This window comes from Passer montanus, unplaced genomic scaffold, assembly GCF_014805655.1.
Source record: "Passer montanus isolate IOZ18808 unplaced genomic scaffold, ASM1480565v1 scaffold5, whole genome shotgun sequence".
NCBI lineage: Eukaryota > Metazoa > Chordata > Aves > Passeriformes > Passeridae > Passer > Passer montanus.
The window spans coordinates 1,933,041-2,077,219 of NW_024369929.1; the positions used below are offsets into that span (position 1 = coordinate 1,933,041).

Genomic DNA, 144,179 nt, shown 5'->3' on the forward strand with positions numbered 1-144,179 from the left:
AAAACTTCATTTTTAAAAATCACACATGAAAATTCGTTACCTAATAGAATGGCAGCAGGAGGTTTATTCAGAATTTCCTGACATGTTTTCTTCCACTGTCTCTTCCCTAGGACAGGAAAAACCAAGACTGTACAATACAATTAAACATAAAGGTAGGCATATATAAATATAAATATTAAAAAAATATATATAAAAATATGTAGTAATGAGGTATGCCCTTTGCCTCTTAACACTGTGTGAAAAGGTGATAAAACCTTTTGTGCTGCTTGCATGCACATTGTATTCTGTGGTTTACAACATATGGTTTGATAAAGTGAAAATGCATTTGATACATGCATTTTGATGAGGGTGAGTGGCCACAATTCAAATAAAGTCAAAAGTGTTCCTAGCAAAGCTCTCTGGATTTACCTCAACTGCAGCAAGAGGGAGCTTGCAAGCCTGAAACACAGGCTGTAACAGAACCAGAGTGGTAACAATTGCTGATGGACCTTTCCTTTGTAAAATGTAAATATTTTCCTTCAGCTTTGTGGTTTTGTAAATTCTGCTTGCGCTAAGCTCCACAATATATTTGAAAGCTGTTTAGAGCAATTTTTTGTCTCACTGTGATCATATTTATGTGGTGTTGATGTATTTTCACATACTTTTGAGGGTGAATCCTATTGCCAATACTGTTTTCTGCTCTCTGGAATACAGTTTTAGACTGGATGTGCCGTTTTGAGACACCAAGTGCTGTGCTTCTATGAATAATTGAGCTCCTATGAGTTCAGAATGACTTTACAGAGCCAGTTTGAGACTAGCAACCCAGAGATTTAAAAATTTGTTCCAGGGTTGACATTGCTACTTCACCACATGGAGTAGCATGTTCCTACGTACATTCTCCGCTATTACCTCTAAAACATCTGGGCTTTGAGATTTTTTCCTCATTTGCGTTTACTTCCTCTGTGAGCTTCCTGAATTGTTAGATTAACTGTTTAAACAGTTTAATTAGCACTTTTAAAATTAGAAATAGTTTTCTAAGGCTCTGTAAGCACACCCAGGTTCCGTCAATGCCGGGTGAACTGACGTGAACAATTTTCCCCGGGATGGCAGCAGCACGGGCAGGGCCCCGAACGCGGCGCCGCGGCCCCACACGGGCGAACGGGCGGCGCTCGAGACCCGCCTGAGGGGGACCTGAGGGCCGCCGGGCCGGCCGCCTTCCCCGCTCCCCCGCCAGCCTCCAGCCTAACCCGCACGGCTCTCCGGGGCTGCTGAGGAGCCGAGGCGCGATGCCGGTGACGGGACGGTGCCTAAGGGTGAGAAGCCGGGGCGCGGCGCCAGTGACAGGACGGCGCCCGCAGCCGCTCCTCCCTCACGCGGTCTCCTCGCCCCGCGGCAGCCGCGGCTGCAGCCACGCATCCGCGCCGCACGGGGGCGCCATGTGCCGCCGGGCGACCCCGCCCCGCTCCGCGCGCTCGATCGGCCCCGCGGCTCCAACGCCCCGTCAGCTGACTGCCGGGGGCGCGCCCGCGCTGGGTCACGCCGCGCTCGCCGCCCCCTCCCCTGCGCTCCGCTCCCCTCCCAGCCGGCGGCCGCGGCTGAGGGGCCGCCTACGCCATGGTGCTGGAATCAGTGGTGGCGGATCTGCTAAACCGCTTCCTGGGCGACTATGTGGAGAACCTGAACAAGTCTCAGCTCAAGCTGGGCATATGGGGGGGTAAGAAGCCCCTTCCCTCTGCCGCTCCCTGTCCGCCGGGCCGCCGGAGTCACCGGGGATGGGGTCTCGCTGGCCGCGGTTACCCTGTGCGGGGTTCGCGGGCCGTGGGAGAACCGACCCCTCTGAGGGGCGGGCGGTGCGTTTGCGGCCCCTGTGAGCACAAGGCGAGTTCCGGGGCCGCGGCCCTCTGAGACGGGCGGTCGGTGTGGCCGCACGCGTCCCCGCTCCCTCGGGGCACCGTCGCTCCGTGTGTGCCCGTGGTCCCTGGCGCTCCCTCCCTCGCCTCGGTCTCTGGGGCGGGGGCACGGGCGCACGGCGCTGGCCTCGGAGCGCTTCGAGGGAGGAAAGCGCCGACACCGATAAACCCCCTGTTTTTTCTCCTGTTCCTTCTCTCGGGCGCTGTGTGGAAGCGCGATGGTGCTGTTGGTTCTGTGGGCGGGCTCATGGCGCAGCGCCGCTGGGTGCCGGTGCAGCTGATGGGGTGCTTGGGGAGCCTGCATTTGAGTTGTCGGTGTAAATCATGTGTGTTAAACAGCCGGGATAGTGCAGGTGCGTGGAGTAGCTGTTCTCGGTGAATGTATCAAAACATTTCCGTTCGCTACGCTCTAGTCATGCAGAAAACCAGCTGAAGTACTGCCTAGGGAAGCTGGCTGGTTTAGGTGCCTTCCGTAGGTAGGTCATCACCTTATTTTTGCTCGTCATGGTTGTACGTATTTTAGCATTTATGCAATATTAATACCTATACTTCAAATGGAATATAGCTCTAAGGAATCTGGCGTTAAAGGACTAAGAGGTATATTATATGGGCTTTCCTCGGGTATAATTCTGTGTCAGTGTTTCATTTAGAAATCCTATTACGTTGTCTGAGTCAGAAAGTTAATGTGTTTGTGAAAACAGGCATGTGTTTTTGTGGCTCTGTGATTCATGATTTTTCTGTGATGTGAAATCATGAAGAACAAAATACCATTTTCCAAGTCTACCCTACGTTGATAGAAGTGCAGTTGTAATTCACACTGAGTAATAAGAAAGACTTCCTATTCTTGTGGGTGTATTTAATAGAGTAGAAACGTGTTGACATCTAATTTGGTGATGTTTTTATCATCTCTTCCAACTGAATTTTTTTCTCTAATGCATGATTAGTGGCTCTTACAAATTACATGTTTATTGTGCTATTCTGTAACTGGAATAAAGTTTTCAGGTTTTATTCATAACTACTTGGTAGGATTGTGGTTGTGTTCCTTTTTCTAACATAATACTTGAAGTAATGTTTTCTGTACTTCTCCCTTTCTTCTAAACAGGTAATGTGGCACTTGACAATTTACAGATAAAGGAGAATGCATTGGTAAGTATCCTAATAACTTCGGATTGGTTTATGGGTCTAAAGACTGAGACTTAGGATAAACTGTTGCTCACTGTAGTCTCACAAAAGGATACACTGAGTTCTTATTTACTGGTTCTTGGTTAACTGCTTCTAATTTCGCTCATTTTGCTGAAACAGAGAAGGAAAAGCTGTGGTTGAAAAACAAGAAGTAACTTGCATTAAGTTCCCATACTCTTGTTTGGAAAAACAAATGACTGGGCTGATTTTCATGTTCTTTAATTTGGCTAATGAACATCTGTACTACTGAGAGAATCTTGCTCCAAAATTTAATGTGTTTCAACTTCACTAAAGAGAACTGTTACTCTTCTGTGCATTGAAAACACATTGGATCTTTATGTGACCTCATCACTGGCTTGTCTTTGTTATTCTAAAGTTTCGTATTTTGCTTGTCCATTTCATCCATTCCTGGTGGCTTTGTTGTACTTCAAATCTATTGCTACAAGTATCTTCACGTCTAGTAAATAAGAAAGGAAAGAAGTGTTACTTTGTATACACATTTCCTTCTTATGGGGATTGATTCCGATTCCAGCAGTTCTGATGTAGAAAAATGCAAAGTCATGTATGTGACTGACCAGAGCTGAGAGTGAGCTGAGACCAAACCAAGAACATCAAGTAAGGGATGGTTCTGACAAACTTAAAATTGCAATGTGTTAGATTTCCATGCAAAAGTAATTATAAGAAGGTCAGTATTGAACACCACTTTTAGAGAAGTTGCCTACACTTTCTTGAAAAAGAAGGGCTCAAAGGAATATGAAATGGTTCAGTTCTTTTTTCCTCTATTTTGCCTGTCTGCTGCTGTCTTGTTTTCCTTCTAAGATTTTCCAGAAAAGAAGTAGCTTTTAATTTCTGTATGTTAATACAGTACTTTGCAAATGTAATTTAAATTGATTTGATTTTTACTGCTTCTTCTGTTTAATACTTTATTTTTGTCATTTACAGAGTGAACTGGATGTACCTTTTAGAATAAAAGTTGGTCAGATAGGTAAGTTTTAGTTCCAACACAGCTATTGCAATGGAAATGTTAATAGAGGCTGTAAGGTCAATCTTGTCCCTGAATTTCTTTTATCAAGCTTTCTGAAGTGTGATTATCCTCACTGTTGAAAATGGCATAGAAATTCAATGTGCCTGCCATTGATGTTATCTGGCAAACCCTGCTTGTGTAACTTTAAAGATTGATGTGAAAAACACATCTGAGAGGTTCTTCCTGGAGACATGAATGATCAAGGGAGCTGTTTAGTGTAGACAGAGCATGTGTTGTTCTTTAAAGGACTGATCAGGACTATGAAGAATTCAAGTTAAATTCCTGAAACTGATGAATATGCCAAAGGTTTAGAAACTCTTCAATTTTTTTTTTCTTGTAAATTCCTTTCCCTGGTAGTCAGCATTGCTTTTCCACATGAAACATTTGTAGGAGATTTATATAAGAGTAGTGGTTTTTTCTTCTACTTCCTGGGAAAATCCTATTCATCCCAATGAGTTGAACTTCAGTCATGATCTCAGTGAAGTATTCTGACTCAAACTGTGACTTTTTGCTGGCTTATGTTTCCTCTGCATGTATTTTATCACTTCAAGGGCTTCATAAAATATTCATGCCCATATGGTTTCTCCTAACCTTCTAAGGTGTTTAGGACATCAAGATATAGGACTAGTGCTCTTTAATGCTGGAGGTGTTCTTTGGACCAAGCATGGTGTAGATGTTTGTTTTGATGTACCTCTGTCTGCTCTGTTTAGATAAACTTACTCTGAAGATTCCTTGGAAGAACCTCTATGGGGAGGCAGTTGTTGCAACTCTAGAAGGCTTGTATCTTCTGATAGTTCCTGGAGCAAGTATGTCAACTTCTTAGCAACAGTTAAATAATGGAAGAGAAAAATATCCAAGGGTACCATGTAAATGAGTCTTTAATAGCAAGTAGGTCATGTGAGCCACCATTTTTACATTCTGCTCCCTCAGGGAAGTTTCTACACATATGCTGGCAAGTTAGTAGAAGAAGGGTGGGAGAAAACAGCACCTGTTGCTTTTATGGAGATCCTTGGTTGTATCCATTCCAAGTTCAATTCAACAGCCAAGTTTCCTCTGAAACGTGCTTATCCTCAGTCTAGGTTTGTGGCATGGTTTAGATCTTTGGATGTTTATCTGCTTCTAAATAATAACAGTCAAAGTAATAATTCTATTAGTGCTGTTTGTAGGGAGAGGGAAGAGGGTCAAAGAACTTTATTAGTTTTCTCTGAAATCAGAAACTCTGGTATGATGAGAAAACTTGCAAGTTCCTGGAGCATGAAATATATGCACAGAAGAACTTAAAAGTATGTCTTATATTGCACAGACCACTCTTAGGAGCCTGAATTTCCACAGAAAAATTCTCCTGTGAAATAATGCATAATTGTGTAAAAAGAACTGTTTTGGAGGCTACAGTGTTCAGCAATGAATAAAGAATAGACTTTGCTTCAAACAAGGTGTTTTGCAGTATGATGTTGTATATGGTGTGCATTGCTTGATAATGCATTTATATAACTTGAGATTTAGGATTAATGCTCTCCCAACTTGGCTTACAGGTGTTAAATATGATGCAGAGAAGGAAGAAAAATACTTGCAGGATAATAAACAAAAGGAACTGGCAAGAATTGAGGAAGCCTTGCAGAAAGCAGCAGAAAAAGGTACTGATTTAATAATGCAAATCTTCATTGGAATTTGAGAACTTAGACTGTGCTGTGAAAGAAAAGTCCTGATTTCTAATTGACTTAACAAATTTTGTTTTTTCAAGCATCTAGCTAATCTTACTACAGTGCTTTGAAAAGTCTTTTTACTCTAAAGCTTGAAAGGAATGTTATTTGTTTGTTTACCATTCATTTATCCAGTCAGCTTCCTTGGGAAATGGGAATTTATTCATCTGGGATGTCGTTTATTTATTTTTTCCCTTGGTGCTTTAGGGGAACAGGACCATGCAGAACAATGGAAAGTACATTGCGTGAGGGTAATGTTATCTGGCTTTAGCACCATAATAATAGATGTTTAACTGTGTGTTTTAGAGGTGCATGTGGTAGGTTGTTCTTTGATGAAAGGAACCTTTAAGGGGAAAGGTAAGGCTTGTAAACTTTTACTGCAATGATAATGCTTTTGTTTCAGTTTCTGCTGTGCTTTTATGATGTACTGAGTTTGGACTGGTTTTGGAAATGAGACTCTTGTGAGCAGGAAATAATTCATGACACAACAAAACAACTAAGCACGAACATAGGAACCTTCAACTTTTGCTCTAGGTCATAAAAAGTGTTAAACTCTCAATTAAGTCCTGTTAACTTGTTTCGTGGTGGTGATTTTTTTTTCCTGTTGTCTTATATTGTCATAACCCATACCTTTAATAGAATTATGGTATTGGTTGGGCTTGTTTGGACAGAAACCAAGCTCAGGACCAGTGACAGGTAGCTACATGTGTTGGAGGAAAAGGTTATCACTGAAGTTTTTGTCTGAATTGAGACCTATTTGTTGGCTTGTGTAGTGGTTAAGATGCATTTCTCTGATACTTGTAATGCTGCAACTCATGGAGAAGTTACTGGGAAAGAGATGATGCTTTCAACACTTGGAGAAAAGATAGTTTGCTCATTTAATTCTCCAGTTACAGGAGGCTCTGTGGCCTTTCTCCTGCTCTGCTAGTTTGAGAGGTACATGTGCAGTTTCCTTCAAATGGCAATCTGACAATCTGGCTGCAAAGAAGAAAGGAGCCTTTGCTTTATTTCTTGTCTTTCATATGCCAGAAAGTATATGAGGTCTAAAACAACTTCAGTGAATGAATTTTGCAGCCAATCAATTCACTTGATACTGGGGTGAAGGAACGTTGGTAGAAGTTTAACTCAATTATGTAGCATGTGGGTCCTGTACAGTGTTTCAGCCAGTGCTCTTTGCACCAGCAGCAATAGGATGAAAGGATAGTGTAGTAAGAGGAACTTAACCTAAAGGGTACTGCTTGAGGAATTCCAGTTCTGGAGCTTTATGTATTTAAGAATGACTCTGTGTGCCTCTGGCAGTTTTCTTTTTCAAGAAAAACTTACTACATCCAGTCTTTGTAATGCTTTTGAAAAATATCATCGTAGAAAAATGATACTTTAGTAGCTCAGCTGGTTATATAAATAATGGGAATTAGATTTAGTCATGTTTTGCAGTTTTAAACTTTAAGCCTTGAGAAGCAAAAGCAAGAGGAACATTTAAATGGGACTATTTTTTTATACTCTAACTTGAGAAGTTCTCTTATCCTACGATCATATTTCAGTGGTAGCCCATTGTGTTTGTGGTGCTGTACTAGAATATTGTACTCAAGAGGACTTGTGTAAGTCCTGCATGAGCAGATGCTTTGCTTCTGCTAGATATAGAAATCTTGGAGCCCATGTTGCCCTACTGAACCATAACATTCTAAAAAATTCAGCTTTCTCTCTAGGCTTTTAAGATCACACAATAGCTGCTGGAAAGCTAGGAAATGTCTTGAATAGAAAGTTGTCAGGGTTCATGAATTTTGTCTGATGAATACTTGATTTATATTAACATGTTTAGAATCTTGATTGAGTCCTTGGATTTAAGAGTATAACTATGCCTAGAGATAATTTCTTTCAATGTGCTATTCAAATACTGAGCATAATGGCCGTGGCACTGTGTTGGTAAGGTAGTGTGGGGGGGAAGTGGAAACTGCTGACACAAGCTGATAAAACTATTTTATTTCTTCTAAGCTGTTACAGTCTGTCTCTATCAGACCTCATACATGGAGACCAGAGGCTGCAGCTCTTTTGCTGGTTACAATAAACAATGTAAATTGCATGATTTCCCTATGTAGATAATCACTGAAACTAGATATTCTGAAGTGAATTGGGCTGTGAGATACTGTAATGGAAATACTGCTGTGTCATACGGATTTGGTGAACTTCATATTAAGTCACAAGTTGATTTCCTTCTTTTAAACCAAATGCATTTTTTTGGTTATTTGCTGCCGTGTGGACCAAGGCACACATTCACAAGATTCCTTGTATGGGTTGGAGAGTCTGGTTTACAAGGACACCAAGCCTGGTGGGTATGCATGGTTAGTTACATTTTATACATGCATGATGAGCAGGCAGTTCAGATTTTTGAAAGTCCCCCTCTCCAAAGCAGCCAAATGTGGAAGTGAGAAAATAATATTTGTTTGGTAAACATCCACATATTGGTGGTTCTAGAAATAAGATTTTAGTGAATGTGGATTCAAGAGGAATCTTGCAATGACTTAGTCCCCTTTTAATTGAGAGGCTGTTTCAGAAGGTTAGGAGACCACTTAGATTTCCATTAGTCATGCTGAGCTCAAGAATGTTATAAAATGCTGACAATATTCTACTATAATTTTGCAACACCATCTTTAGGTGTTTGGAGAGCAATTACCCTTACTTAATGTGTCTGGGCTTAAGATAATGGAAGACCAGGCTGTCTTAAAGCCATGGACAGACAAAATGAACTATAGCATATTGAAGGCATTAACATGCTTTCCCCTGCTTCTCTTTATTTGCATTGTTCTCAAGTTAGGCAAGGAAACAGCTTCCCTTGAAGTTCAGGGGAACTATTGTTTTTTGTATGTGCTTTATTTTTAACTTCTGAAACCTGATTTTCAGAAATTTCCACTTGGCCAAAGTTTCTTCCTTGAGCTGTTATCTGAGCACAGGTTTAAAGTGAGCTTAAAAACATACATTTAGTTTCTCCATAGTAGTGGATGTGGGTGAAGAAGAGGAATATCCTGTTTCCTTAGTTTTGTCATACATGGGAGTGAAAGCCTGAGACCTACAAATTCAATAGTAAGTGAAGCAACCTGTCCTTTTAAAGTAACCTTGACAAAGGATTACTTGTAGTGTTAAAAGGAACTACACAAAATAAAATGTTTCTATTTGCCTAGTTTTTCCTTTTTATTATTTATATAGTGACCACCCTGTCACCTTACCTGCAAGACAGGTTGAAATCTTGGCAGGCAATTTCCCTCCCTTGTTTGAACAGGCCTGCAAATGGCATCAAGGTGTTCCCCCTGGTTAGGTTAGGTACACTGTTATGCTTGCTTCCTTCTTGCTTTGTGGGATACACCCTTCTCATGCTCCAACCCCATAAAGATAAGCACAAGCAGCACTATTGCTGAATTATTTTTGCTGGGATGGCCAGAGGAGGAAAAGAAACAGTGCAACTCACCAAACTGGTTTTCTTCAGAATTATGGAAAAGTACGAGCGTCATTTAAATAATGAAATGGTTATAATTGTGTGGGTTGTAAAATGTGTGTAAATAATGGAATTTAATTTCATGTACAGCTTTTAGAATCATCCTTCTTGTATGTCTTTTTTGTGGTTACTGGATTTGTTCTTTCAGAGAGCTTTCATACCATACTGTTGATGATCATTAGAATCCTATTGAAAAGTGCTCTTTAAGTTTCTGCATACAGCTATATCTTAACTTGAAAATTATGTCCTTGTATGGTAGAAGCCTCTTCTAGATGTATATTTTATGCTATGAGAAGTAGCTTATTGTTTGCTTACCACAGCTGCAATTCTTGAAAAGCTTTTAAGCTTTTTAACCTTCTAAGCCATTATGTTTTAAGACAGGCTAAACCTTCTTCCCTATTTTCTTATGCTTTCTTACGTTTCTGCTTTACTAACTTGAATTTTGTCCTTTTCCCAAAATATTGCTTGCATTACAAAAGGACGTAAGCGTAAAAAGTACAAAAAGCATTTTAAGAGACCCTTTAGAGGTCGTGATCACTCAAAAGGTGGGTAACAGTTATGGATTTTAACTTTATGGCTTCTTTTTGCTTTCTGTTTGGATTAGTTTTTAGTAGCCTTGGCTGTCCATCCAATGAGACCTTTTTCCTCCTGTTTGAAAAAGAGGTTAGAAATTGGAGAGAGCTCTTGTGGTGTTCACCTCTTCTCTGGATCCAGTGAAACTGAAGACAGTCCTTGTTTCTCTTTACTTAGATAGTTGTGCTTGTTCCTTTAATTTGAGCTATCTGTAGTATTTACAGCAGAACTGTAAACTAATGGCACTTCACAGTGACTGTTGGAAAAACTGCATGTGCAAGTTACATCTGTTTGTCTGACTGTTGTAAGATTCCAGTAATAGGTAAAGAAAGCCTGAAACTGGTGCTATAGCTAAACAGTCTTTTTTATCACCTTTTAGCTGTTCTGAATAACTGATTTAGTGCTATGACATATTTAAACAGGAATGAAATTGATGTTGTTCCCCGAGAGGATAATAATTGTCTATAAACACCAAACCATGCAGGATTCAGCATTAGCATGTGTCTAAGAATTGCCATGTCCCATGTTGTTGTATTGTTATGTGTTTGGTCTTGGAGGAAGCTGCAGCTGTACAGACTTGCAGTTGGAGAGAAAACCTTGTGGAGACCCAAGATAAGCTTTGCAAGGTGTCACACCAGTTGCTCACAAATTGCTGCTGGTAGCTGCATGTGGCTGCAAAAATGTTAATGGGTTCCTTGCACTTAGAGATCATGAAGCTTTGATAAGGACTTCTGCTTTTTTTTTTTTTTTTTAGTCAGTTAATAGGAGGAAATGTGTGTTGCATGTAAAAGTGATACAATGTTTCTGGTTTTTTCTGAGTTCCTGACTAATTTTTTTCAATTGAAATCAAATGCTCTCTTGACTGAAAATGTTATGTTGTGTTAAATAGTGAAGTCTTCATTTTTAAGCAGATTTCCTGAGCCTCTGAAAGCTTTTAAAGAAATTTTCTCATTCTTTTAGCAGAATGTACCAAGTTAGATACCTGCTTTGCTCACTATGCATTGCATATGTAAAAAGTTAGAAACAGTTCAAGTAAGCTGAGTCAAATCTGTAGTCCTTATTTTTCCCTATAGCCATGACTATTTCTTCAAATTGAGCCGTCTGTAGCATTCCCAGCAAAAATATATGAGCTTGGTAGGCTGATCAATGGTATTTGCTGGAATAGCCACGTTGTAGGGAGGGTACTGAGCACAGCAGTGTAGCTGTAAAGGCAGCTAGAGGACAAGCAGCTCACTGATCCAGCCATACTTCAGGTTAAACACTGAAACACAGCCTGAGATTGTAGAGCCATGTCACTATAGTGAAATAATGAGGGATTGTAAATATTACTCCTCGCATGTATTATTCGAGGGTATTTTATGTTAAATTACTCTGTTTTACTGATTTGTTTCTTGAAACCCCTCACTGAGGTACTTTTAAGAGAGAGCCTTTTACTTTTCAAGGAGTAGAAGCAGTATATTAATCCAGAACTTGCTGTGTGCCAAACTGTTTTGACTGAAATTTAGACATGTATTTTCTTGTGGTTAAGTTGTGCACGGGCAGCTAATATCACATCTTCAGAATATAGATGTGCAGAACAGGAAAAAAATACAAATATGTAATCTAAATAAGTAAAAACTCTAATGTTAATTTAGAGGAAATATTAAATTTACATTGCTGTAGTTGTTGTAATGAAATTCAAGATGCAATTATAACACTAAATACTGACTTCTAAAAATTCTTGTTCTAGACAAACCAAAGGAGGAGAAGAAGGATACTTTCTTAGAAAAGCTTGCAACTCAAGTTATAAAAAATGTGCAAGTCAAAATCACAGGCATTCATGTTAAATACGAAGATGATGTAAGTAACTGGGACATATTGTCTTCATTTTAAATTGGACTTCAATTCAGTTCTGATTCTCTTGTCCATAGAGAAACTGTATTTGTCCCCTTGAAAAGTTGCTGTGGTTTTTTCTGCACCTCTTCAAATAACTTGCCCCAGATTGAATGGCAGAAATATGGATATGTGAAACAGACATTCTCTTTCCCCTTGTCCAGTGCTGCCTTGCTCTCTAGTGTGGGCAGTGTCTGTTCTCAGATATTGCTGTGTGCAGTGGATGCACAGAGTTTTTCAGTGTCCTGGGAGAGTACAGAATGGCAGAAGCTGAAGGGCTTACAGATGGGTCTGAAGGCAAACTGTTGGAAACACTTAATTGATAAAGAAGAATGTTTGTTTACATGAACCAAACTGGTATTACTAGTTTTACCTTCCTTTAGTAAAGTGATTAAGCAGTTTGTTCTGAGAGAATTGAGTTTAAAAGCAAAGCACTGGATAATAGGGTATTTCTCAAACCTTTCTTTGGGACTGTTTTGAGAGACACTAAAGTTAAAGAAGTCATAGAAGTGCATATCATGAGATGATATAGCTGACTGAGAGGTGGTAATCTAATTATAATTTTTTTCTTTATGATAATGTTAGAATCCAAAAGAACATTTTTTGGTTTGAATTGAAGTTCTAAGTCTTTATGCTACAGCCATGTTAGTTTTGGCCTTAGTGGGTTCTGGTAATGTTTCAGTTAGATTTACTAAGCAAATTAGGTTGCTCAGAACAGTTCAGGATTTCAGTCAACTTTAAAGGCTACATCTGTCTGCAGCAAGGGAAATAAATACCTGTTATTTTTCTGTTTTTATAGATCACAGACCCACAGTGCCCGATTTCCTTGGGAATGACGTTGGGCGAGCTTAGTTTACTGGTAATGTGTGTGTGAATGCATGTTCTTGTGTGTTCAGTTTGCTTGTCTTTGGAATAGCAGAAAGGAAAAGGAACATAGTGAGACGATACTGTGACAGTGTGCATACAGCTGGAACTGAAGACAGTCTTTTGTAAATGCAAATAGATTGTCAGTTTGAGCAAGAAGGGAAGAGGATCGAGGAACGTAACACTTTCTGAGACTTGGTGATTTGTTCTAAAGATCTGAGTGACCTTTGAAACTGGCCAGTCATAGTAAATGAGGGTAAACATTGCATCATGATGATCCAGTATTTGGTATTTTGCCAGGCCTTTTGAGAAACGGGGAGTGAAAATTTCAGCTAACCTCTCTTTGCCTTAGCTGTTAAGCATTTTATGGGTAGGATGAGGAGTTGAATATCAAAGTATGAAAGCAAACTGACAGATTTTTGTATGTTATCTTGATGTGTGTGTATGCAGAAAAACTGGATGCATTTGTTGCTTGGAAGCATAGGATAAACCCACAAATATGTTAGCTAAGATGCACAAAATTGCTTTTATCACTTTGAACTTTTAGACAACAAACGAGAACTGGACACCTTCCATTCTGAACGAAGCTGCAAAAATAATATACAAGGTAATGTGTTGTGGGTTTTTTTCCTACACAAGTGAAGAGAGCAACTGATCTTGGAGACTAGTAAACTTGGGGCTCTAAATGAAGTTGGAAAAATAGTTTGCTTTTTGGATTCTCCCATTTTTATTTGTTTTTCGTGTATGTTTAAGCACAAATAGAGCACAAATAACTGTTTTTATATAAGGCATAAAGTTAAACAAACTCCATAGTTTAAATAATTTATCTTAAATGTGAATGCTGATTGTCTTGTTCAATGCACTATACAGCAAGCCTGTGTGGAAGCTGTGATTTCAAACAGGTTGTCAAATTACCATTTCCTAATCTAATTTGTACTCCTAATATAATTGGGATTCTGGGAGCTAAGCAGTCTCTCTGTGCTCCCTGCCCACCTCCTGAACCACCCCCAAGCCTGTGCAAAAAGGAGTACACAGAGATCTAAGCAATTTTAGGAAACAATTAAGAAGGGTTTAATAATCTTCGCTTCTTCATCAGGCCAAGTACCACTTTTGTGCACCCTCGCCCCTGTAACCCAGGGTCATGTTTAACAGATGTGCATGAAAGTGTGCTTTAAGAACTTGAAATTCAATTATCATTTCAAAATAGTATTGTCAGATTAAATACATCTCAATCCTAATGGTTCATTTGCTGTCTTATCTGCTTTCATATGTTTTCTGTTTTCACAAATGGAAAGCTAAATTCATAGAATGGATTGAATACAGTGTATGCAGTTTGTTGCATGTTTTCTTTCCTGTGCAGCTTTTGTGCCTGGACAGCCTCAGTGCTTATTGGAACATACACAGCAAAATGTATTATCATGGCTCCCGTGAACAAATACTGGTAATGTAGAAGAAGAAAATTCATTAGTTACTATATTCTCTGGCTCTTGTTGTTTTCAAAACTACACCACACTGATTTCTACCTCACTCCTCACACTTAAGGTCACTGTATTCAGGGTCATATGTTAATCCATTGCACTATTGTTAGTAATATTTTGTGAACCTCATTTGTTATCAACCCCTATAGGGTTTAGATATATTTTTCACCTATTATGTTTATAAAGGTGTTCTGTGTGTGTCCTTGTACAATACTACTTGTTTCCCTTTTTTTGTGCTCATCTTTTATGGGTACCTTTATTTTTGTTTTATTTTGCCCTTAACAAATTATGTACTTAACCCAGTGAGCTTGATTCTAACATCAAAGATCAAATCAAACTGTGAAGTACATTAAAACCATCCAGTTGTCTAAGAACAGCCAAGTTCATTTGGCATTGCCTGTCTGTGGATGTTTTCCTTTTTTTTTCTCTGAATCTCAGTCTGAAGTGAAAACACAAATTGATACACAACTTGAATTGACTGCAAAAGTCTGAAAAATACACGTGAACTTAAGTTGGTCTACTCAAAGTTTTGAGAACTCTGAACAAGTAATGCTCTTCAGGAATTGTTAGACAGTATTGTATCCCTTTACAGGATCAGCTGAAAAGAGGAATTCCCTGCCATGGTCACCAGCCTGAGGACTACCAGTACAGTAAGTGAGCTAAGAATGAGTGAATCTAAACTGTTCTGATCATGTTAGTGTACAACAGCCTGACCCTGAGGCACGGCCATACTATCTTCATTTTATGAAAAAACATAGTGTAATAGAACATATTAGGGCTTGTATGCTTTTTGAATATTGCAGGACTATCTTAATTGTTATTGGTAAGAATTGCATCCTGATTCTGTGGGGCTTGAGCATGCATGTTATCTATTGATGTGGTTGTTCTGTTCCTTGTTATATTTAAGTAAAAAATCCATCTCATTTTTTTTATCTTCAAGTTTTCAGACCAGTGTCAGCCTCTGCAAGACTCTATATTAATCCATATGCAGAAGTAGAACTGAAAACTCCTAAGATTGATTGTAATGTAGAAGTACAGAGAATTGTCATTGAATTCACTAAGCCACAGGCAAGTTGATTTGGTATTTATCACCCATTTCAGTTTGTGTTGAACTGTAGTGTTTTTCCACTGGAAAACATTCTTAGGCATATGTGTGTTTATATGCCTGTAGAATTTCTAAACTGTTTAGCAGTACCTGTGGGAGAAGTGTAGGATCTTTTCCCCTCTGTGTAACAATCACTTCCTGGTGATTCCTGTACTCTGACACTCTTATCTTTGGACCCTCTGGGAATCAACTGATCTGTGTTCAGCCCTTCCAGCAGCATTCCTTTCACCTAGAGAATGCAATCATGAGTAGCCCTTGTCTTATTAAATTGTTATCCAGTGTTATAACTGCAGAGATGCCAAAATACAAGTGAGGGAATGAATGGAGTGTGCTGGCTTTGGCAACAAAGCTTGCTGAAGTATCAAGGAACTAATTTAGATGGCTCCCCAGAAATTTTGTGTACTCATTTATTGAGAGATAACTTGCAGTTAGTTGGCTAAAGAGCTTTTTAGCTTATACTGATGTCTAATTGTGTATATATATATATATATATATATATATTGAGTTCAGAGCTGTACCAGTAAGGTGCACTAATGTAAATGCAGTTCTTAAATGAGGGCAACTGCATTGACAAACAAATAAGGTTGGTTTGAGAAACCCTGGGAGGCTGTGCTGAGCAGGCTGATAAAACTACAAATTGTTGTTCTTGGAGGGAAGCAGGGGTTCAAAGTGGTGTTCTTTGAGAAGAATGGGTGCAGTCAGTCCACTTTCAGGTACTAATGAAAATGCATGGACTTAAATTTCTGTGTAGTTTGAGGAATACTGAAGGCCATGGTATACATGCAGTTGGAGCAGTGCCTGCAAACAAAACCTGAACCTCTGCTAAGAAACTTGTTTTCCTGTGTTTAGTACCTCAGCATGATAGACCTGCTGGAGTCCATCGATTACATGGTTCGCAATGCACCGTACAGAAGATTTAGGCCAAATGTGTGTCTCCATAATAATGCCAGGGAATGGTAAGCTGTGTACATTCATGCATTCTTTGGGAAATGCTGGAGTCTTCCCCAGTCTCTTCATTCTCTTTTGTAATTAAAAGTGGTTTTAAAACTAGTTCACATGCTGATATAACTTCCGCAGAGTTTTGCTCAGCCCTTAGATTCAAGTGATAAAAGATCCAGTTGATGAAAATCTCATTTGCTAAGCTGAAGTCCCCAAAATTTGAACAAAATGCCAATGCTCTCACTAGAGGTTAAAATGTAATTTTAGAAAGGCTAAAGAGATGTTATACAAAGGAAATATTATACAAAGGAAACATCTACGTCAGCAGTAGATTTGAACTGATATGCTTTTTGTTGGCTTTTTTCAAAGTAGTACTAACTGATACTGACTATCAAAGTGCTTAAGTGCACTTTGTGCTGTAACAGCCCAAATTTGCAAATGTGCAGAAGTCAATAATGAAGGTTTGTAGCTCTTCACTCATTGATGTCCTCTGTCCATTTATCAAAAGTGATGTTGAGAACATTGAAATTTTTATAAGCCAAGTTCTCAAATCACAAGTGGTGAACAAAGGTTTTGCATACTAATAAAGTACCTCTGCAACCTGGAAGTTGTAATGCACAAATGAAATGTGAAGTTGTTCACAAATATGGATTTATTGTAGGTGGAAATATGCAGGTAACAGTGTTCTGGAAGTTCACATCAGAAGACGTACTCGAATGTGGTCATGGAGTAACATAAAACAGCACAGGCAGCTTCTGAAGAGCTACAAAAATGTGTACAAGAACAAGCTAACACAGAGTAAACTGTCAGAAGAAACACAGAGGCAAATCCAGGTACGAGTCTTTTCTCTTTGGAAGAATTAGGTTTTGGTCCCTCTATGAAATAATTCTTTAGATATAATTGAGAGTAATCCAGGTTGATGGTTTTACAAGAACACAAGAAGTGTGTGAAAATACTTCTTAATCTGAAGTTCTGTGTAACCTATTGTGGAAAATTAAATAAAATACTAGTAAAGTGCCATTGAAAACAATCTATCTTTGGTTGAGGATTAATGAGCATGGATACTTTTAATGAAGTGCAAGAGTAATCTAGTTAAGAAAAAAAAACTAGACTGCTTAACATTGATTTTATCTTCTAGTGAACTTTGCAGCTGGGGGTCGGGTATACCTGTGATAGAAATGAGCAGAGCTAGAAATCAATTGGAATGTAAATATGAAGGAGCTGGTAGAAAATTTGTAGTGGAGAGCCTTTCCTAAATGTGTTTTAGCAGCAAATAATTTGATAATACATTTTTGTAGGACCTAGAAAGAAAACTCGATGTCTTCAATACAATCTTAGCAAGACAACAAGCACAAGTTGAGGTAAGGAGTCATTTCTGTTCAGGAATATTGTAGCACTTCAAATAGGATGGTTTTGTCATGATAGTACTTTGAAAAATTGTGCTGATGTGTGTGATAGGATAGGTAGGTTGGAAGACAAGTTTCCTATCCTTCCAGGACAAGAGTAAAGTAATTTTCAAACTGGAAACCAGTTCAAAAACAAGTTCAAAAGTTTTGAATGGTACAGGATTGGTCCTCAGGTTTGTTACTACTAGGTTAAGAAATCTACTTGATTTAGAAATATAAATGCTTTTTGTACTGTCTTAAATACCGTCCTTTTGTATGGTTCCTACCTATTTGTAGTCTAAGTGCTGGTGAAATGTGTGGAAAGAACTGTCCCAAGTGAAAATGTGCATGCTTGTGTCTGCATGCACAGATACACAGAGACGTGTCCCTCACCCTGGTCCTCTTTTTCCTCTGTCTAGTGAGTCAAAGAGCTCTTAACTCCTTGTGGTGTGGTGTTGCTGTCCCTCAGTTAAGTGCATGTTCAACATTCACATATGCGTGGATTATTTACAGAAAAGTAGTAATACTATAAATTATGTATTTTGTCCAATTTGTTTTAATTTTTGGTTTGTAGACAATAAGATCAGGACAAAAACTACTGAAGAAGAAGAACACTGAGGCAGAAAAGAAAAGTGGAGGATGGTTTAGTGGTTTCTGGGGCAAAAAAGAATCTAGGATTAAAGAAGATGAGGAATCACTTGTACCTGAAAGTAAGTATAGATTGTAATGCACTAGAGAGATTTTACATCTTCTTATACATAAAAAAGAATAGAGTATTTTTGCTTCCTACTCTGCTGGAGAGGGTATGGCATAAGCAGTGCATTTTATGGCACCTCTTACTGAATATTGGGCTGGCAAATAACGCATTCTTCTAAATTGGCCTTAAGCTTTTCAGAACCTTGGTGAGGAGAAAAATACGGCACTTAGAGCTATAGTGATAATTGGCAACAATTGGAATACTCTGTTTCTGGTGATTTGCTGTCTTGATCTACTAAAATTCTTGAAATCTCTTTTCATCATGAGGGGCTATGGATCCTTCTGTAATAAAAATTAAATTGATTTCTGTGCTACATCTGTGCCATCATATATGAAGACTCTTGTGTGAATTATTTTGCAATCTGGAATTTAGTGCAGTATGGAGAATCAATGGAACGTATCACCACAGCTGAAGTAGTAGGAGGCAAATGTGAAGGAAAGTGGTAATTTTTATTTACTAAGGTGCAATTTATGTGGTTTTTGGTTTTTAGCTATTGATGAACTAATGACACCAGAGGAGAAAGCTAAACTTTATACTGCTATTGGATACAGTGACAGCTCCCATCACCTTTCGTTACCAAAGCAGGTAAGCAACCTATGGGATGGTTTAAAAAAACAAACCACACAAAAAATTCAAGATGCTTTCAGCTCTTTCATTATCCTGAAGAAATGTGAAGGCTTCAAATTCAGGTAGGAAATATTATTTTATCCTTCTGAAGTTGCTGATTGATGCAGTCATAAAATGGTATTAGGAAGTCAGAGCCCTCTCTTGGCAAGTCCAAGACTTGATATTTTGCAGAAAGAACAATAAAGGCATACAAGCTATGTCTTCTGAAATGTAGTTATTTAATGTGATTATAATGATTTTGATTGATCTAGTGAGTCCTCTACTGAATGTAGTTTAGCTATGCTTGCTTCAGAGTTTAAAAAAAATTTCCTTAATGCTGAGAAGAGTGAGACTATATTTGCTCTGCATTTGTTGAACTACACTATTTTATGTTAAAGAAATGATTGGTAAACATTGAATAAAGTAAAGAACCTGTACTTTGCTTTCTGCATGGAGATGAGTTTCTAATCTTAGTTGACTGGAAAAACTAAGACACATTTTAGTTTGTTAAAATGAGGAGTTCTGAGAAATTATTCTTATTGAGATTTCTAATTTCAGTTTCCTCTGTTCTTCTCACTAGTATGTTGCCCATGTTGTGACACTGAAGCTGTTAAGCACTTCTCTAACAATTAAAGAAGACAAGAATGTGGCAGAAACTCTAAAAGTACAGATAATTGATCTGAGTACCAAAATATCACAGCGCCCAGGAGCACAAGCCATTAAGTAATTTGATTGGTATTTTCTTGGTGTAGAAACATCTCTTCCCCTCCTCACCCCACTCCCCAGCTTCTTAACTTCTCTTGGGTAGTGCTTGTCGTATATTGCCTTGTACATTTGTTGGCATTCTATAATTCTACTCTGTTGTAAATAATATGATTTTGTGAATTACATGGAATGGAAGGAAGAAGGGAATGCTGTCTGCTAGTTTTCACAAACAATGGCAACCTTGTTCTTGAATATAAGTGTTGAAGGGCTGAATATGACTTTTGGGAAGCAATAGCTAAGCCATGTGAAATAGTGTGGCCAACATGCTCCAGCCAAGCTAGTGAATGTGTTACTCACTGCCTAAGAAATGAAAAATTATGTGTTTGTGCTGTAGGTGGAAAATCAGCCCAAGCATAAGATATTGAGACCTTCCTGTGTTTTAAGAAAGGGCACACTAGAAATATTGAACAAAAGTTATTGGATTACACAGTCACTGAATAAGATTGCCAGTGTCTGGAAAATCAATCTGTGCACTTCTTGCTTTCATTTGCAGTCCCTTCAGTTCAGGCTTTCACTGGCACTTGAAATATTTTTGCTAAAAACCATTCTGGGGAATTTTCAAGGTGCAGCTTGAATGCTGCACAGAAACAAAGAGCTTTGACATTATTTTAGATAAATGCATGCCATAAAATTTAGTTTGCAAGATGGAAGCAGTGTAGAACAGATAGTCTTATAAGTGTTAAGTTTCTGAAAAAAATGTAGTTTAGTTATCTCAATAGAGCCAGGCATATGACACTGATTATGGCCAAATATGTTGCCTTCCAATATCAGGAATTTTAATGGTGGAGGCAGAGGACCTGAAAATCAGTTTCTTATGTAATAGGATGGTGAAGTTGGTGTGGTTTGGTGGTGTTCAATGGCTTTCTTAAAAGGTGTTTTCCTACAGACTCCACTTAACACTGTTGTCAGGGCAATTCTCAGTGCAGAATTCCCATTTGCACCAAAAGAAGTCTGTAATTGCTTTTTGCATCCATACACAGTAGTAAACATTCCTGCACTTTTTGTTTATGTAACATATAAATATGTTTTTCTCTTGCAACTGATTCTATCCCTTGCCCAATTAAGTATTTTTAACTATTCATCTTCTTTAGGGTTGAAGCAAAGCTTGAAAACTGGTATGTTACAGGCCTGAGACAAGAAAACATTGTACCATCTCTTGTGGCTTCCATAGGGGATAGCAAATCTTCTCTGCTTAAGATTGAGTTTGATGTTAACCCAGAGGACAGTACAGCTGACCAGAGCCTTACTATTGAATCACAGCCTGTGGAAGTAAAATATGATGCAGTGAGTAGTAACCAAACTCTCAGGTGTTTCTGAGTCCTCTTTCTCTGCTCTTACTCTCTTGGCTCTGTCCAATCTGATTTTGAGTTTTTGTTGAATGATGTATATGTGTGATGGTATATAATGCTAATTTTTATATATTTTTTTAAGAAAACAATAAATGCGATGGTAGAATTCTTTCAGACAAGTAAGGGAATGGATCTTGAAAGATTAACAACAGCCACATTAATGAAACTGGAGGAAATCAAGGAAAGAACTGCTACAGGTGAGATAGTAACAAATCTCAGTGAAGGTGAACCCTGTTTCCATGTGATTACACAAACACTTGGCTTATGTTTTGATTGATGACCAAATAGTAGGATTGAGATTTTTCCTTGAGCTGGGAAGGTTGTGAAATCCCACATTTTAGCTGGGATAGAGTCAATTACTTCTCACTTCATTGCTTGGAGATTTAGTGAATGATTTGTGGGAAGGAAACTTGAGTTTAGTAAGAAATCAGTAGAATGCTATCAAAGTCTTGATTCAAGAGGCTTTATCTTTCAGATAACATCTTTTTGTATGCTGTTACAATTGTTTCACTTGTGAATAGCATTGACATTTCCATGGCCTTTCGTTTTTGTTTAAGGATTAGCTCATATTATTGAAATGAGGAAAGTCCTTGACTTGAAGATTAATCTGAAACCTTCCTACCTTGTGGTTCCACGGACTGGTTTCTACCATGAAAATTCAGATTTGCTGATTTTGGACTTTGGTACATTTCAGGTATATAAATGGTGTCTCTTAGAACCTCAGGGGAAGCAAATATTCTCTTTTAACATAGCTGTCCATATGGAAGCATCTTGCTTTCAGAAGGCTGGCTGATCATCTGTATCACCATATTTTTTTTAACTTACCCTATTTCTAACTAAATAGATTTGGGTCAGCAGTTTGATCAGAGTTGTTAGGGTATCTTTGATGAACTAGGTAAACCTCCCTAGGAAACATGTTCATGTTCTAATAATGACTGTAATACTTTATCACTTAGAATCTTTCATTTCTTCAGCAGAATAAACAAACTTTTGTTTCCTTTTTTGTAAAATTGTAGCTTTTTATTAATAAAAGAGAATATAATTTTTCTCTTGAAGTTTGAAAACTAATTGTTTCTCTAAAATGGAAAGATTGCAATCACTTGATTTCATGACTAATTAAATATTTATTTTAGTTGTATTCTATATGTAAAATTGTGGAGTAGTGAAAAAAATTTTTCCGTAACTTGAATTAAGTGGATTGATAGAATTAACAACAAAAAAATCTTCTTATTAAAAGTACGTGAAATGATGTAATGAATTTCTCTGTAAGAGTCCAAATGTCAATTATTAACCCCTATGAATCATATTTTCATCTTCACTAGAATGAATAACACATGTCTGTTTTAAAAACTTAATTTTTATTTTGTTTGTTTTGTGTTTAGCTGAACAGCATAAATCAAGGCAGTAGTGAAGCCTCTAACTTTTCATCATTAGAGGAGATTATGGACAAAGCTTATGACAAATTTGATGTGAAAATTAAAAACGTGCAACTTCTTTTTGCAAGAACAGGTAACAAAACAACATAGCTGCTGTTTATGCAAAAGATTGTCAAAGGCTACCTACCTGTAATAAATAAATATGTTTTTTAAAGAAAAAAAGACAAACTGAAATCAGTAGTTAATGAAAAGATAGGTTATAATACATGCTGGGTGCCAAACTTTGAAAAACTTGGTTAGTTTCTGCTTATTTTTTGTTTGAACCTGTGCATCACTTCAGTGGTAGAAATGAATGTAAATAAAAAGAACTATTATGTTCTCCATCATACACAGGAAAAGCACAGCTAAAATTTGCATTAGTTCTTCACTTAAGTTTGTGTAATCAACAGAATGCCAGGTGGCTCTTCTATCTTTTATCTGTCTCTCCATTTCTTTTTGTAGGTGTCAATGTAGATACATCTTTTAGTGTAGAATTGGGTTTAGTGCTGCTAAGGCAGTAGTGTTCACAAATGGGATTAAAAGCTCTTAAAATACTTGACCTTAGTTGTTTTAGGTTTATTTAGTTGGTTTTTTAACTCTCCTAGTGATGCCATTTGATTACTTTAATGATGCCTTAATTAAAGCAATTAGCAAGTGATGGTTTAATCTAAATTTACTGGACATTTTCAGGTGAAGACTGGAAGAAGGCTCGTTTTCAACACCCATCAACTTTGCACATTTTGCAGCCTATGGATATTCATGTACAGTTGGCAAAATCAATGGTGGAAAGAGATTCCAGGATGGCAAAGTAATGTATTAATGTTGAAAAGTTTCATTTAGAATTACTTTGTACTTAGAGAAAATAAAGCTGTTTTCCCTAAAGGTTTGTAATTTGAAGGTATTAACTAAGAACCCAAAATAGGTTACTACTGTTGGCAAAATCTTTTTTGGGTAGTGGTTCCCTGAAGCCTTTGCTGGTTACTGACTACTGCTTAAGTCCAAGTTTTAATGCAGAATCTCTAGCTTTACTCTGATGTGACCTTTATATAGGAGTATCCATATTGTTCAGATTTAAATGAAGAATTGGTACTTTTTGTATAGGAGTTTAATCAGTTGTTTTTCTTTTAAAAAGGTTTAAAGTGTCAGGAGGACTTCCTTTGGTGCATGTCAGACTCTCTGACCAGAAAATCAAGGCAATCTCTGATCTGATTGATAGCATTCCACTGCCTCAGAAGTCATCTATGTCAGTTCCAAGCCCAAAGGTAAGCTGACTACAACTAAGAAAATGTAAAACAAAAAAAAGATCAAACAAGCAAAGAAAACATCACTAGTGTCTTCATTGAATTACCATCAGAACATTCTGGTCTTCCTCAAACAGTGGGGGGAGCCTTTGTCATTGTCCTGCTGGTTTCAACATAACTATTGGCAGAGCTGACCTTGCCAAACAGTGTGGGGAAAGGCATTGTGGAACACTGATCATCAGAAAAAAATATCAACATGCCAAGCTATATAAACTTTAAAATACTGTGTTGGTTATTTTGCTCTTTTCTTTCCCTCCAGGTACCAGCTATTCCCACAATTCCTGTTGTTGGTAAAGGGCTGCTTAGTACACCCCAGTTGTTAGCAGAAATAGTGTCAGGTAAGAAGCTACAGATGTGTCTTGTGAAGGTAGCAGGCCATAACTTAGGGGATAGCTAATATTTTCATGCTGTTATTGGTGTTAAAACGTGTAAGGACAACACAGATGAGCATGGTGGGTCATATCTACCTTCAAGTGCATGAGGAGATTTGATTAGGATGCTGATGTTACCTTAGATGAATAAACTTGCTTTTTCTAAAAAGCAAACCTGCTTTTTAAGACAAATTTATAATATGCATAAGCAACCTCTTCAAATGAATGAACTGTAAATACTAACGGTATTAGGTTGTTCTGACTGGTTTTCATGACCAAAACTCTCCTTTTTCTGAGAAGGCTGAACTGGAATAACACATTACTGAGAAATTACTGTTTTAACTCTGAATTTGAGCATTTATTTTCATGACTGTTTTAGAGAAAAATTTTCCATAGTGGAACCTGGACACTTGTTTCCTGGAGCTTCTCTTCTGTTACTTTCTTATGTGTTCTTGAAAGTCTAATGATGCCTTCAGACTCTAGTGCTGTCTTTAATAGGGCTTTAATTTTGTTCTCTAATTCAGTGGGTAAGAGAGCAGTATAGATCTAAAGTATATTTTGTCAAGTTAAATTTAAAGTGATCATGCTGTTAAAAGTGCAGTTGGAATGGGAAAGAGAGGGTGGGATATTTAGCTGTGTTTCTGGAAAAGTTTATGACAAAGTCGTTTTGCTTCTGTAGACTCTGAAGAAGAATATTTTGATTTTGAGGAAAGCTCTGAACCAACTGACAGTTCAGTAATTAAAGGAGAAGAAATAAAAAAAGAGGAGCCTGCTCAGGAGGAGCTGACAGATCTTCACCTCAAGTTTGAAATTAAAGAAGTATGTCTGTAATTCTGTTTTCCCCTGCCTAAAGAACACTTTAAAAATATCCGATATTCTTTTACCAGTGTTCTCCAGATTAGTGGATGCAGAAACATAACCATCAAACAAAAAAAACCCTCATGTTTAATACACATACATATTTCTATTAATATGAGATATTTATTGTCTGTATGAGATGCATATAAATAAAACATGATGCATACACACAGCTTTATTTAAAAAAAAAGCCCCTTATTGGAGTATTTTTACTATAAACAATTAGTAACAACTCATAATTAGGGGGTAAGGAGTGGGAATTTTGCACTGGAGAAACCAGGTCAGTCCCAGGCAGGTATCTTGCTAAGAGAAAATCACCAAGTACTTTTTGTATTTATGCCTTTCACCATCAATCACTTCTCCTTTCTATTATATACTCTACATTCTGTAATACAAACAATGCTTCCAACAAAGCAGGGAGGGCATTAATCTTGCACTTTTGTTGGTTTAAATTCTGAGAATACTGCATGTGAGAAGATGGCATAACTGCATTTCTTGTTCATCCAGGTTTTAGTAGAACTCACCAGACAAAAGAAAATTGAGGAAACAGTACTTGTATTTGATGTAATGCATCTTGGGACAGAAGCTACTGTCAAAACCTATAATTTAGCAGCTGTATCTTATTTGAAGAAAATAAGCTTGGACTACTATGGAGTTGGAGGTAATAAGCAGTGCCAGAGAAGTGGAATTGTGTGTGTAGCAATTAGTTGAAGCTCTCCTGCTCTTTGTGCTCTCTGAAATGCAAATGTTGTTCCAGTTTCCCAGTTCATGTGCAGCTGTCCATTGCAGTGCTTGTGCCACTGATACAGTTGATAAGCTCTGGACTCTCACCATAATGCTTAGGGGATAAATAAATGGCTTAGAGCTCAGTCTTTGGATGGAAAAGGGATTTGCCATTTTGGATTTAGCAAAGAGAAACCAGTGACTCATATTTGATGGTGCAATGTATTTTAGCAAATGGTAATGAAAGTTAATCCCTACCTTCAAGGCATAAATTGTTTGGGTCTCTGAAAGAGCAGAAATATGATCCTAATTCTTGTTTATCTTATGTGGTGTTTTACAGGTAAAAAAGCACCCATTCATCTAATTAGTTCCTCAGACAAGCCTGGCTTAGACCTTCTGAAGGTGGAATATGTCAAGGTATACACAAAGCTTTTGAAAATCATTTTTAAAGCATTTCTACATATTCTTAATATAAAATCTTAATATATATAGTTGTAAACCTAGTATTCAGAGCTAGTTGGATTATTTTGTATCTTCTGAAGAGAGAAGTGACTGGTTGGAATTAATATTAACCTTCATGCAAATCATTATTTTCAGGCTGACAGAAATGGGCCACAGTTTCAGACAATTTTTAACAACACTGAACAGATGATTCAAGTGAGTGTTTACAGATTTTATTGCTTATTTTCTTTTAGTTTGCTTGCTCAGAACAAGGGAATTAATAAGACTTGTTTTGCTTTCCTTTTTTCCTGCCTTCCAGCAGGAGATTTCAAGAGTTAAAAGATCATTGCAAATTTTTATACCACTTTAGTTGAGCTGCTGAAAATGTGTCTTTCTCATCCACAGCTCATATGGATGAAATTCAAACTTCTGTAAGAATGCACCTTCTCATGCATCAGGCATCATGACATTCAAAGGCCCAGTATGGGAAACTGTACTGGACTCACAAAATCTTTCCTTTTCATGTTAAATAATCTGTGTTGTGAGTGCCATGTATGTTCAGCACTCTTTGGGCTGTCTTTTATAAGGAGTCTAAATTCATGTCTGACTGGGATTTTTTTATTTTACTCATGGTGTCTTTGTGAATCAGATTTCTAAAGAAAAAGAGTGATTTGAGGCATTCTTGAAATAAAGTACAAAGGATGGTGGTTTTTGTGATAGGTCATTTCTCCTCTTTATTAACTTTATGGCATTATTTTACCTGCCTTATTTTAGCATGAAGACTGAAATATTTCACTTGTTATGTAATAGTTTTAGTGTCTATAGATTTCATCTGAGATCTTTAATTACTGAAATCCTTTTGCCCAAAAGCAGTTCCTGAAGCTGCAGTAGGAGATGAGAGTTGTAATTCTCCAGTGCTGCTGAGTTACCTGTTTTCATACTATGGGCTAGTGCAAATGTCAAGAGAAGTCAGTTTTCTGTACCTCATCTGGAGTTTCTGTTAGCTTGCAGCACTTCAATGGGGACTTCTGTGCCTGGAAGAATTGCATTTGGGCTCTATTTCCAGTTTCAAGGCCATTCAGGTGGACAGCTTTTATTAAACTACACAGCAGGCACTTACCTTCTGGACTCCTTAGTGGATTTTTTGATGAATACCCATATTCTAAATATCTACATGTCAGCCACCTGCCATAGTATTTGCAGGTGTTATTGCAGGAGCATTCAAGCCCAAGGCTGTTTCACAAAATTATTTTTGCATCACTTTTTTTTTTGTACTGTGGAGGTTATAGGTTTTCAAGCCCAAGGCTATTTCACAAAATTATTTTTGCATCACTTTTTTTTTGTACTGTGGAGGTTATAGGTTAGCAGTTACAGCTGTAAGAGCTGGGTTGTTGCTAGGTTCCCTTATTTTCTAAGCTTATCCCCCTTCTGCTTCACAGAAAGCTTTTTCCTTTATGGTCTGTTGCTGGCCACACATGCAGCTTTTCTGTTTCTAAGGAGTGGTTCTGTTGCAGTGAGTGGTTTTGCACCTCAGTCTGACTCTGACACCTTTAAGCAACTGTTTGATCATATGAACTCTCATGTTTTCAACAGGTGACTTTTTCATCACTTAACCTCCTGTTGCACACAGAGGCCCTTATGTCTGCTGTCAGCTTTCTAACAGCTGTTAGTCCATCAGGTGGTGAAAGAAGTGGAGAGACACCATCCAAAGAAAAAAAGCAAGAAGATGACTCTAGATTGAAGAAAGGTACAGTTGTGATTATCCAAATGATGGTTCTAGAAGGATGTCTTGCATACTGACAAAGCAAATCCAGAGAGACACGATTAGCTTTGTAGAAATAAAGATGAAAGTGAAAATATGAGTCATAGGTGTCTTGAAAATCCCACCTTCTCTTATTTCTAGTGTCTAAACCTTCCAAGGATAAGGATGTGTTTGACTTCAAGCTTTTTGCCAAGCTGGATGCCTTCTGTTTAAATATTTGTGATGAAAAAAAGAACATTGCAGAGATCAAGATACAAGGTATTAAATTCTTTATTAGAAGTAGCTGCTCTGGTAATTTAGTTTCAAAGCAATTGCTAATCATTGGACTAAAAATAAGGTGTAAATATACAGCATCTGTGTTTATTTATTGTTATCTGTGCAAGAATGGCATGTTGTCTTGTTTTCAAAGTCAGCCTTCAAGTCTGTCATAATGTTTTGGCCTCCAGCTAGAAAGATGTGCTATGTTATTACTCAAATGATTAGGTTCATCCCTTGAGGGAGTTTGATTATGGGTGGCTTTTCATGTTGTACTAAGTGTTTTTCCTGTTGTACTAAGATATTTTTATGGTGTACCATAAAGTTATTTAGGATAAATAGTTATGTAGGGTAAGAAAACCCCTTCAAAATGTTTCTTTTGGTTTTTAACCGTAGGAGTTTGTTTAGGTTCCTTGTTTTGGTTTTGTTTTCTTGATTGGCTTTACCCCTTGGAAGGCTTATCAGTAATTCTTTGGGGGAGTTTCACTTCTGACTGACTTTAACTGCCATCCTCATAGTGCTAGCACTCTCTTATGAATATTTAAGAATGTGTGATATGCAAGATTAGTACTGGAGTTCATAAAGCCTTTTGCTTGTGCCCATCTCTAAATCATATAATGTGTTCACACAAGATTATGTATGCAAAAATATTGGATTCAAATAGTTCCTGATAGAAAATCTCAGTGCACTCACTCAATATCTTGCTTATTAAGAAGTGGAGGATTATTTTTCTATGAATAGTAGCTCAGTTATTTCCAGAGATGATTGATATTGAGACAGTATTTGTATTAGAAATATTTCTATTTTGTTTTGGTTGAAGCTGTAGCACAGTCATTCTTAAAGTAACTTAATAATTTTTCCTCACTTCCTCTGCTGGTGACCCCACCCTGAAAATAACTGTTACTTCTGCTGTTTCTATTTTTGTACTTTGCAGGTCTTGACTCATCTCTTTGCCTTCAGCCAAGCCACACTGTATTCTTTGCCCGTCTTAAGGACATAGTTGTCACAGATGTTGATTCAAGGACTCTTCATAAAAAAGTACTCAACTACAAGATTTTAACTTTTACTTGAATCTTGGTCAGTTTGATGTGCATAAAAGTGAAATGTAATACACATTCCACTCTTCTAAAAGTATTTGATTTGTTGTAAATAAGTATCTTCATATAAGATACATCATAAAAAAAAATTAGTTTTACAAGAATGGATGTCTGAAAGAATTAGAAAAACTATTAATCTAATTTGTAATCTGAGAGGCTGATGGTATCTTTAGTTCTTTGTGTTATTATTATTTAGTTCTTTGTGTTCTTTGTGCTTTTGTAGAAGCTGCTGATGGCTGGTGGGTGCTGTTTCTCTCTTTCTAGGCTGTGTCTATAGTGGGAGATGAAGTTTTCAGTTTCAATCTGACATTAAATCCTCATGCTACTGAGGGAGAGGCCTACACTGACATGTCAAAAGTGGATGGTACTGTATGTTTGAAAGTGGGCTGCATCCAGCTGGTGTACCTTCACAAATTTCTCATGTCTCTCCTGGTAAGTCTTATTTCCCTTTCTGTGCTCTGCAGCATTCTCAGATTAGTCTTCTGGGCTGTGCTCTCAGTACAAGTGTTAGGTTTAATTTGCTGAAAGAGAAGGGATGGGTTTAATTTTTCCTGTGTAGTATTAAAAACTTTGGTAAGTAACTGATTTAAATTTCAGTTGAGTCACTTCCCACCCTCAGTTTTGGAAATAGGGAAAAACTTGGTGCTATTGAGGTAGTTTGGGGGTTTTGTGTTTGATGCCCTTTCAACCCTAGCAAAATTCTGAGTTCATTGCAAACATATCAGAGCCAGAGGCAAATCTTTCTGCAAGGTAGGTGTCATGATGCCTGCAAATTAACCAGTGTAAATATCAGTGTGCTTGAGTACCCTAATGATAGCTTTTTCAATAAAGCACCAGTGGCCTTTCTCTCGTGCAATAGTTTCTTTAATAGGAATTCAGTAGTATTCAGGGAAGGCAAGAGGGGCTTTCAAAATTATGTCCCTAAAAGCTAATGAGCTAAGGAGTCTTGTAGCAAAGGAAAGAAGTAAAAATAGAGATTAATTTAGAATAATTGGATTGCACTGATTAGTACTTCTTTGACCCTCCATTAGAGGTCATGACAGAAGGTACTCAGTTGTCTTTTCCTGTGGAAAATTCAACAGAATAGCAGCATAATTGGTGGATGATGATGTAAAATGAGAGAGTATCCTGGAGCAAAAACTATTTACAAACATTTCTCCATTCTCTTCACCTGTTTTTCTAGACCTTCTTGAACAACTTCCAGACAGCCAAGGAGACACTGAGTGCTGCTACAGTCCAAGCTGCAGAAAAGGCTGCTACCAGTGTGAAAGACTTGGCCCAAAGGAGTTTTCGGCTTGCAATGGACATTCACTTGAAAGCACCAGTTATAGTTATCCCCCAGTCCTCCATTTCCCCCAATGCAATAGTAATAGATCTTGGCCTGATTAAGGTTCAGAACCAGTTTGTCTTAGTGTCCTCAGAAGGCAGCTCACTCCCTCCAGTCATTGACAAAATGGATGTGCAGCTGACAAAGCTGAAACTATCGAGGTATGGTGACTAATACTCTGTAGAACAGTAATGGTCTTGCCTAGAAACCATGGTTGGTGCTAGTGTCAAATATTTGGTATTAAAAAGCCTTTTATCTTAGAGCGGTTGATCAATAATAAAATCAGAAACTGCTCTGCTTAGGAAAGTGTTTGGTGCTATATTTGAGATTTTAAGATTTTCGAAACTCTAACATGTGACTTCCAACTTTCCAACTGTTTTCTTTTGTTTCTTTCTGTGTTTCAAGGATCACTTTAGAGACAGATTTGTCACATCCAGATATTCAGATACTTCACCCTATTAATTTAAGCCTTTCTGTGAAACGAAATCTCTCTGCAGCTTGGTTTCACAAGTTACCAGTGTTGGAGGTCACAGGATATCTGGATACAATGAATGTAAGTTTTGTGAGAAGGTGGTGGTAATACTTACTATGAGAGCAACCCTTAATGTTATTTCTGGGCACAAAGAGGAAACAAGCTGCAAAGTTTTAGTAGGTGTGGAGTGGATTTCAGCACTGTAATAGGATTTTGATGAACAAAATGAACTGGATGAACGTAGGGTTTGAAAGGATCACATAAATGGTTTTGTGACCAATTCTCTCAAAGAAATCTTTGAAGTGTTTTGGTTTTTCTTCTTTAGAAGTGGCATTTTCTTGAGAGGAGTTTAGATTAATGCAAACATTTGCTTTAATAATGCCAGCTTCCTACCTTCCCATCACCCTTGAGTGGGATACTTGGCATTTTATGTACTGTGAAAGAAAGTACCAGCGACATCTCGGGTGAAACTGAAATGAAAATATCATGAAGGGGCATGTCATTGATAGGAATGTATTAAAAGGATAGGTGCATTAAATGCTACAATGTCTATTGATATAGCACTGGAGGTCAAAACCTTTAATCTCCTTGGACTTTTACAATAAGTAGTTAAAAGAATTAAATTTTCTTATTGAAGGGATGATTCTGCTGACGAAATAGCTGTAAATAAGCACTCTTCTTGCCAGGAAACATTGTTCTGCTTTGTTAGCAGGTGATAAGTTCAAGGAACAATGTGTTTTTCCTGAGAATTGTGATCTGCAACTTTTTAGGTTGTGTTAAGTCAAGAGGATTTGAATGTCTGTCTCAAAGTGTTGACGGAAAACCTGGGTGAAGCAGAAGAAACTCAAAAGGATGCAAAATCAGCACTGCAAAAGGAAGGTCAGAGATGGGATTTGTTGTGAATACTAAATGTGTTAGCTTTCAGGAGTAAGGAAAAGCATTTATTATCTGGAAAGTAAGTTTAGATCTGAGAGTATGGTAATAAGCTGAGTCTAATTGATAAACTCTTTCATTTTGCAAGGACAGTGTTCATACTTTGATACTTGAACAAATTGGAAACATTGCAAGACAAAATTTCGTGATTGTGTTAGCTAAGTTGTCAAGGAACTAGCAAGGTATTGAGATGTCAGAGTCATCTTGTTGCCAGAGCATGTTTCGATTTCCTTTTCATGCTCTGAAGTTAAAGGCTCTGCTTATGGAAATGTTACTAACTTATCTTAGGTGAGTGTAAGCCATCTAAATTAAACAGAATTTAAATAGAATCCATCTAAATTAAATAAAATAATTGGGTGTGTTTCTTGAGCTAAACAGATGGTGGTAGTTTCAAAAGTTAAGCAATATATTCAATGTTCCAGGTAAAATGAAAGAACTGGAGAGATCAGGTTTGATACAGGATAAGAGTGTTTCAGAAGGAATGTTGTCTGAAATGAGAAAAATAACATTAAATGAAGATGTAATCAATATGCTACTTAATTTTGAAATCAAAGAGGTATGTATCCATCTTACAACTTACTCAATCTGAACCCAGTACTCATCTGTTTCTTAGAAGTAGTGGGCTATAAAGTCCATATTAACAGTTTGACTTGGCAACTAAAAGAAAACAAATGAGGAACAGAGCAGGGGCCAGGGGAAATCTTTAGCAAATTGATCCTATAGGGTCTTTTTATAAAAATGCTAATGTCTAGATTAATGTTGTTTCACATTTAGCCTGTTTATAACTGCCAGGCATGTCTGAACAGCTTCACTGAAATATTGAACTTGTTTCCCTTTCCATATTCAAGGTTGTAATAACTTTGATGAAGCAGGTTCAGAAGGAGAGATATCCATTACATATTCTAACTGTGCTACAGCTTGGGACCAAAACCAAAATTAGAAATCATGAATTGGCTGCAGCAGCATATCTGAAAAAAATTACAATGAGATGCACTGAAATACATGGTAAGTCTTCTAGGGAAGTGAAACAATCAGCAGAGTGTGTGCAACTGGATTTATAGCCAGAGGATAACATACAGTAACCATTAATGAGGGGAGGGGAAAAGGTAATTTAGATAGAATGAATCTATTTTACCTGATACCAAGTTTTACTGCCATTGCTGGAGTTAGAGTTAATGTATTTGAGCAAGAATGGTGTTCCTGAGAAGTATTCCAGCTGTTCAGTGGGTTTTGCTGAGCTTCTGTTTCTGTGCTTTATGACCAGTTCTGGCAGCACTGGAAATGCAAGTGCTTCCTTGGTTGGTCAAGTAACAATTCAAACTGACAGTGAAGTGATAACTGAAATAGCCATTTATCCAAAGTAGAAAAGTAAGGTTTTGAGTGTGAAAACATGAAGGTAGCAATGCAAAGAACTTTCAGTTTTAAGTCTTTTTTTCAAGAGCAAGATATGTAAATTTTTGCTAGTTTAAATTGAAGTGAATATAGCATTTCACAAGATAATGCTTGATGTGCAGCTTCTCAGTGAAAATAGCTGTTTAGTTTCACTATTTCAGCAAGAATAGTATCTAATAAGTATGTAATAGAGAATTAGCATGGAGACATTGCATATGTAGAGTAAAGCTTGAGTGGAAACACTTCACATTTTTATTTCTTTGTTTGCAGACTCAAAAGGAGATCCTCTTTGCATTCTTAATTCCTCAAGTGAGACAGATGAACATCTTCTGAAAATGGAATATATTAAGGTTTCAATACATTTTCAGTAAATTTACATGGGGAGTAAAGTAAGGCTTCCATACTTAGCCTGTAGATTTGTATCGAAAACTTACCCAGGCCTTCTCCCAAATGCCTGTTTCTCAGTTTAACATGTCATTTAATTCTCCACTGCTTCCATATAGCTCTTGCTTCATAAATCAATGCTATTACTGAAATCACTGGCAAGACAAATATTTTTTGTGTTCCATGTGTACAGCACAAATGAGTACCTGAGTGAAACTTAACAGGTGTGATGCTTTTTGCCTGTGCAAGTGAAGAGTGACCCTAGAGGTGATAAAATGGCATTTGCAGAGTGATATGTTGGTAGCTTAAAAAAGGCCTTAAAAAATGGCATGAATACTTGGGAGTGTGATAGGTTGTAGAACCAGTGGGCTCTTCAATACTCTTATCTGGAATGGCATCATTTACATAGTGAAAAATGGATTAATTTGTACTATTAAAATATTAAGCAAAATATTAAGCATAAATCCATCCAGTTTAAATAGATTCTAGATGAGACAAATTTTGTAACTAGTCAGTTGAATTTTCACAAAATATGGGCTATGAAATGTCTCTGAGCAGAGCATTACGAATAACCCATTCTGGTTTTCTTGCTTGTGCATTATTTGAAGAACTTATTTGTTCAGGTTTCATCACTTTCCTTCGTCTTCTTTTGCAATTGGAATAAACTTTGTGTGTGGGCTAAATTAAAGTAATTCAGTTAATAAAATTTTTCATAATTAATATTAATTATTGGCTAATTCAGTAGAGACTGACCATGCCCCTTTTCTTTTTTTCCCCTTTAGGCTGATCCTGATGGACCAGACTTTGTTACTACTTACCAAAGCACCAAGCAAAACATCAATGTAAGTACTGGATGTACTTAATTTGTTTTTTTAAGCTTCTGAAATCATAGCAACTGTGTTAGTTTCTCCCTTTCTTTCTTTCTTCTCATTGAAGAGAAAAAAAAGGGGGCAAAACCAAAGCCCTGACTCTCATCATTAAAACCTACTGCTTTATATTTAACTACTTCAAAGACAAATCCAGGTAGAAAACAAAATATTTTTTTACTGAAGTATTTATTGTAATAATTTTTAAAGGAAAAAACTATACCTTTTTTGCTAGTTAGAAAAATGTCCTTACGAATTTTAACTGAGGCCTTTAGCATGTGCTTTGCTTCTGGAGTGATCCACTTGGCAGAGAGATAAACCAGGGCCTTGTGTTTCTGAGCTTGTAAGAGTTACAGTGAAATTGAGATGTGAGCTGGAATATCCAAGTAGCATTCTCAGGGGTCTTGAGTGTAATCTGTCCTTTTACTCCTGAAAGCAGCTTTTCATGAGAAATTTTTCAAGTGACTTCTGGGGTAAGCATGTCATTGTGCTTTTAAAATGTTTTCTTTAAAACAGTAGTGGTGGGTCAAGCTGCTTCTTGAGGGCCTTGGGTGGAATAAGTGACTGATGCTGGGTTTCACTAAGTAATACTGGCTAAACTACAGGGGTAGTTGCTGTTCACATACTCTCTATTCTGATTGCAAATTTTGAATCTAGTGGGTTTTTTTGTTCTTGTTATACCATATCTCCTAAAACATCTTCACATGTGGTTCTGGAGTTGTCAATCAAAGTGCTGAATGTAATGCAATGAAATGAAATGCAGCAGAACTAAAAAGTGTCCTGAAAAGGCATAACCACATGAGGCATCAGTTTTTAGTTTGGCACAGTTCCTCTGTAGCTGCTGTAAGCTTCTCTTCCCTAGCTCCCTCATCTGTTCTGGAGCTTGTGTAGTGTGAAGTTGAAGGGGATGGGCATAGAAGAGTCAAATACTTGTGAAATTGAACAAGGGGCTTTTTTCCATGGTTCTATGAAAGCAGCTGTGAGTTGTTAGGGTATAAACTGCTGCTAAATCACAATATGGCTTTGTCTCCTTGCCTTCCTTTTAGGTCATTTTTTCATGTTTGGATATAGTACTTCACACAGAGGCTTTGCTTTCCATCATGAGTTTCCTCACCTTCAGTGTTCCATCAGGTGGTCTTCCCAGCACTGATAAATCATCAGAGCACAAGCCTCAAATGAAAGAACAGGAAAAAGGAAGTACTCTCAGACCAGGTAGTGTCATATTAGACAGGCTGTACTTCTGTTGTGTAGCAGCATCTCACCTTCAGTTTCAAAGGATATTATTTCCAATGACAGCATTGTGTTCTGTTTGGTGGAAAACAAAGCATGCACAACTGTAAATGGGGAGAAAATAATCTTATTAAAAAAAACCCCAGCAGGCACTTTCCCTGTTGCTTAATTTTACAGATTCTCCTTACTCAATATAACTTTTCCCTGGGTGGTGGTCTGATATTTATAATGAAAGTTAAATAAATGATGTTGCAGTGTGCAGCCTTTTCAAAGATTTAGTGTCACAACCATGTAGATTTGCAGTCTGAAAGCTCTGAAGATTGCTTACATTACTGAAAATAAATACTGCACTGGGGAAGCAAAGAGGTGGTCTGAACTGAAGGGGTGGTGTGTTTATTTTAAGTATGGGTCTTGTAGCCTTGAAATAGTAAGAGTTTTTGCATGGAAGCTCCTGAATATTTTGTTGGTCCTGTGTTGTTGATTCTTGTGCTTGTAGTGTTGTTTATGAAATTCAAGGTTTTCTAATCCTAAAACTATTGGGATTGAGTCCAGTGGCTGTTGCATTTTCTGTTTGTGCAGTGTTGCTCAGCTAATATGCCTAAATTGGCTTTGCTACTTGACAGAGAGGAGCACTTCTCATGTGATGAGGCAGTGCTTCAAATAATGTAGTGTATACTGCATTCAGCAACTAATGCATGAAAACTAGGTATTAATGAGGAGAAAAGACATCGTCTTGATGGCTTTTTGCCTGTGTTGGTTGGTGACAGTTTGTGTGCCTAAAGAAAACTCTTAATAAATTACTTTTTTCACATTTTGACTTAGGATCATCATATCTTTTAGGGAATGACTGCAGGTGGCTTTTGAATAATTCATATATTTACAAAACTACTAGTCTAATATTTGTTCTAAACAGTGGGCTTGTAATATTTGAACTCCTTGTATGCCTCTTGTGTTTCCTGTCCAGTGTCTGGTGATGCAGCCCATGATGATGTCTCTGAATTAAAGCTCACTGCAAAGCTAAATGCATTCAGTATTACAGTGTGTGATCAGACCTGTAGAATTGCAGACATTAGAATACAAGGTAAGGTGGTTTTTATTTCAATATTAGATGAAGCTGGCTGTAGCCAGAAATAGGCTGTTTCCCTCCATTCACTTCTAAAAGGCCAGTGTGTGCACTGCAGGTGTCTCTAACATGTGTAGAAATATATTGTGATTGTATGAAATGATCTGCAAGGAAAAAAATGTTTGACTCAGAAAACAAAGGTGATTTCTAAGTGTAGTAAAATTAAAAGAAGTGAAGGCACTATGTTTTAGATAAGACCAACTTCCATTTTTAATAGCTAAATCCTAGATAGTGTTGGGGAATTATATTCTACTCTTAGAATCAAATTATGTTGGCAACTTTGCCACGTGCAGTAAGGTTCTGACTTCTTACCAGGCTTAGCATTCATTATTACATAGCAGAAAGCTGGATTCTAAGCTGTTATTATCCTTTATATTCAGTAGTAAATAATTCAGGGCATTTGTTTGTTTGTTTTTTGGCAGAAGTGTTTACTTAGAAATTTGTTGAACTGCATTTATTTCCTTCCTTCCTTCCTTATTTTGTTTCATTCAGGAATGGATGCATCTGTGACTATGAAGCCTAAAGAGATTAAAGTGTTTTCCAGACTTGAGGACATTGTAATTACAAATCTTGATCCAAAAACAATCCATAAAAAGGTAATGTGTTGAGCAGATTGTAAACAGTTGAAGAGACCCAGTTTTTCAAGTGATTTAGTGACAGCACTGTAGTTTAATTTGCTGTGTAACAGAATGCAATGTACAATGTAATACTAAGCAAAATTTATTGGTTAATTTCCTTCCCCTCAGAGAAGCAAAACATTCTTCCATTTAATGTTTAGTTCTTTTTAATTACATTTACACTGGTTTGTTTAATTTTGAGTAGCAGGGGTTAAATATAAAATGGGCTATAGATAAGCAAGTGAGAAGAGGCATGTACTGTAAAATAGGTGATTCTGTTTTCTTTTGTGCCTACCATGTGGCCAAGTACTGCTGATAAGTTGCTGTGGATCTTTTTGGGGAAATATTTTTTGTTTCAGAAATACCTGGTAGTATTAACTGTGTGGACTTAATCTTCTAGGCTGTCTCCATAATGGGAGATGAAGTGTTTAGATTTCACATGTCACTTTATCCAGATGCCACTGCAGGGGAAGCCTATGCTGATATGTCAAGGGTGGATGGTAAAATGTCTCTGAAAGTGGGCTGCATCCAAATAATTTACCTACATAAGTTCTTTATGTCTCTCTTGGTAAGACATTAGTTTAAGTTCTTTTCTTGATATTAAAAGTTCTTTTTAATGAGATAAAACGCAATCAGCTCTTTTTGACCTGTACCTGGTGGTGAGCTGATTTGCAAGCACATAGAAGTATTTTGCTGATGAGTTACCACTTAAGTTGCACTGCTTTACAGAAGATTGCCAAGGAGAATGATGACAGAAGTGATGAATGGAGCTGATAGCTTTAATAATACCTTAAAAATTACACAGTTAAACAATGTGTAAGCTTATTCATGGTTTTAACATTTTTCTGTTTTGAAACAAGTATGGTTAAATTAGGAATTTCATATTTAAACCACAGGTGTTAATTTTTCTTAAATTTACATTTTGCCTCGTGTTTGCCTTTTTTTGAGAAGCTTACTTGTTTTCATGGAACTTTTACTTTTTTTCCTTACCTATGAATAGAACTTCCTAAACAATTTCCAAGCAGCACAAGAAGCCCTGACTGCAGTCACAGTGCAGGCAGCAGAAATGGCTGCTTCCAGCATGAAGGACTTTGCTAAAAAGAGCTTCCGCCTCCTAATGGATGTCAACCTGAAAGCTCCAGTCATAGTGGTCCCTGAATCTTCAGCTTCACGTAATGCTTTGGTAGCTGATCTTGGCTTAATCAGAGTTCAGAATGAATTCAAGCTGGTGTCTTCAGATGAATGTCCTCTTCCTCCAGTCATTGACAACATGGATGTGCAGCTGACTCACTTGAAATTATCAAGGTAAATATGGAGTTTTTTCCTGAGGTGAAGTGTTCATGTTGTGTATGCGGCATATTTCTCTTATTTGAACGTGGAAGGCAGTGAGAACTTACTGAAACTAAGCAAAAAACCTTGCCAAGTTTGGGAGTGCTTTTAGATAGAGTCAAAGGTCGACAATCTCTAAACCTTCTTGGACAGAAAGGAATGATAGCATAGTAACTTGAGTTCATCTGGAGTGCATACAAAGGTGTAAGTGCCTATGAGCTTATTCTTGAATTAATTATGCCTGTAATTTTGCTAGATTAATACAATATTATTTTGTCTTCAGCAACTAGTCAACATTTTTCCTCTGTTACTTCCATTGTCTTCTATAGGTGCATTATATCCACAGATTCGCAACCAGATTCTGAAATTCTGAGTCCTGTGAGTTTGACTTTACTGGTCCAGAGAAATTTAGCAGCAGCATGGTATCATAAATGCCCAACAATTGGTATCAAAGGAGACCTAAAACCAATGCAGGTAATATCATGAGCAATTAAAACTATATCAAAAGTTTCACAGATTCTCAGAATAGTCCTCAGCTTAGCTAAGGAGCTTGTAAACTCATTTCAGTTTTTGTCCTTTACAGTATGTTGAAAGACTTCCAGCTTGATTGCCCAGTTTATAGATTTGTTAGAGTTTTGGTACTGTATAATGAATAGTTTTGGTGTAGCTGCATACAAATGGAATAAAATGTGGTTTTATTTTTCTGGAGGTCTATTGAAGCTATCCATGGATTCAACAGGCAGTAAAACCATTGAGGTTATTTGTTACCATTTAAAAACAAAACTTGACAATTCAAATTGTTTCATCTGTAACATTCAGGTTATTTGAATGCTTAGTAGATGTATTAGGAATGAAAAGGTTATCTCTAGAACACAACAATTTAAAATAATCTTTGCAGAGGAAGGGCTCTATTTTTCTTTTCTTGTATTAACCATGTGGATTTTAATGGGTAAAACCAAACTGGGGCACCTTTTCCTTGTTCCTGAGCCCTTTTACTTGTTCATTCCTGTATCTGTGCTGTGGCCAAATGTCACACTGGTGAAGCAAAGAGAAGTAAGAGATTTAAAGGAGTACCAGTAAAATTCATCAAATGTAGGAAAAATATTCTTACACTGTGTACTGTGGGTTAAGTGACTGCATCTTGTCACTTACTACTACTTGTTTTTTTGTGTTTCTTAATGTTGTGACTGGATACTTATTAAATCTTTGAAGGCCTACTGAATGGCAGTTGCTTTAGTGTATACAATGCAAATATTGGCTTTAATGTTTTCTGGTCATGTTTTTTGATTACTGAATTGTTGAGAAGAAGAAACTGTGCTTATGTTTATCAATTATGCATATTTTTAATAGGTAAAGATCCTTTACAAATCTGGAAAGTGTTTATTATATGGACTTATTTCTTGTTGTAACTCCTGTTTATAACAAGTAAAAAATTATATAGGGGAAATGGGCAAATCATTTGGATTATTTTTGACAGGATAATTTTGACTATCCAGTTTGTTTCTGCTGGAAGCAGCCCATTGTTTCTCCCCAGTGCTTGCATACTGTGTTGGAAAAAAATGTTATCACCAAAAATGAACTCGTGGCTTTATTGTTTTACAGATTGCACTCAGTGAAGGTGATCTAACTGTAATCATGAAGATTTTACTTGAAAACCTTGGAGGAGCTTCTTCCCAGCCAAATACTGTGCAAGAGAATATTGAGGATATGCAGATAGCTAAAAAAGGGAAAGCTCCACATGAATCTGGTGCCTCTGAGGGTATGTTCAATTCAAAGGCTGAATATGTGTAGGCAGAGGGCTGTTTGCAAATTCAAATATCATATTTTTCTGAAGCACTATAAATTGTTTTAACTGTTACAAATATATTGTATACATGAAAAGTTATAAATGAGAATGTATGCACTTACATGGAGCTCCTGATGGTCAGAAGTTTTTGTAATTAATTTCTCATATGATGGTATTCTTCAGTTTATGTCAATCACTTTTCTGACTGCATGTGGTTAAAAAAGAAAAAAGCCAAATTATCTACCCCAGAATGTTAATGCACATTATAACAATTGAGGAAGATATTAACATTCAAATTGCTAATTTGTGTATTAATGTAAACAGTGCGTGTCTCTGGATGAAACAGAGTTAACACTTTGCCAACATCTCTTTCTTCCCCAAACTTAACATTTTCAATGTCAAAAAATTGCTGTTTAACCAATAGTTGAATTGCTGTACTGTGCATGGAAACTGGGAGGAAGAGTAGTGCAGACTCCTTGAGCAGACTTGGTACTTTGTATTGTTCTTCATTAAAGTGAACAAAGAACTTGACTAAACTAATGACAGCTTCTTTTAGGTTCTAAACCACTCTGTGCTAGATAATTTTAGTATGCATTGGATAGAACAAAATTATAAGTGTAACTTATTTTGAGTAGTCTTCTGGATTTAGAGCTTTCCCTCTTCTTGGGGTTTTCTGATCTTAATTTAGAAAACCCCAAATACCAAACCAACCAATCAACCAAAAAAAAGGCAACCAACAACAAAAACCCCCAAACCAGCAAACTCAGTGTTCAAAAGAAATGTAAAAATATCTTCTTTTCACTCACAGGTACCCTTGTTGATTCTGGACAAAAAAGTATTTCTGCAGTTCAGTCGTCTGTGGAATGTTGCACATTGCTTAAATTTGACTTCAATTTTGAGTCCCTTTCTGTAACTCTCTACAACAGAGACACAACTCAGGTTTGTGGCAAAGCTTTGACCATACATGTGGGGTGGGCAGCCAAGGCTTCTCACATGGACAGAACTCAGGTCAGAAAAATGAAGTAATATCAGCTGCAATTTGCTTTGTAATGCTTTCCTAATGGAGCTTTGAGCTTTCCTGGGCAGACAATGTCCTTAAGAAGGTGTGTGCATTTCTGAAAGTCACACAAAAAATATTACTAAACCACCAAAACCACCCAGCATTTGATTTGGTCACTCAAACTTTGATCCCAGTTACCCAAAATAAAAATGAATATTTCATAAGCAGGAGTTGTTAGTTCAGACAGTGCTAGTTCTGTGCATGGTGCCTCTAGAGTTAGTAAGCAGATCCAAGTTGTATATGGCCCATAATTTCCTCTTTCATATCCCTGAGTGTGAGCAATCATGGGCATCCTCTCTGCTCTAAAAACAGAAGAGCAAGATGTGAAATGTTGTCTTGTTTTTATGACTTAATGAAGTCTGCTTTGTGTAGATGTGAAGGTGTTTGCTTTATATGTCTTTGTGCATAGTGAATGTTATTTGTGTATAATTTTTAAGATGTTCTTGTGTAATGAGCATCACAGGGAAGAAGGGCACTGTAATGGGATTTTATTTTAATTTCACTGTGATAGAATTCTCAGTTATTGCTGAGGTGCTCTTGTAGATGAGTTATGTGATGAGAGTGGAGGGATCCTTTGGTAAGGGATCTAGAGTTCAAATAGATTATCCTTCAGTGATGCATTCTGAGCAACTGCAGGCACTGTGGTGCAGAAACAACTTAAATGCAGCCCTGCAGGTTTTTTATTTTCTCTGTGAGTTTCTTGAACTCATTTGTATGAGTGGAGGACTGATGACAGCAACAGGCTAATCAGATCCTTCAGTTCATGGATGAGGATGCACATGGCTAGCAGCAAGGGAAATGTCTCACTGTTTTGTTCAGTGGTAACTAACCCTGCACTCTGTGCTTCTGTAGGAATCTCTGCTTTCAGTGCACAGTGACAAACTGCGCCTCGGTGAGCTCCGGCTGCACCTCATGGCATCCGCAGGGGAGATGTTCTCAGATGGCTCCATGGATATCACTGTCAAACTCAAAGCATGTACCTTGGATGATCTCAGAGAGGGAATTCAGAATGTGACTGCAAGGTAGGTTTGAATGCATCAGAAATGAAAAACTCCAGCTTATGAGGAAGGCTGTTTCCTTGTTCTGTGCTTTGCATCGCATGGAATTGATAAAACTCAGTAGTGCTGTCAGTTGTGGCCTGTAATACTCTATGCTTAAGCAATGAACAATATTAATAATGTTCCAGAAGTTTCTACTCTTTTATGTTGATTTCTCAAGTTATCCAAAACAAAAAGAAATCTTGGAGGCTGGCAAATTGCAGTGAACTGTAGAACAGCTAAATAGAAGACACCCAGCCTCAACTAGAGAGTTGTGTGCACTGAAACTTCAGTGTAATTGTTATGTGCTGCATGCATACTTTCAAAAGTGTAGCACACTAGTCTTGAATTGAAATTACTTTTCTGCTAGAAAAGCTTCTGCCCTCTTATTCTTGGAAAAAATGCTGCTTGCTTATGTGGTAATTGTTCTTCATAAAGGGCATGGGGAGAAAAAATGACAGTACTTCTGCATCTGTGTTTTCCTAGATCTATGTGTTATGATGTTTGAGATGTTTCTTATTGAACTTGTTTTCCAGAATGATAGACAAGAAAGATGACACAAATGACACTTCTATGATTGATATAAGATATAAGCAGGATAAAAATGGAACTGAAGTTGTTGCTGTCCTTGACAAGCTGTACATCTGTGCTAGTATGGAATTTTTGTTGACAGTAGCACATTTTTTCATTAAGTCAATGCCAGTATCTTCAGCTGAAGGATCTGCACAATTCCAATTAAAGCAAGTTGCTTCTGGGAAATCCAAGGCAGATACAGGTCTGTAAAACCAGTTTACACACATCTCCGTTTCCTCCCTTTGCAGATTTCATTCTGAAAATTACTCATCCAAAAGTTTTCAAGATGCTTGGCATCAGACTTAAGAAATTAGTTTATTCTTCAGAATGTGTAGATTGGCCATTGACACAGTAGATAGCTTTCCTCTTTCTGTTTTTTTTTATTCAAGGTTTTTTTTTTTTTACCTTGTTTTCACAGAGGTATCTGTACGGCCAAACATGACAGTAAAAGCTGTGATTATGGATCCAGAAATTGTATTTGTTGCTAATTTGACCAGTGCTGATGCCCCTGCCTTAAAAGTTTCCTTCCAATGTGACTTTTCTCTGACATCAGACAAGCTTGCACAAAGGATGACTGCTCAAGTGAAGGCCTTCAAAGTGTTGGCCTGTGCTTTTCTCAAAGAAAAACAAGGCAAGAATGTTACTACGGTAAGGAAACCAGTGTTTAATGATGACAAAATAATTAGAATGGGTGCCAGGCACATTCCTTAGCTGGCATATCTACAGCACTCACAAATCTGTTTTCATATCACTGATTATTCAGAAGAGAGGAGGGGCCTGTGCCATTTAAAAGTGAATCTTTCATTAGTAGGTATAGGACTTGAGCACTTGGAGCTCTGTCTAAAACCTGTGCTGTGCATTTGTAAATGGCATGAAAAGTTTCTAAGTGAAGAAACTGTATGAGGTGTGATAAAAGGGTCTCCTCAAGCCAGGTCTTAGAAGCTCTTGGAGATCTATATCACACCCTAGATAGCTCAGCCACCTCAGGTGGCATAAAATCAGCAGGATGGCTTCTGTGGCAGTGTTGGAAACAGAAAAGTTTTATTAAAATGTAAAATAGCAAAGCTCTTTAGAGAGAAAAACCGAGCCAGGGCAAAAGGTTCTTGCTCCTGGTAAAGCACCTCACAAAAGTAATTAGTTCCTTTTGTTCTCTTCTTTTTCTAGTAAATTCCTCAGGTGGGGCTTTTTGGCTTCTGTCCAATTGGCTGTCCTTAAGTTTGAGGTGAAGTCCCCAAGGCCCTATGAGGTGTCTTTTTACCTAATGGAGGAGAGAAACTTCTGGGCTTTTTTCCTTTTTTAGGAGACAAAGGATAATTTCATCACTCTGTCAACAGGGGGCACATTCCTCCAGATGGGTTTAGAAGCCCAAGACCTTTTGCAGTGTTTTTCACTGCCTCTTGGTTTCCTTGTTGTAGTACAGTCCTGAGCATCCTTTTGTCGGAAACTTTATTGGCACATTCCTGCCAAGGGAGCACTGAGCCACAAAGGTGACCTGTGTGCTTCATCTCACATGTGCTTATCTTCCCTTAAGCATTTAGGTTTTTTAAGGATTCAGGATTTTTTAAACTATTTTGTCACTGTGTGTTGGGCTTTTGTTTTGTCTGGTTTTTAAGCATTATGTCAGAAGCTTTTATTTCACTGCCTTTCAGCCTGTCACTACAAATGGTGCTTGTGCAATTTGGGATGTGGGATTCTTGCACTATATGGAATGTTTTTACTGTGAAACATGGTGTTGCTTCAAGGGATCAATGCCCCTTTGGCCTATGGAGTGAAAAAAATACAAGACCTTATGAAAAGGTTAGATTTAAGGAGTCACCTTAATAATCAAATTGTTTTTTACTCAGGTGTTACGGCCATGCTCTTTGGTCATGGAAAATATGGTGCACACTTCAGGGTTACACACTGTGGCAGTAACAATAGAGGAACTAACTATTAAGGTAGGATTATTAAAATTGTCTTTGGAAGAACAGCTATGTTTCTCAAGCTGTAGCTTGGTTTTTGTTGTTGTGTAGGGTTTTAATAAAATTATTTATAAATTATTATTTTCTAAATTTTATTTTTTTAATTTCATTCATATTATTTACATTTTTTATTTCCCTATTAGTTTAATTCCAGAAATATGCATTTCAGAACTGCTGTGTGTTGGAAAAAGTCATTGTATGTTTGTCATTTTGACAGTCCCTTGACTAAAAAGGAATAAGTTAAATACTTCAGATTCTAGGATTCCTCCTACTACTTCGCTCCAAAGTTACAAAATAACTCTTGCCCCTGCTGCTGCCACCACTATTTTCAGGATATTTTGCAGGAAAGGAAAAGGAGGTCCATGAATGGATTCTTTTCTTTGGAAATTAAGTTGCATCCCTTACAAGACTTTTCATGTTTGCTATTTCTGTTTATCATAGATTTTTGTACTTTAATTGAAGACTTTTTTTCTTTTTTCAAGATCTCACCAATAATTTTGAATACTGTTGTGACCATTATGGCTGCCCTAAAACCCAAAACAGCAGAGGAGGATTCTAGAGGAGCAACAGAAGTTTCTGAGAATTTGTGGCAAGTGAAACCTGTGGATGAGTGCAATGCTTGGTTTCTTGGTGTTGACATAGCCACAGAAGCAACAGAAACTTTTAAGGACCATGAGCAAATTCTGAAGCAAGAGAAATTTGATGTTGTAGTGAAGTCAGTTCAGATGACCTTGGAATGTGGCCTGGGCCATCGAACTGTCCCTTTATTGTTAGTGGAATCTACTTTTTCAGGTGTTCTTAAAAACTGGTCCTCACTGATGGAGGTCACTGCTGATACGTCACTGGAGGTAGGTGGGGTCAAAATCTTAGCAGTTTAAAATACTTCTGCAGAGTGCCTGAGTTCAAGTAACTTTTTAGTATACTTTATATGTGCTGAATTAATAATAGGTTTAAATTGAAATGCTCTCAGGGTTTCTTTAGTCAGGCAAGTAAGCGTAATGTGCTTTGTACAGAAAGTTGGATTTTAAAGGCAGTTGTAATGTGAAATAATCTAGTCCTGTGTTTCCGTATTATTTTTGAATATTCAAGTTCTGCTGTGTGAACAATGAGCTTGGCTTACTTGAATAGTCACATTTAACTCCCATAGCCCCCCATTTTGTTTGTTTCTCCAGCATTGTGTTTATTGGTAAGGTAGAAGTTACACTCTTTTTGCAAAATGAGACGCCATTTTGAGATGGTGAAAGTCTCCTGTAGAGACAGCATGTTAAAATTTCATACAACCAGATGTGCAGCTGCTCTATGCAATGCATTTACTACTCCTTGTCATTTTACCAAATGACCTCATTTTTCATTCTGTTCTTGGATCTACAAGTAGCCTTCCTCCATTGCCATGTGTGCATATTATGGTGGATTTTGGTTGCTTAATTGTGTACCTCTGGGGGAAGTCACTGTGCTTCCAGGAGGGATGAGCAAAACAGCTGAAAGGGAGCATCCAGAACTCTTGAGTCCACAGCTTCTATTCAGATTTGCAGTGATGGAAGCAAATTAAAACTTGGTGTTGACTATGAGTTAGAGGAATCATTCCAGTGGACCAGATTCAGACTACAGTTGGCTCAAACTAATGTTATTTTATAGTACTAAAAAGTACTTGTGGCATTGAAGTTCCTGGTCTCATTCTCTCAAAGTCCTTCTCTCAAACCATGTGATGGAAGATAAGGGACTTGATTATGTTAATTGAAAGTGTTAAAAAGATATGGTGTTACCAGGATGCTTGGTTGCTCTCAAACTAAGCCAGGGAATGAACTCTTGAAAAATGGTGTAATTTGTGAAAAATGTATTTATTATACTTCTGTGTATTGGTTTTTAAAACCATTAAAAGTTAACAGTAGACCTCCAAAACATGAAATGAAGATTTGTTGTTTTCTTATTAATGTTTTTCATAATTGCTTTGTATTTAAATACCTTATTTAATTTTGATTATTTTTTTAGGTTCATTATTACAATGAAACCTATGCAGTGTGGGAGCCACTTATTGAACGAGTTGAAGGAGGAAAGAAGCAATGGAATTTAAAGCTGGAGGTATGTAAAGATCCTTGACATTATGTGAAATGGTTTATACAGGCAACTATTTTAATAGTTTAAATTTAGTTAAAACTTTACATTTCTTTAAAGTTTTATGGGGCATTGACCTTTTGAATGCTGTTGCATGAAGGAGCTTTGCAGTTTTACATGAGAAAAAAAAAATCTTTCTTTAGAGATCTTCAGGTTTATCTACAATGTGAATTACCAGTGCATGGATACAATGAAGCATGTAACCATGCAGAGAAGAGAAACTAACATGCCTTCTGTGTTGGTATAAAATTTCCATGTTTGTTTAAAGTATCTGAGATTAACAAGGCAAAGTATATGTTACTTTGCTAGCACAATTGTCAAGTGTAAGTCAAGTAGTTTTTTCCTGTTTAAACATAGTAGAAAGTAACCTATAGGTTTGTAATTGTCTAATGAGAGGTTTTTTTTAGATGAAGACTAACCCTGTCCAGGAGAGAAGTCTGCTGCCTGGGGATGATTTCATTGTTATTCCTGAGCCACAAACTGCAATTAACATCTCTTCGATGGACACAATGAATATAACAATATCCAAATGTTGTCTTGCTGTTTTCAGTAACCTAGCCAAGGTAACCCCAACAGGCAGAAGGTGCTCAGTTATGTGCTTCCATAGGAAATTCTGATTATCTTTGTTTTATGAACAATAGTGGCTGCCAGTCAATGGCTGTTCTTCAGCTCTGACAAATGTTGCCTGGAAGGGCTGAGGAGCTCAGCTCCTTTAGCCTCAGCAAAAAGGTGGAGTTATCTCTTGAAAGAAGCAGCTTCTGTGTTAGAACAACAAATGTGCCTATGCAGGACTTAAGGAAGTGTCATATCTGCAGGTTAAGTGAACATGAAATGCTCTAATAAACGCAGCTGTTTCCTACAATACTCCTTCTGAAATACCAAAACATAAATTTACTGCTTTTCCATATTTTCTGCTTAATTGAATACTAAGAAAAGTGTGCATTTTAGGATTGGCCTTTAAACTGCAGGAGTAGAATGTCCCATGTGTTAAAAATACCTTTTACCCCTATTTTTCTTGTGATAGTAGGTGTGCTTATGAATGGTTGAGGCTACTTTTCCCTCGTTTTTTTCTGGGGTGAGGAAATTTTGCTCACTAAATCAAGCTGTTTTTACAGAATGTGACATGTCCATTTATTTCTTAATTCCAAATGAACAGCAGTTCTCTAAGTACTTGCTTACACTGTGAGTCTGTATTGGCAGTCACTTACTGTGGCTTTTGTGTAACCAAACAAAAGTTAGTACAAGTTGTGATTGAATTTTGAGCTTGTACATGTTCCATCTCCTTGTGACTTCTATGTCCCAGATCTTATGTTTCTCTTGCAACCTGAGATTTGGAAAAATTCCCCGTGAGGAGCATGAATGCTTATTGTAGCATCAACATTTGCTGCAAATCACATAATAAAATTAAGTTCTCTGGAAATAACCTGTACTTGCCTGAAATACTACTATACAAAATATAGGTCTTGCTGTAATATATAATTCCTCCCCTTTTAAAAAAGGTAGTTGCTGGGAGCTGTCTTTTAAAGCCCTTACAGGTATGTTATTGTGGCTATTTATGTATGACATATTGTATATGTTTTTATTTACAGGCATTTTCAGAAGCAACTGCATCCACCTTTGGCTATTCCTTTAAAGAGACAGCACCCATCATAGTGAAAAATGCCCTGGGTGTTTCTCTCAAAGTGCTTCCTAGCTCCAATTTTCGGATAGTGGGTTCAGTTGAAAAAGAAAACGCGAATGAAATAGAAACTGGTCAGAGCATGGAACTGGAATACTCAGTTTTTGAAGCACCCCAGCGAGGAAGGTTGTCTGCGTTGCACCGACAGGAAAGCTCTGAAATTTAGGTATTATGCTGAGGAGTGCTGTTTGTTGTGACAGGCTGTGCATGGGAAGGTGGGAGTTAAATTCAGTGTGGTAGAAATTCAGGTCAAGTGTGTTGTGTTGGAATTACCTTTGAATATTGATGCCAATTAAAAAAAACACCACAAAACAGGTACTGGGCTTCTTAAAAAGATGGAAAATTCCTCCACTCCAGTTTTTCAGAAAGTGAAAAGAGTGATATTTTTTTCCTACCCCTTGGGAGAACTGGAAGGCATTCTAGTGGAGTCATTGATAGACCCCTGTCACATAGGCCTGTGTGTTCCAGCTCCTGTTAAACAGCATTTCCATTTCTCCTATCACTACTTTTATTTGGCTTTCTGTAGTTACCCAGCTACTTGAGACCAGTTATGAGCCTGTGTTTTTAGCTTTGCCAGGAAATATTCCTAAGAAAACAGGTTACAGTAGCCACTAATATGTAATCATCTGAGTTTTTCCCTTTCCATCACATCCCATGTGAAGGTACTTGGTGATACAAGGCTTGTTCTGTGTTCATTAACTCAGCCAACAAATACCTTTGATAACTGCTTGCAGTATTTCCCATGCTGTGTATAAATCATAATCTAAAGTTGTATGTCACATTCACATTTTCTGAAAAATCCCTTTACTCGGGATTTTTCTCCTGGGAAGTTGAGAAGCCTCAGAGAAAAAGGAAAACAAATATTATCTTGTTTTATTCTCCTGTGTTTTGCTCCTTTGGAATGTGGCTGGAGGTTGTTTAATAACAGGTGATTGTTTCATTGGTTTCTGATGTGAATTGTTTTGACTCATTGGCCAATCAGGGCCAAGCTGTGTCAGGACTCTGGAAAGAGTCATGAGTTCTCATTATTATCTTTTTAGCATTTCGTGAGTATCCTTTCTGTATTCTTTAGCATAGTATAGTTTAGTATTCTTTAGTATAGTATAGTATCATAAAATAATAAATTAGCCTTCTGAGAACATGGAGGCAGATTCATCATTCCTTCCTGCCACGAAGGTCCCCACAAATAGAATAGTTATGAAGTTGAGGACTATTTGGACCCTAAAGCTTTCCTGCAGTGGTACTTGAGTACCATTAAAGGGCCTTTTGCCAGAGGATACTTTGGTCCTGGTTGTTGCTGAGCTTTGAGTAGCTCACATACTATTCAAATAGGAAATGGTAATGTGATCTGTGTTGCTAATAAAGCCTTGTTTTTATGGATCAGAACTTCAGGGATACAAGGAGGCACTGAGCATTCCCGTGGCCAAGCCAGGCCGCCGCCTGTACAGCGTCACAGACAGCGCCGGCCGCCCCGACTCCATCGTGGTGCAGATCGATGCTGCGGAGGGAAATAAAGTCATTACTGTGCGCTCCCCTCTGCAGGTGACAACCAGCCCCAGGCACAGCCCTGAAACACTGCTCTTCATCAGTCACCCTCCTTCTCTTCCTTAAGGCGTTTCTGTGAGATCACACTTTTCCTAAATGTTACTTAAAGGCCAATTACTAAGTATTTTGCTCTGTTTGTTATGTGAATTTTCCTTTGGTTTTCCCTTTCCTGTTTGGCTTCCTAATATCCTCAGCACTGGGGATGCTTTTAACGCTACCTGACATTTTAAGCATGCTTTTCAATTCTTGGGACTTAGAGTTTTCTCATATACTTGTGTATTAAGACAGCTCCAGTCTGTTTTCTAGAGTAATTTGGTTAAATCTACTAATGCTGGTTTTGCTGCTTGTTACTGATACTTTTTCCTTTAGAAATTTGTGCCACAGAAATTTCTACCATAGGAATGTAATGAAAAATTACTCATTTTTATTCTAGATCAAGAACCATTTCTCAATTCCATTTGTGATCTATCAGCTGGCTAAAGGCTCCAAGTTGCTGAAGCCAATTGGCATATCCAAGCCAGAAGAAGAGTTTCATGTTCCTTTGCATTCATACAGGTACATTTTCTCTGTTCTGTAGGGCCAGTCTCTGTCACACTGATGCACAAATACAGCATTAGTTTTGAAACCTTAATTTTCATGTGAAAGTCTTCCTGACTGGACTAAAACTCCAAAGTGCTGTCTTTGTTAGGTAATTAGTGTGCTGCAAAAGAACTTCAGGATATTAGCCATGACTTAAAAATGGATGAAGTTAGGTGTCAGTGCAAAGCCATTGTGTACAATTCCTGCTGTTTTCTTACAGGTGCCATCTGTATGTCCAACCAACAGGAGTATTTGAGGGTCAGTTCAAGGAGTCTACAACTTACATTGCCTGGAGGGAAGAGCTACACAGGAGCAATGAAGTCAAGTGCTTGTTACAGTGCCCAGCCACTGAGACCAATTTCTTGCCTCTAATAATCAGCTCAACAGCTGTACCTGATGAACTAAATTTTATTTCAAGTTCTGTAGAGGAGTTGGATCCTGCCTACATTATCCACCTTGGCGCTACACTGACTGTGAGGAATCTTCTACCATACTCCTTGAGATTTTTACTTGAGGTAAGTTACTTTATGGTTTTAATGTAAATCCTTTACTTGGTTTTTAGTAAGAATGCATTTACTTAGAAGTGAAGGTGAATGTAGTATGGAAGATGCTGAATGTTGGGTTTTGTATTTTCTATTGTAAATGAATGAGGCAGATACTTCATTCTGGATGTTTTGGGGATTGTTTTAAATTTGTGTGTACCTGACCAGCTCTGCCTCGCTCCTTTAACAGGAATCCAGTACTGAATTAGTCTTTTTCTTTTACATACTTCTGAGATTCTGTTTGTGTTTTGCAAGCTGTCTTTAGCTTCAGAATAACAGGTATAAGAGAAAGCACCTGCAATTTCTAAACTTTTTTTTAATGTAGAAAATGCAAATTCTCTCCATTCTGACACTAATTCCTTACTGATGACTACTGTGAGGTCTTGCTTGCACAAACTGGAAGAATCTTGGAAGGATGCTACACAGACAGTTTTCCCCTGTCTGTTCAGTATTTTCAGTATCTAGTATTTCTTCATTAATCTGAGTGATTTTATTAAATACAAGAGGTGTGAGCATTTAGAACCACCATCCTTGTTTGTTCTGTTTTGTCCTACTTGCATAACTGGCTGTGACATTCATTGAGATCTTTCTTTCACTTCTGTCCAACATCCCAATGGCACTATTCCCAGTTTTCCTCACCTCCATTGTACTTCAGTACTTGGAGTAACAGAATGTTGAACAGAGTGCTGTTGCCTTGACTGAGGAGCTAGGAACCAGTAATTCATATCTATTTCTGAAGTCACTGTACCTGTACATAGGTTTGTGCTTATTGTCCTCACACCCCATGGCTATTCAAGCCTGGCTACTGTTCCATACAGTTAAATATAGTGTTTATCAGTAAAAATTGGGAAAGATTGTTGTTGAATGCTACTGCCTGAGCCAATTGTGCTACCAAATAGTATGGCAGAACTGGCAGGTTTGTGCCTTGGGGGTTCTTTAGTGTGAAAAATCCTGGCTGTGTATCTGCAGCATAGTCCAGTGCAGTGTTACACCCAGTATTGTAAGAATATGAATAAGAAATCATTGCCAAAATCCTTTGGAAATCATGGAGGAGAGAGGGAGGGAGTGGAAACGGGATATGTTAGAACTAGTTTGCCTTCCTGCGATCCAGAATTAAGCAGTCTGTACTGCTCTGCAGGTAAAGTGCAGCTGATCTCAAATTATTCCCAGGATCAATCTCAAGTGAAAGTGATTGCAGATTAAGACATGGTTTACTGAGGTATCTGAGATGTACGTCCTACAAGAGAATAAAATGCTGGCTCTTGAACACCCAACTTTTATGTGTTGAAAACTTGATTTGCCTTGTCTCATTTTGCTACAGGGAACTGCAGAAGACCGTGAATTAACTGAAGGGAGTGCTGCAGATGTTTTTAATTCAAGAATCAATGGAGAAATAATGGAGCTTGTGTTGTTAAAATATCAAGGCAAAGACTGGCATGGCCATCTTAAAATTTGTGATGGGATGTCTGAATTTTTCCCTGTGTGTTTCACATCTCATTGTGCCTCAGAGCTGACAGTGGATGTTTACGTCCATTCGAGGCGGGTCGGGAGCCACATGGTCCTGTCTGTGTTCAGTCCCTACTGGATTATCAACAAGACTTCCCGAGTTCTCCAGTACCGAGCTGAAGACACTCATGTGAAGCATCCAGCAGACTACAGAGATATTGTTTTGTTTTCATTTAAAAAGAAAAATATTTTTAGTAAGAACAAGGTATGCTTAATTTAGATGGCAATATTTAGGCCATGCTCTGAGGGAGAAAACACACACACTTTATATAAGGAATATTTTTATGTAGTTTTTAAGTCTGAAGGTTTTAATTTGACTGCTGCTTTCTTTGGTACTTGGACATTTAAAATGTACACTGTAAATATTTTGTGTTACACACATTCCTTTTGTTTTGATTTTGGTGTGATGTGATATGTACATAGTCAAGTGAAGAGTACTGCAGTAGAAGTTTTTTTTGAATACTTTTGTATTTTGGAGAAAAGTTTTTTTTAATTTAGAATTTTTTAAATAACTTTTTTTACCTAACAGTAGTTGAAGACATGGTTGAAAAACTTTTAATTTGATTATTTCTTTCCATCTCTTCAAGTTTGTGAAGCACCACAAAGTCGTGGGCTTGTTTCTCCATCTGTGTGTGCTGTCATGAGCATGAGTTCATGAGGACTACTCTGCTTTGATACTTTTACTGTAACATCTTTCCCAGAACTTGATCACAGATGGATAAATCAGAATATCAATAGTGACACTATATTATTACATTGTCCTAATTTATGGAAGGTGTTAAAAACACTGAAGTGTTGTCTTTACATTGCTATATGCGATATAACTGCAGTCCATAATGCATTAACTACAGAATGAAAATGAGTTTACTGAATTACTTTGCATGTTGTTTTTTGTGTGTAGATCCAGCTCTGTATTTCGACTAGCACTTGGTCCAACAGCTTTTCTCTTGATACTGTTGGAAGCTATGGATGTGTCAGGTGTTCAGCTAATAACATGGACTATCTGGTAAGATGTGTTGCAGTGATTTGTGAAACGCTGTGTTCTTCTGGCTTGACTTTTTACAAACATGTAGTACTTTCTGTTTGAAAACACAGTGATGAACATGCATAGTGGAGATAATTGTTCATGATTGTTTGCAAGTGTTTAGATCTGCACTCCTTATTCAAGACTGCATTTTCACAACTAAGCAGAGTAAAGAGATGTGGGGAGCTCTGTTTTCATGTACTCTTTAACTGTGTTCTGATGATAATGGTCATTTTAAGTTGTTAGGATTTACTGTTGAAGGATTTCTGGTGGATTTTCCCCACAAAAGCTACAGCTGTAAAATGCTACTGCTAAACCTGTCAGTTAACTTTTGTGTTACTTCTGTTGCATAATCTTCTGATTTTACTGCATGGTTGGTGCTTTTACTGCAGGTGAGAGGAACGGGAGTGTTGTGTGTTAGGCTTTGTAATTACACTGATGTTGGCTTTTCTATTTTTCCATCCTGACATTTCTTTTTAGCTTGTTGTTGATTATTTGCTCAAATTCTTGTTCAACAGGTTGGAGTCAGCATCAGAATGAGCAGTTTCAACCTTACCAGGATAGTTACCTTTACTCCGTTCTACACAATAGCAAACAAATCTTCTCTGGAACTTGAAGTTGGAGAAATTGGTCCTAATGGTTCTCTTCCAACTAATAAATGGAATTATATCTCAGCTTCAGAGGTAATGCTTCACGTTTTTTCCTTTTGATATCACTGTAGACAAACAGCTGGTGATTAGGTGTCACTTAGGAGAAGAGCAATTCTCTTATGGAAGCTGTCTCTTCTGGTGGTATGATACGGACATTGCACATCCCAAGGGAACTTGATCAGTACAGGTTGGATGTGCTGGTACATTAATCAAGTCATTCAATTTAGGTAAGTTAGTAGACATGGATCATGTTCATTAGGAAATACTTGGATAAGAACTAAGGCATGTGAAATAGTCTTAGTCACACAACCCTGTTTGTTTTACTGCTGGGTTACCATATTGAACATATATGAAATGTTCAAGTCATGTATTTCTTGTCTTACAGTGTCTTCCTTTTTGGCCTGAAAACTCATCTGGTGAACTTTGTGTAAGAGTAGTTGGCTATGAAAGCTCATCCAAGCCATTCCTGTTTAAAGCCCAGGATAATGGTACTCTGCTGAAACTGGAAGAATTGGTGAGATTCACTTTGTGTAGTCTGTTCATTCTCCATTTTAGCCATATGGTAGCTTGACTCCATGAAATCAACAAGATCACAACCTAGTGCCTTAAGTTATGGGTACACTGCTCTTCATTCAGTTCTGTTGCATAAAAATAGTTATGAATCAAGTTTGCAGTATTGTTAATGTTTTCACAGCTGTGTAGTCAAGTTGATTTGCTTGTGACAAGCTTATAGGAAACTGAACAGCTCTATTGCTATTAAGTTACAATGGTATACTGCATCTCTGATATGTGGGCTTTTTGCAGAGGTATGACTTGGATGCCTTCAGTTTGTTTAAATATGAAACAAAAAATACATTCTATTTTAGGATTTCTTGATAAACTATTACATGTTGGAGACACACAGTTCATGGTTAAATTCATTTGATTCAAATAAAGAATATTATAATTTCAGAACTCACCCTAGCCTAGCATTAGAAAATGTCTTTATAAAGGTACCATGTTCAGTAATATAATGCTTATCATAGTTCTAACTTGAATTAATGCATAGAACAAATGCTGGGCTTTGTCTAACATCCTCTGCAGAATGGGGGCTTGCTGGTAGATGTGAATGTCTCAGAGCATTCCACTGTGATAAGCTTCACGGATTACCACGAGGGAGCTGCCCCAGCTCTGATTGTGAACCACACTCCATGGGACTCCCTCAGATACAAACAGAGGTATGTGAAAGGAACAATTCAGCACTGCTTGTTTAACCAGGGGGTGTCCTGGTTAAACATCACCAGGATGTCACATGGGTATCACCGAGAGCTGATGTGCCTGCAGCTGGACTTGTCTGAGGTCAATAGCTTAGGCCCTTCACGCCTCACTGCAGGAGGGGTGGAGTAGTTAGTACTGAGGTTTGCTTGCACCACTTCCATCAGTGCTTTTAACCAGTGAATGCTGTTATTTTCTCCTTTTCTTTTAACCTGCAGTGGATTACAAGAGGAAATGGAGTTGAAACCAAGGCAAGTATGCCTCTTTGCCTGGACAGATCCAACCAAACCAAGAAAATTGACTTGGGGCTACTCTCAGTGTTTTGGTGAACATGACCTACTTAAGGTAAATTTTGTAAGGGGAGAAGGAAATGGTGAACCAATTTAGGACTATTCCAAAAGTAAAACTATCTGGGAAAAAGCTTCCTCAGTAACTTTGTGTCTGTCTCATCCTGTAGGATACTTATAGCTACTATCAAGAAGTAAGATTTTACATGCTTTGATAGTCCACTGTGTCTGTCTTTAGTTAGCTGCCCACTTGCACCTTACACTACAATGAATTCTTCAGAGGTGGCTTGGGTTTTCTGTTGAGTTTACAAAACTGAAAAATATTGCAAACTAAAAGAAGAGACAGGAAAGCAAATTTGAGTTTCAGTTGTACTGGAAATGGGTTTAATTTCACACACCTGAACTCAGAACTAGTTACAGTGTGCTTTACTGTATAAGCACTTGCTTGGGTCAAAATTTTCACATTTAAAGATGGTTTTAGTTTAAAACTAATTTCATTACCATATAATTATGGCTACATTCATGGTTCTTTTGGGCTTTTGAGAAAAGAGCTTTAATTATCTCAGGTTTGCCTTACAAATTAAAAATAAGGAGTATCTGCTTTTGAAGAGCAGAGATCTTACTGGTTTTACTGTTTCATGGTATATGGTTTATTGCCTTCTTCTGCCATTACTAAGATTCCAAGCCTTTTGCTTTGCTCTGAAGGCTTTTGTTCCCTAATGATTTCAAATATTATTCTAAACCACAGATATTGCTGATTTAGTTTAGTTTAGTTTACAAAATGTTTAGTTTACAAAAGAGGGAGAAATATATCCCAACTTCAATTTCTTTTCAGTGTCAAGGTACCAGCTGCAACCAAGTTAGGACAATGCAGTAAAGTGAACAAACAGGAAAAATACTGAATTCTGGTTTATGTTTCTATGTAAACTTGCTTATAAACATAGAGCAACATCAGGGATTTACTCATGTAATATGCTTTTTTTCCCCCTGATACAGGATGACTGTGGCCAGTTCCCTTACAATGCAAATACTCAAATTCACTGGGTGTCTTTCCTGGATGGACGGCAGCGGGTGCTGCTTTTCACAGATGATGTGGCACTGGTTTCTAAAGCACGACAAGCAGAGGAGCTGGAGCAACCCGATCAAGAAATAAACTTGTCAATCCATAGTCTTGGACTTTCTCTAGTTAACAATGAAAATAAGAAAGAAATCTCTTACATAGGAATTACTAGGTACTGCCCATGGAAGTGTAAATATTCCTTTGAATAATCAATGTTTGGCAGTGTATTATAATTTTAACAATAGTTGAAGGGGATATGTTTCAAGTTAAGGGAAGCATTTTTAATTAAAATTAAGTTTTGCATTTACTCCTATTGTGGAATTAAAACCAATAGGATTTAACTGCCTCTTTTTTTTTTTTTAGCTTACATTAAAAAAAGAGATAATAGGGTTTTTGAGCCTGAGAAATTATTTTACATGGTTTGCATGCATAAGAAAGGTATAAATACTATAAAGTTGTTAACTTTGTTATACGTCTTGCAGTTCTGATGTTGTTTGGGAACGGAAGCCAAGGCAAAAGTGGAAACCATTTAATCAAAAGCAAATAAACCTACTGGAACAAGCGTATCAAAAGTATCTCTCCAAGAGTGCTTTCCAAGGTCCTGGTTGGCATAAACTGGACAGCAATACTGAGGTATATATTGAATTTCAGTGTTTCACTTGCAGGACAAGTGCAACAATTAAAGCAGACTTGTGGTTTGCTAAGTTGGGATAGATGCTGTGTGAAGAGAAACAGAAACAAGAGGCAAGATTTTTTTATTTAAATAAGTACACATTTTACACAGTTGAATGTTTTTGTCTTGTGGTCATACTGAGGCATTATCCAAGCTTGTATTATGAAGTAAGAATTTCAAAGGATTTTTCTTTTGTTTGGTACAAAAGATTGCTCAGTGTCTGTGTGTTAGTTGTGAACCTATATTTGCAGTATATACCCTAAATTCTTTGCAGAAATTTTTGTTTTAGCTTCTTAATAAGGTGCAGTTCCCATTACTTGATATGGTAAGGAGTCTGCAGTGTTCAAGGACTCTGGAAATGAATCCACTTACTTGAGATTGTTCAGACATTAATTATATATACCTGTATTCCATGCATAAAGAGTGTATTCAAATGGCTAAGTCAAATATAACCATTTTATAGTACCATAGGTCAGGCTTGTTTCCTATATCATCCTTTCATTTGAAAAACATGTATAGACCCTCAGCTCTTTGAATACTTGAATTTTGACCATTGCAGTAGTGCATTTTTAGTACATGGTATGAAATAGTTTATCTGTAGGTCATTGCATTTTACTCTCAATAAAAGACAGCTTTATGCTTCTGCTTCTCATAACTTAAAAGTTTCAGGATTGGGGGAAAATGTCAGTTGGGAAAGTAGTCAGCTGCATATAAATATCTTTAATTATTCCAGTGTAATATATAACTCATGAAGAAACAGCTACTTAGATGACACAGGGATTCCTGCTTGGGACAACTAAAGCTACAGTGTAATGTCCTTGTCAGACAAACTGGTGGTTTTCACTACTTTCCATGCAGTTAATTAGATGGAGAAATTCATTAACCTTGTGATCTGATAGTAATGAAAACCACAGGGTTTATTTGCTAGTCTGTCAACTAGTAATGTGCCATTTTATTATTTCCCAAATTAAACTGTATCTTAGCTCTGCTTTCTTATATTTGCAGGTGAATTTTAGCAAGTCTCCAATGGAAATGCGTCTCCCGGTGAGATGCAGCATCCGCCGTAACTTCCTGTCAGGAATTCAGGTTGAATTCAAGCAGTCACCTCACCAGAGGAGTTTACGTGCTCAGCTCTACTGGCTGCAGGTACCAGCCTTCCTCTGGTTTTGGAACTTAACAGACACATTAAGGCTTTGATTTCATTAATTTTTGTGAAAAAGTGTCTCCAAATCTTATGCATGTGGTGCTTTGCACGCTACAGCAGAGTAGCAGGGGTGCTGTGATGGAAAAGTATAGCAGAATTGTCATCCCAGGATTTTGAAGTAGTGTGTAAGGAATTCCACAAAACTGTGTGCTAATGTAAAGCAGGGTGCTATGATGGAGAGTTTATTACTAAAGAGCTGTGTTTTGGTGTTTTAAAACAGACCTCAACCTTTTTCAAACTTTTACTGTAGTTTTTACACAGAAGTGTAACATTATTCTGCAGAGTATATCTAGGGGTTTAGAGATCTTTAGTACAAAAACTGCCTGTCTAATGGGAAGTAGAGAACAGGCATTAAAATATGCTAAAATGGTATGCAGTAATGTATCTACATGTAATATTTACACTGAATTCATGTGCAACACTTGCAGCAGATCAGCATAGTCCTGTCAGTACTAATAGTGTTGCTGCGTTTGCCAGTAGAGCACATAGCAGGTACTGGCAAGAAGTGTTCAGTCCTAGAGGAAAATAATCTTGAGTCATCATTATTGCCATCTTCATCTCCATTTGCTGCCCTTCACTGAGGACCCTGGTGCTTTTTCTGACCAGCTTGTGGGGAAGTTTGCTATTTCCTTTTATCTTTCATTTTGTTTTTACTTTTGCCTGAAGGTGGTTTTCACTATACAATCAATGTATGCCATGAGCTGCAGAGCTTGTAAGTGAGTCTTTGTGGGTGTGAACATCTAAGCATCTTGCAACCATCTGACCTTTTATAACTGAATGAGTAAATTCCACAGTGGTATCAGAGTAATCCTTTTGCTCTTTCCTCCTTCCACCCTAATAAGTAGGGCATTCCTCTTGAACACAATTTATAAACAAGTTACTGAAGCCTTCTGAAATGAGAACTGTTTGATTATCGTGTCACTAAAATATTCCTGTAATTATGCAATAATTTTTTAGGTTGATAATCAATTACCAGGATCGATGTTTCCTGTTGTATTTCACCCTGTAGCCCCTCCCAAGTCCATTGCTTTGGATTCAGGTAAGAGAAAGCCTATAGTAATACCAGATTTATTCAGCCTTGAAAGTAGGAGCTTGGCAATTTATTTTAAGTATTTTTTTCTCTTTAGAACCAAAACCCTTCATTGACATCAGCATCATCACTAGATTCAATGAATACAGCCAAGTCCTGCAATTCAAGTGAGTGTAACAATGAATTATAATTTAATTTTGGAGATGTGCTATATTTTAGAAGGGAGCTTTGTTCTAAAGTTTGTTCTCCTATTCAAACCACTCTTGACTTCAGATTGAGTTTTTAAATGTCTCCAATAAAAAAAATTATTCAAAAAGGAACTTTATTTTAGAAAATAAGGACTGACCACGTGAAGAGACTGTTATGCAAATTAGTAATCAGAATTATTTCCTTCTTGTACTACAGTATCAGAGTTGTGTGTCTGTTTGCTGTGCACTGCTGGCCAGTAAGCACTTCTAACTATAAATTGAGAGTTGATATTGTAGATTGTAATTCTTAATATGTGACATTGCATAGCGAGACTTTACTTGAGTAGGCTAAGCATGTAATATCTAAGTTAAATTTATGCAGGTATACACTTTCTTTCCCATTTTAGGTACTTCATGGTCCTTATCCAGGAAATGGCACTGAAAATTGATCAAGGGTTTTTAGGAGCACTTAGTGAGCTTTTCACTCCATCTACAGACCCAGAAGCTGAAAGACAGAGGGTAACATTTGAGAGAAACAGACTTTTGCTGGAATGGGGCCATAAGTGATTGAGGAATTTAAGTGAATATCAATATAATATTAAAAAAATAAACAAAAATTTTGTTTTTGTTATGGGTTGTTTGGAGTTCTTTTTGCTATCCCTGTATTCATGAGTACTCTCATATTTAAGTTAGTTAACTGTATTTAACTATGATTATTTTTTCTACTGTTTATTTATAGATATATGAAAACACATTTAGATATAATATGATTACTTGTATTACATATAAAGATGAAATTAACTTCCTTTTTCTCTTTTAAATATTGAAACCAGTCTAAATTAATTCAGCAAGATGTGGATGCACTTAACACTGAGCTGATGGAGTCTTCCCTAACAGATGTGTCAATGCTCAGCTTCTTTGAACATTTCCATATTTCTCCAATTAAGGTATGCAATAGAGAGATTATTGGTTAATAAATCATCCAATTAATTCATTACAGTAAATATGTCCCTAGTGGGGATTTTACATTCTCTAGAATTTAATACTTTGTTGGCAAACTTCCTCTGTTGCCCATGAGTACAAACAGACCTTCAGCCATAACTAAGTGGGAGGAATCAATGGGTATAATAATGGTGAAAGCTAGATAAAATACTAAATAAAGTAATGTATCATAAATTGTATTAAAATACACTTTAATAGGGTTATCTTCATGTCTCTCTTGAAGCACTTAGATTTCTTTGGAGCAAGGGAAGAAAAGTCATCTGTAGATGAAATGCTAGCTTTCCTCAGCTTTCATCACTGATTTGTTACATGTGCATCACATGACCTGGTGACTGGCTGCTCTGGTTTGGCTTTTCTTTGGTCTTGATTTGTCTTGTTTTACTAATTCTGCCTTGACAGTTGCATTTGAGTTTGTCTCTGGCTTCTGGTGGAGAAGCATCAGATAAAGGGGAAGAAATGATAGCCATCCATTCTCTGAATTTGCTGTTGAAAAGTATTGGAGCTACTCTAACAGATGTGGATGATGTTATTTTCAAGTAAGCAAATTCAATTGGTTGGGGTTGATTGTTTGGGTTTTTTTGTTTAATACTTTGACTGCTGTACACTTAATAATTGAATCCATGGTAAACCTTACTGACTGACTCTAGTCTAAGTTTATACAGCCTTGGGGGAAAGGGAGGAATGGAGAGAAGATGGGGTTTGGGATCTTTTTTAAGGCAATAGTCTTCAGGATTTTCTGAAGGAAAGCAGAGGAGTATTTGAATGAGAAATGGTATCTTTAACTTATGTATGATTACTTGTCTTTCAGACTTGCTTTCTTTGAAATTAAATACCAGTTCTACAAGAGAGATCAACTGAGGATGAGAGTTATTAGACACTACAGTGAACAAGTAAGCTTATTTAGTCAAGCCTTTGTGTACAATTTTGAGTATGTGTCTTAAAGATTTTATTTTTCTTCACCACATACTTAGTTGGGCACTCAACACGTTACTTGGGTAGTAAATTAAACAATGAACCAGGCTGAGGTTCTGATGTGTGTGACAACAGCTCATAACCCTGCTTTTATTGTTTGCCTTTTTTCTTCCCTCTCATCATTTAGTTCCTGAAACAGATGTATGTTCTTGTACTTGGATTAGATGTTCTTGGAAATCCATTTGGTTTGATCAGAGGGCTGTCTGAGGGAGTTGAAGCTTTTTTCTATGAGCCATTCCAGGTATGAGTTCCTGATTCTTTAACTCTGTCTGTATAAAAGGCTGATTGAAGGTACTGATAGAGTTATAGTTTGTTGTCACTGTACTCCACACTCTGAACAGGCAGGCAGCAGTAATTTTTTAATGTGAATTTCAAAGAAATAACCTATTCAGATGGTCTTACTTGCATCAGTATAAAGGAATTGCTAGTTTTTCTTGAAACAGATGCATCATTGTGTAGTTTTCTACTATTCCTAATAAATTTCATTTTTAGGGTGCTGTTCAAGGACCTGAAGAATTTGCTGAAGGCTTTGTGATTGGTGTTAGAAGTCTTCTTGGGCACACAGTGGGTATGTGTCATAGTGTTCTTTTTTGGTGAATTCCCATAGTATTTTTCTGGTGAATATTTAAGGTTGTCATACTGTTGCCAGTGTTTGTGATACAGATCATTCACACATAATTTACATGTGACCATCTCAATATCTGTTTGTAGGCTGAGCAGCCAATGTGAGAAACATTGCATATATGATAAAATTAGTAACATGCTCTGGATAAATAAGAAGCATAATTTTAATAGTCCTAAAATGTCTGGGGAAGCCTGAGAAGTGTTCTGTTACAATTACTTCAGATTTTTATTTAGCTGTGTCTTGACAGTAATTAGAGAAAACACTATTTCATCCATTATGCTATGTAACATGTAGTGAAATGCTGTAAGTGTTCCCTTACACTGCTGTATGTAGGGATATCAGACCAGATTCTGGATTCTTCTCATGGATAACATGGCTCTGTGTGAATTCATCATATCTAAACTGAATATGAAGGGAAATTGCTATGAACTTGTTGGCTTCCTGTGTGTTGTCTGCTGTTAAACTGTGAAAGCATGGTAACTTCTGCTTTGTGCCCTGTTCCCTCAGGTGGGGCAGCAGGGATGGTGTCCAGGATCACTGGTACTGTTGGCAAAGGCTTGGCTGCCATTACTCTGGATGAAGAATTTCAGCAGAAAAGGAGAGAGGAGATGGGTCGGCAGCCAAAAGACTTTGGGGAGAGCCTGGCCAAAGGAGGAAAAGGCCTGTTACGGGTAAGGGTTTGGAGATGAGTGTTTCATCTGCCAACTTGCTTGAAAATCATCTGCAGGAAGTTTGCGATAGATCTTTTTTAACAGAAGAGACAGGCAGTGGGTTTATAGGAGACTCAGTGTAGTGCATCAGCTGTAGTGTTTGAGGTCATGTTTCTGGTAACCTGAGGAGCTGAAGTTAGGATCTTGAACAGGAAATAACACCAATTTGTCCTGTGTATTGTATAAATAAATTAATAGTTACTCATATTCAACAAATGTGTCAGGTAATTAAGGTAACTGGGCCTTTGTAGACACACAGTTTGTGGTAATTGGGAATGGGCACAGCTGTGAGCAGCAGGTGAGCAGCACTGACAGCAGTGAGCCACGGAGTGCCCAGGGCCACTGACCAACCCCAAAGGGAGCAGAGGGCACACAGGTGCAATGCATGAACATGAGGGGGATAAAAGGTATAAAGAACAAGAGGAGCAGATGTTTTCAATCTTCTGAAGTGGTATGTTGTTACTCTCTTTGGGGTGGAGCTTTCTGAAATTGTTTGATGATAATCTGTGTATGGTGGCCATCTCAGCTGTGATATATGCTGTGACAGGCCCTAACTTGACCTTGCAGTCAATTCTGTTATTCAAGTCTTTGCCTCAGTTGTAGTTTTTTTAAAAATAAAAAGAGAAAAAACAAAGCCAAAATCCCCAGCCAAACAGTGTTTCTGATACTGAACTTTACATTAATAGTTTTTTTTAAAAATAAAAAGTAAGAGAAAAAACAAAGCCAAAATCCCCAGCCAAACAGTGTTTCTGATACTGAACTTTACATTATAAAGTATTAAAATAAAGATGTGAGACAACAGGTTCCCCAGTTGGACTGACAGCCTCTGAGTTTCTCATTGGAAACTTAATTATTTTTGTTTTAGGGTGTTGTTGGAGGTGTGACAGGCATCATCACTAAACCAGTAGAAGGTAAGCACAAAGGAAGTGGTTTCTCAGTACTTGACAGTTTATGTTGTAATGTTAAGAAATAGCAGACCAAGTATAGTGATGCTAAGGCATAGCAAGATTTTTATATTTCTTATTCAAATGTGAATTTACACAATGATTTCCTCAAATATCTTTGTGTCTGTTGTTGGCTTTACCACCTTTTAAACCTTTGTATAAGTTAAGAATGGGTTGTCTCTGTGACATATTTTCTTAGGCCTGCTGTAGCACCCAATTCATTGTCTGAAGCCAGAATAAAGATAGTAAAAACAGTAAAGTAAAAAACACCAGCTGAAAAAGTTTTTTGGGACTCCAGAGATCAGAGAAATCTTAGAAAGCAAATTTGGTTTTATGCCTGAAGTCAGTATTTGTTCCTGTTACTTCCATGAAAATTATAGATGATGGAAAATATCCAGGCTAAAATGCCTCTTATTAATGTTCAAGTGGCAGTGATTTAAATGTTGGGACTCATTTGTAACTGTGTGGTATTTTATAGCTTTTGTGTGGTACTTTGGTATGTAGTCCTTGTCTCTTGGATGGGTGACCACATCTGCTTTGGTTCTTCTATAGTTTATATATCACCAGAACAATGTAATTTTGAGATAGAAATAGTTAACTTCTGTCATACTTGTTCATCTTAGTGTCTTCAGAATATTTTGTTATTACTGTCAACCTATAAAAACTAATCTATTGGCTTATAGTCCTGACTGAAAGTGTGAGAAGGAGAATCTTGATAACAGTTCTGGGCCCTTCAGAGGCTGGTAGGGTATCAAGTGAACAGTGATGTGTCTGAGCAGACCAGGAAGCAGTGGGTTTATTACTGTCAACCTATAAAAAACTCATCTATTGGCTTATAGTCCAGACTGAAAATGTGAGAAGGAGAATCTTGATAACATCTCAGTTCTGGGCCCTTCAGAGGCTGGTAGGGTATCAAGTGAACAGTCATGTGTCTGAGCAGACCAGGAAGCAGTGGGTGACTTTGCACAGACAGCTCTTTGTGCAATAGGGCTCTATGCAATCACTGGCTGTGAGCTGTTTCCAACACAAAACAGTTCCCCTGTAGCAATAATGCTTTAATTCTGTGGTTAAGTAGATCATGAAAACATTTATTTTTCTGTTTCTATTCTTTTCAAGGGGCTAAAAAAGAAGGTGCAGCTGGATTCTTTAAAGGAATTGGGAAGGGGCTTGTAGGAGTTGTAGCCCGGCCGACGGGAGGCATTGTAGATATGGCAAGCAGTACCTTCCAGGGAATTCAAAGGTACAGTGCAGAAGAAGTTCTGAAGTACTCCCCCTGTGCTGGATACCAGGTGGTAAAGGGCTCCAGTAGTGCCCCACAACTGTTTGTTAAATATAAGAAGCAGGATGATATGTGAGGTTGAGGAAGGTCCTGTAGCCGGTAACAAATGATGGCGAGGAAATTGCTGCTTCAGAGAAGATACTGTGGTAGTTCAGTGTAGACAGTAACTAATCCATTTTTTCATTTTGCGCCTTCTCCTGAGGAGAAATGTCAGTTAAATTTACTGTGAAAGACAGGCCACTGAAATTTTCAGAGTAAAACTTCCCAGTCTGAAATTGGTTGGCAGTGCCCATCAGGACCTCCTTGTGTTTTAATGGGACCTTTGGATAGTGTGTTAATAAACTTGAAAACCCTTAGTAAGTTATCTGCATTTGGGAATAAACTTTTCCAGCTGTTTCTGTAGCTGTGTAATTGACTAGTGCTACTTTTGATTTATTATTAGCAGTGTGTCTTTACTATTTACATCTGCAGGGTGTGTTAGTGGGATGTGTGACAAGTGAAAGGCTGACTTCTAAAGAAGTGTTTGTGAAACTCAGGATTGTATTAAGCTTACCAGAATCATGTTGCACTGTGTGGCAGGGTGGCAGAATCAACTGAGGAAGTGTCCAATCTCCGTCCCCCACGCCTCATCCGTGAGGATGGCATCATCCGGCCCTACAACAGGGTGGAAGCTGAGGGCTATGATTTATTTGAGGTATGTTTTGCATTGTAAACACAGTTAAAATTCTCTTTACAGAGTTTGAGGGTTCCATAAAGGATTAAGCTGCAATCAATCTGTAGCAGTCATTATCTGAAGTAAAAATTTGCCCCAGCCTATTTCATAAAGCATGAGTGGATAGCAGGAGTAAGCTGAATGCAAAATGGAAACTGGAGCATTGCTGTTCAATGATCTTCTCCATTTTATGTTCACTTCTCATACTCTGAAAGGAGGTAGTAGGGTTAAAAATTATAGGTATTAGTATTTCAATATGTGACAAATCCCACATTTTGGTAGTTCCAGATTTTTCTCTTTATAACAAAGCTAAGGTTGGCTTACAGACTAAGCAACTAAGCAATAGACCTTGAATTGTTTGGTTGTATCAGCAATTAAAAAAAACTGCATGTATTTTCATAATACTGCTGTTTGGTTTTTCCTTCTGTTGCTCATAATAGCAATCTGTCATAGCTACAGGCACTGTGTGGACATTTAGCCTGCTTTCTCATGTGGATGTGCCCAACATATGGAAGATGAACAACATGAGTTTTCAAGTTCTTGAGAGTCAGAATCTGGTTAATTTGTATTTTTAGGCTTTGTGTTCTTAATACTTATTTTTAAATGCTTATTCTGTTGCTAAAAAGTTGGAGTAAAATAACTGTCTACATTAACATTTTAAGACCAAAACTTTGATATTTGCTATTTGCTTGTACATGGTCTTTTGATTCTTATACCCTGTTCTATTTCTAACATTTCTTTTCTTTCTCCTTCTCTCCTGGCATGCAGCAAGAACTGGAATAATGGAGTAAACATTTTCCGTATTTCTTGTCTATTTCTCTCATGGTTTTTCATCTGCCTTAAGTATTTAGATAAAGGGCATGATTGCATTTACCATGTCCTTTCCCCTTCTCAATCTTTTCTGTGTAGCAGTTGAATGAAGTGGTGTTTCATGTTCTCCAGGCTCAGAAAGCAAACATGAATAACAATCTTCAGTAAGATTAGATGAGTGAGTCAGATGGGAGAGAGAGGGAGGGTTAGCTTCCTGTATATTTATTTTTCTGAGGAGGCTTAGCTCCTTATAAATGGCAACAACACAAGGCACTTGGAAAAAAGAATCACAGTAGGTTAGATCCAAAGTTCATTTACTTATTGGTGCTCTCCTAGAGTAGGGCTGTGGACAGAGGGGGCAGAGGAAATCTTGAGCAAAATTTAAAATAGTGATAGAGAATAGACTTTACTTCTGGGAAAATGCTTGTAATTTCAAATTTTCATAGAAATGCTGAGAAAACCTGTGCTTGTGGTTTCTGTTCTGTGCCATAGTCTGACAGATACACGTCTGCTGACCCTTCAAGTTACTACTGCTGGTTCTTTATGAATTTGCTCAGTTAAACACACAGCTTAGATGACTGGCTTTTATTCACAGAACCTTCAGGGGCTTTGCTCTTAAACATCAAAAATAAGTATAAACTTTCAGCTGTTAACAGGAATTTACACACATGCATACATATATAAATAAGTATATATGTATTTCTGTACTAAGCAATGCCATAAATCTCATTACTAATACAGCATCTTAGAAATTAGCAAGCTAAGCTTAACAAGCTGTTGTCAGAGCAAATTTTTTTGCCTGTTTTATGGGAAAAAATGTTGAACAGAAGCATCTTGGCTGGTAATGCCTTTTAGAATGTAATGGTCAATTTAAAATTATTCAAAATAACATTTAGTGATTTTTTTTGAGGATTAAATAAAATTAACTAAGCAGGCCAAATTTTTCTTCTTGATTTTTTTTTTTACTATGTTTTTACCTCTAGCAAAAAGGAAAAGGTGGCACAATCAACACAGAAAATTTGATGTTATGCAGTTCCTCCACATCTGGTATTTGTATTTTTCTTAAGAGGTGTAGATTGGAACAGGATACAAACCAGGAATAGATCCTCTTTACCAACATTTAGTCATTTTATTTTTGAGGATTAAAGAAAATTAAGTTGAAATATATACTAAGCAGGCCAAATTTTTTCTTCTTGATTTTTTTTTTTAGTGATGTTTTTACCTCTAGGAAAAGGTGGCACAATCCACACAGAAAATTTGATATTGTGCAGTTCCTCCACATCTGGTAGTTGTATTTTTCTTAAGAGGTGTAGATTGGAACAGGATACAAACCAGGAATAGATCCTCTTTACAGTTCACTAAATACAGTTGGTTTCTTTCAACAAGTCATTTAATGGAATACAGGAGAGGGTGAAGTAACTGTTCTTGATTTTCTTGCTAGAGGTCAGTGTTGGGAAGGCTTTGTTTTCTAGTGTAAGTTAGCAAGCAATGTAAAACAAGACAGGACAGTGTCTTTACATGAAATTATATTTAATGAAAAAAAAAAAGAGTCAGAAAGTCAGTCCTATGTGCATTTACAAATTTAATCACAATAGGTACAAGTGCTGCTTATTTTAGGATCCAATTTTGATCCTGTATTACAAGTAGCTCAACCAGGACCCACACCTTCTCATCTACTTTAATTACATTTAATGTATATGTCCCTTTAAAATAAATATAGGCTCATGGAGTGGAAACCTTGTAAGGTTACCTTAAGGATCAGGTGCCTCAATACCATCCAGCGATTGGATGGAAAAATGTTTTACTTAATTACTTTTGTGTGAAATGTAGGCATTAGAGCTTGATTTAGAGGAGTAAACATGTAGGTTTCAAAAGGTGCTTATTCCTCAGGAAAGTAGGGGTTTTGGTGCAAACTGAGGACCACAGCCAGGTGGAGTAGATCAGTTGAGTTGTGTCAACTTGTTTCTGCAGTTCCTTGTCCCAGAAGTGCTGGATGTGATCTTTGTGGGCTGTGTGGGGCTGTGCTCAGCCAGGCCCAAAGCTGAGAGTGGGATGTGCCATGGTGCAGGCTGCAGCTCAGCTCATGGGCAGCACACCATGGCTTTTGTTACTCATGAATGCACAGCGTGCCTGCAGAGCTCAAAGGGCAGCTCTAGGAGAATTGTTTTCCAAGGAATCACTTCTCAGCAGTTTTAATCATGGTCTGAGGAGTGCTGGAGCTGAGCTTTGCTGGAGCAGGTGCTGGGAGCCTTTGGTGTGGTGGGGCTGTGCCTGTGCTGGCAGGGGCTGCTGCTGGCCCAGCTCCTCAGGGCTGCCATGATGTCACTCATACATTATTCAATGCCTGTGGCATTACTTTGTTTCATTTCCCAGTTAAAGCATGGAGCTTTATAAAGAATGCAGAACACCTCATGAATAATTGAGGCAGGGTGGTGAGACAGTGTTGTTGTGGCAGAGCATAGACTATGCTGGAAACTGCAGATTCTATTTCTGCTTGACTCACTGTTCTGCTGTGTAAATTTGCATTGGTTCTTTCATTTCCATGTAAAATAAGAATGAGTTAACTTCTTCAAAGTGCTGCAGTATGCTCATAAAAATAACAGCTTTTCATTAAGATGTCTAAATTTTAAGAGTGTGCAGATCATGGAGTAATTTACATCAAGTGCAATCCCCTTTTTACATAATGCCACCACCATTGTGCTGGCATCCATCAGGTGTATTGAGAATAGCTCACAAATACTGCATCTTTAGGCACAGGCCTCACTGGGAACTCTTGCTTTGGTAACATATTGCATGTAAAATCTAAAAATACTGTTGGGATTGTTTCTGAAGTTATGAGAAACAGGCTTTCTCTCCAAAGCTTTGAGTTTGAATAGAGAAACATGCTTATGAATAAATCTGTTTAAATATGTGGCATGTCTAATTTCTTCATGTTCAACAAAAGGATTCAGAATATGGATTGCAGCCTTTGAATTGCAGTCTTCACATGGTGGTGGGTTTTCTATTTCTTCAATTTTTTACTTGTTTTTGAAACAGCTAAGGTTCAGGTATAAAATGTGAGTTCATATTTTCATTTTAGTCATATGCTGCCTTGTTTCTTCTAATGTTTTGAAGAGGCTTTGGGATAAGCAGTCTTTCTGGCATCTTTTTTTTCCTTTCATGTACATTGTACAGTTTCAGAAATTTTTAAGATGGTCAGAAAGGGATATTTTTTATAGAAGATGTTGGTTGACCCTATGGTTTTGCTTACTGAAAAATGCTGGATAAAAATGTATTTCAAAACATAACATCACTAGAGCAAGTCCAGGAAAACACTATGCTGTTGACTTCAGCTCTTGAATATTCATCCACTTCTGAGATTAAAGGATTTTTTGAGTCAATTGTGATGTATGATGATGCTTTAAGATATTTGCTGAACTTTTGAATATATGAAAATAAAATGCAAATATAAAAATCAAACCTTCTTTTAATTGATTCTTATGTAAGCTGATCTTTCAGTTTTGGTTACTTAAACTGCATAGAATTAAACCTGTTAATCACAGGCAGAAAACTGTGGAGTCAAGTGCAGCCTCTATTGTCATCTCATTGGTTTTTGGGTACATCTGAGGAAATAAAAAAGAAATGGCTATTTACAAGCATTAACTAGAAACCTACTGAATTCTTAGTCCTTCCTCTTTAGGTTATTGTTGCTAGAAGCCTGTTGTCAGAAGCCTGAGGAATTTACTGTTATAGAGGCTGAATTCCACAGTAACAGCTGTAAAATGAACTGAAAGTCATCCTGCTTTGCTCTGAAGAATAACAAACCAATTTGGGGACACCCATTTGCTAAAGGTTGATCTGAAGTGTGTGCATTCTGCATCCAGGCATTCTTCCTTATGTTTCCCCATATTTCTACACAGGAGCTGCCCATTTTCCCTTAAAACAGAGTGTAACATAAAAAAGGTGCTTGTATTGACCTGGAGAGTACTAAGCTAATATGCATTGACTTGAATTTTTGCTAATTAAACACTATTTGTAAGTGTCTTTTTTTAAAGACTTATTGCATTTTAGGAAAACCAGTGGTTGACACAGATTTATTCCCATACCCACTTTGAGGCTGGGTTCCCACTGGTTCCATGTTATTAATTTGATATTTTTATCTTTTTCTGCATGATGTTTTGATGTGAATTCCATGAGTCTTGATGTCTTTAATCCAGTCTTACTGGGAGCTTGATGTTGGGGTGACTGTGAGCCTGCCTTCTGTGCTGGTCTGTGTTGTTGATGGAATATTGTAATCCTGGTGACGTGCTCTAGGAAACATTATGCTGTAGTCAAAGAGTATGTACAGAATGGGAAATTGAAAAAAACCTCAATGAATAATTGTCAAAAAAATCCTAGGAGCACTTCAGTGCTTTATTTCAAAACTTGTTCTGTATTTGTAGGTTGTCACTTGAATTGTAGTTGCATAATCAAAATGTGATGAGCAATTTAATCTGCTCTTTCATACTCCTTTGTATTTTGGGTATTGGATAGTCACATCTGCTCAGCTCAGAAGCCTGATTTTGAGGTGTATTGAGAATTTGTATCTTGATAGTTTCTTTCTGAGGATCTGAGTCATGTGCCTTATAAAAATGCATGACCTTTGCAGGGTTTTCACTCTTGAATGAAGCCAGCAGCATGGGCTGTGGCAGAATGAACATTATTAAACAATTGCTAGCAAAAAAGGAAATCAAAGCTGAAGAAATAGTCTGGCACAGCAGTGTCAGTGTTCTACCTTTGAGTGGAATGGATCAGACTTGTCAGTGACTCAGCTTCAGGACTGAGAGCACTGTGAGAACCTCCCTTTAAAGAACTAACACTGAGGTAACTTTTCAGAAGGCTTTTGAATTCGAGACACCAATTTGATTTGTGGTTTTTGGTGTTTTGTGTTTTGGTTTTCTTTAATTTGATTTTTTTTGGTGTTGGTTTGGGTTTTTTGTTTGTTTGTTTCTGTACGGCCTCAAAATTATTTTCTGTTTCTGTTTCAGAAGTTGCACATCCGGAAGTTGGAAAAAGAGGTTTATCACTACCACTGTGCAGTTCCAAGAGGCAGAAGAGCAAACCTGATTGTTACCAACAGGTATTGAGTTTTGAATGATTTCTAAGGGCTTGACATGATTTCAGCTTGGGGATTAGACATCTGGTTAAGTCTAAACTGATTGCTATTCCCTGCCTGTCTATATTTCTTCTCTCTTTACTTCTTTTGGGGTTTTTTAATATTTTATTTTTTTCCTTAATGGAAAATGTGATTTAGTTGTGATGTCAGAGCTGGATACTAACTTGGGAAGATGGTTTACTCTGAGATCAGAGACCCTTTCATCATAGTGAAGGGAAATATCTTTTTATTTTCTCTTCATTTTTGATTTTTCAGATTAGCTTGTTGTGAGTGTTTGCAGTCAAGCTAACAGTTTGATAATACATATTTATAATCTTGTTAACTAAAGAATATTCTAAATGAAGTCATAAGTCTACCAGCATGAAAGTTATTATTTAACTAATCTGACAAGTTTTAGAATTGAATATGTTGGCAGTCCTGAGTTTAAGGACTCAAAACTTTCTAAATATGCTTAGATAATGAAAAGGATTATGATCTCCACATCCCACAGGTCACCAGTTTGCACCTTGCCTGAATGTATGAGAGAAGCTCATCCATAATAAGACCATGGAGCTTTCCCAGTGTGGTTTTTTAAATAATGACCAGCCCAGCTCAGAATTCAGGCTGCAGATGGACAAGATTTCAAGGCCATGATTGATAATTGGGCAATTTAGTTGTTTGCAGCCTTAGCTAAACGTGCATTTCTCTCAGCCCAGTCCTTGGACTGTTCATACTGTGTGATGTCTTAGATCATCTATGGTTTTAAAGACCAAGTGATTGTCTCAGAATGCATTAAGGAAATTTGGGTCCACTGTGGCTGAGTGGATACTTGTAATCCACATGGAAAATGCCTTCTTAAACAAATGCTCTCATTTTGTTTAGTTTTTCTGAAGTAAGCAAGGTTCTAGTCCCAGGGAGAAATTGAGAATGAACTCTTTTTTTCCTTGAACAGGAGAGTGATATATGTGAAAGAAGTGGAAATCATAGGCCATTTAACAACAGAGTGGGACCATTTATTTGAAGAATTCACACGTTATCCCTCCTATGAAGCAAATATTTTAAAAATTACTGTTTGGGTAAGAATAGCATGTAAATTTTCTTCTGTTTAATTCTCACTAGAGGTCCACATGTGCTTTTAACTTATTGGTGGTTCTTAGTGCTAACTAAGGGACTGTGTGACAGGCTTTACTGGAAGTTTCTTGGAAGTATGACAGTTGGGTTGGACAGAGACCGTGTTGAAGTCTCACCTGAAGCTGGCATTCAAACCATTTATGTAGGAGATTCTGCATTCTTGTTTTGTGAGTCATCTGAAGCACATTTTTGTTCTCCTCTGCAGCAGGATCAAAAGATGTTCCAAAGAAAGGACAATACAGGTCATGAATGTGTAAAGACTGTTCAGCTTTGGGATGAAGCTACAGCAAGGGTATATTCTTTTTTTTTTAAATTTAATATTATTTTCTTATTATATTGTTAACAGTTGTTGAAACTCAGCATGTAAAAAGATGGTAATGTCCAGAGACTTGTTAGAGTATAGGCTGCTGTGCCTGAGGACCATTTACCATAGTTTTGTGTTGAAAAATGTGTTTTACCAAGAGTGTGATGAGACTAGCCAGTCCAAAGCATTCAAGAGAGTTTATGCAATAATAATTTAATGTTGAATGAAGCTACATAGTCTTAGGGTTTGTATGTTAAAGCTCATTAAAGGAAAATAATTCCAATTTCTGGAGTACTAGGTTGTATTAAATTCCCTATAGGCTGTAGGATTCCACATACCTCCTCATTATTTCAAGATCACCTAAGCCAGTACAAGTAGACCTTGTATGCACAGGCTTATTTAGATTCCTCCCTCCTCTGTCCCCACACATGTTTTTTCTACCATTTATCTCTGAATGTTTGTTCCTATTGCTGCCAGGGAGGCTGGAATATTTTGTGGGCCTTTGTTCTGTGGATGGTTGGATCTTGTAGGTAACTTACCTAAGGTTATCCATCAATTTGGGTAAATTCCAGGGTACTTCAAGAATAGAAAAATTTACCTAGGAAACCATATGTGTGACTGTAGTGTTGTATCAGGTGATTAGAGAGGAGGTGTTCTCCCTGATACCAAATGTGAAATCAATTAGGTCCACAGTGTCTTGGAAGCATGCTTGAAATTGTAGCTGCAGTAAATGGCAAGTCAGCAGATGGAATCAGAATCAGGGCCAAATTGCTGCTATTAAATTGATTGAGCCTCCTAAAATAATGGGTTAGACTGGGAAGGAAAAAAATTGCTATAATTTTGAGGCACTTTATATACTGGAAGAGTCTATCTTAGTTCTTCACTCTGTCTTGTCTAAAAATATTCCTTCAGCTTTCTCTTACAGCATGTTGTCCAAATCACTCTTGGCATTAAGTAATTGAAATCCTTTTAGTTGCTCTGTATCTTAGTGGCATGGCCAAAGCTGGAGCATTGCACAGAACACACTGGTCACACTATGAGACTTCCTTGTGTTTAATTACCTTTTTTGGCATTATTTCCTAACTGCACTTTGTTTTGCTAATGTTTATGCTGGTATCTATACATTAAAAATAGATTTTTCTGCTCTCAACTGTAACACTACCCATTTACCTTTCATTAATTGCTGTTCATCACTTGAATATTGTGCATATGAATCAAGAGCTGAGTACCTAAATGAGACCAGCCTCTGTGTGTGGTTTTACATGTTTGTTGAATGTTGTTTTAGTAGCATCTTATGGAAGACAAGTGCTACCTGCTTTAATTGTTATTTGCTTTCACTGTATTGTTTTACAGAGGGTTTGTTGTGCCATTCAGGAAGCTCTGGCAACACGAAAACAAGAGAAACTGGTGAAGAGAGCATCCTTGCAGTTGAGGAAACCTTAAATGGTGTCTTGATAATGACTGGATTTGTCGGGTTTGACACTTGGTATGCAATTTTCTCCCTAAAATTGATTAGAAGCAACATGGAAACATTGGGAAAAAAGTGAAAATAAAATATCTGAGGTCTTCTTTCAAAGTTAGCAGCCATTACCACTTTAGTTTTAGAAGTTATGCATCTTTTGGAGACAATGGGTTTCTAAAGCGTGCATTTCAGTTTAAAAATTACATTTTTTGATAAAATGTTTTCTCACTCTGAAATTTTATCTTCTGCCCTTTTAATGTCAGAGATTCTAAAATGAAGTGGTTATCTTATTTGCACTCTAAGGTTATGGTTTACAGACCAGCGGTTGTGGCTCTGGTGTTTTTTCAGATGAAGCACTTCTGTTGGTGATTGAAACAAATTAAGAGCTCTATTTCAGATAACATTCTCTTTAAATAACTCTACACAATTTAGCTAGTATAATTTCATCTCCGAATGTTTAGTATTAGAAAATACTGCATTGAAGCAATGTAATAATTTCTATATAAGAAAGAAATAGGCTATTGCTCTCTGGAAATGTTTACTTTGAAATGTCACATTTTAAATGAAAATCTGCACTTTAAAAATGGAAAATATTATTCACCTGTCATGTGCCTGTTTATGGTTTTGGTTGTGTCACTGTAGCCTAAAGAATTCTCCAGGAGGAACAGCACACTGGGTTTAGCATTGTATGTCAAAAACAAATCTAAGAAATTAGCTCTCCATGTTTCATACAGTTGTTCCACTGGAAGAATGCCATCTCATTGAGTTCAAACTCACTTCTGATGCAACGTTTTTGTTGCAGTTTCTCTTCCTGAAGGCTGTTAGCATTTAATTTAACACAACATTTAAACACAAAGTGTCTGCCTGGTATGAATAACCCCATGAATTTCCTTGAGACAAGTTCCATTCTTAACAGGAGGCCCATCCAGAGTGCTTCCATGTCTTAAAGCATCCATAGGTAAGTGAGTCAGGGCTAGAGGAGAACACAGATTTGAGTTCAGTGAACTGGGAGCTTTTGCTGTCAGTCTTTGGCTGTCAGATCAGAAAATCAGTGTCCTTGCAAAAACTCGTGAAAATTTGACCTTCCCAATTTCCTTTTCTTGGAAACAATATTTTCTATTTCTTACTTCTATTTTCTGCTAGATAACAGCTGTAGATACAAACTTGATGAACTAAGATGACAGTATTTTTCTACAGATCCATACAGTGCCCAGGCCTGGATTTTTAAACTCTACACTTAAGGGCTGGTGCATTGTATAAATGTACTCTTAACCTGTTCTATGAGCTCACCAAAGTTTGAAAGCTGAAGATATTTGAAAGTATGCTGCCAAACACAGAACTTGTAGAGAGCATTGCACATGATTTTATTGTTGTTGTATGCACATGGCTATTAATCCACTTTGCTACAAGGGAAAAAATGTGGTACAGCCTTTAATTCTTGCTATCACCTGTTTTCTAGAAAGCTCTGCTCAAACAATAAATAAATTAGCTGTCCAGCTTGTATGTATATCAAGTTCATGTTTTAAAAAAAAGACAATAAATTTTTATATGCAAGTATTTGTGCTATGAATGTAAAGTTTTGTTTCTTCTCAAGTGCAATGGTTTTCCTCATGTCACTGACACTGTAAGAAAAACATCAGAGCACAAAGGTAGTGCAAAAGAGCTTTCTAGAGCTCAGCAGTTTCTGCATCTTGTGTTCTGACATTTAGGGACAGTTGTATGAGTACTGCCTCTTAATTCATACTTAAAATAGATGCCATTTCAGTCTACTTGGTGCATATTCAGACAGTATCATGTGCCTATTTTTAGGTGAATTGGAGCTTAAAACAGTTCTGAAGACACCTTTCTGACTCAAGTCTTCTGTTTGATTCCCTTATATACTTCATGTTTTTGATAAACTTTCTGGCTTGAATTGTAAAAAGGAGAGATTTCATTTTTTCACTTTATATGTGATTAGGTTCAATGAAGAAACTTCCTATTTAAAATAGTCTGAAGAAGCAGTAGGTTTTGTTTTGAAATGCACATCTTTGCAGTTTGGGTTGTTAGCTGAATTTCAGCTGGTAGATGACCTCCAGCTGGAGTGATGAATGACCTTCTTTACCACTTGGATCAAGAGGACATGAGAGAGGAATTCCATTTCTTGCTTAAATGAAGATGGATGTTCGGGATGAATGGGTCTCCAATGTTTGTCCCGGGCTTGCCTCTAGTGTTCCATTCCACTTTACCATGTCTCCTTCTGTCTCTGCTTTTTTAAAGTGCCCTTTGGCATAGCTGCATCCTCTGCAGTTGCTGTTGACTCTACCTGAGCTTTGCTCTCTGATTTTGGGAACTTTCTTTTCCTGTTCCCTGCCAGTTCTTTTCCTTAAGCTGGTGCCTTTGCTTGAAGTGCTGGCTGAGGAAGTTAAGGGACAAGGAGAGTCTCTTTTCTAATCCCTATCTGTGTGCCCAGCAGAAGAACAAGTGCAGAATTCAATTCTATTTTGTATGATCTGTTGGGATAAGAGGGTAACAATATATTTTCAGTCCTGAGTGATAAATTTCAACCAGGTGCTGCAATAGAAGTGAAAAGCTTTTTCAGAGATTTGGGTGGGTTTGTTTTGTTTTGTTGTCGTTAGTTTTGTGTTTTGTTTTCTTTAAGTATCTGGTAACAAAATGTTTTTCTGTGCCTTGAAGATTTTATGCCTCTGTGAAGCTGTAGAGATTTCCAGTATTACTGAGCACACCAGGTTGCCAAGCTGTTGACATCTTCCTACCTTTTCCTTTCAGTGAGCACCCAGAAGCTTTTGGCTGTCTCAAAGGCCATTTTTTACTGAATATTAAGACAGTAAAATTAGTGTTAATTAGTACTCCAAGCATTTAGGTCAGGCCTGGGTCCTTGCTTTGCCTCTGTTACTCCTTTGCTTTCTGGGTCATTATAGGTTTCTCCAGCTCTTCAAAAGTGGTTTTTTCACAAGGTGTGGGTGAATGTTTAGTCCTTGTGACTGTTTCTCAGTCTGTTGCTCCAGCTGTAGCCTCCTGAAACCCTTCTGAAACTTGCTTAGTCCTTTGTGCCATGCCCTCTGTGCCCTGGCATGCTCAGTTTTCCCCTAGGTAAAGAACAGTACAGCCTTCCTCAGTGTAGATCTATGACCTAGTAACCATTTTAAAAAGACACTAGCAGAAAAATGATAATACAGTCCAGCTGTTTCATTGGAAAACACATGAATATGCTTGTGCTTATGTTTTTAGAGCCACTTAATTCTTTACAAAAAGAGAGAATGATGTGAGAACTTTAGGAGTAGATAATGGCTGTATGTGCTTCTTCCCTGGATGCTATCAATTCCACTGAACCATGAGCTTTAAGGAGCATTTCACTTTGATAATTTTCTTTTGAGTTTCTGCCCAATCTGGAGACAAATATTCACATGCTGAAATGTTGTATTTTAAAAATGCAATCAGCTTCTTTGCTAATTTCTTTCATGAGCTTGGTCCATTTTGCTGTTAACTGTTCAAGGGGATTTTAGGCTCTTTTTCAATGAGAATTTTTAGTGGATTTTATTTAGACTTTTTCCTCTCAAAGTGACCCTGTATTCATTGACTACTGCCAGTTATTCTCTACAGAATTACAAAAAACCAACCACTTATGAGCACTGATGTGGAATTTTAAAGAAACAAATAGCATCACACCATTCTCAGAGCCCCTCAGATTGTGGGATATCATTGCAGGTGTTTGCAGGCTGAGTCCACGTGGTCCTGGGCAGCACTCTCTGCCTGACTGTGCCTGGACTGTGCAGTCTCAGGAGATGCCCTCACAGCCCTGCTGATCTGGGATTCTCTCACAATAGGAAACCTAAAATACCCCCTCTCACCACAACACCAAAGAAAATTACCCAGGAGAATTTGGAAAATTACCTAAAATTACCCATTTGTGTTTCCAGTGATAAAGTATATGCATCAAAAGAACTCATAACTCTCACCATCACATTTAACCATTTTCTCAAAATTTGCAGAGCCTGGAAGATTGTCTGTTTCTTTATAGGCACAGGTTGGGGAGTAGTTTACTAGTAAGAGAATAAATAGTTTTGAAGGGGATAAATTGTGAAGTTGAAGGAGGGGATAAGTAATTCAGCTTAACAATCAACTCCCAATGTTCTTATTTCATAGCTGGCAGTAAATAACCTTTTGTTGTAGTGTAGTAACACAGAGATTACAGTAGGTGTATCCTAATCTTGGGCTGTGCTTGGCAACAAGGATTATTTAAATAAGGGTACCTTGGGTCACTCAGCAGATTTAAAAATAAAATTAAAAAGATTTAGTTTTAAAAGTGTAAACTGAGTTGTGAAACCTTTTGAAATTACCTAACATCTGTTTGAAAAAATAATTCTTTCAACAGTTTAAAAGTCACATTTCGTCAAACCTGAGCATGAAGACTTAATTTGGAATAGATGCCCCAGTGGACTGACCAGAGAAGTTTTATCATAAGAAACAAGTGGAGGGATTTGAGAATCAACACATACAGCTTCAAGTTTCATTGGAAAAAATCAAAGCTTTTTTATTAAGCTTTGTTTGCAAGCTGTTAAGCTTGTTTATTAAGATTTCCTGGACAAAGGTATGCTTTGGAGGGAGGGGGCAGTTCCCAGTAAAACCTGTGATTCCACATAGCAGGAGAAGGACAGCTCAAAGTGGGGGGGGAAGTTGTTTTACAACTACATGTCTAATTAAAATTCGTTCCAGGTATATGAATGTTTGTTTAGTTTACTAATGATCCTAATGCAATTCCACCCCTTGGATTATGGATCTTATTTGCACAATCACCAAGCAACAGTGAGGCAAATACACAGATCTCCAGACCTTATTATTTATTATCTCTGTGCTGCAATTTGCTTCTGTTTTGGATTTTTCTAGATCTTTCTCTTTAACTAAGGTGGCAGCTTAATCTAGTTACCTGAGTTGTCTGAGGGAGAAAAGCTGAAACATAAAAGCAGAAGTAACTCTTAAAAGGAAAAAACTTACCTATTGAAAGGAATGTGTGGATTTAAAACTTGATTCAGTTCACTGTATTCACCCTTCCTGTAAGTCAACAAGTAAACCTCTAGTTTGACAACATTTTATATTACTTTTTATGAAATGAGATTGTTAATTGTTTATCTTTAGATTGCATAGAAGCCAGGGGAACAAGGGAGATGGGAGGAACCCCATAATATTGAGATGATAGGTTGGGAGTGGAGGGAGGTGAAAGCAGGATAGTGATAAATTCATGGCTAGGTCTTCTGAGGTAAAACCAAATTATTAAAAAGCTGGTTTGGTATCTTGCCACAAATTCCTTTTATATCAATAATTGGGAAAATAGCTAGTTGTGATTACCAACAGCAGTATTAAAAACAGTAACTTTGTTAGATTTTAACAAGGAAAATAATTTTTTCCTTGGATTTTATTCAGAGAGATGGAGCTATTCCCAGGTACTTCACTGGAGTCAGCAGATAGAGCACTGAAAATGCACTTTATTGCTAAAATGACAACACTCAAATTCCAGTGCTGGTCTTGTGTGTTTGTCCACATTGTTTTTAGACTCTGCTGTTTATCAGAGACAGCAAAGATGTACAGGTCTCCAAAACAAAAGGCTTGAAAAGTAGGGAAGCAGTTTGTGCACTAAATAATGGAGTGAGTTTCCAGGGATTGGAAACATCTCCCCACCAGGTGTGACATACGTTCCTCTCACATGTAATAAAAGCTTTATAACTAAATCACTGAGCTGTACAGGTCTAGTCTCTGCACTGATAAATGTGGCCCTGAATCTGCCCTTGGTTTAGTTGATGTATGAGGACTGGGTTGTGCTTATAAAGCTTCCTCTTGTGTTTGTCATCTTCACCTCTGGCTGTGCTTTCCCTTTCCCTGCTGGGAAGAAATTTGCTGTTGACTTTGCAAGATCTATGACATTACACTAAGGTGCTCATAAGGAATCCAAAAAGACTTCTGCAACTGATCCCATAGAATTGTTGCAGGTTAATTGTCAGTAAAAGCAACACAAAGGGATATAATCAAATAAGAAAATGCAGGTTTAGTATAGTGAGAAACTTTGAACAGTTGAACAGCTAACTCTTTAGGACCTTCTCCACACTTTAACAGAGGTCAGCAACCTTGAGTAACTGATGCTGATAAACATCAAGAGAAGACATTCTCTAGCATTCAGTGAAATAAAAAAAATAAACCAGCATATTACTTAAAACAGCTTGGAGTTAATCACAAAGATGTTTTAAATTTGGGTAATTGCTGTAACACAGCAGAAATCTGTGTGAGTGACATAGATGAGTGTGGCAGGGTTGCAAATGAAGGGATGCTGCTGTAAGTTGTTGTTCCCGTAATTACCCACAAGGTGGGGGAATGGACCTTCGTATTTTACTGCTGTTGTCTTGCATCTTTCCTGCCCACCCTCCTCCTGCCTGGATTTTAAAATCACCTGCTTGATGTGGTCAATGCAGAGCATGGAGCAGTAAATCAGAGCCTGTCAGGAGCTTTTCAAGCTGTAGATCCAAATCTGGAGTTGTACAAGTGCTGAAAAAACATACTACAATGATCATTCACAAGTTATTTCTTATCTGTACACAGTGTAATAAAGAATCTGAGTTGGTGCAGATTTCCATGGGTACAGATTTCTTTAGTGGGGAATGTTTTAGTGTAAAAGCTTTTCTGTGTGGTTTTTACTTACATGTTCATTCTGTTAATGGTATTATTGATCTGTAGGTGGCTGTGTAACAGGCAACGTCCTATTTTCCCCTCTCTGTATCTGATAAATTCAGAGAGATCTAAAGCTGCCCAAGAAGCCATCAGAGGACTCTTTAGCTAAACAGCACAAAGTACACAACCCTGTTAAAGTTAATAAAAATCTGATTTTTCTTAGTACTTTATGGTAGAATCTACACCTGTTTCAAATAGTATTTAAAAAATCTAAGACTAATGCAACCAAAACAAAAATTAAAAATCAGAAATATTGTTCTGCATTTTGGTCATGACTTCTGCTTCTTTCTATAGAGACTGCCACAACAAGCTTTTGATAAAGAGAGTGAGTCCTCAGCTTGTGTGGTTCAGTTGTAGGAGCCATTCTCACCCTCCCCTGAGCTTCCAGGGCTCAGAGTGTCATGGATGTTCCTTTGCAGCATGCAAGAACTTCAGATGCATAAACTGATTTGCCCTTTTTGTGTCTGTATTGTTTGTTGCAAGTCTCTTTCTTTGTCTGGTTTTAGGATCCTTTCCAGTTCCTTCTTTCTAAAGATCTCTTCCCAATTCTTTGCAAAGTAAGGCTACCTGTCAGGGTAATCTCTGCTCTTTTTTGGGGAAGACATTAAAAGACAAACTCAGCCAGCTGTGGTAGCACTGACACACTTGAGATAACCTGAGTAACAAATTCTGGATGGCCTCTTATTTCCTTCTGATAATTTCTGAGGCTCATTCTGGACTAATCTAGTGACATTTGAAGGATTTGGGAGCTTAGAACAAAGGAAGAATGAAAGAGAAACAAAGAGAATGAAAAGTGAAGAAATCTGGATAGGCCAAGACAATTGAGAATCATGTTCTGACTCCAGTACTTGCTCTCTGTGATCTGTACTCACAAAGTTTAATACCTTAATATAACCTAGATGTCATAAACATTTATATTTGACTTGTAAGATGTTCTTCAAAACTTTGCTTTTGATAGAGGTAACACTTTTTTTTTGGTTATAGATAAAATTCAATGGATTAATTTTTCAGGTTTGCTCTGTAGATCTAATACATGTTCTACCTCTAGCTCTTATGTTGCTGTTTCATTGTACAAGTTAGAAATGCTAAAGAATTGGTACATGTTGCATGCTGAAATGGGGAGTTTCATTTGAATTAAGTTTTAATTGAAAAGTGACTCATTTTTACAGTGTTTCCATTTTTGTTGACACTGAAGAATTGTTTCAGGAAAGAAATTAAAAAATTTCACCTGGAAGCTGAAATAGTCTGGTTTTGAAGTGTTCCAGTGTTGTCTGATACGAGGTTCAGAGGCTTCATTGGCTCTGTTCTTTTCTGAGTGCTGAGGTCTGTGACCAGCTTCTGGGGCAGATCAAAAATGCTCCCACTGGCAGAGTGGAGTCAACAAAATTCCCCAAAACCAGAGGCAGGCAGCAAAGAAAGGAGTGTGACATTCTAGCAGGGAGGCTGTTGGCAGGCAGGCTACTGATCCATCCAGCAGCAGATATACAAGTGTGGCATTTCCAAAGGCCCCTGCCAGATGAGCAACAAGTAGGCAGTTAAAGCTCCAAGTCCTTGCAATGACATTAGTCAAACAGATGCCAGTGGGCAGGAAGTAGGCCATGATTTAGGATCCAGTCACCAATGTACCTAGTGAAGATAAATTGATACAAAAGCTTTGCAGGATGAAGTCTGTCCAAGGTGTGAGCATACCTATGCACTTGGGAGCAGGGCAGCTATCCACTGGCTTTCTGAGGAGATTTGGGAACAAAGACATCTTTACATTTAATGTTTATAAATATACAAAGAAAATGGTGGGAGAGCACAGCGTGTATCTGAACTGGGGGCACTGGAATTTCTGTCTGTTCAGTTAAGAGACTTATTGTGCATTTTCAGTGGAACCTGAAATAGATTCAGTTCATGAGATACAAAGCAATACAGGACAGAAGAGTGGCATTGTCCTTGCAGCACAGGTGAATGCTTTTATTATCAGCTTTTCTTGAGAAAATATGCTTCTCTTTAAGCATCCAGGTGGAGATCATAGCATAAGTGATTGCCTGCATAATATATTATTCAGCTGTTCCAGGCCTACTCTGTTACAGGTGATAAGGGCTTGGGAAAAACCTCTTATAATTAAGACAATTATAAACCCCATTTTTAGCATTCACTCTGGACTAAAATGTAAGTCAATATAGTCTTACATTTCTTTCATAAAGTTACAGTAAATGTTGGAAGAGTGGATCATAGGGAAAATGACTTCTGTATTGAAACTTGTAAATACTAAAAGATTTGTGTGAATGATGAAGGTGCCTTGTGCTAGTGAGTACTGATTCATATGGTCTGTATTAGAATATAGTGGTGATGTTGGAATATGAAATTAAGAGAGCTTTATGTCTTTTGCAATCCTGTCAGCTTATAGAAGCTAAGTGACATACAAGATGAGGTAGCTGAGACCTCCAAAGAAGTTGTGACAAGAATAGTGTATTATGGAGCATAAAAACCATTTTGAGCTTGGAACATTGGAAAGCTGTGAGAGTAGCAGACTTCTGCAACAAGACATATGGAAGGTATCTTAGCCACTTGATAAGCAATGCTGTAGCCACTGATGACAATAATTTAAGGTTTTCTTTCCCAGGTGGTTGACTTAGGCACTTGCTTTTTACTGGGAAAGGCAGAGCTGGGGATGACAGTGCTACTTTGGGGTTGGTGTGCAGTTGCTAACATTGACTTTGAGGGTGTCTTACAGCAGAGTTTTTATGTGCTTTTTAAAGCCTCACCCTTAAACACTCTGGCTTCCCATCTGGCAAGCAGGATTGCAATGCTTTTGTAGCTGACTGGTATTTGATGTTTAAAATTGTCAAGTAATCAAATGTAATTAATGTAGATACTGTTAACTCCAGTTAAATCTCTGTTCAAGTGATTCTGTGCATTGACAGAGCACATATGTCAGTAACAAGGGATGATAGATGTTTGTTGGTCCTTTGATGTTTTATAAACATCAGAAATATTAATCCCTTTACACATGCTCATTTTGGCTGATGCTTGTTAACTAAAAGATGCCAAATATATCTATCTCTTCATACACCTTGCCCCTCACTCCTGTAACAATTAGTTAGAGTTCCTGTGGGGCACTTTAAAATACAATAATAATTGCTGCTCAATATTTTAATAAAAACATTCCCTGAAATCTTGTCAGCTGAATTACGTCAAACTGGATTTTTTTTTTAAGAAATAGGTTTAAAAACAAAGTGATTCTTTGCTATCCAGACCTCTTACTCAGTGCTTGGTCAGATCTTGTTTCCTATTAGAGCAGCACACAAAAATTGGAATAGTTGTTTTTTGAAATGTTGTATTTTCAATCCTAGTGGAAAGCAAAAGTTTCAAACTTAAGAATTTTTTGCAAAGCTGATTGGATCTCTTGAACCAAACCTCTGAGTGATGGCTCATGTTTAATGAAAATTAAACACAGGCACTTGTTAGCTTTCCAAATAACGTATGCAAAACTTAGGAAAGAGTGTTCTTGTTCAATTTTCATAAATGAAATATTGTGTTATTGTTTTGTTAATGGGAGGGAAAGGAGATTATTTGAAAGGGTAAGTATGTTGACACATTGATTTGAAGAAGAGTCGCTTGGGTTCAGTTAAGAAGTGAAATGAAAACAAGAGACGTCTGTCCCTCTTCCCTCAACGAAGAACAGCGACACGTCGGTCAGAGCAGCAGCCTCCCTCATTCCAGGTAACCATATGCTGATGAAACTTTCCATTCTTTGATTGTATCATGAAACCTTCAAAACTTAGTGGTTTTGTCCTAATGGATGCTGAAGGAGAAAGTGAAAAAGATATTACTGGAACAGGAGATTAGATTTTTTTCATAGCTGGGTTTTAGATTCAAACTGCTCCTCTTACATTTTCCTATTAAGCCTTAGGAAAAAAAAAATTGTCTGCTGAGTATATCAGTCTTTGCATGATACTGTGGAATGGAGAACATGAGGCAATGCTGAATTCTCCTCAAGACACCAGTATTCTAGAGAGGCTGGAGCTATATTTCTCCTGTGTGGGTGTTTGAGCATTTGAATTGGCCATCTGTAGGGACAGCAAACTGCTTAAACTTTGTTTTCTTCTTTGTGAGATATTTCTGTAACAGTCTGAGAATTAAAACAGGGTTCTGATCTGTAGAGGAAATGGAGATGGCTAGCTATTTTTTTTCTAAAAAGATATAATGCTTATCTAGAGAATTTTCTGAAGAGCTTTAGAAGCATAGTAAATAAAAGCATGGAGTGTTTTAAGTTTATATTTAACATCAGAACTCTTTATTTTGTGCATTTGGAAATCTACATTGAGTTAGTTAAAAGCATAGCTCTGTGATAATAAGTAAATTCCTCCAAAGACTTTTCACAAGGTTTTAAAAAATCCTTAAACTTTTAGACCCCAAAAATCAGTTACATGTGTTTTACTTGTTTCTATCTTCACTGTTGTCAGTACTAAACCAGTGAGCACTGTTTATTATACCTTCAACCTGACTAAACGTGCTGAAATTCACTTTCTAAGCCATTTATTTCGTATCTGCTATAAGAAAACTGGCTTCTGCTCTGATTAGGCATAGTTTTCCTAGACTTCTTTCTGGCTCACAATGAAGCTCCCAGCATTTCTCCTGTGTAGTTTCTACAGATGTCCATTAGTGAGCCATCATGATGTGTAAAAGCTCCATGGCTTGCTTGGCCACTGCTTAAGTTGAATAGTTTTCATGAAAAACCCTCAATTACAGAGCTTTCTGCTTGTGATATTTCCTTATTTATCTCAATTGTCCTTCTTTCCAAAGAGACAATGATTTAAGATTTGCTCTAAACATAATGTGAATGATGGATGGTACCTGACAGTTGCCATTGTTTATCCAAACAGAATATTATGTGTGCAGGAAGGTCTGAACAGTCACTCTGGGGTTCAGTTCTGTTTTGGGCTCAATCTAGTTTTATACACAGTGTGTGTTTTTCCTCTTGACCACCAAGAAAGGTGTTTTTCAGTGCTGTTCCTTCTCTGTAGGAAGTCAGCACTGGCAGTTCTAAGAAAGAAGTTCTGATAACAAATTTTAACTACCTTGCAAGAACTTTGTTGCTCAAAACAAGCCTATGGAGGGGCTGATGCTGTTAATGAATACTGATTATAAAATTACTTTAGAAACAGATTTTCCATGGTTTAGTATTAAATTCCTCCACACAAGAACCTTGTATTCTATCTGTGTTCTGTGTTAGAGCACAATTCTTGGCAGTGGCTCATTTAAGAAAATCCAGAAATATTGAGAAAGAACAAGTTATCTTTTCCTCTGGTCATATTTATTTGAAATTTAAGCACTGTAGAGAGACAACTGCTGAGCAGCTATTTTTGTGAAGGTCCACATTTCAGTTGCACATAGGCAGCAAGAGTGGAAGCTGTCTTAGGGAGACATTGTTCCACATGGAACAATCTGTTTGTAGAAAATATCTTCCAGGCTGGATCCTGCACTAGCCTGAGGAGAGAAGCTAGCAATCAGGTGCCATTTAGAGGGATTAAGGAATTAAGTTCTGGTTTGTTTGCTTTGTTTTTGTTGGATGTTCATGTTTATTTCATGAAGTTCTATTAGCAGACTGTGGCAATTAGATCTTGGTTAATTTTCTATCAAATCTTTGAAAACAGGAGCACATAGTGACTGGGTTTGTAGGAATATGAGCTTTTGAAAACCTATCAAGAATTTCCTTATTTCAAGAGAATGTTTGTTACAGTGATGGCAGCTGAATTTTGTATAATGGGGGACAGTGCACTGGTTTGGAGATTTCATTACTCAAAATGGAGGTGAACTTTAAAACCACTTTTGTCTGTGAATAATTGCTCTGTTTCTGGTCATCAAGATACACTGACAAGTAGAAAAAAAAAAGAAAAGGGCAGTATCTTTTTGTGAAGACAGCAAGTCCTACATGCACACCAAGCATATCAGAGCAGTGACACTGCTACAGTAACACCACTTAAATTTCATAAAAGGTTTCAGCATTAGCTGATGCTTAATCTGTTACAGAAAGAACCTTTGCATTTTCTGCTATATTTCATCTGAGAAAAGCATGGTCAGAGATTTTATTGATTTTGAATAACTCCAAACTGCTGTAGGGGAGACTCTAAAATGCCAGGTTCCATATTTGTGACATGTTGGGCTCCCACCCAGTATGTTTACAGCTGGATGTGAAAAATGTTCTTTGGTTTTGATAGGAGTAAAAAGGAGTGCTACAGCTTCAATGCAGCTTTCAGAATGATCTCATTAATTATGAAGGGATGTGTAGCCATATGCTCAAATGGCTGACTAGGCTTGAACATCTCCCTGTCCTGCTGGAGCCCTTGAAGGCTGTTGAACTAAATGTAAACTTCTTTTTTCCCCTATACTGTCCTCCCAGCATTTGAGCTGCCATAAGCTGATCCAAATCTGAGATCTGATGCTGCACTTGCAGTGTTGTTTTCACAGTAAAGAGCAAGAACCCAAGTGAGGCATGATGTTTGAGTTGGAATCTGATTGCATCAATATTTTTGAGGCCTTCCTGAACCTGAATCTCAGAATTCACACCAGCTTTATTGTTGCTAATGGTTCAGTATGAGCTGGGTAAGCAGGTACTTTGTACCTGATTTGATTATAAAGAGTTATTTTTCATTGGTCCTTACACAGGCTGGTTTTGTTGCACAATCCTGCTTTCTACTCATAGTTTTGCCTCTTCTCTCCTTCCAGCAGTCCACTTTGGACATGGCTTCCTTCTCAGTGTTACAGGTATCTATTTTGGTGGCTATTTTGCCAATTGTCAGGACCAGTGACATACTAAAACACCACCAAAAGCATTGCAGTTGGAGTTGATAGCAGATACCTGGCAATTCCCCATGTACCAGTCACTGCCACGAGTAAATACTGTGATTGCCTCAGCAGGTAATCATCCTGCTGCTGATGGAGCTCAGTGTTTGTTCTGTTGTGGCATCACCACTGTTCATGCAGCCATGCTTGTGAACAAAGCAAGGAAGTGTTAAAAAAGAACTTCTTCACCTGGTTCAGTTTTCTTGTCCAAGGCACAGTCTGGCCCTGCAGACGGTGCGACTGGCACAGCCACATGGGCAGCCTGGGGGCAGCAGGAGGCAGCCAGGTGGAATCCCTCCTGGGGATATTCATATTCTTATTCAACATGAATAATAATATTCAACATGAAGGTGCTATCTGGAAGTATGTCCTAAGCAAGACAAGTTAAAATGGTTTGATCTGGAAGCATATCCTATAAAATGGTTTGGTCTGTGAACAAAAGTTCTCTCTGGTATGTGATGGGGTGTTTTCCTAATCAGCCAGGATTAGGAATACAGGAATTGTATGTTCTTTTTATAAATTATGTCATATATCAGAGAAATACCAGATTACCTCTTGTTTTCTCCTAGTGGAAACAGAGTACAAAAACCCCAAAATTAATTAAAGTAAGAAGCTGGAGAACAGAACTAAAAAATATATCTGGAAATTAAGGATCTAGGTAGTGAACTAAAAGTCTTTTAGTAGATACAGACACACCAGGGTAGCCAAAACATAATGATTCTACCCACAAAAAATACTGCATTTTGCAGTGTGAAAATTTGCAATATGCTATACCTTTTGGGGCGAAGAAATACAAATTTTGCCCCTGTAAATTGATGCATTCCTGTACAAATTGAAATGAATATGCATTAATGTAAATAATAAAATAGGCATAGAACTTGCCATGAATTGGTTTTTTTTTTCATAAGCTTCAAATGTGCCATAAATATAATATTCAATAGTGTTGACAATTCCAATAAGTTCAGAGCCACTGTAAGGCAAAGCTGAAGAGCACCAAAGCTGAGTGTTTCCTAACCGTTCTGTAAGGTAAGCTGAAAGATAATGTCACTGCTTCAGGGTAGGGGAACATGAGGTGACAGTAGGATGAAGATTAATCAGCTGTGGCCATAGCACACCCAACTGCCTGTCCAGCACACCTTTTGTTGTAGGAAACTTGCCAAAGATGATTTATAGGAGTGGTTTGCATGCTCTGATGTGGGAACTGGCAAGGGACAGATCTGATTTCTGATTAAAACAAAAGACATATTTGAAATATAAATTAGGCTGGTGAGACAATCTGGTGAATAACTTGGAAATAGTGTAATTTGTACCTGTGGTAATCTATTCCATAGCTCATGTTCCAGCTGCTTGAGCAGCTATTTGTGAGTATGCAGAGTTGATGCAGGTAGTGAAGGTGTTGTGCAGTGTATGATCCCAGTGACTTCCAGCCTTGCTGACTTGTACTGTGGTCATATCTGAGCCATAATTCATGTTTGGCTTTCTACTGAAAAAGCAACTCTGAAGCTTTTGTTCATGTTCAGCAGCAAATCCAACTCAGTTGGCTCCACAGTTGCTGTCATCCGTCCTCTGCTCTGCTGTCCTCTCCTCTTTTTCTGCTTGCCAACATGCACACCAAAAAGGGCTGCTGAAGATACAGTGCAACCTTCTACTCTCTCTGTTTAAAAGCTATTTTATTGATAGCTATTTTACACTAATATGTCAGATGCTAAGTATCTGTTCAGCTGATGGGGGCTGTTTTCAGCTGTCCTGATGGTGCCTGTGGTGTAGATGCTGGTGGCAAAGCAGGCAAAGTGACACAAGCTGTTCTCCATGGCCAGAGGGAAGATTTTGGTAAGTGCTATTTTACTAAATGAATCTTGATTCATTTTACTAAATGAATCTTGATTTTGTTAGTGTAGCTGCCACAGGAACTTGTGGCAGGGTTGCTCTTTCAGTCACCCCATCTTATTCCACCCGCAGTGTCAGTCATTACCTCACAGGGAGAGGGAATGAGTTTGTCCTGCTGACTAGAGACAATTCTAGGACAAAGAACAACCATCCCTTCACAGAAGTTATTGAAGGGACTGACTAGTTTCACAGGCAATAACCTGTAAATTAGGTGGTGCAAATCTTGCTGGAGATGATAGTGATGAGGATAACCTTGTACAGATTACAAGGTGTTGGTGCTGTTAAAAATGTGAGACCAAGTAGATTCTTGACCACAGAGCTAGTAATCTATTTATCCTCTAACTGTGAAGAAATCAAGCAACACCAAGATGAAACCTTAGCCACACAGTGCTTCAGCAGCTTGTCTACATATGTGCATGCACTCTGTTACTGCTGATAGGAATTCAGGGAAAACATCAAGGAAGGCTGAAAAAAAATTTTCCAGGTGTCTTAGTGCTCATTCCACAAGCTCATCTTTTGAACCTGGTTTGGAGCCTAAAGTCAATTTGTTTCTCTGCAGATTTGACTCTAGAAGCAGACTTGGCTCTGGAGAGGTCAGGGGAGGAACAGACATTCCTTGCACTTGTCCTCCTTGTACCTTTAGAAAATGTTCTTTTCCAAAAGGGAGCAGGGACATGGAACACAAGGGGAAGCTGCTTTGTGCAGCTTTGAGGTGTCACAAGGCTTCTCCTTCTTCCTGCCCCCTGTCCCCAAACGGGATAAAAAATGCAAAATCTCTCTTGGTCTCAAAGTCTCTCTTGGTGTTACTGATGTGCAAGACAAATTTGCAAAGTTGTCTGGCATTTCTTTGATGATGTGTGTGATCTACTTCCTTAAGCAAAGGAATCCAGTTCAGTAAGGACTGCATGCTCTATCAACAGGTATAAAAAAATATAAATGAGAATTAATCAAGAAAGTAATATTTAGAAGTCCTTAAATATCACTGCTTTCAGAGATGGTCCCTAGTAGGAATGTTTTCAATTTTATATATAAAAATATGTATAAAAATGGTTTTACTTATTTATTTTATGATATATTAAATAAAAATTCTTCCTTGATAATTTAAATAAAAATTCTCTAGGGTAGCAGTGGCACAAAGAATTTCTACTGTAAAACTTCAACAGTTACTTAAAATGCATCTTTGCATTGTAGGTCAAACATTTATGTGATGTGGTTGTGTTTATGTTGATCACATTCAGTAATTTGCAAGGTCCCTCAAATACTCTGATTCTTACAGGAATCTCTTCACAGGTAAACTACCTGTAGGATATTTTATTATGAAAAGATCTCAGACTGAACATAGGTCTAAAAATCACTGTAATACATGAATATTGTTATAATCTAGCAGTGTATTCCTTGGAGTTCTAGGGTCTTGGTTAAACTGACAATTCTCTGTATAAATATGTATTTCTATTTTAAAACTGAATGAAAATATGATCAGAGATCAAAACTGAGGAAGCTTGAATCCTTGCTTGACCAATTTTTAAAATAATCCTAGCAATACAGTTCTTAAAAGCATTGATTTGTCCTGAATTCAAAGTGGATTAATATCTTAAACGGCATTTTTTAATGTGAGGGAGCAGTGGTGTAAAAATGGAGGAAAATGGAAAAAAAATTAATATGTTATGTGGCTTCAGTTTTTTAACTTGCAAATATCTTAATTTTCTAAGGAAGTGTTATCACTGGTTTGTCTCCAGAAAAAATTGTTAACAAGTGGAAATATACAGGATATATGAGGAGTTTAAAAGCCTTCATTTTCATATCTCACCAGTTGTTTCTTCATATAGATTGTCCAGAGGCCTTTTCTCTACTGTGTGTATGTATATTAAATTGCATGGAAAAGAGAAAAAGCTTACCTAAACTTAATGCTTCATGATTGAGAATCTTGGGTAAAAATACTCTTGGTGACTTCAGTCAGTGTTTTCTGATTGTTGCTTTGCAGTTTTCTCCCCTATACATTCCAAATTTTCAGCTGCAATAAATTAAACATCTGCTAGACTCTGTTTTTAAGAAAAGCTGAAAATCTGTATTAAATAATGCCCACAGCAAATGTGTTTGCCTTTGGCTTAGCCTCCAGCTTGAAGATTGTCCAAAATTTGATGTTGCTCAAGGAACATGATTTCCATGGTTTTGCCTTGTTAATGCTAAAACATTTATATACACTGTGGTTTGGGCTTAATAATGAAGTCTAGTTGTGTGTGACTATCCCAAATAGGGAATTTTCCTGGTAGTGCTGAAATGGATTTCCCAGTCAATGAGGCTGCACGCTTACTCTAAGAGATGCGAGGCCTGACTGCTGTGTCATTTCATTGGTTATTTCTAATTTGGGGTATTTTATCTCTGTCTGTGCAGGTGAGTGGCAATAGCTGATCTGAGGGGGAGTTTCCTGTCTGGAAAGGTCACTTAGGAGCTATTGTCCTGTGGTGTTGGCCAAAAGAAGCCAAAACAAAATCCAATTCCACAAAAAACCCAGAAGCAGCGCTGATTGCCTGGCCTGTTGTGTTGGATTTGGCTGTTTTGAGTCATCTGACATCTGCCTTTTAATCACAGTGTCTGGGCTGTGCCTCCCACTATTTTAGTGAGATATGGGATGACATTTCATCTTAGCTTTGGTGTATTACAATTACATCATGAATCTCTCTGCCCCAGCTACTTTCATTTATCTAGGATGTGGCTTATTTTCACAAATGGGCATAATGGTAGCCATTAGTATTGGCAGGACTTGGCAGCTGCAGGTTTCCTTAGAGCAAAATCCCTGGCTATTTTTCCAGTAGATTGTGATCTTCATTAATGCAAGGTCATTCCCACTTCCTTCTTTCATTTCTCCCCATCCCATCAGATCAACTTGAATAAATAAACTAAATTAAATAAATGATCTTTCCTTTTCAGTAGCACTTGATATGCCATGATGCTACATAATTTTGAAAGTGCCTTTTCTAAGAGATACCTGCAAACAGCAGGGAACCCAAATGCAAGGTCATGTCTGTCCACATTTCTTTTAAAAGCTCTTATCCTGGAGTCTGTTCTCTTCCAGCCTAGCACCCTAAGGCTCCTTTGCAGGGGAGCAGGAGAAGGGGTGTGCCTGTTGCAGTGTGCTCTTCAGGCTGACAAATATGGTTTCCATTGAGCCAATGCAAAGATATTTGGTGCCCAGACTACTCTGAGCACTTGTGGACAATGGTAAAATACCCTTCCAGAGGTTTTTGAGGAATAGAGAACCAGGCTTATTCTAGTAATGACAGTAATGGCATGCAAACATGAGCCCAGGTGGCGAGGAAGGCCAGTGGCACCTGGCCTGGACCAGCCATGGGTGTCCAGCAGCACAAGGGCACTGACCATCCCCCTGTGCTGGGCACTGGTGAGGCCACACCTCAAGTGCTGTGTCCAGTTCTGGAAGCTGAGGGGCTGCAGCAAGCCCAGGGAAGGGCAGCAGAGCTGGGAAGGGTCTGGAGCACAAGTCTGATAAGGAGGAGGAGCAGGTGAGGGAGCTGGGGGTGTTTAGCCTGGAGCAAAGGAGTCTGGGGGACCTTCTACAGCTACTGAAAGGAGGGTGTGGTGATGTGGGGGCCTCTTCTCCCAGGTAACAAGTGACAGAATGAGAGGAAATGGCCTCAAGTTTCACCAGAGGAGGTTTAGATTGGATATTATGAACACTTTATTCAGGAAAGGGGTTGTTGAACCTTGGAACAGGCTGCCCAGGGATGTGCTGGAGTCACCATCCCTGGAGTTATTTAAAAGCCACATAGACGTGGTGCTTTGGGACTTGGTTTAGTGCTGAGTTAAAGATTGGACTCTATGACCCTAGGGAGCTTTTCCAATCTGAACAATACTGCCCTGCTATGATTCTAAATGACTCTGTGATTCTGTATGCTCTTCACCTCTCCTGCTGCTTGGAGTATGACAAAAGGTACTTCAGGGAGTACCAGGGATGTCAGCTGGTTTGCTGCTCCTGATGCTTCCACACACTCCTTAAGCAAGAGAGGGGCCTCAGACAGACTTGGGTCACCCCCAGCCTGGGACAGACATTATTGCAGAAGACCATTTGGCCAGGTTGTAATCCATCCAAGGTCTCACTGCAGCTCTGAAGTCTCCCCTGTGTTTTTCCTGCAGTGCACTGCAGGTTTAGCAGTCAAGTGGTCATGAACAGTGATCTCGGATACAGCTTATAGAGAGCTTCTGGAGATGGAATGATACATTCCTTTTCTTCTTAAGACAGTAGCAAACTGTATGATTTGGATGAAAGCAATAATTAATTCAGAAAATGTTTTTATCTCAAAACATAGCTTTTCTACTGGTTTCTAAAGTCTGAAACCAAGTGATAAGAGGTCAAGGAAATACCTGCACCAGGGATTCCAGCTATTTAAAGTTCTTTGTTAAAATCATTGAAAAAAGTCCTGGTAAAAATGAAAAGTTAGCATCAGTATGAGAACATATCTTTCTTAGGAAGTGACAAAATACATTGCTGTTAATTCTTTCATCTAAGCAGGAAATGGTAGTGTCACTTCATTTAGTGTATTTTTTCTGTGCTCACAGAGCATTTAGTTAAAATAGGAAACCTGGTTAAAAGGACACAGTTTAGTTCTGACTTGAGTTAAACTAGTTTAGCAACTTCTGCAGGAAACTCAGATAACTTTAATGCCCTGTTCAGGCATTGTTTACTTGACATGCTTGTAACAGCTACACTGCTTGAGCTCCTAGAAGACAAAATTTGTTTCATACCTTGAGGGTGCAAAGTCCCAGGGCAGCAGATGGCCCTATGATTATTATTTCCAACCTGTCTTACCTGACCATTCCTTCCCTGTATGAACAGCTGTTTCACTCACTTCAGTGCAGCCCAGCCTGAGTGGCTATTTTTCTTCTGCCCTTTTCTTTGCACACAACATAAATCTCTTCTTTCCTTTGACCTGGCCTGCAGTTTCATCCACCTGTGCATGCCTTCAGCAATGTCAAACTCTTGCCAGATCCACTTCCCCTTTTTCTAGATAAATTCTTTTGAAACTAAACTTTTTTTTTTTTTCAGCAGAGCTGAATAGATAGAGTCTTCACTTCTTAGATACTCACCCTGGGAGTGCTCAGTGGGTGTGAATTTAGTCCACTTACTCTGTTTTAGTGGACTCAGCCCAGTTATTGAGTGGCATCAGGCCGTGAGTGTTAACCACTGAAATGGTTAACATTCTGAAACTTGCAAGTGTTTAACTGTGCAAAGCACTTCATATAAACCAGTGAAGTTAGTTTTGTCTCTAATATTGTGGAATTAAATGTTCAAATTAGAACATGTCAAAATTAAGATGTTCCCAGACAACCTCAGGTTGGCTTCCTTATGAGAAAGGGCATTTATAAGGTGATTTTTAAATGTGTAATTACATGCCTTTTCTGTAGAACCTCATTTCATTTACTATGTAGAATACTCAGAGCTCAACAAATGAGCAGTTTTTCAGTTTAATTTTATCCTTATTGCATAGGCTCATGTCCTATTTACTGTGCAGTACTCACACTGCACTGAATATGGAAATAATGATTTCCATGAGGAAATTCATCATTCACAGTTAAGAACTTATTTTTGGAATCCCACTTTTAGACAAGGTGGAGGAATTCCTTTCAGTTTTGGAATGGACAGCTGGGGCAGACAAAAGCCTGGTACACACTTTACTGGATGATGACATTTTCAGAACCTCAGTTACCCATCTTTTATTGTTTTTAACTGCAGGGGCAACTCTTGTGATTAACAGTGCTCAGATTCTGCAGGTCACATTGCTCAAGATGGACCCCATAAAATGATAAATAAACTGAAAGCACAGAGTTTCTGCTTTGTGTAATTTGCACAGCATCACAGATTCCTGGGGACAGAGCCAGCAGCAAAAGCCAGAGTAGGAAACATGACAGGAAGTTTGCTCTTTTCTCTATGATCTTTATCTCCTCAAGCTTTCCAGATTCTCTCAGAAAGGAAGACAGGGCAAGGGGATGCTACAGGCACCAGCTGTCTTCCTTTTTCTCTCCAGTATATTTCCTGGACACTATAATTTTATTCCCTGAGTTATCATTTTGTTCCCTGCTCCCGTCACAAATTTAAGGACTTGCAGATAATGCACACAGGCAAAGAAAACTTGCTGAAGTTGCATAGTGGATCTCAGTCTCTTTCCATTTAGTTTTTTAGGAAAAAGCCTAAATTTCCCATGGAAATTTCCCTGTTTTCACCTCCTTCAGTAGATAAGAAGACTCATGGCATGGTGTAACAGAGTAACTTGTAGCACAGCAAATCTCTGTTGTTGTTGTGGCTGTGTCTTTCTTTCATTATATGGATATTGCTTCCCCTCAATCAAATGTCTTGATTCACAACCCAGTGTCTGCCTTTATCCACTTTGAAATGCTGATAGCAGTTCCTTTTAGGTAACTTGAAATGCAAATAAGGATATATTTGAAACAAACTAATCCCTAAAAAGACTTGATGAAGTACTTGTAAGCTTATTTTTCTGAAAGCTGAGTCAAGTCCCACTTAAACATCAAACTGTCTTCCTGCACACAAAATAATGAGTAAGTGATGCTCTGAAAAAGCATCACCAGACACACTGCTGATTATGTTCTGTGGGTTTTATTTTTACAGCAGAAACAGTGTTTTACTAGATCTAATTCTCTGTTGCAAGTAAAAATATGTATTCCCAAAATAGGAATATTGCATAGCAATTTGAAGATCTAAAACATAGTAGCTTAAAAAAAGAAATTGCTCCTGAAGAAGTGTGCAGACCAGCTATCTTAAACTAAAATCTAGCTGCTTATAGGTATGTTCTACCTGTAGATCTGCTTCTCTTTGAATGCAGAAATGTTTACCAGGAGTGCTAAACAGCTGTAGAACTGAGGGGGATTATGCAAATTTGTAATATAAGTGCAGTCTTATTCGTTTCTCTGGAGGAAAACCCACACTTTTTTTGCAGAGAAAACTGGGGAAGAACAGATGAATTTGCCTTTAGGTTCTAAACAGAAGATCTGGAAATCATTCAGTGTCTGTTCTGCAGAATCTCTGGAAGACGTATTGTGAAGAAGGAGATTAATTGCACATACATGGATCAAATTGCTTATTTTTGATAAACATGGTAAATTGAAAAGTCAAAGATGTTGCACAAAGGTGATAGACCCATTTTAGTAGTGTCTCTATCATTTTAGTAATACATTGGATGACATGCTGTATTCCGAAGTCAAAGATGTTGCACAAAGGTTATATTGATAGAAATAAAAACTTGTTTCCTGTAACGACCTGGATTTAATTTCCTGTATAGTAATATACTTGTCTTCCATCTGCAAGCCCCTCTAAACCCTTGCAGGTTACTTAAATGTAAAAGGCATCTGGTTCAGACCTGTGAACGTGGGAGAACAACTTTCATGTTATTTGAGCTCTTGTTACTGTTTCTAGGAAGACAAAGTTAATTTTCTCTGTACTATCATACTGTGAAATTGTAAATGAAAGAGCCATAAATGGTGAAGAGATGTTAAAATGAAATAATTTTAAAAACTCATAACTTTAAAAAATAAAGTTAGGAAAACAGGACTGAACTTTAATGTTTCACTGCGTGTACAAAGTTTTTTCATGCTTAGCTGTTGAAATTCAAGTGCCTCTTGAAATTCAGTTCAACTGAGATCTTTAATAAGCACATGTGAAAAAAATTACAATTAGAAATATTTTTTAACATAAACACAGATTTTTTTTTTCAAGAAGGACAAAGAAGGCTGAAAAAGCCATGTTAGGTTTTAATACCCTGCCTGAACTTATTGCCTTGAGGTGATGACAGATAATACAGTTCTTACTTGTAGAAATAGCTATGGAAATGTTACAGAAACCATTAAAAGTAGGAATAAGAACTACATTTAGAATATTTCTCTTACTCAGCAAGCATTATCAAGTAATTTTCACATTAAACTTCATCCAGACCATAATTAATTTTCTTTTTAGGAACACAGATCAAAAATTGCTTTTGCTTTTCTCAGGAAGTTACAATATCAGAGCAGCAAATCCTGGGGGCCTGATATCCTTCCTAACATACTAATTCAGCCTGCTTATCTTAGGTTTTGAGGTAACTGTCCTTAAGCACAAAACCTGAGAATTCCTTAGCATGAAGGATATTCCTGAACATGATTCCTTAATATTTCTGCAGTCAGACATTTCAGCAGATAATAGGGCTACTCATTTGGCAAAATTTGGTATAACTTCTTAGGTATTTCTAGGAGTCAAATGTATAATATCAGTGTGTTTCTTCTGAAAGCAGGTGCCAAAGTGCATGGAGAGGGAGCTCCTAGTGTATGGACAATAACTAAAGTTGGGTAATAAATTCTCTGTGTTGTCAGAAATAGAGTTCCTCCTCAGAATACCATGTGCTGTGGAGCAGCCCTTCCTGACTGGGATCCTCTGTTCCATAGGAAAATTTATTGTGAAATCTCACTTGTAACCCTTTACAGAGAGGGTGGATAGATCCATATCCTTTGTGAAGAGCATGGGATGAGTTTTTCATGCATTCTTCATGGAGGAAAAGAATTAGAGTGGTTTCACAGTGTGACAAAATTGATTATCCTAAATAAAATCAGTTCAGAATTCATTCACATTCTTCCTAAGGTCAGGTTTATGGGCAGAACTGACAAAGAGAGGTTTTCTGCTTACCTGCTGAGCTAAACTGTCTGTCAGGTATTGGTGGCTCCCAGAGGAATAAACTCTGTCCTTTTTGTGGGCATAATAATGTACTACAGCGTAATTTCATAACCTGCATTGTTATGGGACAGCAGGTAAGGGAAAGAGAAATTCCTGATCAATGCTTACACATGGAATGTTTTCTTGAGATGCTGCTGAACTGAGGTCTGCTGAAACTGAGCTCATTGATGCCTCTTACCTTGACTTTCAACAAATTGTGCTCCTAGGATTTTGCTAATTTGTGTTAAAAGAATCATGAGCTATGTGGACTTAACATATAATCATACCAATGTGTTTCACGTGTCTGCCCTGACAAACACTGAGCCAACTTTGTCTTTTCAAGGTGCAGAAAACAGAGGACTGAATTAATAGGAAAACTCCAACTTGAAATTCAATTCAACAGAGGTCTTTGATAAGCACGCATGAAAAAAATTAAAATTAGAATTATTTTTTTAACTTATAACTTTATAAACTTTTTTAACTTATAGAAATATTTTTTTTCTTAAATCCAAATGGATTTGTCTTAGTGGTTTAAAAGTGTCAATTTAAACCTCTCTTGTATTGTGTCTATATTGTATCAATATGTTAGCATAAGGTTGAGGTAAGAATTAAGAAGGAAAACTTTAACATTAGAAGTAATATGAAATGTAAAATGCAAATGAATATAAATGGGAATTAGGGAAAGGATAATAAAACCAGGACACAAAACTTTTAAAATTAGGGTTGTGAACTATTCAAAATAATTGATGTTAATGGAATAATGTGTGTTCCCAGTTTTTTAAGGGAGAAATTTTCCTTCTGAATTGAAGGTCAGAGTGCTTTGCCCTTTAAAATGCCAGTTCTGCTACTGTTGCACTATTTCAATCTTTCATTAAGTAGTGAAAATGTATTTAGGAAGACTTCCATAATTTGGAACTTTTAAGTTTTACAGGAGTGAAATTTAAAAGTTAAAGGTGAAAAATACTAACAAAGCTACTTTTGAAACTTAGACCTGGAGCCTGTGTTGCCTTGAACAAGTCTGTTTTTAGGGGTAATGAGTTATCCTGGAAGTACCTGTTACAATCATAGCATGGAGGCTGTAAAAAAGGGCAGGGGATGTAACACAAAAACTATTTAAATCATGTCATCTTAGCAATGCCAAACCACAATTTGGTCTTGCTGTGTATGCTGTTAAACTCAGAGATAAATTTCTGGAGAAACCTCTCTGTGAGAGATCATATGGAAATTGCCTACAATTTTTTTCCAAAGAATACCTCAAATAACAAGACATTGCTTAATCCTCCCCCCAGCTTCCTTCTTAAACTAGTTATTCCCTTTAAAATATTATACCAAAATTTGCTAGACCTGAATTCAAACAAGATGCAGCCTTGCCTTCTCCTACTTGCAGTAAACATGTTTGTAGCTCTGTGTTGGCTGCATCTGTTAATGGAAGGAGTTAATGCTGCTCTGAGAAGCTGTGCTGCCTGGTGGGTAGCCCTGCCACCCTGTTATCCTGATGTACTTGAACTGATACTGTTGACAACAGAGAAATGTGTGTTACAAAACATTTCCTACCATATATTATTCTTCTAGATGCAGCTCTCTCCAATTAGCCTGTCTCCTTTCCTTGTCTGAAAATACAAAGGCACACAGAACATCAGAGGCTGATAAACTGTGATAACAGTTGCATAATGACTTTCATAAAATAACTTTTGCCATAAAAATAGCTGTTCATAATTGCTTTTGGGATATTTGAGTTTCTGATTCTACTTGGATCATTCTAATTACTTGAGGTACTTTTTTGAGATTTTTTTTTTAATTTCCTTTGGGCACAATGATAAACAGTTTGATACTCAAATGTGCAGATAAAACACAATTGATTACACAGTATTTTGTTGTTCAGCTGGATGCATATCACTCATGGCTGCAGGACAAGACAGCTTTGAATCTCTTGGGAGTTACAAGATTAGTGTTTTTATTCTAATATTAAAGAAAATTACAGCTCCAAAGAAATCCATGTAGCTGCAATAGCCATGGGCTGTGAGAGTTTAAATGTCACCAATTCCAGCCCTGTAAGAGGGGTGTGTGGTGAGACATGCTGGCTGCAGGGTGATTGAGATCAGGCAGGTTTAGCTGTGTCTGCCTTGACTGTGGGAAGGGCTTTGCAGAACCTTATCTCTTCCAGTAAACCCAGTGCCATCAAACAAAAAATATAGAATTATATCATGATTTTCTGTTATCAGTTGTTGACATGCTGATATAGATTAGAACTTGTGTAACCCAAACTGTTGAGGGTTTCAGATGTCTCTGTGTCTGTTCATAACAAGTCAGTTCTGGCAGTACATTCCTTTTGCTCTGTTTCTTCCCATGGGAAATGTACCATTTCCCTTTCTGAAGTTTTGGGTTATAATCCTGGCTTGGCTTTTTGTGATTACTGCTTGAATATTGCACCTCCATGCAGAAGGGAGCTGCTGAGTGCATTTGATTTATATGAGGTATATGAGGATATGAGGTTTTGGCTGGAGTCTACACTTTTTTTTTATTATTTATTTTTTTTTTTTCTTCTTCAGCACAGTTCTTACTTTAAATATACAGGAAGTCAGCTTATCTACTGGTAGCCATATAGCATCTTGTATTTGGGAGATTTTAACAGTTTCTCTGGGATGTACACAAAAGTATTGCCAGCTTCTGGAAGTCTTCAGCACTGAACAATGCTGTTCTTTTACAGATTTTCTTTTTGTTCTTTTCCTGCTTCCTTCAACAGACTTGTTTCTGTGTATCAGCTTGATGCTACAGAAACTTTCATGTTGCCAGACATCATGAAAATTAGTGCACTGCCAAAATCACAGAAACACAGAATTGATGGGGTTGGAAAGGACTTCTGGAGATCGTCCAGTCCAACCCCAATATAAAATATCTAATTCCAGGCATAAAGTATGAATGCTTTCTTTTGCTAGTCTCCTAAAGTACTGTGTCATATCTACAGCAAAAAGTGCTTTTTGGTTAATGAATTATTAAGCTTTCTAATCTTTTATGAGCAGCTACTGGGATTGTGCTAGTGGAGTAAGCAAAGTGTGTTCACTTGTAGTTTGCACTGACAGCTGTTTTGGGAGCAATAGAACAAGGTATTTTGTGCTGAAAATAGGAAATAGGAACAGCAAAGACTGGCTGATACTACCAGGCTTCTTGGAAGTTTAAATAAAACTGGTAAGTGGATTTGCAAAGGTAATTTCCCTTCCTTGACAGGAAGACAGTATCCAGCATATTTACAAAACCCCTTTCTCTAACAAAATGTACCTACTTTTGAAATCTTACAATAAGTGCCAGTGCAATTGCCATCTGCTCTTATTCTGCCTGCCTTTTCCATCTGGATACAAACATACTGCTCTGGATAAACCTAACTCCTTGTGATGCCTCAGGTTTAGCTTTTATATTTTTCAGATTCTGTGCTGCTTTAGCGTATGGGTCTGAGTTTCATATTATGGGATGGTGAGCTCTCTGCACAGAGCAGGGAGACAAAACAATTCCCTCTCTAGCTGGGGACCAAGGACAAGTGATCCAAATCTCAGGCCCAAGAGCACAAACAATGAGAACCAAAGAGAGGCAATAAGAAGGATGGGACTTCATGGGCTGGAGTTGTAATTGGACAATTATCTCCAATATGCTAATGGACCAAAACTTATAAAAGTGTGAGACCCCGTGACCTGTGATCCATTTTGTGGCCATTCTGGGTTGTGCTGCCCAAGGCAGATCCATTGAGGCCTCTTAATAAATCCCTACTTTACTCTTTAGCTCTGTCTAGTCTCTGTTCTGGTGAGCTTCACAAGGCATCACTTGTTCCTCCAGCCCAGCTCATCTGTGGTAGCACGTGCATGGTGCTCTGAGCTGTCAGGAGTTTGACCAGAAGGGGGCTGTGGCCCTGCTCCATCACTGACTGCAGCAGGAGGAGGTGCTGAGCAGGCACTGGGTGGAGTCCAGTGGAGCTGTGTCTGTTCAGAAAGGATGCAGTGGATGGTTTGGTGAAATGAGTTTCCATACCCAAAGCTGTTTGCAGTGCCTGCATTGGCACATTGTCATAATCCTGAGCATCTGCTAGGGGGAGAATAAATGTACAGAGGAGCTTGTCTTTATGCCTTTATGTTTCTAATGCTGACTAGTTATTAGATTGCTGAGAAATTATTAAATATGAACTGTATTTTGAGCTTTGCAAGTGTCTGTTGGTTTTTCCTCTTTCTTATTTAAGAGAAATTAGTCTGAGCTCTTCAATTTCATATATTGTTTTTAAATATTAAATTGATTTACTTTATGCTCTCTGCCACAGTAACTGGAAATAAGGGTTCATTTTGCAGTAACTGGAAATAAGGGTTCATTTTAGAATGCAAATTGCACCAGGGTTATGAGTTCCTCACTCATGGCAGAGGGTTCACAAACTGGTGCAAATATGTGGCTTGACAGTGAGCCAATAATTTCTGTGACCTGTGAACTTGGCTGCTCAGTCCTTAATCCTTCCAGCATTCATGTTTCACCTCTAGATGGTCTTGCCCCACTGTAGCACAATGGAACATCATTTGTAGGAGAGGTGTTACTACTTTTCTAAGGAGAAGGTTGGGGAGGGGTACAGCAGAGGTATGATGTACTCAGATCTGCTCTGACCCACTGGTGTGTTCAGTAACAGATATCCTAATTTATATATAACATATATCATAAAAATATATAACAGATATCCTAATACTGTTTGTGCCTCTGGGTGTGGGGCTGGAAAGTCTGACCATAGCCATGTCTCATTGGGATGGCAATTTCAGGATGGTACTTGGGCATCCATGGTGAACTAAAGCCTCAGCAGAGCACCTTGGGGACCTCTGAAATAGATTCTTCTCCTTTCTCCAGTTCACTGGGACTCCACTTCTCTGAAGGACTGAGCCTTTGTTGGTATCAAACTCATGAATAAAAAGTATTGCAGGAGCCATGTAAAGGGCCATTGAATCATCTCTGTGTTACTCGATGAATACCTGGTTGAGTAAATCACTCTCTGGCCAAACAAATTCCACCTCTATCTTTTCCTTCTGATGTACTTTGTGGTACAGTTTTTAAAGCCTGGCACTGTCCAGTTTAATGTCAGAGCAAGGGAATGGAATCTGATGGTTGAAATGAGTCACACCAAGTTACTTTTATACATAAAATGCTATATGAATAATTTGTATGATGGTATACCTCTCCTCCACCTCTACTCTTCCATTGATTCCCTTAGTTTCCTTCTCTTTTACTTTAAGGTAATGGTCCCAGTCTCTTCCTCCAGTTCAATCTGGTCAGTTTTGTCCTGTGATTGAATAAGAGACAGGCTAGCCAAAAGACTGGGCTAGTGCATCCAGAATCATTAATTCAGTCAGTCAAACAAATGGGAGGCAAGAGAACAAGAAGCAGTGACCAATTGGTCACATGGCAGGGGATCTGCCCTGGAGCATGGAACACACTGAGTTCAGCCCCTGAGCTGCATGGTCACAAATGCCATAATGATTTCTTAGCATGGCCCTGGCTGTGGTAGCTCATGCCAGCCTGCTGAGCAAGCTTGGCCAGGCTTCTTGAGATTCACAGATAAGATTTATTCCTGAAGCCTGACCTACATGAGTGTGTATCTAAATGTGTGAAAGCTGTGATTTGATGGCAAGCAATGAAAGGTCATAGAAAAAGCAGGCAATGCATTTAAATCAAAATGATGAAGCTGGGTAATTTCATTAGCAACAGTTGTATTTACTGGAAGTCACAGATGGTGCAGTTTAGCTTATGGCCAATTTGTTAAGACAAAATAAGTATAAAGAAAGAAATATTCCAAGTGAGAGGTGGTTAAAAATTAAATAGGCACCAGATGGCTCAAGATTGTCCTTCATAGAAATTTGGTGAAAGAAGACATAAACAATCCAAAAGCATTTCTGAATGGGACACTTAGAGGCTGGCTGGTCCTTTATCAGAACTAGGTTGAAAAGCAGAGCAATTAAACTTCCCTCATGTGTTAATGCTTGACATAACCAGCAAAATGTTCTGTGTGAACTTTCAAATTATTTTCTATCTGATATGTTCTTTAAACTGAAAAACAAGATAAATGGAATAACCAATAAATGTTTCAGCCTTCAGCTACCTTTGAAATAACCTCAGCTTTTATTTAAGATGAGGAGAAATATCACTGTGCAGTGCATGTTTATACATCTAGATGTATGATGCCAATACATGAGCCTTTATGCTCAGAGAAGTGGCAATATTTTAGTTCTTGCTTGCTCTGGAGAAATGTTAGCAATTGTTACAGTTCCCTGATGATAGGTTACAGCCCTAGTGTGTATTCCAGGGGATACAAGTTCCTTTTCTGGGTTGCAGTGCAATTATTTTCCTGGCCCTGGAAAAATTCACTTTCCACATTTATACACTTTATTTATTCACTAGCACGTACAGTGAGTTTTGGGAGTCAAAAGCTATTAATATTTTTTTCTTAGTGTCCAGAGCTGCTAAAGCTGGTTGTTAGCATTGATGCCTTTGAACTCTCTTGTAAGACAAATAACAATACTGATTCTCCATGTTTCTGAGTGGATAACATGGTTTTATTTTATAGAGTGCCTTGATTCTGTTTTCCACTCACAGGCATATTTTGTCCATAATAAAGTACATTCCTGTGCAATACCAGTAAATTCAGCAGTCAAAAAAGAAAAAAAAAAAGAGTAAAAACATTACAAATGATTCCAAGGAAAAGGAGTCAGCATGTGCTCTCTGGTTTTATATGGAGCACTAGATATAGGTGATATCAGAGACACAGCAGAAATCCCTTTAAAGCAAGCTGCATATATGGAACTGGTTTTCCCAGGAGTGGGAGTGGGGGTGGAAAAAAAGGAAAAGCAAAGAAAAACAGCCTTGAATGAGAGAGGCAGCTGGAGACTGTGTTGACTAATTAATGAGCAACATACACTTAAGAGCTTTTACTCATCCTGCACTAGCTTTGCACATTTTCTACTGCATGTTACAGTCTCTGGGTATGAAAGCTCAGCGAGTGCTGCCTGCTTGCAGGGAAAAGGCTACACTTGAAAAAGATGGCTGTACTCACTGAAGGGAAATGAAAGCATTTACAAATGTCCTGGAAAAGCCTGGAACAGTCCAGATGGGGAACATGATTTGAAGAATTTCACAATTAAATGAACTTAAAAGAAAAATCAGAAATGATCCAGGAATAATTTTCCCATGTGCCAAGGTAACAGTAATGGACATGCACCAACCATGGCCTTGCCAGGGAAATACATTCTTCCATAAGAAAAATGTTTGTTTGGTTGGTTGGTTGGTTTTGGATTTTATTTTTTGTTTTGTTTTGTTTCAGCTGCCAGGGTTGCAACTATAAACAGGATTGTGATTTATAAGCATGGCTTTGTGTTGAGAAAGACCATCCATGTAAGGGTAACAACGGTTTTTAAAAGTTATTCTCTAAAGATAAAAATACAAAAAAAGTATTTTGCTTACCTTGACTAGAAATAGCACAGACTTTTTTATTTTATGTATCTGCAGGGCTTTCTGTGTGGAAGGAGAAGGGGGGAAGGGTGGAAAGGCAGGCTAGGAGGAAATCAGGATCTTTAAAGTGTGTGCTCTGAAAACTTTGTATTCAGTTGCTGCCTTTAAGTATTGCTGCTCTTTGCAAAATGGTTCAATCTCAGTGCCCAGGCAGTGAGTCTTCTGCTGTGTTTCTGAAAATCTGTCCCTTTCTGCCTGAGTTAAACCTGCTCTGGTTATACTCAGCAGTGCTGAACCCAGCAGTCCCTGCTCTGGTAAATTCTGCACCTGCCAGTTCTGCACCTGCCACCCCATCCAGCACCTTCCATCACCCTTACTGTTCCAGCAGGTGATCCTGGTTCATAAACATGATTCTCTTTCATGCTTACAGACAAAACCCAAGTGCTCCTGACCTCACAATTGCCTTGGTTTTGGAGCTGGAGACTAACCCCAATTACAGAAACTGGGCTGTGTGTGATTTGTTGTTATAGAAACTGGGTTTTAGAAACTGGGCTGTGTGTGATTTGTTGTTACCTGTGTTTGAAGCTGATCATGTTCCATGGTCAGGTAACCCCTTGTTGCCAATATCCTTTGCCAGCAAAGTGTAGGGACAGTAGCACAGGGAGTGGAAAAATAAAAGAAAGACTTGTGGGTGAACAACAAGAAGAGTTGGGCCTTTGTAGGTAGTTGAACAAATGCAGATGCTCTGAAATTTCTGTCAACTCCTTGTTAAATGTGGTAGAAACACGACAGCAGAGAAAATATAAAGCTGGTGAATTATATTGCAAGAAATTTGTAAGTGGAATGAGTTTTCAGCTCCACATCCAATTTCCTACCATAGCTGTTTCATGATAAAGCAGATCAGATGCTTGTAAGTTAAAAAAATAAAAAGTTGGAGGTGAATTCAAACTAACTGAAAACTCTGATATACAGCAGAGAAAGTATAAAGCTGGTAAATTACATTGCAATTACAGTGGAATGAATTTTCAGCTCCACATCCAATTTCTTACTATAGCTGTTTCATGATTAAGCAGATCAGATGCTTGCAAGTTAAAAAAATAAAAAGTTGGAGGTGAATTCAAACTACTGAAAACTCTGATACATTCTGCATATGAGTAGAGAACAATTGAGGCTTAGTTGTAAACATCTGGTAAATGTATGTACCACTGTGTATGTAAGGGGTGTTAGAGGTGGTGTTGCTGTCCATTTGTGGTTATTTTCTGGTTTTGAAATCCTCTATTATTTAGACCAGGTGTGGGTTGTTAATCCTTGGTGTCCAGAATAGAGCAGGAGAAGTCTTGATTCTCCTGTTTTTCTTACTGCACCTTTGCGTATTCAACAAACTTCTTTAGCTGACTAGTTTTATTGTGCTGTCCTGTTAGATGAATATGGATTTTTGTAGCAAGCCTAGGCCTTTAAATGCTTTTATTATGGAGGTTTTGTTTTCAAATGTGTGTCATCTGTCCCAGAATGGTAACATAAGGTAGAACTCTTCTTATGAAGACCAAAGGAAAAGATAATTTCAGAACTTTGTGTATTGCATTGACCAACTTCTTCACAGTTAGTGGATTTGCCTGCTAATGGTAGTGTTTAGCTTGTGCAGTCAAAACTGAAGGAAAAAAAGCATCCTTGTGGTAGTTATTCAGACTGTCTTGTGGGCAGTATCATAACAAGTCCCATTCTGTGCCAGCAGAATAAAACTCTATTTAAATCTGTTAAATTTAAAGCACCTGAAAGGAATTATTGGTCCAATTCATCATTCCCAGAGGTGCTTACAAGCAGCATGCTGTGGCAGGAACTCTCTGTTTATAGCCAGAAGAAGGTTCAGGAGCCTGACTGAGCAGCTCAATTTAGGTGAGTTATATGAAAGGTTTTTTCTGATTACTTTGCTAGTGTGTGGGATATGTGCATGTGGCTGAAAACAACAGGGGATTTCATATACATCTCATTTAGCTGGTGCTAGGTGGATTCTTGTGCAAGGAAAGCCTTTCCTGGCTGATGTTTAGTCCTGCAATAATTTTTCTGCTCAAAACTCACTTTTAAGTGTTCTTAACATTGCATTACTGATTTTATTAATACCTATTAAAGCCAAAATTGTAAAGCTTTTCTTCTCAGTGCACAGATTTACAAAAAGGTTTTTTTTTCCTTTTCCTCAACAGGTTAGTTATGATTCTGCCCTTTGTGGTCTACAAGTATCAACTTTGATCAATAGGAAATTGTGTTTCTATAGGTTTGTGTGTCTGGGGTCTGCTCATTTTCACTGACCTGAAACCTGTAGCACATCAGCAGTGATCTGTAAAATGGAGCAGTTATCCTGAATGTCCATTGTGTTTGGAGTTTTGCATTAACTGGCTCATATTCACTAGCTTTGTGTTCAGCCTGTGCTGGTGTATTAAAACCAATACCAGGCTTAGGGTCAGACAAGCATACAGGACCTGGAAACCACAGCATGAAAAGTTTGCACTTCAACCTTTGCTCTCTCAGGGGCTGACTCAAGCTCAGTTATATCCTCCTGATTCCTCAAAATTCATCCTAGTTACCAGTTCAGAACTGGCAACATTATCTAGGAACATAAATGCTTGAGAGGGAAAACCTTGATAAAAGAAAATTCACAGTACATTTCATAAATAAAAGTATATAACAGCATAAGTTTTCCAAACTTATATCCATTCTATTCCATAGAATACAGTGTTTGAGAAATTTCAACAACTCTTGGATGGAGTTAGATTGATCCAGGAAAATAAAAATTGTGGCAGTTGAAACCAGGTGGGAAATTATAGGCAGGCAGAAAAGAAAGGCAGTTTGTGTTCTCAGATTGTACTGGCACATTCTCTCTCCTGCCCATATCTCAGGAAGGCTGATGGGTTAAAGGACAAGAGTTCATGAAAAGTATCTGGATCCAAATTCTGGAGAGACCTGGTTTGCTCCAGGGGTTTGTGATGCCACACAACCTAAAGCTCAACATGGCCTGCCAGGTTTACTTTACCCCTCCTGCACAACAGAAGGGGACATTTCTTTTTCTTCTCTGCTGGTGTGTTCATTCCAATAGTGCACCATCATATGATTTGAATATTTTTCATTTCTTCAGTTATTTCTTTTTCAAGGTGAGAGATGAAATTCATAACAAACTATACAGGAGTTGTGTGGAGATTTGTGAGCTGGTAGATACAACAGCAACTTAGAGCTGTCAGCCAGCCATAAAAACTGACATGTGATACTTAGTACTTTAAGAGCAATTTACATCTTCTAAGGACCATACTATATAAACACTAATTAATCTCTAATTAACTTATCTATATGTATTAGCCAATTAATCTCTAATTAGTTTATTTGCAGATTCTTTCACATTGGGAACTAATTTAGGTGAGGCATAAAGCTCCTGGGACTAGTTCTGATCTCTCAAAGAGGTGTAAGTCAGGAGGATGTATAAATCCATTCTAATGCAGTCACAGGGATACAGCAGTGAAGAACTGCTCCAAGGAATGTATAAATAAGGCTCTTTGTGAGTTCAGAGAGAGATGCTGTGCAGTGGTGAGAAGCAATACCAAAATGCTCAGCATTAATTAGCCAATGTTGATGGGGTTTGATTACAGAGTTTGGTTATTTTTGAAATTTATTTCTTCACGGGGTGACAGATTACTAGAGGATTAAAAGGAGTATACAAAAGTGACTACCAAGCCTGAGCTGGCAAACTTAGTGCTGATGCACCTGTTATGTGTAGAACTCAGTGACGGGAGGAGAGTGGGGAAGGAAAAACCATCCTGGCTGAAAATTCCCTTCAGAGTGACACTTCCAATGCCCCTTTGGCCTAATGATCCCAGGTGTTAAGCTCAGCTGTATTTTAGCATTCTAGAAACAAAAACCATGTCTGGTTTTCAGGGCTGGCAAAGGCACTGTGTGTTTTGCAGTTATCCTGTCTCTAGACTGCTGTGTGGATAAATGTGAGGGATAAATGGGAGCAGCTCATTTCTCCAGCACTTGAAGGGGTGTAACTGATTTGCCTGGGTCCATGGTGTGCATTTGCAGTTCTTTTTGCTGTGTACAGGGTAGTGCAACTAATCACAGCTCACCACAGTGGGGACACTGCAAGCACAGCCTGGCTTTGCCCTGGATGTGTCCCCTGTGGAGCAGGCAGAGCCAGTGTGCAAGCAGAAGGGAGGAAAGGTGCTGCAGCTCCAGCTCCTCAGGGTTCCCAGAAATATACTGATTTGTGTCTTTGGGTCACAAAATATAAACACAAAGTCTGAGCTTGGGCAAAACTGCTATGTGCCATTTTATTTGCTGCACCATTAGGAGCGAAAAATCTGTTAGTTGTTAGAGAGTTCAAAAGGTTCTGAGTTTAAAAGCTCCTGTTGAATTAGTTAAGTCAGCTGAAGCAGCTGGGCTACCCCTTACCAAGGCTGCAGGAAGAAGACTGCCAAATGCTGACACTGGTCATGAAACTGCTATTTTATTTAGATGTCCTTGCAGCACTGAGCTATCTGACATCATGTTTATAGCCTGCATGCTAGAGAAATAGAAGAAATCCTATACATTTTTGGAGGTAGTGTTCAGATTCAGTTGTAATAATTCACCGTGTTGCTTCAGGGCTTCCATATTGCTTTGGGCATAAAGCTGTATTATAAATTACAGCACACAAAGCTGAGTTTGACCTACCAGTTGATGCATAATAAACTGACTTAATTCTGAATATTAACTACATATTGTGGCCTAGAGGTTTTTTTGTCTCTAAGTGTAGTACTGAATTATACAAGAATCTTTGTCTCATGGGTGAAACCTAAATATAAATACATTCCTAGTATTAATACCACACAGAAAGGTGCCAATGGCAGAATATTTTCATCCTAAATATTTCTTATGGCAGCAGAAAATAATTTCTGAATACTGCCAGGTACAGGACGTAATTATTTCAATAATAAGACTTTTCAATAAGCAAGCATCAGGAAAATCTGAAGGATGTTTTTAGTTGTCAGTGGGCACAGAGGAATACTCTGGCTGCAGTGGCATATTGCTCCTTGGGGTGTCCAGACCTGCCTTTCCAACATGTATTTTAATGGATCCTGGCTCAGGTCTAGAATTTTGCCTTAGGCTGAAGCTTATGATAAACAATTTTGGCCCTGGTGAAGATGTCTAAAATAAAAAAAGATATAAAAAAATCATCTGAGAACTTAAATTCCAGTCACAGAATTTTTGCAATGGATCAATAATACATGATACAGTAATCTGTAATATAGTTGCCCACCAATACAGCTAGAGATATGTCTTAAGAGACTGAATGGAAATGTGCTCATTCTGTGTGAAAACATTGCTGCAGAAAGATACAGAATAGTTCTGATTACTTCATAAGTATTTAACAAAACACAAATGATTGTGGAAAATCCTGGGCTTCTATATTTTTTTATTTTAAAAAAATCCTCACATTATACTAGAGATAAATGTGTGTAGATAATAAATAGGATTTTCTGTAAAGTTCTTAGGCATTGGGAGGATTTTTTTTTTAAAAAAAGTACAATAACAATATGAGGTGCAGGTATTTATATTCTTTATGAACTTTATCTCATACATAACCAGTTATTGCTATTTTTTACTTTCAACTATTCATCAATACAATCAGACTTTTAAGAACTGTGGCTACAACAGTATAATTTCAGGTTTGGGTTTTGTTTTTATCATTTCTGGGGTGGTGTTCGCTGCTGTGCCTCTCTGCCAGCAGGAGGCACGAGCTGAGCTCTGAAGTGCATGGGGTGTCAGGGCTTATCTCATTTTACAGGGTGCTCCCTAGGGAAGCTGTGACCTCTGCACATGCCCAGATCTACCAGGTGCTGGATCCTCCCTGGGGATCTCCAAATCTGCCAACTATTCTAAAAAAACCCCACATTGGGACAGTATAAAAGTCTCCAAAATGCTGGATGCAAGATAAAAGATTTTGAGTGGATGTTCTTCATTATGGCAGCTCAAAAGAAGACAATTTTTACCTCTGCTACCCTCCTGCCTTGGAGGAAATAGAGAAGAAGAAGAATGAGGAGTTGGTCTGTGTGGCATCTTCCTCTGCCCTATCCTCCTTGCTGAGGAAGGAGGACCCAAAATACCAGATTGCCCTCTAGCAAGGCCCAAATCTATGGGATGAGTCTGGGGAGGCAATAACAGCTGCAGCAGTTTGATCTGAGGCAACATGGCCATCATCTCTCTTCAGGTACCTTAGTGGTCACTAATACCATCCAGCTTTTTGATTTTCCTTCCTTTAAACATTTCAGGTGGAACACAGGTGATGCAAATTCCTGTTGAATGCTGAAAAGCATTTGAAAATTTGTGATTCTAGAGTACATCAAATAGCAAATAATCAGAAAATTGGTTTTATGAAAAAAAAAAGCTAATTTCAAAATATTCTGAAAAATAGTCTTGAATTAGCTTTTAGCTACTTAGATTTCACACACATACAATGTTTCTGTCTGTGCAATTTCTTACAGTATTTTATCCTGAAATTAAACCCAGTGATATTATCTCATTTCCAGTTGAGTCTTGGTGAGAAGCGTACAACAAACAGCAATACCTCCAAACCTTTCCAGATACACACTTCATCCATCATAAATATTTAAAATTCAATCATCAATCAAAACAACTGCACACTTCCTTTGAGTGATCAGCCACTTAGCTGAAGAACTCTGTTTTTTTAAAAAAAAACCAAAATCAACAACTCAACAGGTGGTTTTTACAGACTTGCCTGTGATCAAGCCCTTCTCTCTGTTTTGCAGGAGGGAGAATCACAGAATAGCTCCATCTTCTAACAATCCTCCAGGCAGCAGCCAAGTTAGCTTGACATCTGGGACTTCTTTCTAGGGGTTGTTTCCAGTTGTAGCTATGTTCTGGAGGCAGGATCTGGGTTTTCAGCTAGGTACTTGACTGTAAGAAATTACATGAATGATTGTATGGTTTTTCTTGTCAAGGAATACAAATATTCTCACACACAGGAAAAATATTTTGCTATGTATATGTAACCATGAGAGCAGAAAGATGAAAAACTGATATAGACAAAGTTAAAAAAAAAAAGAAAACCAAAACAAACTTTCATTTTTAGACTGGAAATGGAAAATCTGCTTAAAAATACCTCAAATTCAAAGTCCCATTTGAGTACTTCAAACTCAGTGCAGTTACTTTGCAGAATGAAAGGTTCTTGGCTTTGCTTTTAATTCTAGCTCACAGTCACTGTTACTTTAAACCTGAAGCTTATGCCTGGCAAATTTGGAGTGAAGCTCATCAGTGGCAGCAGGATAAATTTGTAGTGATGAGTTCTTGTCTTGGCTCCCTCCTGCCTGGCAGGGTAGAGTGTTGGTTTGTTCTTTTATTTATTACATGTTGGCAATTGCATTTATAAGAAAATAACAGCTGATATTTATGTGGTATCTGAATATATGTAGCTTGTTACAGTCAGATTTCATCTGTTTGTGCATTTATTTAAAATTGTGTGTGTGAAGCATCTGATGGTGTGGCTGCATCTCCTCTTGAGTGCATTCCAGGAGAGTTGGGATTTCTTCATAGCCTGGATGGTGAAGAGACAGAGAGACTCTCCCAGAGTATAGGAGACCTTATCTTTCAGCCATAAGTCCTTATTTTTGCACAGTTCCAATCCAAAGCTCACACTGAGTCCCAAGATTCTGTGGTTTCCAGGCATATGATGGAGTCAGTGAGGCACAAAGTGAGCTCACGTCCTCCTCTTCTGCCTCTTCTCTTGCCAGAGAAGAATTCAGCAAGTTACTGACACTGAGCAAGTCTGCACAAATAAAGAGAACTTGATGTTTGCAGAGCAGTAAAGGCTCTTTGCTTGCTGTTGTCTTTCCCCCATGCCTTGGGCACTGTCATGCCCCTGGCAGCTCTGTGTCTGCCCCTGTCTGTGCCCCTTACAGGCACAGGGCCCTACAAGAGTTACTGGATGCCAGGTCCTGTGCAGGCATTTCTTTGGGAGATGGTCCTGTTTGGAGCCATTCATGAGTACTGGCACTTGCAGATGTTTACAAATCATGCCCTAAAAGCCCTAAAAACAACAGACATGTGTGTGTGTGTACATAAATATATGGCATGAAAGACAGATCAGAAGTTAATCCAAGTGCAATTGATTAATTACTTCCCACAAAGTAATAGTAGGCATTAGGTCTTCATTCTTTCATGAGGTTCTGAAGTTTTGGGAACTTCTCATTTGTGAATGATAAAGAACTAGGTCTGCATTTGTTAAATTAAGTTAATCTCTGTTTCCAGTTCCAGAGCACCCAGAACAATTTGCTGTGAGACATTCTGTGTACAGGTGGCCTCGAAGGCAGCCCTATTCTATCTGAATCCATTATATAATAGAATAATAGAGGCTGGGGAGAGGGGAGGCACAGATTGAACCCTCTCAGCACACAGTGGGACGTGGGGAAGTTTGCTCTAAACCCCAGGAATGTTCTCTGCCCACTGGATGGCACAGACCTACCCCAAAGAACTGGGCATTGTAAAAAGAAATGTGTTGGCCTTTCCTGTAAGGGCTTTTCTGTCTGTGTTGGTGCAACTGTGAAGTGATATTTGGGTTAGATTTTATCTACCTGACAGGTTGTGAGCCCCCAGGAGAGCTGCTGGGATGCTTTTGGACCAGGGTGGAGCCCACCAGTACTGGTGTAAAGTAACCTCAACTTCTCCATTCCACATGAGCAGTAACTGCCTAACTGGGGAAATGACTTCCACTGGTGCTCTTTAAATGGAGATGATGATGTAGAAAGTGGGAAAAAAAAATTGGAAATAGAATTAAGGAGAGCCTGGCACTGGAAGAAAGGCAACTTAAGTTGACTCAGATATTTCTGGGCCTAAAACATTGCTGAGGGGAGTAACTGAGGTCAAAGAAAGGTGGTCTGAAAGAGAAAAGATTCCTCCAGTTCCTTCCTGATCAACAAAATCCTTATCCTTCTTTACTTGCCCAAGGATCTGTATGACTCCTGTACATGCTTGACCTAAGAAGATTTGCAAAAATCTTTGCAGTGCCCTCCAATTTGGCAGAAGGGGCTGCTGGAATAGAAGCCAGGATAACTGTTAAAGCAGGATAACAAAACTGATGGCATTCCTTAAAAAAACCAACATTTTTTTCCTCATGAATGGAAGCAAAATCCTGTAGTAGTCAGTTGGTAAAATATTTGCTGCCTTCTGTTGCCTATAAAGTAAAATATTTATAACATTTATAATGTATTAGATGAAAATTGTGTGTCAAGTGGCACTGCAGTTTCCACAACTGCTGACTCCAGTACTTGTCCAGTAGGTCTGATTTGCACTCTGGTGGGCTGGTGCATAAGAAAAAACCCAAATTCCTGGTGCAGGGTAGGATTTAATTTTAGACTCCATGTTGCTTTGTTCTCTACCTTCATACTTGATTCTTCATCATGTAAATGAAGAAGTAAAATGGTGGCCACTGGATGTAGGCACACAGGTTTGGTAATTGGGAATGGGCTGCAGCTGTGAGCAGCAGGTGAGCAGCACTGACAGCGCTGAGCCACGGAGGGCCCAGGGCACTGACCAATCACCAAGGGAGCACAGGGCACACAGGTGCAGTGCATCAACATGAGGGGTATAAAAGGTTGGGCTAAAGAACAAAGGAGATGTTTGGAGCCTCCTGAAATGAAACGTTGTTACTCCATTTGGGGTGAAGCTTTCTGGAATTGTATGGGGATACTCCGTGCATCGTGGCCCTGTCAGCTGTGGTGTGTGCTGGGACAACCGGATGGGTTGGAGGCCTCAGGTAGGTGTCCAAATATCATCTACAACAATTCTAGATAGCACCATTTGCACATATTTCTGAAAGACAACAGGGAATGGCCCAAGAGCTTTAGATGTGCCAGAACGTGGATAACTGAGATTTTTATATAATTATGAAAATATTATGAATGAAAAATTATGAACCATTTCTTCATTTAAAATTTCTTTAGCAGAGATTCAAAGGTAGCTAGTAAATTCTCCAGCTATAACCCTCCCAGTAGCGATAATTTCCACCTATCCTCATCCTTGAAGATAATACTTGAAATCAGCATTTGGTTTTGAAGTATAATCTCTTACCAGGAACTGCGATTAACATGTCTCTGAACCTCTTCTTGTTTGTCTTGTGGTGCTGTGACAGAAACACTCAGTGGTGAATATTGACTATTCTGCCAGCTGGAGGCTGACACTGAGCTTCATCAGGGTAGAAAATATGGGGGAAGAGGAAATGGTGAGAGGGCTCACAATGCCCAGGCCCCTGTTTGGTGTGGGTGACAGCTGAACGTGAGGCAGAGCTGGAACTACCAGAATTGTTGACTATTTCTCAGCATGCCATCAGCAGAGAGATTCCCATGTATTTTTAATGATGTCTCTCAGCTGTTTTGCATGCAGCTGCTGACATTGCTTTGGAAAAGGCCACAGGCACAAGGAGAGATGGAAGAGACTTGGCTGGTAACAGGATCAGGACCTAGAGCTGGGTTATGGATATGTGGATATATGGAAGTACTCAGGCATTCTCCTGTGAGGCACTCTGCTCTCTGTCAGGGCTGTCTTTGCTGTCCATAAAGCAGGCAAAGCTTCACTTTGGTTCACCTCTCTAGGTAAGCCTTGGGAGTGTTATAGCAAAATCAAAAATGCATATTAAGTTGAATTTGCTTTTTAAATACTGTGTGTAAGCAGCTCAGTGAATGAGTTTGCACTGTGATTAAACAGTGTTTGAAGAGGAAAAGATGCTGAAAACAGCAAATATCCTGTTGAATCTGATCTACTAATGGTAAAATAGTGCTGTCTTATCAATTCCTTAAGACATTAAATGTAGGTTAAAGATCTTTCACTCTAAAGACTGTGAAATCAGAACTCGCCATATTTGTTTTGCAGTATTATCTGTTTATTCAGAACAAGATTCTTATATGGAATATTTGTGAATGTAAATGTTACCTTTAAAAGACACTTCATGATTTGGGTAATGGTAGTCTGCCTACACAGAGAAAAAAATTATCTCATGAATGATCTCCACAGAGATTTAAATGGTAAACTGGTATTTCTGAACTTTAAGAAAACAGATTAGGTAGGGAATTCATGGCTATGAAATATATTAGATGCATGACACATCTAATTAAAAAATAATAGTGACAAAATCTGTTCCATAACAATGGAACATTCCTTGTAGAAGGGAAAGAAATACCTTTTCCTTTTAGTTGCACAGCATGGTTCCAGACCTGTAAGCCAGACTGCTGAAATACAAATTTAGATACACAGACATTGACAGAGATGACAGATTCTCACATCTGGAAAACTGGATAACAACAATTCAGTTCATGTAGAAGGATAAAAATTATGCCTTCTCTTCTGATGCATGGCATGAACTCTAGATGAGCGGATACAAATTTCAGCTTGTAGGAGTCAACTATTAAAAAAAAAAAATACTAGCTCAGAGAAAAGCACCTTTTGGTGAATTCTAAAAGAATTCTTATGACATGTTTAGATTTTTCCCATGCTGCTTGTAGTGTTGATCATCTGTGGTGGAGTAAGTGATAAAGTACCATCTGAGTGAATGCTAATGTTTTTGAGCTGTCAAGCAGTAGATTATCCAGTTTGTTGTACACTGTGCACATGTGCACCTGCTAATTTGAAATGCTGATCCACCAGAGAGAATCTAGGCTGCCCGAGGAGTCAGCTCTGACCCATTTCTTTGATATATGACTTGGTCTGTCTTTGATATTAGCAAAGAGGTTTTCTAGCCACTTGTAGTTTGAGCGATAATAGCTTAAGGCCTGAACACTGTCTGTGACTTCCACTCTATTGTGAGAATCTGTATACCACACAAACCCAAAACCAGGGAATGGATAAACTTCAAAGGAAAAAGAAGTAAGGAGATAGGAGAAGCATCTTTTCTCCAATCCTCCGAGGTTAGAACAAAAAGCGATATACTCACAAAAAATGTCAGACTTCGTAGATTTAAAATAGAAAAATGTGACATTTTTCCCAGATTAAAACATGTTAATGGGGAAAAATTGCAGCCATAATAAATATTGTATGAAAAGCTGCCAAGTAACAAAGCCTTGACAAACTCAGGAGAACAAGGAACTTCAGTTGATGCTGCCACTTTATTTTTGCATTATATTCTGTCTACTCTTTTTGTGTATGCAGAACTCTTCAATGTCAACAGGAGTTTGGCATAAAGGGCAGATTAATTTAGATATCACATTGACACCTGTCTTCTAGAACAGTGTGTGGCCCCACGTTGCTGTTACTATAAGATATTACAGTCTTTGTGGTCTCATGTAGAACCTATATCCTGTGTGATCCCTACACACATCTTAATAATTTTCCTTTTTTTTTTTTTTTTGGTGACTGACCAAAAATGCCCTGGAATTTACTGTCAATAATGATTAATCTTTTGAGAAGTAGTTTAAAAAAATGTATGAATTTTAAAATAAAAAGGTGTTAACATACAGGAAATGAAACAATATTATTGAGAGTCATTAAAAGAGACCAGACTTCATAGAAAGATTTAAAAACCAAATCCTTTGAATTGTATCAGTTAAACTTCAACTGTGTCTCATAAAAGCAGTAGATCAGAACTAATGCTTTGGACATTGAAGAGTGGATGTGGGTAATTGACATCCTGTATGTGGAATGTCTTATGGCGTTTCAAGCTGCTTCCCTTTCCCTGGACAGGAGAATGCTGTCCCTGGTGCAGTTCAGCGGGCTGAGCATTGGTCTGAAGAGGGAATTTCTGTTCTGTTTATGATTTGGGCATGTCCAGGTTAGTTAAATAACCTGGGGTATGTGCAGAAAGCAGCCTTGTTAAAGGTTCAAACACAGATGGTTGCAAGCATTCAGAGTGCCCCAGCTGCAGAACCTGGAGGGTCACTTACTGGTTTGTCCACCCTTGCTTGAATGCCTTTTGTCCCAGGTGATGACCTCTGCCAGGGTGTGACTCTGCATGTCAGAATGCTTTGTTCAGGTCTGAAAACTTAAAACTTACCTGGGATTTGTTTTCCCTGGCCATAGGAGGTGGCAGATTTCCCTCTTCCCTTGTACCTCTTCCATACTAGATACAGTGGTGATCCCTCACACCTTCCCTACTCAGGTGTCAGTGTGGATCACCCAGATTTCCAGCAGCATAAAACTGTGCTTTCACTTCTGATGCATGGCATGAACTCGAAATGAGCAGATACAAATTGCATCTGGAAGAGGCTACGGGTTCCTCATGTACTCTTTAGGCCATGCCTCTGCTCTTTCCATAGATTCTTGGCTGGAAAATTGCTTTTTATTTATTTGTGGAACACTTCTCTGTAGCTCCAACAGAGCTGTTGTAGAGGAGATGCACAAGTTTGTGAGAGAAATCCTTGAAGGATGTTAAACACACAGAAACTGCTCTAGCTCAGGAAACTGCTGAGCTGCAAATCCCTGGGGGCTCAGCTGCACTCAGTGCTCCAAAGAAGCAGCATTTCTGCCTGTTGTGCATTTCTGCTCTGCCCTGGGGACCTGCTTTTGGTCTCCACTGAAAGCAGGGCTCTGACATGTGCCTTTGCACTGGGTGCAGCTGCCTTAGATCACTTATCTCTGCTGAAGGAATCCCTCTGGCATCTTTCCACCAGGGTCCAGCTGCTTCCAAAGCCAAACCTGAGGAAGGCAAAACCAACTATTCAAAAGGGAATTTTCAGCAAGACACAAATGTAGCTGTCCAAATGTAAAAAATTACTTGTGAGCTGGACAGAGGCAATTTTGTGATGATGGCAAGGAGCAGTGCTTTGAATCCAAATAAATATAAAGCTATCCTTTCTATTGTGTGCCTTATTCTTTCAAGTACACTGTGCTATTTTTCACTTGCATACTGATTACATTTGCAGTATGCTGCAAGCTCTCAGATATAGGTGTGTTGTAGGAAGTTTTCTTTTTCTTCAGTTATTGGCCGGCTATCCTTTGTTGTGTGCCTTATTCTTTCAAATATACTGTGCTATTTTCACCTGAATACTGATTACATTTGCAGTATTCTGCAAGCTCTCAGATATAGGTGTGTTGTAGGAAGTTTTCTTTCTCTTCAGTTATTGGCCTTTTGCTTTTCTGCTGTTGTGCTCTAGCCATAAAAGCAAATGAAAATTTTGTATTTCTGAAACAGTGAAGTACAAAATGCAGTAATCCACTGATTAGATAATAATAAAGATATTGAGGTTAAGTTTGAAGGAATAGAGAAATGGTGAACAAACAATGAGTATATTAGGGTAGTGCAGTAAAATAAAAAAATTAAATTTCATATATATTAAAGGCCAGATAATTTTTTTTTTCTAATGTAGGATAGGGGAGCTGAAGGGAACAAACCAAGTCATATAAAGACTATTTATTCTTCCCAGAAGTGTGTTGATATCATTCCTCCCAAAATGTGTGTAAATACTGTATATATTTTACTAGAAATACTTGGTTTTGTCCTGGTACTTGGTAAGAGATGATGTCCACTGTTTTCTTCTGCACAGTGAACTTGGAATCCATATTTAAGTATTCACTGTCTTTCTGAATTATACATGTAATAGTCTGCTCAGTGAAATGTAAAGCCATCATAATAGTCTTAAAACCCAAATGATCCAGATTCACCCCAGAATGGCTGACTGAGCAATTGTAATAGCACTGCTTCTGTGTGTGAGGATTAGCTAAATTCTGCTCCTTTTATCCACAAAGCTGGATGAATGTGCAGTGTTGCTGTCCGCCGCCTTACTAGAAAGAGATCTGTCTTGCTCTCTGATTCTTATTTCTCTGGTGTACTGACTCATACCCTTCTTAAAATACCTTGTCAAGAACCCAATGCAGTCCCCAGAGCTGAGTTTCAAAGTCTGTCTGTAAACACAGCCACGTTTACAACATGGAGAGCCAAATTTCTTTCAGTGTGTGACAGCTCATTTGCATTATCTAAATAGTGAGTAATTCCTGTAAGCAGGGATTCCATTTTCGTATAGAAAATGTGCAAGTTTCACATTCCTGTGCTTAGTGATCTTTGTTTTTCTTCTGTTGGTGAGTAATGTAAAGTGGTGAAGGACAGACCAGAACAAGAAGAATTTACAGAAGAGTTGAAATTGTAAGTACAGAGAACGCTCTCTTTTGTACCTCGTTGGGCACAGTTCAGGTTGTTGCCCAACACAGAAACATTAAGAAGCTATCTATTAATGCTACAAAGGTAAAATGGAGGAGGAGGAGAGCAGAGAGAGAGAAATTATGCAGCACAGGCAGGGGAGCAAAGCCTTTTGATACTGTACTTTCAGACTCAAAACTTAGATTAATGAGGACAGAGCTTCGTAGATTGCTTTGGAGTACTGCACACAAACTTCATCTCAAAGGAAAAGGACACTTTCAATGTAACCTTCACTCCATAATTCTGAGCAAGCTGCTTGCTAGTAATGTAGAAAACTTCAAATGTCTCTAAATATTAGAGCATCAAGCCAGACAAAGAAAGAGTAACTTATTAAGGTGTTAGCACAATGTGAGTGACCTTCTTGATGTGACACTTTTTTGGCATAAGAAACACCTCCAGCAGATGTTTAGTAGTTAAAGCTATTTGAGAGGATTTTTCAGCAGAAGTGTGAGCCAGATCATTTAAACAACATACAACAGGCTCTCTACCCACACAGGTACCAGCAAATTTTTATGATAAGGATGTATAAGAAAAACAAGGTGGTGCTTTCTGTCAGAAGTGGAGATGCAGAGCCTTTCTCTCCTGTCTCCCTTGCTGCCTGTGTGCTCTAAGGCAAACATACCTCATTTCTCCTACCTTTAAAGTTGTGGGGTTCTTTGGGTTGTTTTGTTTTTATTTCACATCATGATAGTTTAAAAATTTATCCATTGTGCCTGAAATGTTTTGAGCATCCCACTGAAAAATAGGCCCAGTCTTATGTTAGAGGGCAAAAGCAGCCTGTCCTTGTCTAAGGGTATTTTTACCCAAAGTGTTATTTTGTGAGCTGTGGCAGGAGTAAGACACAGCATAACCTTTGTGTTGGCAGAAGGAAACTGGTGACAGGAGGCAGTTTAGAGCTGTGCAGGAAATGTATTTAGGCATGGTGGCTTCAGATTTGAAGGCATCCCTTGGTGTGTCTGCAGAGGGGAATAATCCCCCCAGTGCTGTTCTTGGAGGGTGGGGAAAGACCTGAGCCTCAGTGCCTGTGTTGGGTCAGTCACTCCCATCCCACTGGCATTCTTCAGGCTGCTAGAGACTAGGGAGATGGAAGAATGCCTTTCTCTTAGACCTGAAAATGCCCTGTGAACCTAGGAAACCCATTCTGAACAGCATGTCTTTGAACTCAATATATTCCTAGGAAAGCTCTCTGGGTTTTGAGCAATCCATTGCATTTGCATTTCCTGATGAGGCAACTAGAACCGATCAGGAATTTTCTGAAAGTCTTGCTGTCTTGTATTTTGTGGGAAGGAAAAGAGTGGATACAGCTTGAATCCCTTTAGATTGCTGTCCTGATCAGACCATACCCTTAATGAGCAGCTCCTGGAGTCTGGTGCCTCTCAGGTTCTGCCAGTGCTGTTCCTGCCATATTTGCATAGGAAAGAATTTCAGTGTTGCAGTAACACAGTAGAGTTTTCCTCTCTGGCAGGAGAAAGAGCAGAACACAGTTCACAAAATTCCATCCACCTTAGCTATGGGACTTCCTTGAACTGAGTTCCAAGTTCAGAGGCTTTGCTACCAGCATAAGTACTGGTGCAGTCTCATTTCTGCTATAGCTGCCTGGGGCTTTCCAGAGCCATGAGACCATTTAACTCTTTGCAATATTTTTATAGGGAGATCTGCTTTGACATGTCTGATTTTCCTAGATTAATTTTATTTTGTAGGCTCTAAAGAAGGGGGAGAAGCACTGCTTTCTTCCATGAATAAATATTTTCAAGAGAAAATTTCAAATGACATATCCCATTCTTTTTTTTAAATGGTGAGTGGTGAAATGGCTTCAGAATAGGAGGGGAAAGCAGAGTCTTTTTCTCCATGTAAAATAGTGAAATGGAAACAAGCTGCAGCACCTGAATAACTCTGCTAAAGAACAAATATTAGTTTCAGCTAAAAAGTTTTAAGTATTGTGGGCACTAGAGTATTATGTATATATAATATAAGGTTTGTTTGTCAATTTGGGTGTTATCTATTCCCAGAGAGGCAGACCTCTATTTCAGTAAGGTCACTTGGCAGTACAGAGCCAATATCAAGATCTGCTGCAAATCCCTGTTGTTAACAGAGAGCTCTTGTCCTGTGAAACAGAAGACAGACGTGTCTCTCTTGCACACCCTCTCTTCCCCAGTGTAGCCCCTGTGGGGAAGGTTTGCTGCTTCACCCCTTGATTTCTATGGGTGATCTTTGCCTTTTTTGCCCTCAGACCTCTGCCTGTAGCTGAACAGGTGACTCCTGAAATTGCTGGTGTCTTTATTTCTGAGCCCAAACATGGCCCATGTGAAATGTCTGATTGATGAGCACCATCAGAAATGTAACAGGCTCTATCCAAATCAGTAATGTTTTCTTTTTGAAGGTGAGGTGTTTTCTGCTTCAATCCTTCTGCCTGGTAACTGGAAGAGAATTCCCTGAGCCTTAGAAACTGAGCCCATTGGCTACAGCAGGTTTAGGCTGGAGCTGCAATTACAGTTAAAGTGGGGAGGGAAGGGGGCAGCTGAATTTTTACATATGAAGTATTGAAACAGAAAAGCATAGACTCAGTCCATGACAAGCATTTTAAAGAATGTTACTCTCAGTATTCAGTTCACCTCATGAGTATCTTGATTGATCTGTTCTGGGCATGGAGAACTGCAACTGAATGAAGCCTCAGATTCTGAGATGCCTCCCAACACTTGGAGTCACAATGATATCATTAAATGTTCTTAGTTTCCTGCATGGTGCGCTTGTTCTTGTGTGCTCTTCATTGAAAACTTCCCCAAAGCATGGTGTGAGGCAAAGTGGCAGGCATTGTTCTTACAGCTTTCCTCTTTAAAGTGTTATTTTTATTTTGCTAGAATAAAAGCTTGAAGTGCAGGAGTAGGAGAGTAATGAAAGAAACTTGTGGCAAAGACAGAAATGGAGAATTTTAGTCTGTGACATCCCTGATGTTGAATGAATAAAAACTGTCTGTAAGAGTGATTCTCTGGCTGTTTTAGCACTGGGTGTGACTGTCCATTATTGGAGCTGCTCTCTGCTCACCCCTGGCTGAAGGTTGTCTTAGGCCAGGTGAATACACTTCTGAATATACCTTACTTCAGAATTTTTCCCCAGCATTGTATCTCAGCTTGTTGGAATTTTGTGAAGTTTTTGGCCATCACCCTCTACAAATAAGCTGTACAACCTAACTGTAAATCAAAAAGAAAATTATCTTCTTCTAACTGTTTTGGAGAAATATATTTCTAACTAGAAGTCTCCTCACCAGATTTCTGTTTACTATAGTCTAAATAGTCACATCTCCTTGCATTTAGGTTGTCTGATGATTAAATCCCTGACTCTTTCAGCTTCATATATGGTGAGGATTTTTTCAGTGCTTCTGATCATTCTTAGTATTTGCCACTCATAAAGCACTCCATCATGTTTTCCTACTTCTTTTCAAAGTCATAAGACCCCAATCCAATAAAGGAGATTAGATTTCTGAATTGCATGTATGGAATCAAAATTACTTTCCTAATTTATTTTCTGTATAATGTATTTTGCATCTTAGGGTTTTTATTATCTTTTGTTTGGGATTGTTTCTTCATTCAGTTATGTACAAAGATGTACATGTCTGTCACGATGCAATGCAGAGCCTGTAAGATGCTGCTGATTTCAGATTATTCCTTCCAGTGTAGAGTATTTGGCATTTAATTGCATTTGGATCTCACATTTGACAATGTTGCTTGCTCACCAGGCTCCCTCTTAAGAGCTTCATACTCTTCCTGTCATGATTAACCTGAATAATTTCATGTAATCTGTGTGTTTTGTAACTCCATTCACCTTTGATGGAGCAGAGGGAATCTGGGTTGGAGCAGAATATTTGAACATGCTGGAAACTACCTTAGGAGCTGAGTTCTCAAGTTAGTGCTGCTTAGCTGTATATGGATTTGATTTTTTCCTGTAATTTGAAGTTAAACCCAGGATATAAAATTTCACTGTTCAAATGTCATTGCTGACATGCAGCTCAAAGAAGATTTGGGGTCTATAATGGCAGCTTTTCTATTCTTTATATGATTTTTTTATAGAATCGATTTTTTAAAAAGTGATTCAAAGTGTCATGAACACTGACACTGTTGTGTAAGAATCCCATGTTGATTTTCTCAGGTCGTTAAGAGGGAGGCTGTGCTATTGTTTGTAAATGATGCTGCTGCATTGCTCATTTCCTGCTTTCCTGTTGTTCTTCTGAGACTGTTTTTCAGTTTGTGAACAGTTTGTGGTGTACTTAAATGAAGCAAGGAAAGGAATTGGATTGGTGAGAATTATTTAAAACTCTTTAGCTTTCCAGCTGAAGTTCAGTAAAGTGTTTAAGATCATATCATCAAAATGTCAAAGAATCAAAGTCAATGGTTGTTTGTAAGCTAGAGAAATCACGTTTTAAAGGATTTGCAAACCAGATAAATTAAATAATTTGACATCTTGATTTAAAGTTTTTCTACCTAAAAGGATTGACCTGTCTTTGTTTGATTCCCTGTATTGTTCCATGTTTTAGTTTTGTATATGAAGTAAACATTAGTATCAGGGTATCTAGTCATGAAGATCCTGTTAAACAGAGGTACACTTAATTCTGCAGAAAACAAAGAGCAATGCCTTATTTTAATGCTCTTTGTATTATAAACTCCAAGGATGATGGGGGAAAGAAATGGGAAAAAGTACGACTGTGTTCAGATTTTACTGAACTTGAAAGTGTAACTTAATTCTGTGCATTCCATATTTTGTGTATTTAATTTATTATTATGTATCTGATAATACCTGAATAGTGTCTTTAATAGCTGTAAAAGATAATTAGGAAGCATGAGAGGAAAGTGACACATGAACCCTGTCTAATAGTCACATACATTAAATAGGGCTAATGCCTGGCTTTATCTTTTCCCCTGAAGTAGGTTGCCTTAAAATCCTTTCACAGCGGTTGCAAGGACTCCTGTACATCCTTCATGGCCACAGAACAAAATATTTGCTTTCAAAGCTTGAATGTACGACCCAAACGTGCTCATGAACATGTGCTTTACCAGGGAAAGAAGAAAGGAAAGATAGTGTGTCTGCATCTGTTGAGATACTCCTCACATTCAGATTATATGGTTATTGCATACTTTAAAAATGCAGGGTTTACAGAAGGCTTGTCTTTCGTTAGACCTGCAAGCATAGCAGGAAGAGGAAAAGGGCTTTTGTGACAAAAGCTTTTAGGTTTCAAACTTTTCTAGTTGGTCTAGTAGAAGATCCTACCTCTCCCTATGTTATTATATTTTGTTAAGGAAGAAATACCAATGTGTTGCTGGACTTCAGGACTGTAGAGGAGCTGGCTTTGCTTTATGTCAGTGCCTCAATGATCTGCTAGGGGCAAATGCAGGTAACATTGCCTCCATTCAATAAATACAATGAATAAATAATTCAATTATTCACTGAAATATTCAAAATGGAAATTTACGGAGAAGGATCCCATGTGAACAACTGTGGTATTTGTGGCGAGTTTATCACCTTGGGACAGAAAATATTCAATAGAGTTAATATTTACTTATATGAACAATATATTTTGAATAGTAATAAGATCTGGGCATGTCATTTTTTAGAGGAAAACTCTGTAGCCCCAAAGATATTTCATGTAAAACAATTACAGGCTGTTTATAGACCCATTTTTTAGCTCTTCAAGCTCATGCTAATGAATAGTTTAAATCAAGACAATTTTAAGAACTAATAATCCCCCCAAAAATATTTCAGAATTTATTTCAGGTATATTTTGTTATGGAAAAAATACCAATATGTTGCTGGGCTTCAGGACGGTAGAGAAGCTGGTTTTGCTTTATGTCAGTGACCACAGAGATCTGCTAGGGGCAAATGCGGGTAACATTGCCTCCATTCAATAAATACAATGAATAAAATAATTCAATTATTCACTGAAATATTCAAAATGGAAATTTACGGAGAAGGATCCCATGTGAACAACTGTGGTATTTGTGGCGAGTTTATCACCTTGCACTCTGCTTTTTGCAACCTACTAAGAACTACATAAAATTCTGGAGGAAGTCAACACGCAGATGGTGAAAGTATTGGTATCAACAGAGCTGTGGGGAGCCAAAGCAGTGTGCATGTTTGAGAGTGGCACAGATAATGTGTCTGTTGGTTAAAAGCATTGAAAGAGCAGCTAGCCCCTATATTCATAACACACAGCACCCAATTTCTTCTGCCTGTCCTACCACTTTCACAGGCTTTGTCAAGCAGCATCATTCAGGTTTGCCTTTGCTGCTTTGGAAGTGTCTGTCAGGGCCATTCTTGCCTTAGATCTGTGTGACACCTGGATCTAAACCCCTAAACTTGTCATTCTGTGTGCAGCCAGCAGGTCACCCAGCCATGATGGTGTGAGTGTGGCTCAGACTCTCCTCCCTTCTCTCCTCCCTGCCTGCCTCCCCCATCTCACTTGCTTTCCTCAAGACGTTGAATGAAATACTTTGGTTTAAAAAGCTTGAGTGAGTTGTGAAAAGCTTTTTATTACCTGCCAGAAGTTACTTGTCTTTGCAACTCTTGCAAGCTCTTCTGGTTATTTTTACTTGCAGAGTGTTTTTCCCCCATTCTTCAGCTGCTGGGCAAGATGGCGTTCATTTGGCTTCAGTTCTGACAAAAGATAAATGAGCTTTGGGCCCTCGGTGATTCACTTTGGCTGCCAGAGGGTTCCAAAATAGCAAACTATTTTTCATAACTGCAATGTGATATGAAGTGAGTTGCAGCAGGTGCTCTAACATATACTACAGCCGTCTGCAGAGTGGGGAATTCATTAAAGTTTCCTCATTTGTCCAAAAAAGTCACCTTTCTGAGTGGCTAGCATTCTGTCTTTGCCAGCTGAAGGTACACTCTCCTGAAGGCAGAAGGAGAGAGGGGTTTTAGTTGTGCAGGAAGTACATATTGAAATGGAACTGTGAAGTTAATTTGTTCATCTTGTGAAGAATCATTCTCACTTAGTAGATTCATAATTTACTTTTCCATTCAGTGTAATTTGATTTGCTGTTTCTCTCAAGGGTGCAGATAGCATGGATCCATGATTTTTTGGCCTTTATCTTATTTTAATTGCATTTCAATAGTTTTCACTTTATAGATTTGCTGCAAGTAGGAATTGGAATTGTAGTTCCAGAAAACAATCAAGTATTTAGCAGCTGACAGGCTGCTCTTGATAGAAAGCTTCCTTCCTTGGACTCAGTGAAGAAATCAAGGATGCCAGCTAACCTGATAATTCAATGTGCTCATTCAATTTTTGTTTAAAGACCTCTATTTTCTTGTAGAAAATGAGAATAAATTCTCAGAGGTATCAAAGCATGTAAGAGCCCACACAAACAAAGCCCATAGAAGAATTTAGAGGAATGGGCTGTCTTAAAGGCCAAGCACAGATCTTGCACAGGTCCCTACCTGCAATCCCACTGACATAAATAGAATACCATGTAACCACTCAGGTCCTGCAGAATCAGCTCTTGAAGAATTTATGCCCATATAATTGCTCAGACATGGAAAATGCAATAAATATTAATGTTATTCTCAAGGAACAGTTTCCAAAGAAGAAATGCACAGATAAATTTAAACTTATGCATATTTTAATCCATAAAATATAGATTTTTCTTAAAGTGCTGGAGTATTTAAGGTTTATATATAGCCAGTATTCAATACAAATGTTTTGATACTGAGTAAGATTTATGTGGCCATGTATTGTACCTAGAGGTCAGCACACAGCATCATGTTTACAAGCACATCTTAACCAATGCCCATCTCACTTCCCTGAAATATGTAGCACCCAAATAAGTAAATGTTGTCAGTGATGCAGAGCCCCCCCTTGCACTGCAAGTCACAGCTTCTCTTATGGTTTGTGGTTCTGCTTCTGCTGCCTGGCAGGAAGGCAGTGATCCCAAGGACATTGCCAAAACTCACCTCATAAAACCTTAATAAAAAGTATCCCCTGTGACACAGTAGGGGAGGTAATGGATGGCTACACCTCCCCCATGGGCTGAGTTCCCAGAGTGTGGTTCATTCTTCCTGGAGGATTTGGAGTACGATTTTTCACTGCAAAATTTCATCTCGGTGGTTTTTTTTACTGCTGAGGAGCAATGGAGAAAGGAAGAGGCTGCACACTAACTGGCAGGGAAACTGAACGTTGCAGGAAATATTTGTTGCCATCCTCAGCCTCCAATGGAGCTAGAAAAGAAATCTCTGTTACAGATTCATCACTCCTGCCCTTCCAAGGAAAAACTATAAAATCAACCTTCATAAATCCCCAAAAGCTAGAAGCAAAGCTAGGAGAAAAGCCTTGATTTCCAAATTATGATTAATACTAAACACATTTTAAAAGCATGCTGGAGAGGAGTGGTGGTCAACAAGGCTTCTATCACATAAAATAAATCAGAAGAAAAAAAAAGGGTTAGAAAAGCAATAAGGCAAAGTATTAATGAAGTGATCTGTGGTAGAGTGTTTATTCAGCCTGTTAGGGTTTCTTACAGCAGCACTGTTCATTGCTCACTGGTTGTATTTGATTAATGTTGACTTTGTACCCTCCTTTTCTTGCATTGATAATTCTGTGCTTCCCCCGAGACTCACAAGGCAGAATTTGTCCTTTGGTAGATAAGAGAGAAAAAGGGAGAACAATAAAAATAATCTCTGGTTTCATCTTTTCCAATTTCCCCCTGTATCTGGAGATATGGTGTGGGACCCAAACAGTACAAGGATTTGGGCTTCTTGGGTAAGAAAAAAATCTTGGCTTTTGTGGAAATGCTGCTCTTAACCAATTTCACAAAGAACAGAATGGTGAGCTCATCTTTTGTGTCATAATTCTCAAGCTAGCTGCTCTTCAGGTCTCCTCCAGCACACTTTTGCATCTAATATGAAGTGTAGAAACACACATTTCACACGATATCCATAAGTGTTTTGACAGATGAGATCTGGCAAATTCTTTTTGCACTGATTTGCAATGTTAATTAGAACAGGAAAAAAACCCTCCAAACTTTGGCTTCTTCTGTGCTGAAGCAACAAGTGGGAATTGCAGTGTGGTGGTTGATGTTTGCAGCCTCTCTGGAAGCAGGGGGCATTGCCTGGCTGCAGCTGAACTCCTCGCTGCAGCGATGCCTTGTGAGCTCTGGGTCAGCTCTGTCAGTGGGGCAGGAGACTGTGGCACTGTGGGATTAGATTTTCAAATTAATTGCTGCCTGGCAGTTTCTTGTGCTTTACAAGTGGATAAATCAGAAATGCCTGGTAGCATTTTGTACTCCACTGCATGTGGAAAGCAGGAATAAGAGAATATTAGAATATTAAGCTCTTAAACCATTTATTCATTTAAATATTAATGAATACTAGAATTAGAGATGCCCAGGTGCTTGTTCTTCAACCCAGATATATTTATTATGTGTATTATTATTTTACTTCCATAGTAATTTTTTATAATATTAAGTGCATATGTAAATTTGATGCAAGCTAAAAAAAAAAAAAACAAAACCAAAAAACCAAACCAAAATTGTGTGGATGTTTTCCTTTATTTCTGGTGTTGACAGTTAAACTCCAAGTCGAAATGTCTGAATTAAATAGATCACATTCCTATTTGCAAGATCAGATGTAGGATATTTTTCTGTAATTCTAAAAAAGAACTATTTGCAAACAACAAATAGAACAAAAATTATTATAAAAAAGTGACTTCAGATTTTTGTTTTCATTTCATGTAGCAGTTGAAAGTTTTAAGAAAACCAATATAACCTTTAAGGTAATAATTTTTTCAGTATTATACCATTTCCCTTTTTTAACATTTCAATATTGTTTGATATTTTAAGATTGATACAGTGGTCAAACTGCTCTTGACACTGTTGTTTGAGTGATGGCTGTAGCTGAATTCCCACCAGTGAGTGGAAAGAGTGCAGATTTCTCTTCTTACCATGCAATGTTTAAAATCTGCTCAGCTCCAAACTTTCAGGTATTCAGAACAAAAAAGGACAAGAGCCATTACCACCTTTAGGTGGTAATGAACCACCTTTAGGTCTTCTTAAAATGTTGTTCTGAGAAATTGCATAGTAATTGATCACTGGATTAGTGCCTTTGGGAAGAGAGGACTGCTGCCAAGCATGCACTCCTAAATCCTCAGTTGGGCCATGAACCCCATGATCATGTCCACATTTCTGTAGTTGAAAGGGTAGTGCTCCCTGGCAAAGGCTGTGTCCCTGCTGGACAGCTCGGATAAGAAAAGTGTTTGAGAAGCAAGCAGAAAGGCCATTAAAATAATTTAAGTCCTTTCCAGAAGCTTTGTAGGCAATTGTCCTTCAGGTGTGGCACTGGCAGACAAGCCTGACATCTGCAAGAGTGTGCTTGCTGCATATACAGATCCCTGGGAGCTGCAGATGTGCTTCAGTTCACCTGTTTTTCAAAACTAAGGCTCAACATCCCCTCTGTTCAGGATATTCTGGCACTCCTGGTTGTTAGATTTTGCTTACTAATGTGTCTTATCTGACAAACTTAGGCTGAACCACCTTTAGGTCTTCTTAAAATGTTGTTCTGAGAAATTGCATAGTAATTGATCACTGGATTAGTGCCTTTGGGAAGAGAGGACTGCTGCCAAGCATGCACTCCTAAATCTTCCTCAGTTGGGCCATGAACCCCATGATCATGTCCACATTTCTGTAGTTGAAAGGGTAGTGCTCCCTGGCAAAGGCTGTGTCCCTGCTGGACAGCTGGGAATACTCAAAAAAGCAGGAAAACTTGTCTGTTATCCAGGACCCTCTTCAGCTATTGCCACCTGTGTCTGGCTGGCACTGCAGTGAATTCTTTTGGAGGGGATATCCTGGACCTGGAGCCAAAGTGTGGTGGAGCAGCAGGTCTAATCTTAGCTGTTGCTCTGGGAGCTCTTTTCTCTTGGTTATCCTGTGATTTTGAATTGTACCTTCAGCTGAATGTGCTCTCACACTGCTCCAATTGAAGACGCTTTTGTTCCACCAGAGCTGTTTCTGTAGGGCAGCAAGGAGCTGTGCATTCCCTGAGAAAGCCTTGTACCATGAAAGACATCCTCCACAGAGGCCTCTGGTGTCCTGTCTCAGGAAGAGGGCTGTCTTTCCAGGCTTTTCTGCCTCATCAATCTGCATTGTCTAACCTGGTACACCCAGACCTGAGCTCCTAATGTTTTCCAAAAAGTGAATGAAAGGATGAGGCCCCTGTTGGTCCTGTCAGCTCTACTTTGTAAAAGGCAATTAGCTGACAAACCAATTAGTTTGGGAAATCCATTGAATACATTTACAATGTAGTTATATGCACATCTCCATTGTATCTACTGCATCAATGCAGTGTCAGAGTTGGCTTTGTTTTATGTTTTGAATACAATTTGGGTGTTACAAAAAGCTTTTATACAATTCATATTGTTCACAGTAGAAATGTGGTTTCAACAGAAGTAAAAACCCATCTTTGGCTAGCAGAATTATTCTATTCAAAGGAAAGTGTTGCTCCTCAAGAATAAATTGTGTGACTAATATTACTAATAGCTAATATTACTTTTTGGCTTTATATTAAAGCCATCTTCAGAGCATGAGCACATCCTAGTATGAATATGCATTCTGAACCTCCTTTCTCTGTACATTCTAGTAACAAATGAGACATGCACTGCAGAGAGAAACATAAACAGCAGAGTAATACAATGCCATCCTTCAGACCTCAGCTACAGCAGCTGTACTTAACCTCCAATACAAAGCAAATTGCAGAGTCCAGTGAATTAGAGATCACTACAGGTCAAAGAGAAATTGCTTTAATATCATGATGGTTCTCTTTGTTCTCAACAGATGACACATTAAAATAAGAAATGGAAAGGCTTCTGTGAGCTGGTTTCCAGCCACCAAATATCCTTCCATGGAATCTCAGCATTATGCCTGTTAGAAACAGGTTTTTTTTTCAGCTACAGTGACATAAAAGGCCTTGAAGAAGATTCCCAAGGATCTGGGTCCTGTTCCATTGTTTCCCCAGTGACCTAATATGTGAAAATCCAGACCCCAGAGACATTTGTGCTCTCTGTGCCTCTCTTTATCTTCTCATTCTGTCTGGGTAGTGCCCATGTCAAAAACCACCATGGTGTTTGTGCATCGTACTGGAAGAATCATACGTGCTCCTGTAAAATTACTTTTCCATGTTAAAAAGCTTTTTTCCTACCCAGTTATTATACAGTTGTGAATATTCAGTTGTTCTGTTGCCAGCTGCTGGAAAAATGTGGTCCCCAAATAGTGAAAAATGAACTCAGGTGCAGCCTTTGAGGGCTCTTTGGGCTTCTTCAGGACTTTTCTTTAGCTGGGCCTACATCAGTTCTCCTGTCAGTCCTGTGGCTTGCACAGATTAACAGGCACACACATGGACGTGACAGATTTTGATGCTGATCCTGGAAACTGCATCAGGAACAAATCCCATTAATAATCCTCTGAATCAAGGCAGAAATGAACCACTCAAGGAGTCTGCAGCTCTGGGTACTGACGTGTATTTGAAGCATTCTAAGGAAGCCTCATCTTCAAAACCTGCTGAACCTGAAAAGATTGCTCCTTATGTACAGATATGCATGCTCAAGCTGCAGGGATACTGATGCTTGTCTGCTCCCTGGGGACTTCTAAAAGCTGAAATGTAAAGGGCTTGCAAATTATGTCAAAGGATGCCATTCTCTTCCTGCTCACTTCTCAGTAAACAACAAAACAGAGGAAATTGAGATTTGCTATATCTATTCTCAATCCCATGTTCTTTTTTATTGCCCTCACTTCCAAAGTCCAATCCAGCATTGCGTAGTAACTTGGTGGCTTTTGAAATATTTGTCTTAAAATACTCTTCCTTAAGCTTGAACAAAAAAAACCTCCAAATGATTTCAAGTGGCACATGGCAAACAAATACACAGTGTAGTTTATTTTTGTATTCATTTTCTTTTTAATTTTTTGTAATATCATGTCTTGTGTTGAGGCTTTATATCCTGAGAAAATAATTTTTACTGTCCCTCTACACTGTAGGAAGTACAGAGACATTTTCCTGATTTGCTGTGCATAGTGGTGATGAGTTAAGATCAGTAGGAAATATGCTAGAAAATACAGGCTGATGCACGTGTGTGCACTTACACTGCTCTGGTGCGTGTGCACTTACACTGCTCTGTCCTTGTCTTTCTGCCTCCTCTACTTTTCAGAGATTATGTGAGCAGACTTTAAATTCAAGTGAAAGTGCTGTTACAAAGTATGCTGAGCAAGAGGACAAAAAGCAGAACACTTGGTTCTGTTGATGTTTTGATCTCTTACTTTACGCTATATTTTTAAAGAAAAAAGTGCAAATATCTGTTTGATTCAAAACATGTTCTGTCCTTCAGCAAATAGAGTTCAAGAGTCTCTCCTGAGTTTATTTTCTGAGCCTGGTTTCAGATGAAATTATGGTGAGTTGGAGTGCAAAACATGAAGCTGTGAGGTTTTGTCAGATCACCTGAAGGGTCAGAGAGCAGGACTTCTCCAGGGGTCAGGTCTGGCACAAATGGCTCCATGCAGCACGAGGGAGTGCTTTGTTTTCTGGCTCTGTTCAAACCATGCCATGTAAGCTGCTTCCAGAAGCAGGGAATGAAACTGGATGATTTGTATGCTCCAGTACAGCAAACCCTGCAGCTCCATACAGAAATGTTAGGTCTGTTTGTTTTTACCCTTCCTCTCTCAAAATACACACTGTGGTGATGCTGGTTTGAACTGTTCCATTGCACAGTAGTTTTGCAAAAGTAGCATCAGTGAGGCCAACATTCTTGCCTACATAAGTTTTTGCATGTATTTTTCCACTTGAGTCCTTAAACTTGGTTAAAAAAGCTTTCTGCAAGACCCTGGATTTTGCAGAAGAATTGATTTTCTGAAAGAGCTGCTTGGTTCACACATGAAATGTTTTTGCAGTGTGAATGCTGCTCTCTTTTCTAGCTGTGCCCCCCTCTGCCTTTCCCAGAGGCTGCACAGGTGGAAGTGGTGTCACTTTGAAGCCCTTGAGGCTGCTCAGCTGGTCCAAGGACCTGAACCTGGCAGTGCCACTTTGCTCTTGTGCTCTGTGGCCAATGACTGGAGAGAGCCCTGGTCCCTGAGCAGTTCCTGAGATGCTCCAGCCCAGGATTGTTCTCTAGTGACATGTGAACCTAAGGCTGTAGATAACTCCCTCAGCAGCACAATAATGATGAAAGGCAGATGAAATCCTAATGTAAGCAGAGGTGAGACTGAAAATCCATGCAGAGATGATCTGTTGAGTAAGAAGGTACCATCTTCACAGTGTCACATCTCAAGGGTAGAGCTGCATGTCAAATATCTTAAAAGCTACAGGAAAACACCACCTGGATATGTAACAAACTGACAGGTTTATTCTGGGATGACAGTATTTTGGATACAGAATCTTCCTAGGTCTTTGTGATGTTTTCTTTAATCATTTTTCCACAGCTTTCCTGGTAATCTGGGCAAATCTATAACAAAGTCCTTGTTTGGTTCTATTGGATTTTTTTTTTCTCCCAAATGGAGAAAGTTTTAATATTTTTCAGTTGGCTTTTAAAGGCTGGCTTTTTAATTTGCTTCTTTGGCAGTAAAAATCCAGTTTAACAGCTATGGGCAAAGTAAAAATTTCTGATATATTTCTGGCCAGTATTCTTCTCTGGTATTTTACTTTGAGGTGACCTCATCATGCCCTGGTATGGACCTCATTAGCTGGGAGCTTTTCTGCTGTAAGATGGCAGAGGAGAGGGAATGTATTAAGTACTCCTAATGACTGGGCTGCCAGGGAAGGCTCCTGTCCACAGTGATTGACAGGTAGAATCAAGTCTAGATAATTTGTTCTCCCAAAGTAGAAATAAAATAAAAAGGGTTGGAGGCTTTTTGGGGAAAAAATATTCTAACCTAAAGATTTCTTGTTCTTTTCATTTTTCTTGTATCTCTTGAGTTTGTGGTCTCAGAACAGTGAGCAGCAGCAAATGAGTAGTTTCTGGATATTTCCTTGGCCTGGGGAGTTTTTCTCTTTTTATTTCGCTCATTTTTTCATGTAATTTGTACTTTTTCCAAACACTTACTTCTTGAGTTTATGTAGTTAAGCACAACGATTTTCTGTAAATGGAAGCATGCTGCTCTCCATCTTGTGTTGGTAGAAAAAAGGAGAGAGAGAAGAAACTCAGACCTACCTATCAGCCTCAGAGATTAAGACAAGCAGAAGCAGCTCTGTGTGTTTGCAGCTCCAAGGCTGGTGGAGATGGAAGAAGCAGGAGGGGTGGCCATCCACAGCTCATCTGGGGCTCACAGGCACATGCTTTATGTTGTGGCTCTGAGTATTTCCACCATTGCTCTGTTTCTAGAGAGATTTGAAACATTTATGTAAGGTATAGCCCACTAATTTCCAGGATTTTTGCAGGTTTTCAGAAGCAGGAACCTCAAACTTGTAAGTGATGAGTAAGGGCCTTTCAGGGAATGCAGCAGTTCACATGGAGTCAGCTGAAATCAGTGGGAACAGGCAGGCCCTCAGCAGTTTGGTAAATGAGGGCCATTACTTAAGGTAGGCTAGCAGTGTATTTAGAAGTGAGCCTGAGGGAAATCTGTTTCCCTTCCTTTTAATGATTCCTGTTCATCTGCACAGAAATGCAACACTATTTCTATAGAGAAAGGGAGGCATAAATGGGAAAACTTTCCCAAAGTAATTTATTTTTACTCCTACTTTTTCAGTTAAGGCTTTAAAGGGAGGTCTTCCTGCATTTGGAAAAGATGGAGAGCAGCATGTCTGCAATGATTCACTAATGAGCAGTGTTAAAATAATAGGATCTCTTCTCTCTATCTCCTGCTTTGTGGTAAGGGCTTGTTTCTTCCTGTAGATTCCACCAGAAACCTGTGCTGTAAAGGGTGTTCAGAGTCTTCTCCAAGAGGCACAGAATTGCTGTATGAGTGCTCATATTGACACCTGAGAATCTCAGATAAATGAGCAGGAGCCTGAGGCTGTGCAGAGCATTAAGGGCAGGCACTTCTGCCTCCTGCCTCTCCCTTTGGTAACTGTGCTGCTTCCAGACAGCTGGAAAACAGGCTCCATGGCCTTGGGGTGAGGAGGCAAAAGGCAAGGCTTGGAACTGATCCCATCCAGGCTGTTCACCTGTACAGCCACTGCAATTTTCTGTGGTCTGAGGTGAAGCACGTTCTGTAGCCTCTGTGTCCTCATGTTATGAGGCCAAGCCTCTGACTGGATCTCTGGATATTGTGGGGCTGTGTGCCTGGGAAGGATGTGGAAGTAGGATATGATGTACACCTGCTGCTGCTCAAGGGAGCCCCCTTGACCACAGAGGGAGCCTTTGCATTTATGGAAGAGGATTCAAGTGTTTGAGTGGTCCCATCTCCATTGGCACTATTATAGTTTCCTATATTAGTATACTGTATATATTATCGAAATACCAGCACTATAATACTCTATTAGCACAGTAAATACCCACCAGCTTCATTTAAAACATTTACTTAAATACTTTTCTGGCTTAGGACTGCATGTCATTGAAGGTACAGAGTTTTTGAAGGGGCTAACAGTTCTGTGTTCTGAAATCTTTGGAAAATTATTTTGTTAATAGACATTATAAGTATCTTTTAAAAATGTCACAGTAGGACAGCAGCTGTCTACAAACTTGGTGCTGGGAAGGAAATAAGATAGGATTGGATCAATACAGGCTAGGTTTGTTTCTTCCCACACCTGCTTTATCTAAGATTATCAAAGCCAGCAGCAATGATACCTCTTCAGTTACTGTCACTAGGAAAAACTAGTGGATACATTCCAGCTGTTTGGCCTCAGATTTCACTGTCTCTGCTGGAACACAGCAGTGATCTAAAACCCTGAGACAAGACAGAAGGACTTCTCATCTGTCTGAGACAAGCTGGCACAAAATAAAGTATTGTGGACCTCCTCACTGAGAACACAGTAGCCAAAACTCCAGAGAGGCTGCTCCAAGATGGAGTGGGAAGGTAATGAAATGCAGCTGGAGGTAGCTGTGGCATAGCATATAAATTGACTTAAAACAGGGGGAAGGATTGAAGGACTTTCCCAGAGTGAATGATTTCGTAGGTTATTGATTTGGGCAGCAGTTTATTTAAACATTAAAACTCTGAATGAAGCGAGTTACCCTGAAGAAAAATGTGTCAGGTGTAGAACTTGTTACAGCTAACTGGTTAGCCTCTGAGGACTTTGTAAACTGTCCAGATATATTTATTATAGAAACTATTTTCTTGAGGAAAAAATAGACTGTTACCCCCTCCAGAGTATGCTATGGTATTTTCTGATGTGAATGCTTGAATTCTGTGGTCTGTTACCATTACAGTTACTGCGTGACTGTGCTCAAGATTTTTTAACAACCTCTCTCTGTTTCCCAGGGAAGGAGAATAAAAACTAACAACTTAAAGAAAAGAAAAATTACTGCAACAGTTATATCATTACCCATCCAGGTGTGTGATTACACTTAGTGCTCTCTCTGTGAGGTGCCCCACAGCAATGTAGAGGCACTTAGAAGGAATCTGTCACTCAGCAATGGAAGGGGGCTTCAGGACAAGGAATGACAGTGCACATTCCTGCTTTCCTCATGGCTCTTGGACACCTGCAGATAATAAATCCCTCTGACTTACAGGTGTACTACCAAGCAAGATTGGTAAAATAAAAATAAGACATTTAGGAGTGGGAGAGGTTATGGGGAATTTTTATACTTCCTAAGGACCAAATCTTCAGTCCCTTACAAAGCAAAAGGAAGAGATGTGGGAGACACAAGAGACACAGGCTCCCTCCACCCTGGTGTCTTGGCAAGGGTAAGGCTGGCTCATCCACAGGCTGCAGATGGTTCTGCTCATCCACAGGGTGCACTGCTTATGGTTGGAGTGTTGGTTTAGCTCCTGCCTATGTAGTCCCTGTTCTGACACCACAGACCAAGCTGAGTCCCCTCAAATGTGACACACCTTGAAGTCGTCTCCACATGCGCATGTAAGAGAGAGGAGATCTAGCTAGGCTGGTATCAAACTCAAACTTGTGATACCTGCAATATTTGTGTTATTTTCTTGGCTATATGAGCTTGTGGAGGCTAATGAGCTCATGCAGTCTGCTACAACTGGCATTAAATACTTTCCCAGGTTTTGCACCTTAGGCTCAAATGGCCTCATGTCCATTTTCCTGATTACCCTACCATTCCTACTCTTTCATGGCAAAAGTCAGATATTCTGAGAGCTGCTGCTGCTGCCCAGACCTCCTGAGCACTGCCTGCAGATAGACCTGTGTCACACACAACTGGAACCCAAGAGCAATTCAGCCAGTCCTGCCAAGTGTTCATAAGTAGCAGCCTTTCATAGCAGTTGAATTCTTGTTCACATTGTTTTTGAACATTTCACATGTGTGTCTTTTCTCTTGCTTTTAACAGTCTTACAGAATGAGTAATGGTCAGCAATTTACTGCACAGAGGGAATAGGAACAGCAAATGGGTTATTAGCACCACAACACTGCAGTGTGCATGACTTGAGTGGACAAAACGAGTGTGATTAGCATGCAGTGTAGCCTGATACTAAAGCTGGTCATTTTGGAGCTACAGCTTGTCTGGGTTAGTTTGCTCCCATAGTGGAGTGGCTGCTGTCCAGCTTGTGTGCTTCCTTTCCCCTAGCCAGCAGAAACACCCATGCACCTTGTGCCCTCCATCCCACCAAAAATTTTTTTAAAAATCTGCACTGTGTTGGATTTCAGAGGATTGCATTTCTTTGCTGTGTCAGTGGGTACCAGGTCCAGGTGTTTAATGCCTTTGGCATTGCAGCTGTGTGAGTACAAGTCTTGCTACCTTAAACCAGATTTTAATATGTCCTTCATTACTAAATAAATATAATATAGTGAACATTAAATCAATAAATTCTGACTGTCCCCAAAGCAATTATTGTAAAGCCAACAAAGCAGACATTCAGGTTAATTTCAAAAAGAGAAACTTGAACAGGAGAGCACATCACCATCCTCTCTGTGACCTGTGCTGAGAGCTGTGTTGGCACAATAAAGGTATTGCAGGGTTCTTGGTCCCTGCTCCATTTAAACAGTTTTGCTTGGCTGGGTTTGTAAGGTTGTCTTCACTGGTTTTCTTCCTATGGTGGTGCTAGAAAGCGTAAGCTTTTGTGCTGTGAACCCTCTATTTTATCATAATAGTATGTTTAAATTTATTGGGATTTATCTCAGTAGATAAGCTGTTCTAGGAAGACAGGGAGCAGGGGACACCAAAGAACAATTAAAACCTATCTGAATGTATTCCACCTTAAATTTCTGGTAGGTATTCTACTGCAGTTTTGCATCCCTGGAGGTTTTGTTGTTTAAATATTTAAACAATAAAAATTACTAAAGCTCTAAGAATGATGTCTCATGATATTCAGTGACCTGAAGATAAGCTGTATCAGCCCTCAAGAAGGTAAAGAAAAGACTTGCATGTAGAAGGTGAAATACAGTCTCACTAAAGCTCTGTAAGTGAAATCACCCTTAAGATTCTCTTATGCCAGGATATATTATCCGACAGGCCAGGTCTGGAAAATGCCTGTTGTCTTAACTAATTAAGATATATTTTTGACAGAGCAGATATCATATCGTATCATCTGAGCAAGTTGAACACAAGCTAATAATTCAATTTTTCCAAGCAAAGCTAACTGTGCAGTGTAAAAAAGACCTGTCACGGGAAAATGTCAACATAGCAGAGGAGCTGGAAATCAGGTGGAATACATTTTGAGGCCCCAAACTAGCTTCTTTGTCTAGCTGGCTGTATGTACAAAGCCTCAGCCCAGGAGAATATAGTCTGTCTGTACATTTTTGCACGTTGCAAAAGTAATTGATGCTGTCCTCTTCATGTGAGAAGAATGTAGAACATGGTAAATTTTTAACCTAGAAGCCTTTGCTGTCGTACTCTCTTGCAGCTGGGCCTCCTTGTATTTTCAGTTGTAACAAAGAAAAGGAAAGTTAGATTAGAAAACATCCTCTGCATTTTAAACATTCTGTGTATTGCAGAAGGTGGCAGAGTGGTTCAGCAGGACTTTACGGGACACATTAACTCCAATGAATTATTATAAAAGAATAGGTTGGCTCTAGTGCAGACAAAACTGTGCCTGCTGTGGTTCCTGGCACTCCTGGGTGATGTCTCCTGTACAAGCCCAGCCCAGTGGCTGGACACATCCCCATAGACCTTTCAGGTCTGTCTCCTTTATAGTCAGAGACCAAGGACTTGCTGTCCTATGGCAAAGCAGCCTGCAGTTATTCCTAGGATGTTTTAGAACCTGGAGATTGTCATCATGCTCAGAAAACACAATGTGAATGGGAGGATACTGCAAGGAGAGGTGGCTGGGGATCCTCTCATTTCCTCACCCTGAAAATTGTATGCCTTTTCTTATAGAGAAATAGCTGAGAAGTGTCACAGTGCACCCTGCCATCCCTGGGGAGGAGGAGCAGTGTGTAAGGTGGTTGAAAAGTTGGTTTTCTCCACTTGCCACATTTTGTTGCTGGATTAGTTCAGTGCAGATGTGGTCTAAGGGTTGCCTCCTATGTGGTGGGGTGTGGGAGGTGTGTCTGTTTATTCCTTTAATTTAAAACAACAAGAACAACAACAAAAGCCATGATAAAACACAACAAAACACTTGTGTCTTGGGTTCAATAGTGGAACAGCAATTAGGTTCTAAAGCAATTAGGACCAGCAGCACATACAATAAGGCTCACTGTGCATGGAAAGCAGCCCACCCTGGTAGTGCTCTAGCAGTCCATGCATTAAACCCTGCAGATAAGCTGCCAGAGGATATTTTTTTTCTGCTGTTTTTGGGAAATTGTTATTTCAACTGTTCTGTTTTGAAGATTAAGGAAATGGATTCGCTCAATCAAAATATTTTGCTGTTGAAAAATAATGGCAGATTGAATAATGTAATGTCATAATGTAATTTGGCATAAAAATAATTCCAAAATTGTATGTTTTCAATCAACAGCTTGCTGTAAATTTGATAAGTAATTACTCACCTGTTAAGCAGGAAAGTAAGAGCTGACAGTCCTTGGTAGGGGGGAGGAGAAACAAACTGTGTAGTTAAGAGGTTCTAGCATTCCTCTGCTTTAATGCTCAGTGATTTTGACTCCTTGTGGCAGCCTAGATCAGAGCCTGGTCTGGGCTCTGTTGGCAGGGGAGTCCTCTTGTGCAGGCAGCCCAGTTTCCCTGTGCCCCAGCTGAGAGCTGCCCCAGCTCTGTTTAGTGAGGTGCAATCCCACTTCAGGCCTACATGTAATGAGAGTCCCAGATGGCTTTCTGCAGCTAGGTTTGTGCTTTTTTTTTTTTTTCCTGTGTCTCTTCAGTGAAGCTGAAATTTTCTTTCCAGTTACACCTGGTTTTTAACCCTTCCTTCATCAACAAGGTAACCAGATGGTGATTTGCATTTCCCAGGGGACCAAAAGCAGTGAAGGCTAACACTGGAGCTGCTTACTTCTCCCTAAGCATTCCTCCTCTGACCATGCTGTGCACATTTCTGGGAACCTAAACCAGCTGTGGACAGGCACTTCTTTATGTTTTGTGGTTTACTAACCCAGGTTTCAACCACTAGACTTTCTAAAGTACAACAACTGGTGTTGTCACTGTTCACAGCTTGATCCCACATGAGCCCGTGCTACTTTGCACAATAAAACCCATCATATGTTTAATTCTAAAAAAAGGGTTTGCCTAAAAGGGTGGTGTGAATCTCTTTGAAATAGATACATATTAAA

General features: G+C 38.4%; 1 protein-coding gene across 1 annotated transcript; it reads left to right on the top strand.

Annotated features, from left to right (window-relative positions):
* The first annotated feature begins 1,479 nt into the window (after nt 1–1,479).
* Nucleotides 1,480–77,241, top strand: VPS13C (vacuolar protein sorting 13 homolog C). The gene is given in 85 exon segments (XM_039723111.1): nt 1,480–1,693; nt 2,992–3,035; nt 4,014–4,056; nt 4,806–4,901; nt 5,628–5,729; nt 8,059–8,121; nt 9,762–9,827; nt 11,585–11,694; nt 12,527–12,586; nt 13,139–13,198; nt 13,952–14,032; nt 14,662–14,719; nt 15,010–15,137; nt 16,024–16,130; nt 16,775–16,946; nt 17,412–17,474; nt 18,073–18,208; nt 18,746–18,840; nt 19,442–19,584; nt 20,718–20,910; nt 21,058–21,172; nt 21,533–21,669; nt 22,358–22,484; nt 23,081–23,198; nt 23,523–23,652; nt 23,951–24,029; nt 24,742–24,881; nt 25,428–25,581; nt 25,984–26,060; nt 26,241–26,300; nt 27,678–27,831; nt 27,988–28,104; nt 29,036–29,139; nt 29,463–29,630; nt 30,382–30,686; nt 30,931–31,078; nt 31,768–31,876; nt 32,353–32,486; nt 32,779–32,935; nt 33,593–33,672; nt 34,489–34,548; nt 35,619–35,784; nt 36,767–36,883; nt 37,418–37,521; nt 37,943–38,110; nt 38,543–38,847; nt 39,201–39,345; nt 40,474–40,630; nt 41,466–41,596; nt 42,570–42,739; nt 43,291–43,529; nt 43,746–43,975; nt 45,172–45,264; nt 45,771–46,136; nt 47,278–47,367; nt 47,808–47,963; nt 48,990–49,244; nt 50,444–50,620; nt 51,057–51,178; nt 51,423–51,717; nt 53,066–53,455; nt 54,152–54,256; nt 54,793–54,957; nt 55,310–55,438; nt 56,008–56,141; nt 56,397–56,523; nt 57,462–57,697; nt 58,008–58,158; nt 59,204–59,344; nt 60,360–60,441; nt 60,530–60,599; nt 61,028–61,139; nt 61,454–61,567; nt 62,022–62,158; nt 62,431–62,512; nt 62,722–62,835; nt 63,087–63,162; nt 63,727–63,890; nt 64,795–64,840; nt 65,990–66,113; nt 66,732–66,846; nt 72,681–72,772; nt 73,740–73,863; nt 74,124–74,210; nt 75,576–77,241. Coding segments are annotated over 85 exon segments (11,286 nt in total). The 5' UTR covers nt 1,480–1,593; the 3' UTR covers nt 75,666–77,241.
* Nucleotides 77,242–144,179: the final 66,938 nt, after the last annotated feature.